General features: G+C 46.3%; 3 protein-coding genes and 1 long non-coding RNA gene across 8 annotated transcripts in view; 2 read left to right on the top strand and 2 right to left on the bottom strand.

Moving 5' to 3' along the window:
• Positions 1–37,784: 37,784 nt before the first annotated feature.
• Positions 37,785–78,473, top strand: CSNK2A2 (casein kinase 2 alpha 2). 4 transcript variants are annotated; one of them, XM_047078500.1, is made up of 12 exons: positions 37,785–37,914; positions 38,722–38,833; positions 47,627–47,728; positions 50,610–50,660; positions 60,475–60,534; positions 65,773–65,856; positions 66,651–66,761; positions 67,020–67,121; positions 67,642–67,742; positions 68,546–68,694; positions 70,348–70,441; positions 76,140–78,473. In XM_047078500.1, exons 1-11 carry the CDS (start codon positions 37,811–37,813, stop codon positions 70,422–70,424), a joined length of 1,053 nt encoding a protein of 350 aa, XP_046934456.1. In that variant the 5' UTR covers positions 37,785–37,810; the 3' UTR covers positions 70,425–70,441; positions 76,140–78,473. The 4 variants fall into 4 exon arrangements, with proteins under 4 accessions (XP_046934456.1, XP_046934457.1, XP_046934455.1 ...); XM_047078501.1 differs by lacking the exon at positions 76,140–78,473 and adding an exon at positions 74,708–74,881; XM_047078499.1 differs by lacking the exon at positions 76,140–78,473 and having other exon boundaries at positions 70,348–74,585.
• A 463-nt stretch (positions 78,474–78,936) lies between these two features.
• LOC124511351 (uncharacterized) lies at positions 78,937–85,087 on the bottom strand. The gene is made up of 4 exons (XR_006961868.1): positions 84,893–85,087; positions 82,694–82,755; positions 80,162–80,276; positions 78,937–79,021 (listed from the first exon to the last, which is right to left on the bottom strand). It is a non-coding gene; the product is annotated as an uncharacterized LOC124511351 (long non-coding RNA).
• Positions 85,088–85,310: 223 nt separating this feature from the next.
• On the top strand, positions 85,311–98,100 carry CFAP20 (cilia and flagella associated protein 20). 2 transcript variants are annotated; one of them, XM_047078498.1, is made up of 7 exons: positions 85,311–85,406; positions 85,521–85,640; positions 94,976–95,055; positions 95,762–95,873; positions 96,902–97,090; positions 97,439–97,549; positions 98,031–98,100. In XM_047078498.1, the coding sequence occupies exons 2-7, from the start codon at positions 85,557–85,559 to the stop codon at positions 98,034–98,036; spliced, it is 582 nt and encodes a 193-aa protein (XP_046934454.1). In that variant the 5' UTR covers positions 85,311–85,406; positions 85,521–85,556; the 3' UTR covers positions 98,037–98,100. The 2 variants fall into 2 exon arrangements, with proteins under 2 accessions (XP_046934454.1, XP_046934453.1); XM_047078497.1 differs by having other exon boundaries at positions 85,320–85,640.
• A 41,877-nt stretch (positions 98,101–139,977) lies between these two features.
• The window catches only part of MMP15 (matrix metallopeptidase 15), a 19,336-nt gene continuing 17,479 nt past the window's right edge, over positions 139,978–141,834 (bottom strand). Inside the window, exon 10 of the mRNA XM_047079324.1 lies at positions 139,978–140,444. Within this exon, the coding sequence (XP_046935280.1) occupies positions 139,978–140,444 (467 nt within the window). The remainder of the gene's footprint in view (positions 140,445–141,834) is intronic.

Here is a 141,834-nt window from a genome sequence, read left to right as displayed (position 1 = left end):
GACCTGGCTGAAGTCGGACGCTTAACCGACTGCGCCACCCAGGCGCCCCTCATCATCTCATTTAATCCTCAAAACAGTCTTATGAGATTGGTATTACTGTCTTCATTTTACAGATCGGGAACTGAGCAATAGAGTAGCTTTGATGAGTTGTCCGTGGTCACAGAGGAATGGAATCAGGCTCTGGCAGAACACAAAGTTCATGCTGTCAAGTTCTACATTGTGTGTGTGTCATGGCAAGGATAGGCAAGGCAGCAGGGTAGCTACCTGTCTGTTCCCATTGGGATGGAAGAGGGCAGAGGGCAGAATGGGCAAACTCCTCCTCTGAGGTGGGGGTGGATGTGGTTAGAAAACAAGTTGTGATAAATGCTTGGAGTGGAAGTCAGCTGCCTTCCCCCACCGAGGGACATGCCTTAGCGTCAACACGTAGTCACTAAACTCCAAAGAAAGGCTTTTGTGTTTGGGGGTAAGGTGCACAAATTTTGGGCCAGAGTGGAATTACTGGAGATGACAGTAGAGAGGCTGAGCCCTGCCATCACCTTCTTCTCTCTACTGGTAGACCTCTCTGCACTCTAGAAGCAATGCAGACCACATTTAGAAATACTTAATATTGGGGAGCCTGGGTGGCTCAGTCGGTTAAGTGACCAACTTTGGCTTAGGTCATGATCTTGAAGTCCATGAGTTTGAGCTCCATATCGGGCTATGCCCTGACAGCGTGAAGCCTATTTTGGATTCTCTCCCCCCACCTCTCTCTGCCCTTCCCACACTTGCACTCTCTCTCTCAAAAATAAATAAATAAACATTTCTTTAAAAAAAGCAATACTTAACATGCTCATATGTCAGGTGATACAAATGGAGGCCAGTCCCAGGAGGGCCTGGAGCAAGAAAGGACTCTGCAGCAGGTCCACACTATGATACAAACGGCCCCATCAGTTGTGTTACATGATAGAGCAGATCCTATGGTGTTGGAGGTATCAGTGGTGGGAAAAGATGCAGTGTGAAGCTTAAAGCAATATCCAGTGGAAGAACCACAATGCAGAACCTGAGATTTTGGAAAAAGACCACATCAGGGAATTTCATGCCCTCTGAGAAACAGCTCCTGGCCTGTTACTAGACCCTGGTAGGGACGGGATGCTTAACCATGCATGCATTCAACCCTGCTTATCATGACCTGGGTTCTGTTGGACCCACTGAATCATAAAGTTGGACAGGCCCAGCTTCAGCTCATTGTAAAATGGAAATGTTCCATCCAGGATGGAGTCCCAGCAGGACCAGAGAGCATGAGTAAGCTTTATGAGCAGGAAGCCCACAGCCACTTGTCATCAACCACACTTGCACCAGTACCCCCACTCCAGTTCACACTCATGACCATATTAGGGGAGGGGACAGGGTCATGATCAGCTAAAAGAGGAGGCAAAGCCTGAGCTTGGTTTAGAGATGGGCTGATTTGGAATGTGGGTACAAGCCAAAAAAAAAATGGACAGTGGCTGCATTACAACCACATTCGTGGGAAGCCGTGAAAGACAGTAGAACAGGAAAATCTTTTCAAGGGGCAGACCTGTGAGTGGTGGACCTGGCCATCTATTTTGTATGGAAGGAGAAGTGATCTCAGATGAGAAGTGGTTACAGGGACTTGTTAATGGGCAACTTTGGCGTAGGGACTCCCCACCAGCCTGGCTGAAATGTTGTTAGATGCTATAGTCTGAGAAGCTTCCTCTCCAGACTTCTCTGTCTTCTTTCTCAAATGTGAGACCTGTGTTGTGGTCTGAACACTCTCCCTGTCTACTCCTGCTTCGTCTCCTTTGTCTATCACAGGCATTTCCCCCATTAAATAAATCCCTTCATGTCTAATTCCATCTTGGCTTAGAGGACCTGAACTCACACAAATAATAAATTTCAATCTTAAATATATGATTCAAATTTAGTAGCACAGTACATGTATGAACTAAAATCTGTGCTTACCAAACAAAAATACCTTGCTGTTCTCACTCTGTTTCACTGCATTGCAGTTTTTAAATTGTGGTCACAAAAAAACCAAACACCCAACATAAAATTTAACATCTCAACCATTTCTAAGTATAAAGTTCAGTGGTATCTGGTAGATTCACATTGCTGTGCAACCAGTCTCCAGAGCTTTTTTATGTTGCAAAACTGAAACTCTGTACCCATTAAACAATAGCTCTCCATTGCCCCCCCCGCCCCCACCCCTGCCCCCACCCCTGCCCACCACCTTTCTATTTTCTGTCTCCATGAATTTGATTGCTTTAAATTCCTCACATAAACTCAGTCATACAGTATTTGTCTTTTTGTGACTGGCTTTTTCACTTAACATAATGTTCTCAAGGCTCATTCATACACAGCACGTGTCAGAGCTTCCTTCCTATTTAAGGCTGAATAATATTCCATTGTATGTACACTAAATTTTTGCTTATCCACTCATCTGTCAATGGACACTTGGGTTGTTTTCGTCAGTGCTTTAAATTTTAAACGCAAATAAAAATTCCAAAATTTATTAGGTAGTATGCTGTTCGATATTTATGTATGTGCAGTGTATTGTAGGTCAATTATAACTTAATAAAGCTGTAAAACAAGGAAGCGAACAAACACGCTCTCTTCTCTATCCCAGCCTTGTACATCAGAGCACCTACTCAGTAGCTACACTTGGATGTGTAGTGGGCATGTCAAAATTAACACATCGCTTTTTCTCCTCCCTCCAGATCTGCTTTTTACCCATTCTTTTCCATCTCAGTAACTGGCATCTCCATCCTCCTAGGGACTCAGGCCAAAAAACTGGGAGTAATCCCTTACTAACCCTTAACTCCCCTCTTTTTCTCACCCCTGCATTGGATCTGTGAGCAGATCCCACTGGCTCTGCATTCAGATTAAATCTGGAACTCTTCTTATTACTATGACCACCCCTGTCCAAACTACCATCATCTTTTGCCTGAATTATTGTGGTTGACCCCTCACTTTGCAATTTATTTCATGTCACTTACACCCCCCAATAAAACCTGGGGGTGGGATAAAAACACTACCTATTCACCAAATTTTCACCCCTTTTGTACTTTACCTCCTTCAGGTCTTTGCTTAAATTAGTATCTTTGCAATGAGCCTTCCTTAATCAATCATCTAGGTAAAATTGAACCCCATTCCTACCCCCTCCCCCCGATCCTTGGTATTCTCTGTTTTATTTTTCCCATAATGCTTATCTTAAGTAAATTGTTATATATTTTACTTATTCATTTGTTTATCTGCCTTTCCTCCCCAGCCCCACCCCACCCCCACCAACTAAAATATAAGCTCCACGAGGACAGGGAATTTGTTTTGCACACGGATTTATCCCTAGTACCCAAAACAGATGCCCCACAGGTATTTGTTAAATAAATGCAAGAATGTGGGGCACCTGGGTGGCTCAGTCAATTGAGCATCCAACTCTTGATTTCAGCTCAGGCCATGATCCTAGGATCGTGGGACTGAGCCCTGCATAGGGCTGCATGATGAGTCTGGAGCCTGCTTAAGACTCTCTCTCTCTCTCTCTCTCTCTCTCTCTCTCTCTCTCTGCCCCTCTCCCCAGCTCACACACTCTCTCTTTCTCAAATTAAAAAAAATATATATATATATATATTAAAAAATAATAATAAATGCAAGAATGTGAAGGCAGGGCTATGAGGAATTTTTTTTTTAATTTTTTTTTTCAATGTTTATTTATTTTTGGGACAGAGAGAGACAGAGCATGAACGGGGGAGGGGCAGAGAGAGAGGGAGACACAGAATCGGAAACAGGCTCCAGGCTCTGAGCCATCAGCCCAGAGCCTGACGCGGGGCTCGAACTCCCGGACCGCGAGATCGTGACCTGGCTGAAGTCGGACGCTTAACCGACTGCGCCACCCAGGCGCCCCATGGCTATGAGGAATTTAAGAGCTCAGGTTCTGGGATCAAACAGACTCAAGTTGGAATCTGAGCACAGTCACTCTTTTGTTGTATGAGTGACTCTGGAGAAGTCCCTCATCACCTCTGTCCCAAAGTCTCTTTCTCCAGAGAAAGGTGAACAAATGGGATAAATGGACAGCTGGGAAGATTCACTAAGGCAGGAGGAGGTATAGAAGAGAGGTGGCAGGAGATGTCATTTTTGGTCTAGTTCTGACACTGCATTGCCACTGTCTTCACTCCTACCTGGAGAGGGACAGTAAACCTTGGGGACCAGCATGGAGGCCATTGAGCTAGCACCAAGCTGAGAATTTCCAGACACTAGGGAGGAAAGCTAAGTCAACTGGTCATGCCTCCCTCTTCTGGGCTTAAGTCAGAGGTTGAATCCTCCTCTGAGGTGGCTGGTAAGGAAAGAAAGGTGGAGACTGTTTACAAAGATAATCTTCCATGCACTGCCCCCTTTGACCTCCTTCCATTTATAATCCAGAATCCAGCCTTGCCTGTAAGATGACAATACGTTCCTCTCCCCAGGGTGGGTGGGTGTAGCTGGTATCAGAAAGTATTTGCTTCTTCACAAGAGCACAGCCAGCCTCAGTCGTCTGACTGCCAACTTCACTGGCTCTCCTTGCACACCCACATCCCCACCCCACCCCCAACATCTATGCCCTTCGAAAATTAAGACACGTAATCTCCACTTTATCACACCCCTTGTAAGCACCAGTTATCTGGACAGCTTGTTTTCAGAGAACATAAATTACTAGATTCAATGATCTTTCAAGAAGACCTCCTTCTTCTTGGCCCCTATTGAGTCCTGGCAATTTAGCAAGCAAAATTCGTTGGTTTTGAAATAAGAACTGAGGATACAAAGGGTGGAGTGAGTACATTCAGGCTTCCTGCTCATGGCCAAAGAGTTCACACGAATACAGCCCACCATCACATCAACTTCTCACCTGTGCTGCTTGCTGATTCTCCTCTTGCCCCCTTCACATCACGACCCCTCCATCTTTGGGCTAGTGTGTCTCACACTCCAGCAACCTGATCCCTCGCTCCTCTATGCCCTGGGAGTCTAGTGACCAGGGGCTCCATTTCCCAGGATCCCTTGCGGGCTGACTTCTGGCTGGCTTCAGCCAATGAGAGACACCCACAGGAGACTGGAGGGCGGGAAGAGAGAGCCTCCAGGGGATTTCTTCGCTGTTGCCTTCCTGCTTTGGCACCACAGTCCTGGTGGGGCATAACCCCTCCGTGACCACACCTCCTGTCTGGCATCCTTTCACTCATAGCACCAGCCCACAATAGACACTGGTTTCGCCATCCCTCCCCTTCCCTTCATACCTAGAATGCTGCTGGTCCCTGGATACCTCATCATCCTTGTTGATTCCTTTAGCTCTGCCCATGTAAGGATAAATAGTCCCTTGACTAAGGTCTATTCGGTTGAACTGAGTGGAATTCTGTTTCCTGCAGGACCCTGGCTAATAAATACATCTGGACTCCACCTACCTGAAGAGTTCATCTCAGCTCCAAAAACGATCCGCCAGTAGCCAGAGAAATTTGCTGTGCATATATCCTTGAGAGAGACTACTGTTGCATATGAAGTCACTCAAAACTGTAGTCCATCAGTTCCTTTTCTAAGAGTCAGGCTTTGTTAGGGAGATGTTACTAGGTATCTAAAAGAAGTGGGAAAGGGAGTGAATTAGAGGTGGGGGTGTCAGCAGCAGAGTGTTTTAGTTGTCTAGGGTTCCAGGCTGGTTTGGCTACTGGCCACTTAACTTGAATAAGTCACTCAGTGTTTTTGTCCCTCAATTTCCACCTTTGTAAAATGAAGGTGACATATTTTAAGTGACTACCCTATGCATCTTACAAGTTTACTATCAGGCTGAAATGAGATGGCGTAAGAGAAAGTAATAGTTTGGAAAGCATGACACCATGATGAGTGCCCAGGACCTCCTCCATCTGGAAGGAGTCACTACCCCAGTTTGACAACAATCTGTAGTAGATTATTAAGTGAAAAACTGACTCAGCTTGCAGGCCTTAAATAATAGTGATCATAATAGGCATTATTATTTCTTAATATATTTATTACCAATTAGGTAATATTATTGCTTAATGAAAACACTTATAACAACTATTGTTTCAGTTACTATTTATTGATTGCTAATGTGCCAGACGTTGTGCTAAGCACGTTCTACACATTCTCTCATTGCATCAGTTTGATGGTTCTGTGAGATACAGGTACCTTCTTAACCCCCATTTTACTTGTGAGGAAACTGATGTTCAGAGAAATTAAGCAACTTTCCCCAAATTACTTAGGTATTCTGGGGCTGAAATTCAAATCCAGGTTCATCCAACTTTGCTCTGTCCTCTCATTGTATCCGCCTGTTAGAGCAGTAGTTCTCAGTGGGGGATGGGGGGACAAAATAGCACCCCCAGGAGGAAGTTTGGCAGTGTCTGGAGATATTTTTGTTTATTTTAACTCTGTTAAAATGTTATTGGCATCTAGAGAACAGAAACCAGTGGTAGCGCTTGTTCCCCAGGGCTGTCATAACAAATGACCACACCACACACAGGTGGCTGGAAACAACAAGACTTTACTGTCTCATGATTCTGGAGGCTAGGAGTCCAAAATCAAGGTATTAGCAAGGCCGTACTCCTTCTGAAGGCTCTAGAGAACAATCCTTCCTAGGCTGTGGTGTCTTGTAGTTCTATCACAATCCTTCCTTGGCTTGTAACTCTTTCACTCCAGTCTGCCTCCGTCTTCACATGGCCTTCTTCCTTGTATCTTCCTTGTATCTTCTACCTTGTATCTTCCTTGTATCTTCTACCTTGTATCTTCCTTGTATCTCCTTTTCTTATGAGAACACTAGTCATCAGATTCATGGCCCACCCTAAATCCAAGATGATTTCATCTCAACATCCTTGACTAATTATATCTGCAAAGATCCTTAATTCAAACAAGGTCACATTCTGAGGTTCTAGGTGGACATGAATTTGAGGGGACAGTATTCAGCCCACTAACCCTTCAATGCACAAGACAGCCCCTCACAACAAAGAATTATCTGGCCTCAAATTGCAATAGTGCTGAGGATGAGAAACCCTGCTTTAGAGGGAGACATTTCTTGTCTGAGAAGTGAGAAGAATGTGCCTCTGTTAATCCGCACAGCTACAAACAGAAAGGGTCTCAGAGCACCTTAAAGTCCGGAGGTCACCCTCTCCTTCCACTTTTCTGAACCACTTCTTCTTCTGATAGCCTCCAGTATCTCCATGTGGATGCTGCCCCCTGCCTGGCATTCATACAGCACTTTGCATTTTGATTTAAGAATGATACGGTCGGATCCACCCAAAGTGTTAAGCTTCAAATAGTATTAAGCTTCCAAAGAAATGCCTGCCTTCTTCTTTCACAAATGGGAAGATGCTCAAAAATCAGAGAAAGGAACTCGAGCTTGTGGGCAAGTGACTATTTGCAAGTTATGGGAGAGGGACCAGCCCTGCGAAGTGGATCATCTGATGGCTGCCAGGGCACTTTCCTCCATCCTTTCAAGAAATATTTGTTGAGCACCTACTGTATGCTTAGCCCTGAGGATGCAGCAGTGAGCAGCGAGGCTGGTGTGCCTGCTCACATGAACCATCCAGTCTGATATGAACACTTATAATCCAGTGTGATAAGTGCTATAAGAGGGAAATGCAAGGTGCTTAGATTTCAAGTGGTCATAAAGGGTTTTCTGGAGCAAGTGAAGTCTAAGCTGACATTTAGAGACTGAGTAAGATTCAGATGCAGGTGGGTCAGGCTAATTAGTCCAAAGTCAACCACAATTTTAGCCCCTAAGCAAAGACCAAGGGAAGAGTAGCATTGGGAGAGGAGAGAGCTTGTGCAAAGGCCCAGAGGGGAGAGTGAGCATGTTTGAGGAACTGAAGGAAAGCCAGTCTATGCTTCACCCCCACAGAACAAAGCAGAGAAGGTTATTGCTAAGGTCCACCTTCTGGTTTTCCTCCTTGCCTTCTGAGGGCTCCCTTTGACTTCCCTTTCCAATTTGAGCTGTTATTAGATGCTTTCTCTTGGTGTCCATGTTGAGCACAATTCCCTTCTCAGTTTCAGGGATCCCCATCTAGGTCTGATCCCCTGGTCAGGACAAAAGGCCTTTGATCTTATCCAGAAGCAAAAGGGGACATCAGGCATGACCAGACATCTTTGGTATCTTACAAAATGTGTAGAAATTGCTTTTGTCCCAGCCAGGGTGAGGCAGAGGCAGAGGCAGAAAGTCCTGGGAAAGCATCAGAGCTGGGGCAAGTTCACTCCCAAGGTAGCCCCCACTTTGGAAATCAGAATCAGAGGCACATAGCTGAGGCCCAGGACAGTCAACATCACTGTTCTTCCTGCTCTCTCTGGATCATGGAGGAGCAAAAGTGTTAAGAGCCTGGACTCTGGAGCTAATGACCTGAGTTCAAACCCAGCCCCAGACCATTCCTAGTTGTGTGACTTGAAGTAAGTCAACTCATTTCTCTTTATATTAGTGCTGCCCCCTAGAGCAGTGTGTGTGTGTGTGTGTGTGTGTGTGTGTGTGTGTGCGTGCACGCACGTGTGCACACACATGTGTGTGCATGAGTGTGTGTGTGTGTGTGTGTGTGTGCATGCAACTGAGGGGGTCATGAGAGAACTCCTGTAAGAGTTCACGGGACTTGACACCCAAAAAGTACCCAGGCCTTTGGCCTTATTTTTTTTCTCATCTTTCACCATGAACCCAGGCCCACCCTCCTCTTTCATCCAGTTTCCAGGGAAGCTCCCTAGGCTAAGATGAATGAAGCAGGAAATGGAAAAAGAAAATAGTCCTTCCATTAGGGTATTCACTTTTTTTTTAAATTCCGGTATAATTAACACACAGCATTATATTAGTTTCAGATGTACAATATCATGATTCAACAATTCTATGCATTACTAAGTGCTCATCATGATAATAAGTGTGATCTTAATCCCCTTCACCTATTTCACCCCTTCCCCCACTCACCTCCCCTCTGGAAACTACTAGTTTGTTCTCTATAGGTAAGGGTCTGTTCTTTTGTTTTTCTCTTTTTTGTGTGTGCTTGTTTATTTTCTTTCTTAAATTCCATTTATGAGTGAAATCACATGGTATTTTTCTTTCTCCGATGGACTTATTTCATTTAGCATTATACCTTCTAAATCCATCCATGTTGTTGCAAATGGCAAGATTTCACTCTTTTTTATGGCTGAGTAATATTCCACTATATATATACATACGTGTGTATATATACATACATACACACTATATATATACATACATACTATATATATACATATATATACTATATATATATACTATATATATATATATATATATACTATATACTATATATGTATGTATATGTATCACATCTTTTTTATTTATCTTCATCTATCAGTGGACACTTGGGTTGCTTCTATAATTTGGCTATTGTAAATAATGTTGCAATAAACATCAGGGTACATATATCTTTTCAAATTAGTGTTTGTCTACTGGATCACTTTTTTTTAAGTAAAGTTTTTATTAAAGAGTATCATACAGGAAGCTGTGCACAAACCATAAATGCACAGCTTGACAAAATTTCAAAAACTGAACACACTTGTGTCACCAACACATGGCTGAAGAAACAGAGCATTACCAGCACCCCCGCAGGCCCTCCAAATACTCCTTAACTGTCACTACCACCTTGTAGAGTAACCATGACCCTGACTTCTGAAGCAGACATAAGTGTTGCCTTTTTCCCTATTTATATAAATGAAATCATGCAGCCCATGTGCTCTTTTGTGTCTGACGTCCTTCACTCACCATCATGTTGATGGAAGTCGTCTACATTGATGTGGGTAATCAGAGATCGTTCATTCTCATGGCTATACAGTGTTTCACTCTGTTTGTCCATTCCGCTGTTGATGCGCTTTTGGGGAGTTTCCAGTATGAGACTATTGTAATAAGTGCTACTATGAACATTCCAGTAAATGTCTTCTGGTGAACATATGTATACATTTCTGTCACATATACACTTAGGAGTGCAATTGCTAGCTAGTAGATACTGTCAAACAGCTTTCCAGAGTGATGATAGCAGGTGTTCACTTTTTAATTTTTTTTTAACGTTTATTTATTTTTGGGACAGAGAGAGGCAGAGCATGAACAGGGGAGGGGCAGAGAGAGAGGGAGACACAGAATCTGAAACAGGCTCCAGGCTCCAAGCTGTCAGCACAGAGCCTGACGCGGGGCTCGAACTCACGGACCGTGAGATCATGACCTGAGCCGAAGTCGGTGGCTCCGACCAAGCCACCCAGGCGCCCCATGGTGTTCACTTTTTAAAACAATCTGTGACACAGGGCACTATGACCTCCTTCCAGACACACACACATTTAGGAAGCATGGGTCTGTGCCAGGCACTGAATGAGCTACCAGAAGGCCACCGTGGAAGTGCCATGGGCTAGTCCTGGCCCTGTGTGCCCTGAAATCTATCTCCTCTTCATCCCTCTCCCTTTCTCCTTCCCCTTGAATGTGTTGTGAGGAGAGGGCAGGGGTAACCTAGGGAGACTTTCAAGCTACATTCCCCAGGCTCCCGTGTCAGCTGGTGGGCCCTGGATAGAGCTCAGCAGACAGGAGAAAGGAAAAAAACTGGGATGGGGGCTTTCTCGCTCTCTCTGTCTGGTTGTGGCTGCGTCTCTTCCATGGCTCCAGCTCCCACAAGACAGGCCTGTTGTGGTTCCGGCTTCCTCAGGTGACCCTGGCCTTTGGGCTCCAGTGACGTCACCTGCTCCCTTGCCCCTCCAGCTGACAGGTAGCCGTGACTTTTTACACTTGGTGTGTCATAGTCCTCCCCCCTCTTCCACCACCTATGCATCCAATCAATTCCCTGTAATCATACCGTTTTTAGATGCTTTAGAATGATTTCCTTTTCCAGGTTGGACCCTGACTGACCCTGGCAGAGACCTCCAGGATAAAATGACAAGTCTTATTCATCAAGCCCATTGCGCTGCTGGTAGCAGATGAGACATGTAGGTGGGGGGTGGCCATTGCACCTAGGTTGCCTGGGTAGTCATCAGGACTTTCACCAGGAGGACTTTCATCAGATAGGGGCAGCTGCTCCTCCCGGAGCAAGGAGCAGTGTTGGCATGCCCACCTCAGTGTCCTGCTAGCCAAGGCCACTCCTTCCAGGGCATCCCTCTGTCTGGTTCTATGGAACGGAGGTCTGTGGCTGGTCTCAGCATGAGCTGCCCGTGGTGGCTGTTTGCCTTTGTGGGGAGTAGCCTCAGACTGAAGAATGGCATCTTAGATTTCATGGTGATCCTCGCGCCTTATGCACAGTAAATACTAATAATTCACACACGAGCATTTACTATGTGCAGGCATGATTCCGAGCACTTGACAGGTCTTAGTAAGACATGTTATTATGATCCCATTTTACAGATAGAAATTGAAGCATAGGAGCTAAAGTAACTGATACACCACTGATGTTTGTTGATGACAGTAGCATCAATAATTAGTGTGGCAGAGTGCTTAAAAACACCGGCCTTGGTGGAAGCCTGGGTGGCTCAGTCGGTTAATTGTCTGACTCTTGATTTCAGCTCAGGTAATGATTTCATGGTTCATGAGATCAAACCCCCACAGCATCGGGCTCTGTGCTGACAGCACTGAACCTGCTTGAGATTCTCTCTCTCCTTCTCTCTCTGCCCCTCCCCAACTTTTGCATGCACACATGTGCATGTGCTCTCTCTCTCTCTCTCTCTCTCTCTCAAAAATAAATAAACTTTAAAAAGAAACAAAAAAACCTCACTGGCCTTGGAATTCAAAAGACAATGGTTTGAATCTAGATTCTGCCCCTTGCTCATTTGTGATTTTCCTCTGTTTCCTTTTCAGTAAAACAAGGCTAATGATGCCCACCTCCCCTGATTCCTGAGCAGATCAAATAATGAGTGAGCATCAGTGGTAGTAGAGCTTGCAAAATTCAAACATGTATGTTTATGTATACATATGATATATAATGCAAAATTATACTTTATTGTGTATATCCTACAATTCAGGGTTTTGCAATCATATGCTTATTTATGATTAGTAACTGCCTATAAACAAGTTATGATCTTCAGATTTAACAAGCCAATGATTAACTTATTTTATCTGATAAAATAATATATATAATGAATTTTCCTATGTTATCCCAGACACTAGTCTCAGATCATAAATTACCCCTTTTGGGATCACATTAATAATCCCAATCCAAGAGGTGTATTTTTAATACTGTGCTATCTAAATTTTTTTATTTTGAGGGGCGCCTGGGTGGCGCAGTCGGTTAGGCTTCCGACTTCAGCCAGGTCACGATCTCGCGGTCCGTGAGTTCGAGCCCCGCGTCGGGCTCTGGGCGGATGGCTCAGAGCCTGGAGCCTGTTTCCGATTCTGTGTCTCCCTCTCTCTCTGCCCCTCCCCCGTTCATGCTCTGTCTCTCTCTGTCGCAAAAATAAATAAACGTTGAAAAAAAAAATTAAAAAAAAAAATAAATTTTTTTATTTTGAGATAATTTCAGTTGCAAAATATAATAAAGAATTGTCAGACACCTTCTACACAGATTTTCTACATTCCCCATAGGTTAATATTTTACGACATTTGCTTTATCATTCTCTCTTTATATATATATATATTATACACATATATATACATATATATATACACACGTATATGTACATATATATATATGTATAATATATATATAGGATGTTCATCTATATCCCTTACCCAAATGTTTCCTTTTTTCTTAAACATTTGAGAGTAGTTGCAGATCTGATGTGCCCCTTTATCCCTAAATACTTCAGTGTGAAATTTCCTAAAAGCAAGAACATTTTCTAGTAAGATTATGAAAATCAAGACATAAACATTGATTTAATATTGATATCTAACATAGAGATCTAACCTAAATTTTCTCAGTTGTCCCACTAATGCCTTTTATACCAAAATAACAACATGAATTTTTCTGGTCCAGAATTGCATTAAGTGGCCACATGTATTTAGTTTCCTTCGATCTGAAACAGTATCTTAGTCTTTGTCTTTCCTGACCTTGACATTTGTGAGGAATAAAGGCCGGTTAGTTTGAACAGTGCTCCACAATTTGGGTTTGTCGTACGTTACGTTGTGATTGCATTGCAGTTCTGCATCTTGGGCAAGAGTATCACAGAAGTGATGTGTCATTCTCAGGGCAACTTGTCAGGAGGCATTTGATAATATCATCTGGTTTTAACTTTGATCACTTGGTTAAGGTGGTGCCTGCCAAGTTTCTCTGCTATAAAATTAGTGTTTTTCCCTTTGTTGTTTATAAGTATCTTGTAGGGAGATACTTTAAGTCTATATAAATATCCTGTTTCCCATCAGACCTCACCCACCAGTTTTAGTATTCGTTGGTAACTCTTGCCTAGATAGATTGTTACTATGACAGCTGCCAAATGGTGATTTTTCTAAATCCACCATTCCTTTTATGTCTATTAGTCTGGATTCTACTTTATTTACTTACATCAATATGGACTCATGGATTCTTATTTTATTCTAGGAGTTGTAATCCCTTACTATCATTCTTTGATTTGATGCTTAAATTACACCAACTTTGGCCAGCCAATGGGAACTCCTTAAAGCTGGCTACTTTGTCCTTTTGACATGTTTCCACCATTTTGTGTGTGTTTTCTTACTTTCTGGAAAACTAGATGTTCATATATATTTCCCTTACTCAAATCTGGAATCAGCCATTTCTTCAAACAACCCTAGTTTATTTTAGTGGAGAATTTAAACCTTAACTTTAAAAAATGATGAAGGAAAGGAAGAAGGAAGAGGTGGAAGAGAAGGTGAAATGCCCAAAAGGGGGGCAGGGAGGTTTACAAATATTATAGCATATGTTTTGAGTGTTTACATTTAACAAATCAATTGTTTTATTTATTTTTTAAATGATTTTAAATTCTTTTTTAAAAATGTTTATTTATTTATTTTTGAGGTGGGGGGCGGGGGCAGAGAGAGAGAGGGAGAGATTGAATCCCAAGCAGTCTCTACGCTGCCAGCTGTGGGGCTTGAACTCACCGACGGTGAGTGAGATCATGACCTGAGTCAAGATCAAGAGTCGGATGCTTAACCAACTGAGCCACCCAGGTGTCCCCAAATCAATAGTTTTAAAACCAAAAGTATGATGCAAATATAATTGTGCTCCTCATAAGATAGTTATACCAAAAGTCTGCTTTTGAGGTTCTCCTGAATGTGGGTCCAAATCATCTCCCTGCCTCCCAGCACACTCCATAATGCCCTATGCCAATAGCGCTTAAATGGGGAGGGGGAGGGAAATCCACAACGTGATGGTGAATCTCAGGGAGCTCAGGTCTTTCTTCTCAGAATTGACCTCAGCCCCCAACCCCTAGAGCGACTGTGCTAATATCTGTTTTATATATGAATAGATTGGGATTTTACTCAGTTTTATTTGAGGAAGCTTTAGGGCAGTGGGGTGGGAAAGGTAGTTAAGGCGAGCCAGGCTATTTGATTTCAAATCCTAGCTCTGGTGAGTGACTTAACTGCTCTAGGCCTCAGTTTCGTCATCTGTCAAATGGGGATGTTTTGCCCCCAGAGCCTTTTGGAGAGGGTGACACTGATATATGTCAAGCACAGGGAGCAGCAGCTGGCATGTGAGAGTTTTGTGCTGGTGTCCTGACTTCTGAATAAGGCCGCTGCCTTTAGAGTCTACACGCATCACTAAAATTGGGCCCTCAGGATTCCACCTGCCCTCAAGGATTGGTGCCCACAAACTACAAATCATGGCCCACTCCAGCCCATCTTCAGTCCTGGTCACCTGCAGGCACCTGTGCCCCAGACACCTTTCATTCACCTTTCACCTTTCACCTGTGTCACTCAGGACCCTTTCCAGTGCAAGTGACAGAATCCCGACTCCTATCAGGTTACACAAAGTAAGGACCCATCGTCTCCAAAGGGTCCTTTCTCGACCTTTAGGCACGGCTGGATCCAGGGATACAATTACTCCACCAACCCCCTCAATCTCTTCTGGACTCAGTTTTCCTCTGTATTGGCTTCACTTTTATGGGGCAGCAAGATGACCAATGGCCCCAGCCTCACATCCTACCAGCTGAGCGACCCCAGAAAAGAGAATGTCTTTCCTAGTAGCTTTAGCAAAGGTCCTAAGGGCTGATGCCTATTGGCTTGTTTGGGTTACATGCTGTGCTAGGTCTCTCCTATTTGCCCCTCCATGGCCTCTCTCCACCTCTGTGCCTTGGGAGCCCAACCCATGCAGATCACAAAAACAGACACTCTTGCCTTCTGGGTTTAGGTTGTGCTCAGCAAATGGGAGGCACATGTAAGAGACTGGAGGATAGGAAGAGGTTACCGTCAGGGTGTGGATTTTGCCCCTCTTTCCCTCCCAAGTTGCTATGAACTGTCTGTGTCCACTGAAGGCCCCATCTCCTGCCAAGGGACATTTTCCATATAACACCATTCCTCGTGGACCCAGTAATCAATTATTCCCTCTCCTTACCTCTCTAGTCTAGGAGGGATGATGGCTTCTAGCCATTGGAGGTCCCCGAGTACCACACCAGTTGTTGTTGGCTTCCCTGCATCCTGCCTTCACCTTTGTAAAAGGCCCGTCATTATACTTTCCTCAGGGACCCTGCTGAATGTGTCACCTGCGTCCTGCTGATGCATATGCTCACCTCTGGAGCACAGGTGAGGTCTTAAGTGACCACAAAAGAAGGACCAGACAGAGTAACAAAGAGGTGAGTGTCAGAGTGCTTTGTCAACCCCAACGCATGGGACCATGGTGGGGGTGTCAGGCTGGAAAGCCAGGGTCCCTCTTGGTCCTGGTTTCATCCTCCTTCCTCTGAGTTTCACTGAGTGACAGGGTGAGAAAGAGAACTAGATGTGGAGTCCAGGGCCAACCACCCCCTCCCTCTTATATGTCCCACTATGTGTGACCTGAACAAGGGACTCCACTTCTCTGAGCCTCTCTTAAGCGAAGAAATCTTACCTGCCTCCCCCACAGGGCTGCTAGAAGAATTGGATAAAATTGGCTAGGGGGAGGGATGGCTGATTTCTGGAGTTCTCTATCTACTGTGTGTTGTGGGGCCTCAGGACTTTGGGGGCCCTCAGGGGCATCACTTTCCTTCCCATTGTGGTTCCATTTGTCTCCATCTTGACCACAGAATATCTCAGTTCTCTGTCAGCCACTTTCTACATGATCTTAGAGATAATCTCCTGCACGCCCGTACCCCTGTCACCAGCAATGCTACGAAAGTCAAGAGTGATAACATCTGTTTATGGTCTCTCTCTGCCACCCTACCAGCAGGAGACTGTAATCTCCTTGAAGGCAGGGACACCGTGTTTTGTCCACTGTCATATGCCCACATTTAGGAGAAATCAGCACAGATCAAGTGCTCAGGAAGTACATGTTGAAGGAACAGAGGCAAACAGTCATCGAGAAAGACCAACTGTTGTTGTGTTACTCCTGTATGTTAAAAAGCAAAATAAAGAAGCATAAAAAGAGGGTTATAAGAATTGCCCACATGGCCACCCTGACTATGGTAACACCTATATAACAGGCTTGTTGTAAGACTGACATGAGATTGTGCGTGTAGGGCACTTGGCGCCCTGCCCAGCCAAGGGCAAGAGTGCCATCAATGCTGGGTGGATGCAGAAGCAGTCACCCATTCAGGGACCGAGCTTGTCTGGGGGCCCTCTGCTCCTGCTAGCCTAGCTGCAGCTGCTTAGCTAACATTGGATCCCAAGCAGGGAAACCATTGTCTCAGGACAGTGTCTTGTGTCTTAAGGAGGGACGCTGTGGCAGACCAAAAAGCAAAGATGGCCTGTGGCGTTGGCTGAGAGATACTGCACTCAGTTACTAACTTGTCCTTCAGATAAGTGGTCTCATATTTTAAGATTTCAGTCTCCTCATCTGGAAAATGGGGATATTTACACTCAGTTCTTTACCTTATGGGTGGTCCTGAGGGCCAAATAAGAAAGTGGCTATACTTAAAAGCTTTTTTTTAAATAAAAGGTCCCTAACAAAGCTCAACGGATGATTAAAAGCATTTGCTGTCTCCAAACCGCCCCCCACACACCCATAGGCCCAAGGGTGCTTAGATCCCCATTTTCAAAACTCATCCCTAGTCCCCTTCCATCCCTCCTCTTCTTCCTTTGCTCTAATCAATGGATCTTGATTGATCAATGAACAGCCCCACCCCTCCAATCCAGGCTGGCTCCCAGATAGCTTTGTGTAAAGGCCTGGATTAAAATGGTCCCTGTTTCTATTGATTTGGAAAGAACTCCTCCTTTGGGATTGTTGAGACAGGACGCTCTGTGGGCTCCAGCCCCAACGGCAGCTCACGTGGAAGAAGAGGAGAGATCCATCTCCACCCCTCCTGAAAAGTGAGTCACCCTGTCAACATGCCCTTCTGATGTCACAGCTGGTTCTACCAGATCCCTCTGGAGCTGGGCCTCACCCCTGCCAAGATGGAACCTTCACTCTCCTCCTTTGTCAAAAGCAGGAAACACTTGCCAGACAGAACTACCAGGACCCCAGAGCCCCATTCTATTGAAAAGTCTGTCATACTATCATAGTTTTTGTCAAACAATTATTACTGAATGACAGGAAAGAGAAAACTTTCCCTTCTTCTCTGCCCTCCATCTCAATCCATGCCCTAGAATAATCCATTATTAATAGCTTGGTGTGGAACATTCCAGATTCTGTATAATGCATTTTCAATTTTCTTTATTAGGACTATATTATTTTTAGAGTAGTTTTAGGTTCACAGCAAAATTGAAGGGAAGGTATAGAGATTCACCATATACTTCTTGCCCCCCCCCCCACCCCGCCAACGTGCACAGCCTCCTCCATTACCAACTTCCCCCTCCAGGGTGGCACATTTGTTATAGCTGATTAGCCAACATTTACATATCATAATCACCCAAAGTCCATAGTTTACATTACAGTTCACTCTTGGTGGTGGACATTCTACAGGTTTGGACAAATGTACAGTGACATGTATCCATTATTCTGGTACCATATATTCTCACTGCTCTAAGAATCCTCTGCACTCTGCCTATTCACCCCCTCTCTTCACACCCAACCCCTGGCAGCCACTGATCCTTTTACTGTCTCTATCATTTTGCCTTTTCCAGAATGTCATATAGCTGGTATTATATACAGTGTGTAGCCTTTTCATACTGGCTTCTTTCACTTACTAATCTGCATACAATGTTCTTCCATGTTTTTGCATGGCTTGATGGCCCGTTTCTTTTCAGCCCTGAAAGATACTCCATTGTCTGGAAGGACCACCATTTACCCACCCGCCTACTGAAGGATGCCTTGGTTGCTCCCAAGCTTTGTCAATTATGAAAAAAGCTGCTATAAATATCCATGTACAGTTTTGGGTGTGGATATAAACTTTCAGCTCCCTTGGGTAAATATCAAGGAGTGTGATTGCTGGATCACACGGTAAGAACAGGCTTAGTTTTGTAAGAAATAGTCAAACTGTCTTCCAAAGTGGCTTTCCCATTCCGTATTCCTGCTAGTAATGAATGAGTTTCCTGTCGCCCCACATCATCTGCAGCATTTGGTGCTGTCAGTGTTCCAGAATTTGGCCTCTCTAAAATGTGGGTAATGGTATCTCATTGTTGTTTTAATTTTCCTTTCCCTGATGGTATATTACGTGGAACAACTTTTATGTTTGTTTACCATCTAAATATCTTCTTTGGTGAGATATCTGTGAAGATCTTTGACCCATTTTCTAATTGGGATGTTTGTTTTCTTATTGTTGAGTTTAAGTGTTCTTTCTATATTTAGTGCCTTGTATAATAGTGCCTTATCAAATATGCCTTTTGCAAATATTTTCTCCCAATCTGTGGCTTGTCTTCTCAATTTCTTGATGAATGTTCAGTTTTAAAAATTTAATCTAATTTTACAAGTAATACAAAAATTTATTTTCTGTGGGGGAAAAACAATGAAACGGTACAAAATCTGCCTTGATTTTTATCCTCTGAGTCCACTCTCACCACAGCCCACGGGTTATGCCTGTTATCTCTTCTGAGTGTATTCTTCCCCATCCTGCTCTATGTGTTTTTAATCGCACATGTTTCTATTTCCGTGGGGAATAAATAGCTCTATTTTGCGTGCATGTGGTTTACATAAATGTTGGCATATCACACCTATTGTTTGCCAACTCTGGTCATACTGTCTTGAAAATTCATCTGTGTTAGGATGTATACAGCTACCTCATTCTAAGCATAGCATTGTGTTCCATTAAATGAATGTATTACAATGTATTTAGCTTTTCCCTACTGGTGGATGCTTAGGTTGCTCCTGATGTTTTCTTCTGTCCCTTTATAAAAACAATTTTTTAAAATTTTGGTCAAATTCATGCATATTCATGGTATTAAAAAATTAAATAATATTATAGGGTTTCTAGCAAATGTTAGTAATGCAACACACACACACACACACACACCCCTGAGTCCTGCTCCTCAGAAAGTTACTATTCTTTCAGCTGTTTCTTCTGGCATTTACCTCTGTATTTCTGAATAAGATGTTTATATGCTCTTTCTTTCTTTCTTTCTTTCTTTCTTTCTTTCTCTTTCTCTTTCTTTCCTTTTTTTAGAGAGGCGGGGAGGGCAATAGAGAGGGGAAGAGAATCTTAGACAAGCTCCATGCCCAGTGCAGGACCCTATGAAGGGCTCGATCTCACAACCGTGAGATCATGACCTGAGCCAAAATCAAGAGTCAGGTGCTTAACTGACTAAGCCACCCAGGCACCCTGTGCTATTTCTTGGTTTATCAATCCAAGACATAATCTACTGCCTTCCTATTGAGGTAGCTTTATACACACCATTCCCATGCACTTGCCTCCCCTCTCCCCATTCTTCCTATATAATTGCATGACAATTTTCTGGTTAATTCAGTATTCTTGGGGCACCTGGATGGCTCAGTTGGTTGAGCATCCAACTTCAGCTCAGGTCATGATCTCACCATTCACAAGTTTAAGCCTCACGTCGGGTTCTGTGCTGACAGCTCAGAGCCTGAAGCCTGCTTCGGATTCTGTGTCTCCCTCTCTCTCTGCCCCCCCCCACCCCACCTCACTCATGCTGTCTCTCTCAAAAATAAATAAACATTAAAAAAAATTTTTTAATCAGTATTCTCTGTTTACATCAGTGCGATCTTTTATTTTTTCCTGCCAAGCGGTGGTTCTTAACTTTAACTGCCCCCAGGGAGCTTTTAAATCACCCAGGGAGCTTTTAAATCACCCTGAAGCCCAGCCTGAACCCCAGATCAATTAAGTCAGGTTATCTTCAACTTTTTCCTTGTCAGCTTTCCATTGAATGTTTTACTTCTGCTCTTACATTTTTAATTTACAATAACTCTTTCTTGTGTTCTGATTGCTTTTTGCAGCAAACACTGTTGGCATAGGCCCTTGGCATTCTCCCTTGAGTGCTGCCCACAGCTGCTTACTACACATAGCTATGCAGCTCTGCCCAAGAGCTATTTTCTTCCAACCAGCATCCTCAGCCTGAGTGCAGGACAAGCTGGAGGTTACTCCCCACTGGAGGCAGTTAGTGGACCCTCGTGCACTGGCTGGGATACCTCTGAGGCATGTTCTATACCGGCTCCTGGGGTTCTCCAGAAATATCAAGCTCCAGGCGCCCACAGTAGTAGCTAGCTAGGGTAACACACCTTTTGTTGGCTTCCTTCCCTTCCCTGCCTCACTTCCCAACTCCTTGACCCACATTTCCTAGGATCACCTGCCAAAAATCCATTGACTGGAATCATTATCTCAGAAATGGGCATTTGGGAAAACCCAAACGCAAACACTCCTTTTTTTTTCTTTTTAAATAGAATCTTATTTGTGTTTCATGGATGTGATACCTCATTATCTCTCTGTGGGTATTAATTATAGTGAGTCCTAACATCTGTTTAAAAAGTTTCATTCCTGGGGCACCTGGGTGGCTCAGTCATTTGAGCATCCGACTTCGGCCCAGGTCATGATCTCACGGATCATGAGTTCGAGCCCCACATCAGGCTGTCTGCTGTCGGCACGGAGCCCACTTTCGATCCTCTGTTCCCAGCTCTCTTTGCCCCTCCCCCACTTGCATGTGTGTGCTCTCTCTCTCTCAAAACTAAATCAACATTTAAATAAAGACACATATAAAATAAAATGAAGAAAAGGAAAGAAAAAGCTTCACTCCTGCCTTGGCCCATAATTATCTACTGTTTACTTTTCTGGAGTTTGTCCAGTTTCCCACTATGATGAGGACACGTGCCTGACTGGCAGCATCCTGAGAGCCAGGGGGCAGGAGGAGCAGGGTTCTCCCTGGTCAGTACAGACTTTCACATAACATCCCTGGTTTTAATGTAGTGTCTCTCCCGCCTTCCGCTGTGCCTAGTGTCCTTAGGTCCGGAGCCTCCCTTGTTCCATTTTTCTGTAGAACAAACTTCTGCCAGGGTCGGGAGGGGGTAACTTATTGGCTGCCCTAGATCTGAAAGGGGCCTTCGGTGGTTCTTCCAGTTATAATTGATAGGTAAGAAATCACCCAAAACTAATCAAAACAACAATATTCTTTTTTTTTTAATCTCTCATGGTTTCTGTGGCTGAAGAATTTTGGAAAGGCTCAGAATGGGTATTTCTGGCTTGGGATCTCTCATGCGGTTGCAGCCAGAAGGTGACTGAAGCTGGAATAGCAGGGGCCAGGCACCTACTGCCCTGTCTCTCTCTGTCTCTCTGTCTCTCTCAATCTCTCTCTCTCTTTTTCTCTCTCTCTTGTCACAGGGCCACTCTGTGGGGTTCTTCCATATGGGCTTCCTCACAGCATGGTGGTCTCAGCACAGTCACACTGCTTAAGTTTCCAGCCCAGAGTCCCAGCTTCAGACATTACAGTGTCACTGCCCCCGCACTCTGTTGTTACAAGCAAGTCACAAGCCTGCCCCAGTCAAGGGGAGGGGACATAGACCTCACCCCTCAACAGGCAGGGTGTCACAGTCACGCTGTGGAACACAGGTGCAACGGGAGATACTGTTGTGGCCCTCTCGGGAAAGTACAACCTGCCACAGTGGTCTCACTGCTTCTCACGAAGGGTCCTAGCCATGCTTCTGTTGGCAACCCCTCTCTACCTCCCACATGTCACTCTGACTCAATTCCTGGCAGTTTTGGTCCATGAATCTTCCTGCTTCTTGGGAGGCCCCCATGCACAGATGTGCAAGCTGGGCAGTGCGCCTAGCCTAAGGGCTAGCGGGTGGCCCCACGGCTTGCTGCCACCCTCTTCTGCAGGCATTTTCAGCTCTACTAACTCATCTCCTGTCCACCTCCCCAAATTGGTCAACACCTCTCATCTGCTATTGCCCTCTCTCCTGTTCTTTTTGGCTCTTTTGTGAGCTAATAACTTTTTGGTTCATTTGCTCTGGTTTTGGTACGGCTTTGGGAGGGGGCAAAGGAAAATCTATATCCTCAATCTATCATTTTTTTTTAAGTTTATTGATTTTGAGAGAGAGAGCAAGCGGGGGAGGGGCGGAGAGAGAGAGAGAGACAGCATCCCATTCGGGCTCTGTACTGTCAGCACAGAGCCCAACGCGGAGCTCCAACTCACAAACCGTGAGATCATGACCTGAGCCAAGCTCAAGAGTTGGATGCCTAACCGACTAAGCCACTCAGGCACCCCTATTATTTTTTAAAGTAGGCTTCACGCCCAGCATGGAGTCCAACATGGGCCCTGAACCCACAACCCTGAGCTGAGATCAAGAATTGGATGCTCAACCCACTAAGCCACCCAGGTACCCCTCAATCTATTATTTTAACGAAAAATGCCATGTTTCCATATTTTCCCCTAATAGAAATCACTGCAATAATGCCTCAATATGCACATAAAGAAGTGTTAATACCTCTCTGTAGAGTTTACTTTTACAAAAGTGGATCATGCTATAATTGTTGGGTAATTTGCTTTTCTCACTTAATATATTCTGGACATCTTTTAATGTCAGTATATATAGATCTGCCTCGTTCTATAAAATAGCTGTGTAGTGTTCCATGGGAGGAACAGGAATTCTATCCCACAGGAGAGAAAAGGGGGGAAATGTACCTATCCCTCACTCTTTACGCCGGAGGGACAGGATGACTCCCCAAAGGAGTGCCCCAAGGTCAGAGGCAGGATGTGGTGGGTGGGGATGAGGTGTACAGAGCTTTAACCATATCCTTGACGCCACATGCATGTACATAATTATCATTACAGCATGCACACTTCAGAGTCTGTTTTTTTCCCCTTGGCTTTATTGCTAAAAACCAGGATTTCTCAATTTGGGCACTAATTGAGAAATTTGGATTAGATAATTCTCTGTTGTGGGGCTGTCCTGTGCATTACAGGATGTTCAGTGACATCCCTGGCCTCTACCCACTGGATACCTAGCACCACCTCCCCACATTGTGACGACCAAAAATGTCTCCGGACTTTGCCTAATGTCCCCCAGGACAAGATCGCTCCCAGTTGAAAACCACTGCTATAAACTGATCTAAAGTCCTCTTGGCAGCCTGTAACCCGGTTAGCTGGCTCTTCTCCCTTTGCTTCTCTTACAACTAGTTACCTAGGTTTTTCTAGGAGAGGATATATAGTCCCAACATGCCATTCCCTGAGTGTCCAGGTAGGGTTAACTCCTTTCCTTTTTTTTTTTTTTTTTGGTTTATTTATTTATTTTCAGAGAGAGAGCACACCAGGGAAGGGCAGAGAGAGAGAGAGAGAGAGAAGAGAGAGAGAATCCCAAGCAGACTCCACTCTGTCAGCACAGAGCCTGACTGGGGGCTCAATCTCATGAACCGTGAGATTAGGACCTGAGCCGAAATCAAGAGTTGGATGCTTAACAGACTGAGCCACTCAGGGGCCCTGGGTTAATTTTTCTTACTGGCAGGTTTCCCACCCACCCCCCACCCCGCCTCAAGTTTATTTGCTGCTATCCTTAGAAAGAATTTTGAGAAATTTCCAAATGTAATACATATTTATTGTTGAAAATTGAAAAATACAGAAAAGCACAAGGAAGAGAATTAAAATCTTCCCTCTGGACCACTTCCATAATCACTGATAACATAATTTTGGTGATTATTTTGACAGCCTTCTAGTCTTTTTCTCTCTCTCTTCCTCTGTATAGATTGTATGTTTGTCTACATACCTATGTGTGTGCATAAATTTTTAAGCAAAACCCCCTGTTAAGAAAATATGATTAACATTGTAACATGTCTTCTTGCTTTAAGTACCCGGAGTCCTTTGTAATATCTCCTTATTTGTGCATCCAGAGGGCTCTGCCTTACTGCTCAGGTTCTGATCGCACTGATAAAGAGATCACTTGCCTGTACCATTGTTGAAATACAGCAAATGACCTCTGTTCCCTGTCAAAGTATAACTTTTTTTTTTTTTCAACGTTTTTATTTATTTTTGGGACAGAGAGAGACAGAGCATGAACGGGGGAGGGGCAGAGAGAGAGGGACACACAGAATCGGAAACAGGCTCCAGGCTCCGAGCCATCAGCCCAGAGCCTGACGCGGGGCTCGAACTCGCAGACCGCGAGATCGTGACCTGGCTGAAGTCGGACGCTTAACCGACTGCGCCACCCAGGCGCCCCCATGTCAAAGTATAACTTAAAGAACATTACAAACATGGCATTCCTACAACCGAGCACACACCCCAGATACATTTAACTTGTTAATGAGGGAATCAGCAGGATGGTAAAAACCAGTCCAAAGGAGAGGTGGGGGAAAAGAGGTTATACAATCCATCAGGAAAAGCATACTAAAATCAGCATGCTAGGTTAGAGGCAAAACTGACTCATATCCTACAGGGTAATAAAACTGTAACCTTTTAGGTTATCATTTTTGTAGACAAAAATCATTTGTATCTCTACCAAACAAAATTCTACACAACCTTATAGAATCAGGGCCCCAGGCAAAAGGAAAGTTCAAATCAAACAGAGGTTCAAATCAAACAGAGGGATTAGATAACAAAATAATCCTGGGGTGGTCTGTTAGGCAGTGTTCCAGTCTGCAATGAAAGGATGTGCACTTCTCCTTTTGCCTCATTTCCAAGTTTGGGATCTCTTTTCTTCTCTTCTCTTCTCTTCTCTTCTCTTCTCTTCTCTTCTCTTCTCTTCTCTTTAAGATTTTATTTTTAAGCAACCTCAACACCCAGCATGGGGCTTGAATTCCCAACCCCGAGATCAAGAGTTGTACGTTCTTCCGACTGAGCCAGCAGGCACCCTGGGATAATTTTTCTTAATATCCCTTCTTTTCTCTGGTTCCCCAGGCAAATTCTATGCAAGATTTCCCTGAGGCAAAGTGGCCATGGTTTCTGCAGTCCCCTTGGCGTCCCTCATCTTCCTCCCTTTTAACCTACATTCTAAACAGGTGAGATCAGTCCCCAGGGACCTGGGTATTTCCAATTAGTCACTGTACCTGGCCAGATATAACTCACATACCACACATTTATTTGAAGTGTACAATCCCATGATTTCTGGTATATTCAAGAGTTGTGCAATCAATCTTGGAACATTTTATTCACCCCAAAAAGAATTCCTATAGCCATTAGCCGTCACTCCCCATTTCCTACCAGCCCCTAGCAACCAGTGATCTACATTCTATCTCTATGTATTAGTCTTTCCTGGACTACATTTTCTACAAATGGAATCATACAACATGTGGGTCTTTTGTGTCTAGTTTCTTTCATTTAGCCCAATATTTTCAAGGTCCATGCATGCCGTAGCATGCCTCAGTACCTCATGCCTTTTTATTGCTAAATAATATGCCATTGGATAGATATACTACATTTTAATCAGCCGATGAACGTACAAGTTGTTTCCATTTTTTGTCTATTGTGAAAAATACTGCTGTAAACCTTAGTTATAAGTTTTTGTGAGAACATATATTTTCATTTTTATTGCGTATATACCCAGGAATGGAATTTCTTAGTCATAGGATAACTTATACCTCACCTTTATAGAAGCCGCCAAGCTGTTCTCCAAAGTGACTTTGTCATTTTACATTCCTACCCTCAGCGTAGGAGGGTTCCAGTTTCTCCACGTCCCTGTCAACACTTGTTATTATCTGCCTTTTTGATTATAGCCGTCCTAGTAGGTGTGAAGCAGTATCATTGTGCTTTTGTGGTCTTGCTTTTTTTTTTTTTTTAAGTTTATTTATGTAATTTGAGAAAGAGAGAGAAAGGAAGACAGAGAACCCCAAGCAGCCTCTGTGCAGAGCTGGATGCTGGGCTGGATCCCACAAACTATGAGATCATGACCTGAGCAGAAATCAAGAGTCAGACACTTAACTGAACCACCCAGGTGCCCCTGTGGTCTTGCTTTTTAAACTAGTCTTGCACAGAAAACAAATTCGCACACAATCAAGGAACCAAGCACAGTGGCCTCAAGGTTCTAAGCCTCTACTAGTGGGATGAGTCTGATGGATGAGTAAAGACTGTCCCGCTGAACCATCCTATGGAGCTGGCTCCCAAAGGGGCAGGACGTCTATACCAAACCCTACCCACCCAGGAGAGAGCATCTAGAATGCATGATCTTCTGCCCAAACATGGGTCGCAGTATCCTTCTGGTAAAAGGGAGGCGGTAGATGCCCAGGATTGTTGTGTGAGGTGAAAGAAAGGAAAAATGCAGGCTAGGCCTGGGCCAGGCCCCTTCAACAATATCCCCAACTCTGCAAGGGGTCATTTGTGTGCTGGTGGGAATCAAATGACCTCCTTCACTACTGTCAGTCACACTATCAGGGTTACTGGCACATCCCCAAACTAAGTAAATATGTTGCCGCCTTTTGAAAATGTGAATACCTCCGGGAGGGGTAGGCATCTTGCAAGAAGTCAGTAGCTGGTTGTGAATTAGCTTATCAGATGCTGCCTCACACCCTGATGAGACAGGGCTTGGAGGAAGTGGGAGTTTTGACTCCCCAGACAGGGGAGGGGAGGAGTGGGAGGGAGCTGTGGTGGAAAATGGGTGACTCTGCAAGAGAAGTGACATTCCAGGTGGTGTGGGGGGGGGCGGTGCAGAATTGGATAGATGGGGGGGAAGGAGCCTGCTGGGAAAAGAGTTCACCTTCATTCATCAATGATAAACAAAGACTGTGATTAGTTCATTGCATGCCACACGTGCTAAGTGCATTGCACACAGTTTTTGCTTTATTCATTTAATGAGCACTCACAGAGCCCCATGTACTGTCACCCATCTCTCACAGGCCACATCTCACAGATCCTGTTGGCTCCCCCTAGAAAATGATTCCCCAATCTGACCATTTCTCACCACCTTCCCGGCCACCCACCTCCTGTGTTGTACTGCAAATCTCCCGTGGGTCTCCCTGCTTCCGCGTTTGCAGTCAGAGCAATCCTTTACGAGACAATGTCCCTCCTGAATTTGAAATGCTCCAGTGGCTTCCTGTCTTTGTCACTATAAAAACCAAAGTCCTTGCAATGGTGTATAAGATGCTGCCTGAACTGCCTACCCTCTCTTACCTGACTGACGTCACCTGTCGGCCGGCTCAGCCACAGGGATCCGGCTGCTCCTCAGACTTCTGCTCAGGGCCACTGCAATGACTTCAGTGTTCTGCCTAGAATACTGTTCTCCCCGAACCTGCCTGGCTTGTGCCCTCATTTCCTTGAGTCTCAGCTTAAATGTCACCTCCTCAACAGACCTTTCTTAGCACTCTCTCCTCCATCTAAAAGAACCCTGCATGTGCCAGATTGCTCACTGTCAGAAAAGAGGGTTACAAATATAGAAAGGGAGAAGGCTAGAATGAATTCTATGGTGATAGATTGGAATCAGAGAGATGGAGTGAACTCATGGTTTTCAATAGATACAGATATATATAGAAATAAATACAGATGGAAATGGTGTGTGTGTGTGTGTGTGTGTGTGTGTGTGTGTGTGTGTGTGAACATACACATATTCTCTAGCTCAGTCCACTGGAGAAGGCCTGGGAGCAACACTCCAATAACAGTGAGCACACCTTATGCCCAGATCTTGACTTGTAAATATTATTCTCCATTAAAAGGAATCAGGACCCCTTGGAGAAATGGTTGATTCCAGGCCTGGGGCAGGAAAAGTACATGAAAAGCCTGGAACATTCTTTGTGCCAAAAAAATAAGAAAGTGCTCAAAGGCTAGTGTAACACATCAAAAGGATACAGGAACTAGCTTGAAGGGTTTCCCAGTTGCCAATAAAGGACAGTTTGAATGCTGAAATAACTAATGACAATAATTGATTATAACTCACTGAATAAAATAGGAATCCACGAGTCCCTACCAACAAATAAATACAAAAGTTTGATGAGGACCAGGATAATTACACAGTTTTCAAAATACCTCCCCATAAAGTACATATTTCTTTAAAAAGGTAAAAAGAATCACTTAACGGTGCAGAAATCTGGCAGATGCTACCTTGGTAGTCAAGTGATTGAGGTTGATACTTCAAGTAATAGGACAAACAGAAATTGTCCATCATCTGATACGGTGCAGTGAGAAGTACACGGCATTATTTCTGTGATTATATATGTATTTTTCTGTGATAGAGATTACTTCTGTGATTACACACACACACACACACACACACACACACACACACACACATATATATATTTAACGTTTATTTATTTATTTTAAGAGGAGAGAGAGAGAGAGAGAGAGAGAGAGCACTCACCCTCTCCGTGGTGTCAGCACAAAACCTGACATGGGGCTCGATCTCACAAACCATGAGATCATAACCTGAGCAGAAATCAAGAGTCGGACCCTTAACTGACTGAGCTACCCAGGTGCCCTGGTGTATACATGTATCAAATCACTGTGTCATATACCTGAAACTAAGACTCAGTATATCTAGATTTAAAAGAAACATAACAGCTAAATGGCTCTGTGTTTCTGGAGAGGATGTTTTGGCTCTAAAGGACACTACTGGGGCAAATGGCAAAATTAGAATGGGGTCTATGAATTATGGTGTTGGCAGAATAACACAATTATTGCTCTAATTAGGATGAGTCCCTGCTTGACTCCACAATGGTTTCACCACTGCCACAGATGTCTAGTGTGCTTGCAGCCAAGACCACCTTATCCCAACCATCTCTGCCACTGTCACCTGTATTCCCTCCTCCATGTTCTCAGTGAAGTGATTGGTCCCCACCTTAGGGGTGTGGAGTTCGGATGTTTTTCTTGGGCTTGGATTGTGCTTTCTGGGGCTGGCAGTTCATCCACCAGGACTTCTGTCGTCCTCTGTGCTCTCATGGGTCAATTTGCTGCCATGCTCACACATTCATAGGGACCTGGGCTTCCCAGGTTGTCTTCCAGTCAGACAGGAAGGCTTCTGCAAGCACCCAGAAATGATGCATTTCCTAAAACAAAACATAGAGCTTGCAGGTGCAACATCTTTTGGTTTCATTGTTGTTGTTGTTTGGTGTTTTTTTATTCCTCGGTATAGCAGCTAGTATCTATTGGGGGAAATAAAATGCAGGATACCAGAGTGTATGTATATATTTAGCAGATAAGTTCTCAGGCCTGTGACAAATGCATAGGAAAAGAACTGGAAGGAAATACATTAAGTGCCTTTGAGTCTTTTATATTCAGAAAAAAAAAAAAAAACAATGTTTACAGGCTGTTGACTATCCTAGCCCTTCCCCCAACAACTTGTGGGTTAATGAGGGTTTTTCACCAGTTCGGAAGGGTTAGAGAGTAGGGCAGTAGGGTCTTAAATTCTGTTTGTTACCAAGAGTCCACAGGGAATGCTGGATTCTCAAGTCTGGGAGTCTTTAAGGCTCCAGACAGGTGAATAAAATATGTTAATTAGGCTCCCACTGGCTGCACTCAGGCTTAGAATATTTTTTTATATTTTTAAAAAAGTTTATTTATTTTGAGAGAGAGGGCATGCACACAAGTGAGGAAAAGGGGCAGAGGGAGAGAGAGGGAGAGGGAGGGAGAGAGAGAGAGAGCAGTCTCCATGCCCAGCACCTGGCCGATTTGGGGTGCAGTCCCACAAACTGTGAGATCATGACCTGAGCCGAAATCAAGAGTTGGACACTTACCCAAGTAAGCTACCCAGGCACCCTGGGCTCAGAACCTTCTAAACAGATATCCCAAGCTGAGGAAGGATGGGGGCTGGAACATAAGGGGAAAAGCCCAAAATCCGGAGATTCCTTCATATTCTTTGCCTCCAACAATTAGAGCAGCTGGTCCTTCTGGAGAGCAAACTTTCCTACCTTAAAATAACACCACCTGCAAAGTGATAAGCAAATATCTGTGATTTCTAGGGGTGATAGACTCTCAGGTACAGCTCACGTGCTTTGTTATGTTTGTTTTTGAGCGTTTGCTACATCCATAATGGAAGGAAATGCTAAATTTCATTTAGAGGTTTGTGAATAAAGATGTAATTATTTCCATCCAAGTTTATGAACATATTCAGTCCTGAGCCACACCTAGGTCAAGGGTCCTGAGTTTTCACACAGGGAGTCTGATGGCCCAGAAATTACTCCAGCAAAGGACCTGAAGAAAGCCCAAGGAGGAGATGGCACAGGCTTAAATCAGGGCAAAGGCTATGGACACCCAGATGGGAGGCTACAAGTAAGCTGCCGTCTAGACGGAAAGCCACCTGGTTTGGTGATGGAGGAAGCATGAAAGATGATGGTGATTCTGGACAATTTGGAAGAGCAGTTAGGAAGAGATGAATGTTTACAAAGTACAATGGCCTCACCATGGGTGTTGTACCTGCTACTATAGAGTTTAGCCCATTTCCCTCCAAATGCCTACCACAACCTTGCAGAGTGGGCGTGGTCCCCAGAGAAGTACCATGTACCCTCCAAAATGCCCCCTCCCCCATCACCTGCAACTCCAGGATTAAGGACCCATTGTGCAAGACCTCTTAGTCTGAACTTTCTTAAAATGCAAATCCCTTCTGGAGAGCTGTTATTCACATTTTAGCCCCAAAGAGTTTATCCATCCTTCCCTGAGAGTATTAGGAGAATTGGAGTTCACTGAGCTTCCAGGAATAGGTGGGTATTGAGGGATGGGGGCTAAAAGTGTGCCCCCCTTCCCAGTCAGGCAACGCTGAATAAAAGGGGACCTCATTGACGCACCAGCCAAATATTTCTGTTTCTATCACTTCTAGCCTGGGCAGGCTGTTCCCCAGCCCTTCCTGTCCCCTCACAGGCACTTTCTGTGTGAAGGGCAGAGTGGGTCACACTTTAAGAATAATTAAGAAAAAAAAATCAAAAAGTGATAGCCCTAAGCAAGTGGTATATAAATGTACTCAGGTGAAGTGCAGTCAGTGGGGGCCTAATTAACATATTCTATTCACCTGTCTGGAGCCTTAAAGACTCCCAGCCTTGAGAATCCAGCATTCCCTGTGGACTCCTTGGTTACAAACAGAATTTAAGACCCTACTGCCCTACTCTCTACCCCTTCCCAACTGGTGAAAAACCCCCATTAACCCACAAGTTGTTGAAGGGAAGGGCTAGGATAGTCAACAGCCTGTAAACATAGGGTTTTTTTTTCTGAATATAAAAGAGGGGCACCTGGGTGGCTCAGTTGGTTAAGCGACCAACTCTTGGTTTTGCAAAGGTCATGATCTCACAATTGTCAAATCAAGCCCCATGCTGAGCTCTGTGCCGAGCATGGAGCCTACTTAGGATTCTCTCTCCTGCTCTGCCACTCCCTTGACTTGCATGCACAGGCACACTCTGTCTTTCAAAATAAATAAATAAACTTAAAAAAAAAAAAGACTCTAAGGCACTTAATGTATTTCCTTCCAGTTATTTTCCTATGCATTCAGTACGTGCCTATGAACTTACCTGCTAAATACACATACATTCTGGTTTCCTGCTTTGAAACTAAGCAAAACAATACACAAGAATGTGGGTTGTATTATGTGTCCTGACGGCAAAGGGCCTGGCAGGATACATACCAAACTGTGGGAACGTGGAAGGAAAAGAAGGGCAACTTTCACTCCTTGCCCCTCGGATCTCTGCGTTTCTTGGGAAATGTTTAGTAACTCTATACTACTGAATGAGTTTCCTATTGCCGCTGCAACAAATCACCACAAATTTAGTGGCATAAAACAACACAGATTTATGCTCTTGTAGTTAAGAGCTCAGAAACCCAACACGGGTCTCCTTGGACTAAAATCAAAGTGTTGACAGGGCTAGCTGAATTCCTCCTGGAGGCTCTAGATGAGATTTCGTTTCTTTGGCTTTTCCCAGCATCCAGAGGCTGCCCACAATCCTTGGCCCGTGGCCCCCTTCCTTCTTTCAGGCAATCACACTATTCTCCGCTTCCATCCCCACATGTACTTCCCAGACTCTCCTTCCTCCGTCTTCCTCTTATAAGGACCCTTACAACATTAAGCACACCTGGACGTAATCCAGGATAATCTCCTCGTCTCAAAATCCTGCATTTAGTCACATCTGCAAAGTCTCTTTTCCCAAATAAGGTAACATATTCACATATTCACAGGCTACAGAGATTAGGAAGTAGATATCTTTGGGGAACAAGGTTGGGAAGGTGGTGTTATTCTGTGTACTGCAATTATTTGTGTAACTTAAAAAAATACTTATTAAAAATCTCATATAATAAAAATTTTCTCATCACTAAAAGTTCAGGATAATCATAATTTTTAGTGATGCCTAATGTTGAATTGTAGGGATACACTACAATTTATTTAACTGTTCCTGTAATTTGGGATATTTAGGTTGTTTTATTTTTCATGATTAAAGGTGATTTTCATGACAAACATCTTTGGGTCTTTTGGGAGGGGGTATATAGAATTAGAAAGGGATTGCAGAAATGGAGTTGGTGGTCAGAAAGGCCTTAGTTCAAATCCAGACTCTGCCTCAATTACCCACGTCTTTGGAGTCTTAGTTTCCTTAACTGCAAAAACAGGATCGTTACAACTCCAGTCTCAGGATTTTTTAACAGTTTTCTTGAGATACATTTCACTTACCATATGATTCACCCATTTAAAGTATAAATTGGGGGCGCCTGGGTGGCTCAGCTGGTTAAGTGTCCAACTGTGCTGTCAGCTCAGAGCCTGGAGCCTGCTTCGGATTCTGTGTCTCCCTCTGTCTCTGCCCCCACCCCACTCACACTCTGTCTCTCTCTTTTTCTCAAAAATAAGTAAGCATTAAAAAAAAATTTTTTAAGTATAAATTCAATGGGTTTTAGCCTCAGGGTTTTTGCAGGATTCAGTGATATTGAACACACAAATTGTCACCACTCTTAATAATTCTTTGCTCATAATTTACATTATTTCCTTAAGCTAAGTTCTTAGAATCAGCCATATAAGATAAAAGCCTATATGGGGGCACCTGGGTGGCTCAGTCAGTTAAGCATCCAACTCTTGATTTCAGCTCAGGTCATGATCTCATGGTTTGTGGAATCAAGCCCTGCGTCGGGCACTGAGCATGGAGCCTGCTTGGGATTCTCTCTCTCCTTCTCTCTCTCTGCCCCTCCCCTGCTCAAATTCTCTGTCTCTCAAAATAAATAAACATTAAAAAATAAGCCTATTAATCTCTCAAATGTTTTAGAAATAGACTTTGTGAAGATAGAAGATAGAAGGTGTTCTGAGGTCTTTAAATTTTTGTGGGGTGTGTGTGTGTGTGTGTATAGAATTTGGAAGCATAAGAGTTGGTATGAAATTGTTGGGCTATTTGACCCAAGATGCTCTCTTTCATTCCCCCTTGTGTAACCCTGAATCGTACTCAACCCCAAACCCACACCCACAGGGTAACTAGGAGAAGACGATTCTGGTTCACTGTAACCTAACCCTGCAGAACCATCCACCTGTACCTCTTCATATCCAAGGGAGACTCAATCCAGTGAGGACTGCATTGTACCAACCTCAATTGCCAATCTTAATTCACACCAAGGACACTGTATGGTGGGCTGGCAGGAAGTCTCCACCAATGCTATGGGGAGCCCAATCTACCCACCAAAAAATCATAAAAACATACTCTGTGTGGCCGTGGAAGTATAGGCTGCATGTTTCAGGGCTGAGTTAGTGAAGCGTCAGCCAAATCCAGGAGTGTGTTGCACCAGAGCGATGTGTGGGTGAACCCTCAGCATCCTGGCAGGTGTGAGAGCAGGTTACGTGAGATGGGTGTGGGTTAGGTGATGAGGGATGAGAGGAAGGTGCAGGGAGGGTGTGAGGGGTCAGAGGTAGGAGGGGGTGGAGGCAAGGAATGGGGCCCCTGCAGGGGTTGGACCTAGTAGTCAGACCAGTGGTTTGGAACCATTTTTGGGTCACAGCCTCCTTTGAGAATCTGGTGGATGCTAAGGAAAGAATACACAAACATACACACATACACACAAACACGCAGTGACCCACACATTTTGCCTAGCATGTCAGGGGTTCCTGGAACCCAGGAAGCTCGTCCAAGGGCTAAGGATTTTTTCCCCATTTATTTATTATTATTTTTAAGTGTTTTTTTTTTTTTGAGAGAGAGAGAGAGAGAGAGCGCTCGAGCAGGGGAGAGACAGGAGAGAGAGAGAGAGAGAGAGAGACCCAGAATCCAAAGCAGGCTCCAGGCTCTGAGCTGTCAGCACAGAGCCCGACGCCAGGCTTGAGCTCACCAACTGTGAGATCATGACCTGAGCCAAAGTTGGATGCTTAACCAACTGAGCCATCCCGATGCCCCTCCAAGCGCTCAGGATTAAAAACCTCTGGCCTAGACTGATTCACAGGGACGTGTCAGGAAAAAAATCAAAATGCTGTGTTAAGAGCTTGAGAACGTTTGTGTCTTCTTGTGTGAAAGACATTTAGAGAGGTTTGCAGGCTTTAGACTCAAATTCCAAAGTCCACTTACTCCATAAATGCCTTATGTATCTTCTTCCAGTTTTTGTTTTGAAAATTTTCAAATCCACAGAAAAGTTGCAAGCTCATGTGGTCTTCAACCATATTCTACAACTGTCAACATTTCTGCTTAATTGCTCCCCTCTCCCCATGAATGCTTGTGCTCTTGGGAACCCAGGTTTTTCTGGAGAACCATCTGAGAATAAGTTGCAGATGGTATGACACTTCATCCTTAAACACTTGGCATGTAACTCCTGAGATCAAGAGACTCTCTTGTATAACCACAATATAATCCTCACACTCATAAAATTTAACACTGATGCAGTACCATTATGTAATGTACATCCTATATTCAAATAGCCTCAGAAGTCCCATTCCTTAGGGTCCTTTTTGCTGTATTCTTTCTCCTTCCCTCCTCCCCTTCCCCTGCCTTCCCTCCTTTCCTTCCTACCTTTTTCATTTGGGATCACCCCCAGAATTACATACTTCATTTAGTTATATCTCTCAGGCTCCTGTAATCAAGAACTACTCCAGAGTTTTGTTTTGTATTGTCTTCTCTTGTGACACTCATATTTTTAAAGAGATCCAGGCTTAGCTGTTTCGCAAAATGTTCCCAGTTTGGATTTGTCTGATGGTGTCCTCATAATTAGATTCAAGTCAAGCATTTGGGGCAGATGCCATGTCCCTGCTTGGTGCCTCACATCACAGGGTCAGTCGGTCCCTTATTGATGATGTTAAATTTGACTGGTAGTTAAATCAGTGACCTCCACTTTGTAATTAGTAAGTGATCTGTGGGGTACCGCTGTATCTGCTGAAAGCCTCTAAATGTGGCAAATGCTGGGTGAGCCAGTGGTGACCATAGAGACTTAGCCTTTGCTCTCATGCTGTTTTTACAGTGGAGGAGACAGAATTACAATTACAAAATATGCAGTTTTCTGAAGGATAGGGTGCTAAGATAGAGAAGTATCAACTCTACCATTTAAAGTGAAAGTGAACTCAAAGGGGCACCTGGCTGGCAGGCTCAATCCATAGAGCATGTGACTCTTGATCTAGGGGTTGTGAGTTCAAGCCCCCATTGGGCATAGAACTTACTTTAAAAAAAAAGAGTACAGATTTAAATTTAAAAATCCATTAAAAAATAAAGATTAAAAAAAAAAAACCCTGAACTTAAAGAGAGGTTGGGAAAAATGACAGAGTAGAACTTTGAGCTCACCCTGTCCCACATTTACGACTCGATATAATCCACATCCAAGTAAATAAAGTGAACTTAAAGGTGAGACCGGAGGAGGGGAAAGAAGGCAGACATGGGAAGGTGGGGGTGGAGGAGGTAGAGGCAGCCCCGGCCAAAGAGCGAAAGGAACCAAGACCCGGGTATGTGGTGGTATCAGGGAGGGAAAAGTGATAGGAGAAAGGCTCTGGGTCTGCTAATAATGATACTGAGCACTTAGTAACTGCTACACACTGTTCTAAGGGTTTTATGTGGTTTACCTTGTCTAAGTCTGTCCATAGCCCTGTGAAGGCCATTATTGGTTTTATGCTGTAAAATCTGTATACAGCACAGAGAGATTAAGTTATTGGCCCCAGGTCGCCCAGTGTGTAAGAAGCACAGCTGGGATTCAACCTGGATGGATCCGACTCTACAGTCAAGAAGGAGAAGCAGGGTCTTACCTAGAAAGCAATATAGAAAAGGATTGGAGTCCCAGCAACCTGGGCCCCGTGGGAAGTGCTGTTGATAGAGTGTGGAAATGGGAAAGCAAGACAAAAGAAAGGCCCAGAAGATCAAAGAGAGAAGTGTGTTAAGGACTAAAAGGCAACATAATAAAATAGGACAAAGTTTGGTTGGCCACCTCACCCTCAATCCATGCCCAGCCCCTGGCCTGTCCCTTCAGGCAGGACTCACTATTCTTCTGCTCTCTGTCCTCCCCAAAACAGGACATTTACATTGTCTCAAAGTATTTCCCCACAAACTGCTTATTAATTATAAAGGGAAAAACAGGAACTTTGCAGCAAGGAACCTGGCCCACTCCAGCCTAACCAAGTGACAGAAGTGAGCATTCAGAGGGTTTTTAGGGAAGACTCTGGAAGGGAATTTGGGAGAAAGTGTAAAAGAAGGGTTTTGTCAGGAAGGCCCTGGTTGAACAGAGAAGGGGAAATCTTGAGGCTGAGGAATACATGGGTGATAGAGCAGGGTCCACTGGAGAAACAGGGGATGTCTCTGGGAGGGAGGGAGAAACGTTGAGGTGGGGGGATGTTCTCCTTGTTAAGAGTGATTTGATGGGGACGGTTTGGTTAACAGGAGGGTCAGAACGCGGCGGATAAACTCTGGATGACTAGAAGGGGGAGAGCTAGGGGTAGGGGGTCTCCAGGACAGTCCTGAAAGGGCACACGAGGGGCAAGGCCCGAAGGCAGCGGTCGGTGGGTGGGGGAGACCTGGCGGCCAGCGCACCACGCCACACCTAGGACTGGCAGCTTTGGGAGCGAGTTCGGGGCGGCGGGCAGGCGGGCAAGGGCGGGGGCGGCGGGCGGGCAGGGGCGGGGCTGGGGGAGGGATCGGCACCGCCCGGCCGGTCCCCCCGCGCTGCAGGGGGCGCTGTGAGGCTGGGCGGCCCCGGGCCGGGCGGCGGCCGCTCCTAGTGAGCGCGGCCCCTTTTCCGGGTTTCCTCCTCCTCCTCCTCCTCCTTCTCCTCCTCCTCCTCCTCCTTCTTCGCCGCCGCCGCCGCCGCTGCCCCTTTCCCGGCCGGCGGCCGCCGCTGCTGGTGCCGCCGCTGCCGCCGCCGCCGCCGCTTCGGGGCCGCGAGCCGAGCGGAGGCCGCCGCAGAGCGCGAGCGCCGCCCGCCCCGCCGCCTCGCCGGCCGCTCCAGGGCCCGGCCGGCTCGGCCGGAGCCCCCCGCGCCCCCAGCCCGCCCGCCCCCGCGGGCCTGGCGTGGCCTCCGGCAGCCGCTCTCTTCCTCCTCCTCCGGCGCCCCGCGGCCCGCCGCCTCCTCCGCCCGCCGCCCCGCGCCCCCCGCCGCGCCGCCGCCGCCCTCTGCGCCCCGCGGCGCCCCCCGGTCCCGCCCGCCATGCCCGGCCCGGCCGCGGGCAGCAGGGCCCGGGTCTACGCCGAGGTGAACAGCCTGAGGAGCCGCGAGTACTGGGACTATGAGGCTCACGTCCCGAGCTGGGGGTAAAGCCGCTGTCGCCGCCCCCCATCCTCGCCCGGCCGCCCCCCCGCCCCCGGCGCAAACCGCACTCGCCCCCCACCCCGCGGTCTGCCTCCCCCGCCGCCCAGCCGCTGGCCGGCGCTTTCTCGGGGCCTGGGGTGGTAGACAGACCCCCCCCACCCCCCCGCCGCACACATCCCCGGATCCCTCTCCCCCCTTCTCCCCCCCCCCCTTGCGCACCCCACTCTCCCCCTTACCCCAAGAAATGCTTTCTTACTGAGAAGTGTAGGGTCCAGGGACCGGAGCCTGGTGGTAATGAGGGAACAGCCCTTCCTCCTTACACTTTTGGGTTTCTATTTGGGGTGGGCAGTCAGCAGCTGTCCTCTGGAGCTATTAAAATTCTCTGCCTTTTTAGTTTTTTGAAATGAGGCTGGGTGGGAGGAAACCTTTTAAAGACATCCACATTCTCAAAGCAGGCGCTGGCTACCTTTGGGATGTGAAGTATAATGCAGTTGCTGTGGAGCCCCAGGCAGACGGGCACCCTCTGAGCCTCCAGGATAGATCCTTTGCTCACCCTTCTAGATTGGCCCAGAGCCGTGCCTTCCTACCTTGGCTCCCCAAGTTGTGACGGACCAGTTAGGTTAGGAGCTGTGCGCAGTGAGAGGAGCCAAGTTTATGTTGTGGCTTTCATTTAGGGAATGAGTTGTGTCCTGATGTATGGATGCTTCCAATGCTTGATTAATGGAAACGGCTGGATGGGGGTGTAGAGTGGGCATAGGCTTGGTTAATCCCAAGTCTTGGCATTTATGTGTCACTCTTGCCTTTCACAGTAATCAAGATGATTACCAACTGGTTCGAAAACTTGGTCGGGGAAAGTATAGTGAAGTATTTGAGGCCATTAACATCACCAACAATGAGAGAGTGGTTGTAAAAATTCTCAAGGTGAGTGTCTTTTGAGTGACATTAAAATTTTTCCTCACTGGTTAGGATATAAACTCCCCCACATTCTAGAATGAGCAGTGCAAACTCTGGTTTTACATCTGTTCTGTCTGATGTCCTTTCCCTACTCACTCTCCCACCCATTTTCCTGTGAACTTTGAAGAAAGTATGTGGACCTGTTTGAAACCCAAGGATGATAGTTCAGGAACATCTTTGTTCCAAAATGTCATTTTGGGCTCCCAAAGTGAGAATTCCAAAGGGTCTCCACTTGAAATAGGTATTCAGAAGAAAGAAAAGCTTTTTCGTAAAGAATCCATTGATCCAAGGGTTCCTTGAGCAGTGAGTTTGTTACCCTTGATGCTCGGATTACTCCAGAAAGAAAGTTGGGAAAAATTAGAGCAGCTCCAAAGATGAGTTTGAAGCTGATGTCTTTTGGCAATGTACATTTGTCAGGTGGGGTGGATACAGTGAGTCAGTAGTGCCTGGAAGGTTCATTGTTGCTTATCAAATAGTAAAGGTGAAATTGGGAGCAGTAAAAGAGTACATGCTAAAATTATAGTTGGAACAAAACAATCTTAGTGTCTGGTTTAGTAGCCTAAGTTGGATAAAGACATTTTGTCGTCTCTTGGGTGAAGACATGATTTTAATGAGCATGAGGAGTGGCTAAATTCTTTTTCAGATAACTGGTTACATAGTTTTAATAATGTTTTATAGAGTGTACTAAAAAAGCCTTAGATTCTGTAGAGGGTCCTCATCATTGCCAGATCATTTAATGTGTTGCACGTCATTTAGCAAAATACTGAAAAGACTAGAAAGAATGATTAATACAAGCACTTTTGCATATACAAGATTTCCAGTGTGGCCATTTTGCAGCTGTGAATAAGGACATGGGATTGAAAAGCTGTTTTTGTGTCTTAAGGCCAGAGTTAGGGCAGCTGTGTCCCTGTTTAGCATGAGGGGTCAGGCTTACATGGTCTGAAAATCCCTTTTCAGGAAAGTGATCAGCTCTGTTTCTCAGTACCATCTGAGCCTAATGATGAAGAGGCAGAGTTGTAGTAGAGAGAAATAGGGAGCGTTATCTGTGCCATCAGAAACGCTATGGGTGAGAAGTGAGGAATTGATACTGAAGATGTGGAGTTTGACTCCCCTCTTCCCCAAATATGAATTGGACCTGAAAAGCCACGTGGTCTTTCTTATTATTTTTTTTCCTTCCTTTACAAACATAAATATTTAAAGAAATGTTCCCTTCAAAGAAGTTGCCTGGGGAGGCCATACACTTTTTTCCTTTATGCATAAGCATAAATGTTTTTAATATAAGCTGCTTAAAGTCTTTCCGGGAAGTAAGCAAGGAATTAGGAATATTCCTCTGCTGTGCCTTTGGAAGAATGAACTGACTCCAGAACAATTTCAGAAAAATAATAACTTTTGTGCGATAGTATTTTTAGAATAAGTGTGTAACTTCCTGTGGTGTCTTTTTCGAAGGAATGGCCTTTAGGTAAATATAAAAGTGGCAGTGCGTTCATGTGAGAGAGAATCACATTACTCTTGAGTCGTCCTTCTACAGAACTTCATAGCATCGGTTGCTGGAGAGCTTTTCCTCTAAAGATTCACAGGATATGTTTAGGGAACCCAATATGTAAGGTGAAGGTTATTTTTACAGACAAGAAAACTTGCCTGCTACCACGATGTTGAAATGACCCTTAGCCAGAACTCTCCTATTTTTCTCCTCATTTTAGTGTTGGTTGGTAAGATCTTAATGTTGAGCACAGAATAAGTTCCAGTGTTTGGGAATAAGATTTGGGAGGCTCCTTTGATGCTCTAGCTAATGAAGTATTTCTTGTATCTTTTCCATACAAGTTCTTTTCAGGGTGCAGCCTGAACTACCTCTTTGCCACTGGTGCCTACGACACCCAGTTCTTTCTTTTTTTTCAAAGCCCTGTGGCGTTTCTATCCAGATTTTGTTCTATCTGAAGGATGGGGTAAGAAACTACTAATTGTACTGTGGTTTTCTTGTTTTCACAGGCTGAATTAAAGTAGATTAAAAGTATTGTGTTTTAAAAAGAACAAGGTCTTTATCCAAAGTGGTGCACCCCTATTCAGATAAGTTATGACTGATAATCTGATGTTACGGTGTTTGGTCATCGGAAATTAGGTGCTGGACTGAGTGCCAGCTGCTCATAATTTGGAGGAATCTAGAAAAAACTTGCGCTTCATGAAAGGCCTACTCTATTGCAGCTGCAGGAAGGAACTTATAAGTGTACACGCAGTGACTGAGATACAGGGTACTTTCCCTGAGGACGGGGCTGTCTTCCTTTTTGGTTGATAACATTTTCCTTCAGTTCTGTCCAACATATGAGAATGGTCAGATGAACGACCACAGAGGAATTCTACCGTTTAATTTGCGTTGGTAGATTCTTTCGTAGTTTTTGATCAAAACATATTGGAGCTCTTTAGAGGTTTTAGGAATTTAGAAGTTGGTGAGCAAAATTTTACTGTCTATCTTGAAGTGAAATTCTGAGGTTGAAATCTTAAAATGCTCCAATCAACAGGCGGGTTAAATCTTTTTTGACAGAAATTGTTTTGAGGGGAAGGGAGGAGGGTGGATGGAAGAGTTAACATAGAAGGGTAAGAAAGCCACTTCAGTGCTGACAGTTTCATCTTCTGATTCTGAGAAACCCATTTCTCAGTTCACTTGTAGGACCTCTTAGGAAGGTATACACAGAAATAAAAGTATTTGGCCCTTTTGGACAGCTTGTAGCATTTTGTGAGCACCACCTGTGTATGGATTTCAGCCCTTCTTGGGATCCTTCAAAATAAAACTATTTCGTAAATAGAGGTTAAGAGCAATACCAGTTGTAAACAAACGCGGCGTTTTGAACTCATGCTGTACTCAGTTGGAAATTCTCGTATAAGAGAGTAAGTTGGCAGTTTCTTGATGGTCTTATTTACGAAGAGGGGCAAATCCATTTTTCCCCCAGAGGTTAATCCTCAAGCTTAAAACAATGATGGTAACGCAAATTTATCTTTGAAGTGTTCTTAGTGTATTTGTAGACGTTGTGAAACTTGTGTGCTGTGAGGAGGTAGTGTTAAAGCAAGGATGGGAGGGCTGTCCCTGACACATCTTGTTGGTTACTTCATAGCGAGCGGGTGACTGTGTGGGTTACATGGACGTGCTGTCTGCTCCATGCTGGTGCCCCGCTTTCTCTTTTGTTTCTGCTTTCTCTGCTGGTAGGTTTCACCCTCCATGTCCTTTGTTAGGCAAATGTACCAAGACATCATCTTCCTGAAGCAGGACATCGGTATTAGTTTATCTAAGGTTGTTGTGATTTTGAGTCCCACCAATGTCATGGTGTAAAAGTAGTTAAAACAATATTATTAAAATGGTACTAAACCTCAGAAATAATATAAATTTTAAAAATGATGTGAACTAATCTGTACTGTTCCCAATGAGGTTGTAGGGTCAGGGATTGAATTTGCAGTGAAACAGAATCATGAAATGTGGGAGCAGAGAAACCTTAGAACCCAAACCCTTTTGAGAGAGAAACTGAGACCCGGAGAGAGCATGAAGTTTGCTCAGGGTCACAGCGTGGAGCGCTAGGGTCCTCTGTTCCTGTAATGGAGTCTTGTAGATGCAGTTAGGACAGTGGCTAATTACTTCTTGATGTGTTGAACTGTCCTGGAAGGATGGATGGACACTCACTAAAAGTCAGGTGTGGTTTCTAATGATTTGGGGGAGTTATTCCTCTGGAAGGAAACGCTAGACTTTGATGGGTTGCTGGACGGAGTGTGGAATAGCCCAGAGAGCTTTGGGACCCGGACAGGGGTTCTCTGGTTTGTAACTGCAGCTGGGTGTTTGATGCGTAACTGAAATGTTACTTTGCTCTCTTGGTTGGAAGCCACAATAATCAGTGTTTTTACACATTTTTAACCCCTACAGTTCCAGGTCTCATCATGACGACTTGCCAGGTTAGGGGGCCACCAGCTTTATCCTTCTAATACATTGGGGTTTATTGGAGGGTGAGCCGTGTGTAAAAAGAATATCTTGTTATAGAGTACCGATTTGCATGTATCGAGCGTGGCTCTGGATAGTTTCTAGAGCCTGATTTTAGGATCTGCCACCTTATGATCAGGGTGGTATAGTGTTAAGTGCTGTGTAAATGAAGGTCAGAAGACTTGGATTCTAGAACCAGCTTCTTCATTTATACCCACTTGACTCTGTTTTGTTATCTATAAAATGGATATACCTTTCTTGTATAAATCACAGTGTTCTTGGGAGAATTAAATGAGATATGGATAGGTGGGTAGGTAGACAGCAGTGGTTTAGTAATCTGCAAAGTGCTTCTTTCCTGAAAGTGGCCCTGGGAGTAGACTACCTGCATTCAGATACTCGTTCCCGACACTCAGATGCTCTGTGATCTTGAGCAGTTATTCAGACTCTGCCTCAGTGTCTTCATGTAAAATTGCACCAGTAGTTCTCATCTCAGGATACTACTAAAAGTGGATTAAATGTGCTTAAAACAGTGCCTGGCACTTAGCAATAAAGTATAGGTCCAATAATAATATTTCACTTGGGCCGCATGAATGATTTCGAAGGGCAAAATCAAAAGTAGGAACGACTATACCAGTCTCTTGGTGAGATTCAAAAGGCCTGCTGTATGCCTTGCTTTTTTAAATCGACAAGAACAAAAATCCTGAGAATAAACAGTCTTGGGGAATCGATAATGTAATTGGAAAGGTGGGACTTGAAAGATGAAAGGAAGAATTGCTGTGAAGAAACAACGTTGCTCAGATGCTGTTTATATTTGGGTCAATTGCAGTGGATTTGAGAGATGCTCCCAAGGTAGTAAAATAAATGCTGTCATCTGGGCTGCACTGTCTTCCTTACCCTGTCCTGCATCCCTGGCGACCGTTGTTCATTGTGATTGTTTATTGAGGGTGGTGAAATTAATAGCTAAGTTGTGGCTGTGGCACTGGAATAAAAGTAATTCCAGATTTGAAAGTGCTGAGCTATCTTTTCACCTGTCTTGAATTTATTAATTCAGTTGTGCCTAGAAAGAAATTAAAATGGGACTTTGCCTGTTGACATTTGCTGGGATTTTTCGAGGTTCTAATTCTTAGGCCCTTTGTATGTGTTATTTTGCAAATTGAATCACTGTCAGGTGCTAGTAGTTGAAATCATGCTCAGATCTGACTTTTTAAAAATCAGCTTTGCTAAATAGGATAGATTACTGACTTTATTAACTTTTGACTTTCCAAGCGGCTCATCACTAAATTTGTCTTTTAAGTTTCTCAAGTTGGTCAATAGAGAGAGAGAAGTATCTTACTCTTGGATCACATTGAACAAGGTTTTCATGAATAGCCGGCACTCTCCACCATATGGTCAGAAATCTTGGGGAAAGTTTCTTCTATCCTCTCTTTCTTTCTCTGTTTTTTCCCTCTTTCCTTCCCTTTCCTTCCCTTTCCTTCCTTTCCTGAGCTCATGCACAGAAAAATTTCAAATTGAGTTTTTTTCCTTTTACACATTCTTTATAGGTGTGTGCCAAAATTCATTTATTGTTGAAACTTGATTTAATACTTTAATTGCTTTTTCTTTTCTTTTTTTTTTCTTTTACCTTTTTTCCATTTTTATCTACTAGACTTTAAGTAAAAAAAAATTGGTGTGGGGATCAGGAAACAGCTATAATCTGATTCATTTTGAATCTTTGAAACAGATATTCTCTGACTTGGAATAAATGAACCTTAGGTGGGAGACACTTTGTCTAGCAGGATGAAATGATGAGACTGTTATGGAAGTGTATGTATTTTCTCCTCTTCATGTAACTGTGGGTGGATGAGTACAAACACTGGACTGCATGGTCAGAGCATTCTAATTTCTGTAAAATCCATGATCTATTTTCCATAGGATGCCAACGGTCTTCCTTTATAAATTCTAACTTTGTTTCCCTAATTCTGTTTATAGAATTAAAATGATCACTTTCATTCCCTGGGAGCTTGTTGGTTTTTTTAGCTTCTGGAGCATCTCCCAGGTTCAGCTTGAGGCTTGAGGCTAAAGAGAGTTACCTATAGCCTGGTTCCTGTAGAGAATAGATGTCTGCACTTTGGAGGGGAGTGTCCTTAGCTGTCGGTCACTTTCCTTTCTTATAATCTCTTCGTCTTTTGTCAGGATTTGAGGACTTTAGGTGCTGAGTCCATTGTGCCACTTCAGAATTGCCCTGCTGTCCCGTCTCTAGGTGAGGAAGTTGTTGGACAGGTGACAGTTGGGCAGCAAAATATGCTTCAGGGCACCTAGGTGGCTCAGTCAGTTGAGTGTCCAACTCTTGATTGCAGCTCAGGTCATGATCCCAGGGTTGTGGGCCCCTCGTCCGGCTCTGTGCTGAGAGCATGGACCCTGCTTAGGAGTCTCTCTTTCCCTCCCTCTGACCCTCCCCCACCCCCCCAAAATAAAATTAAAATAATTTTTAAAAAATGCTTCAGTTGCTCTGTAAGTTACCTTAGGACATAATGAAAAGATCCCTTGGTCTCAGCTTCATTGTCCGGGAAGTGTGCCTGCTTGACCTGTTGCTGAATAATAGAGCAAGGCAAGGCTTTATATGGGGCATTGTCATGAGGCAACTTATTTAATGGGTTCCTCCTGTACGAATTCACTGTTAGGCAGAGAGGAAGGTTTTTGGTGTATCCAGATTTCTGGCTGTGGGGTATTTTTTCCTCTGTTACCAGCCACAGATCTGTACCTGCTTTCCAGGAGTGGGTGACAACTCTAGAATTTTCTTACATTGAATGTAATGGTAGCATTGGCTGAATTTATAAATATAGTTGCTAGCTTTTATTTTTCTTTTAACTTTTTGACAATTTTAGACTTAAAAGTTGCAAGAATTCCCGTATCTTTCACTCAGATTTCTTAAATGTTAATATTTGCTTTTGCTTTTTTTATATATGTAAATATATGTGTATACGTGTGTGTATACACATGATTATGTGCTTGAGAGTAAATTGCAGTGATGCTTATTTTATTACGCATTTCCTAAAGACAGGGACAATTCTTAAATAACCCACAGTGCTATGATCAAAAAATCAGAAATTCACATTGATACAGTGTTGTTAGCTAACTTGCAGCCTCTGTTCTTATTTGCCAGTTGTCCATATCATGTTCTTTATAGTAAAAGAAAATCCCAGGTCATGTGTTACATTCGGTTGTCATATCTTTTAAATCTGGAACAGTTGTTCAGTCTGTTTCATGACGTTGACAGTTTTGAAACTTACTTATTTTGTAGTGTGTCCTTCTCTGGCTATTCTCTGATCAAGTTGTGCTTCATGTTTGAGTGCTTTATTTTCCCAAAGTATTGAGCTCCCTAATGAAAAAGGGAATGAATAAGATCCCTTAGTGGAAGTAGGAGAGACACAGTGGCCAGTTCTACTCCACTGGGAACCCTAACAAAGTGGAGCGGACGTGATTGTGGCAGCTGGCTTGGAAGAATACTGCGAGATTCCAGTCTCTCCGTCAAGCACCCTGTTAGAGGTGATGCAGGTGCTCTGTGTTTCATAATCTCCCGCTGTTTTGTTATGTGTTCAAAGCTGTAGCTTAGTGACCAACAAAAGATGACAGTTTCTCTGGCATATGTATTATCTCTCCCCGCCCCCACCACCCCATACACGCAGGCATTTAAAATCTTATTTCATCGCAAACCCATTCGACTCTGCCTTTGCTTTCATAGTTAGTGTCTCCGTGATAGAATACTCCTTTTCCTTAGTTCCCTTTCACTCATAGCCACATTTGAGAAATGAGAGCGCAGTGGCCAGGAGTGAGGCCTGCAGAGTCACTGTCTAGATCTGAGTCCCGCCCCTACTCTTCCCTGTTAGCTGTGGGACCTTGGACAAATGGCTCAGCCAGGCTGAGTCCACAACATAGGCATTTTGTGACTTATTACTAACTAAAAGCGTGAAAAGAGTAAATCTCCCATTTATTGAGTACTTACTACGTGCCAGTGTTCTAAGTACTTTATAAAACATAATTGGTTGTGATGTGTCAGTTTTTCCAGAACTACTTTCATTCTTCAAATTCTTTAAGACAAGAAATAACACATGTAATGCTAGTGTTTCTAATTGAGATCTTTAATTTTTCTGTCCAGCAGATGGAAAGGTTAGCAGGTAGAAGTTTCCAATCAGTACCATATCAGAGATCAGTGTTCTCCTTTGCTGATCCGTCATCTTTTTTTTAGGAATGGGATCTGTTGGGTAGTTTTACTGGCTTTGTGCTGATTTCAGATTTTAGATGTTGAGGAAATGGGAGTGGCAACAGGAAATGGGAGCCAGCAGCTGGGAAACAAGTTTGTAACTTGATGTCAGTGACCTGGTCTTCACTCGTGGAAGACAAAATTACACGGAACTCATTGGTAGAGCAGGTGTCTCACCATTTTGTTTCAGTTTTTCCATTTGTGAGCGCATGATATACAGCTGTTCAGAACTATAATGTGTTCCATTTGGCAGTTATCTAGAAAGCATTTTATTTTTAAAGTATGACATGGGTGTTCAAAATTTGTAAGTGCCCTAAATGTAGCTGCTTAAAGATCTGACACATATGCCATATGAGTCTGTATTTAACTTAGTCTTAAATGTTCTTAAGGGCAGGCCCCATTTTATCTTGATATTTATTTCTTTTCTAATTTAGACACACTCGTTTACATAACACCGTGGTGTGCAAGATAGTGCAGCATCCACTTGATTAGCTGACATTGCTTTAAAATTTTATTTATTAACTTCAAAAGGAATCTCACTTCCGATTACTCTTGTGTATTTAAGCCAGTGAAGAAAAAGAAGATAAAACGAGAGGTTAAGATTCTGGAGAATCTTCGTGGTGGAACAAATATCATTAAGCTGATTGACACTGTGAAGGACCCTGTGGTAGGTGCCTGATGGTGGGGGGAGAAGGAGAAAGTGTGTGTATGTGTGTGTGTGTGTGTGTGTGTGTGTGTGTGTGTGTCACACAGAACATCAAAATAATGAGAAACGTCATTACATAGTGGGAATGATCATGTTTTTCTTTACTACTGAATAATTTTGAAAACGAGAAAAAATCATGATGGTCCAGTGAAAAAGTAGCCACCACCACTTTTAGGGAACCTAAAAGTGTGTATAGAAAAATCCCTGGCCCGGGTTTATAACCTCCTCTTGATTCAGCCCACAGATGTTCGCTGAATGTCTTCTTTAAGTGCCTACTTTTCTTCCGATTTTGAAAGCTTATTACCACCAATTAGCATTGTTGTACTTCACAATGTCAGCGTGACATTTGAAAATCTGGGTTTGGAGAAGGAAATACCGATGTCTCCATGTGGACACCTGGCCCGGAGAGCTGGACAGATCACAGCCCCGCAGCCCCTTTGAGGAAGGCACCTTGCTGCTTCTCATACTAAGCTTTAATTCAGCATCCGCCACTGGGGCTCATATTGTACATGCTGATACAACTAAACTGTTTCTGTTAAATATACTTACTTTGTAGCCATTTTAGATGTACTGGTGTTTAATTTTGTTTTCACTTCTTGAGAAGTAACTTAACCCTAAGTGTTTATGATTAGCTAGAGTTTTTATGTTCCACTTCCCGCCCCATTTCTGTTCTTCACCTGTTCTGCCTCACCTGTTTTCCTGTCCTCCCAGGATAGCCTTCTGTTTGAGAGGTAGGTCTTTGCTTCTGTCTGATGAAGACCTAAAGAAACAATGTGCTGGGGCACCTGGGTGGCACAGTTGGTTAAGCAGCTGCCTTTGGCTCAGGTCAGGTCATGGTCTCATAGTTTGTGAGTTTAAGCCCCATGTCAGGCGCTCTGCTCTCTGCGCAGAGCCTGTCTCAGATCCTTTGCCCCTCCCCTGCTCTCTCGCTCTCTGTCTCAAAAATAAATAAATAAGTAAACTTGAAAGAAAGAAAGAAAGAAAGAAAGAAAGAAAGAAAGAAAGAAAGAAAGAAAGAAAGAAAAGAAAGAGAAAGAAAGAAATGATGTGCTAACGTGCGTTGAGTGCTTGCTGTGTGCAGACACCATTCTGTACAAAGCCATTCAATCCTCACAAGTTGAAGCACATGCCATCACGGGCCACAGTGTTACTTGCACAGATAAGAAAACCAAAGGCTACAGGGGTTCAGTGATTTGCTCAAGATTCCCCAGTGTTATTAAACTGAAGAATAAGGAAAATTTTTCTTCTTGGACCCTCAAAAGACTGAGAAGAATGGTTGTCTGCTAGAATCTAATTGGCATTAAAAGTATATCCCAGGGGTGCCTGGGTGGCTCAGTCGGTTGAGTGTCTGCCTTTGGCTCAGGTCATGATCTCACGGCTCGTGGGTTTGAGCCCCGCGTCGGGCTCTGTGCTGACAGCTCGGAGCCTGGAGCCTGCTTCGGATTCTGTGTCTTCCTCTCTCTCTGACCCTCCCCCACTTGTGCTCTGTCTCTCTCTGTCTATCAAAAATAAATTTAAAAAAAAGTATATCCCAGCCTGATCAGCTCAGATTGATTTTATAATGACTCACTCTGAAATCCATAGTCTTTGAAAACGGCCTGCAGTGTGAGCCAGTATGTATTACTGTTGCACCAGGAGCATCTTCATTTTGTTTCTTCTTCTTTTTTTTTTTTTTTTAAAGTTAGTGATATTTATCTTACTGTTTTTGTAATTTGTTGTCTGAGGCATGTGTGTGTTTTATATAATATGTAACACAAATCAAGGTGGATGAAAATCAACAGGGAGCCCTCCTCCCCAGACCTGTAGGGAAATGGACTTGCTCCCAGGCAGTAAAGAGATCTGGTGGTCTTGATGAAACCCTGTCATCCTTGGGCTATTGAGGAAACCTTTGCCTACGGCTGCCGGGGCTGCTTGTTCTGACAAAGACTTGTGTGCATGTACTGTGGCCTGTCTCCTAGGTAACTTCCACCTGCTTCCTTGAGCAAAACTTCCTGGCCATAGAGATTTCCAAGGTGACTTTCTTCCTGTAACCCTTTAAGCCTCTGCTTTTCTCCCAGTTTGAAAGCTTATTACTGCTAGTTAGCATTATTTTACCGTAAGTAAACCTGACGTTTGAGAAATCTATTTACACAAGGAAATATTGGATATTATGTACTCATTGTATTAACGATTATAGTGCTTTAGAAATACTTGGTTATGCATGAATTTTGGGGGGAACATATCTACTTTGTACAGTCAGACATTCTCCGGTGGTCTCTAGCCAAGGCAGTAATTTCACATTGTGGCTTGCTGATAATCACAGATAGTTCCCTTTTGGATCCTGAAAAGGCCTATGATAGATTCCCAAGACGTATGATAATTCTGTAAAATGCATCTGGGTTGCTAAACCAAGATGAAAACATGTCACTCCTTTTGTGGTTGGCAGACTGGAACACTGCAGAGTGTAAATCTTCACATGACGTGCCAGGCCCACTGACAGGTTGGTCAGAGGATTAAAAAAAAAAAAAAAAAGCAACTTACGAAAAATGTCAACCGTTTACAAAAGTAGAGTGAATAATATAATGGACCGCCCTGCGCACATCACTCAACTTTAGCAGTGCCTTAGCTTGTGGCCAACTTTGCTTCATCTGCCTGCCACCCACTTTCCCACCACCCACCGTCCCCACTTATTTTGAAGCAAATTCCAGACACACAGTCTCAAGAGGATACTTTCTTAAAAGGCTCTCCCTGATGAGTAAATCCTTCTTTCATTTAAGTGGGATTTGGGGATGGATGGGTATGACAGAAGCAAAGTACATTTATTGTTTGAATACTTATAAGGCATTACTATTCTCTCTTGCAGTCAAAGACGCCGGCTTTGGTATTTGAATATATCAATAATACAGATTTTAAGGTGCGTATATGCTTTTTCTTTCTGGCATGGGGGTGAGGGGGGGTGGGGAGGTGGCGATAAATACTGTTGATACTTCCGAACACGAGGGGTTCAGGAAAAGTCATGGTGAGATTGGGAATTAACAAATTGGATTCCTTATAGCAGGAGTACAGGATGCAGAAAGTGGGTGGGGTTCTTGCATTTGGTGAAATTACTCATCACCCTTTGCCTTGCTTACTCTGAGAGTAGCTGCTAGTCTAAGCTAATGCCTCATCTATAATACTCCTGTTTTAGACAACATAGTTTTGGGTAGATACTTGATTTGCATAGGAATCTTCCGTTGCTGATAAGTCATAAACAGATATAGGGCTTACATAAAAAGAAGCAACACATGGGATTCAAGCTGTCAGAGTGTGTGTGTTCATGCACACTGTATACAAAGCAAATGACACAAAAAAGCTAGTTAAGAGACACTGTGCTTTAGAAAAACCTTATCTTGGGTTATTTACATTTCTTGTATTTATAATGCAAATTAATTTAGACTTGAAGTGTAATTCCAAAAGCATGGTTTTAAGCTGGTTTTCATGAGTTTGTTTTTGTTATTATTCAAACACTGAAGCCTTAACTTCTGCCAAGGTTTTTGGGGCCAAACATTCTGGTCACGGTAGAACATAATATGAAAACCAATATAAAAACAAAATAGTGGCATTGATTTTGAGAGGTGTTTGGAGAACTTTTAGGTGATTTATAATTCACTGTCAGTGAATGAAAGGGTTGTGGTTTTATTGTGATGGAAGTTAGGGGCAAAACCAAATCAGCAGTTGAAAGATGCTGGTATTAGGAGTGAAGCTTGTGGGTGAAAATAAAAGAGCTTTATCTCACATTTAATTTTTCTTAGGTAATCACTCTAAAACAACTTTCAGGGTTAATTTGTGGAAAATAAGTAAAAGTGGCTATTACAACTGATAAAACAATAAGCAAGTTTTATATACAGTGTAGCTTTTCCATATGTAACAAGTTCCCTTGTTAATGTGACTCTTCAATTTTTTTTTTTTTAATTCTTTAATTTAGAAAGAGCCTCTAATGTGACTCCCTAAGGGTGAAATCAATAGTGAACTCGTAAAAATAGGATGTATGGGGCACCTGGGTGGCTCAGTCAGTTAAGCATCCAACTCTTGATCTCAGCTCAGGTCTGGATCTCAGGGTCATGAGTTCAAGCCCCACATTGGGCTCTTACTGGGTGGGAAGACTACTTTAAAAAAAAAAAAAAAAAAGGAGGGCTACATTTTCCATTAGCGTAGCAGTGCTTAGCTGCTAAAGTAGTACTCTGCTGATCCACAAAGCCAATCACACTTTTGCCATTGAATGACCCAAGTTTGTCAAGGTGTACGTATATGAGTGGGAATGTGTATGCATTTCTTAATGAAACCAAACATTTTCCTAAATACAAAAGTTTGAAAGCTGGTCTTAATGAAACTTCATAGCAAAATGCCTAAGTTAAATGCTTCTGCTTCCTTAATAAGTTTTTACCAATTGTCTAGCCATACATATAAAAATTTCACTTCATCATTTTGTGTTTCTTGAATTGATGCCTGCTCTGTTGATTTAACAGCAGAAATTTTTAACTCCCTGGAGAAATCTTATTTCGTTTACATCTCAACTCTCAAAGAGATGTTTTAATGGCACACATTCTCTAGGAGCTTCCTTTAAAGAGATCGTGGAAGATTAATGTTATTTGAGGCTTGCATATCTGAAAACATTTCTGTTTTATGTTTCCAATTAATGTACTTGCCATGGCATAGAATTCTGGGTTGTAATTAATAATTTTCTCAGTTTTGAAGAGCTTTTTTCCTTATCAGCCCTGAAGCCATTCTGGTTTCACCTTATGTGATCTGGTTTTGGTTTTGGTTTTTCCTTTGGAAAGCTTTTAGGGTTTTCTCTTCAGCTGCAGTCTGTGAAATTTCACAAAGATGTTCCTTCGAATGGGTCACTTTTATCTTTTGTTCTGTGCACTTGCTGGGCTTTTTCAATCTAGAAACTCATGTCCTTTCATTTTAGAACAATATTTTTAACATTCTTTGATTTTCTTCTCTTCTTTGTTCTCACTTTCTAGAACTCATTCGAACGTTAGACTTTATTTCTTAGCTCTGTTCTATTCTCTGAACTTTTAAAAGTAGTATCCTGTTCTTTTATGTAATATCTTCTATTTTCTCACTGAGAATATGTGGGCTTTCTCCCCCCCCCCCCCCCGCATGATGTTTTCTTCTTCATACTCTTTCTCAGTTTTTCTTTCAGATTCCTTTTTTTGTGCATTCTTGTTTTTTGTCTGTTATAGTTGTCTGAAATGGCACGGACTTTGTCTACTCCTGTTTTAGAGGACTGAAATTACTGATGACGGCTTGTCACCTCCTGTCTTGAGGTGGCGAACCTGGCCACGGGCATCTCAGCCTCCAATGGAGGAGAGCTCTGGGAAAGTTCTGTAGACTTTCACGTAATTCCCTCATTTTTGGTGTGGTGTTTTAAACTTGTTTTCCTGTTTTCAGCTGAATCTGTTTACTCTCTTTCCTTGGTACCTGGGGTCACTGATTCCTGAGCCTTTCTGTAATTTCTTTCATGTGAGGTGGTTTGTTTCCGGATCCCCTCCACTTTGGGCAGAAGTTCAGCTTCTTTGGTCTGCTGAGTCAGTTGGACATTTTTTTTCTAGCTTCGAAATGTTGTCATCTCTTCCATTCTCTTAGTTGTGAGTGAATCCCCCCTCCCCCACCAAAAGCCCCATTCCTTTTACTGTTAATTTAGAGGAGCTTCAGGAAGAAGTATAGGGAGGATGTATTTGGTCTGCCGTGTTAAACTGGAGGTCCATTGAATGTTCAAGCCCTGCCGTTTTAGTTTACTTAGAAGATCACCAAGCAGCAGGTAGCAGAGGTGTATTTCAGAAGAACAGATCATGATGAGACAGTCATTGTCTTTTCTGGGTGGTAGCACAGACCACAGATAGAGAAATCAGTTAGTTTAATGTCCTTTTTATTTTGTCATGTATCTGTCTTAATTATAAAAGCTTGTTTTTATTTTTTTCATTTTACTGTTAAGTGTATTAATAACTGGACTTAAGGTATCACCCAGGGGAGTTGGTCCCTGGTTTAGCATCCCAGGTGAATCAACAGGGATACAACCTGCAGCCTGTTCTTTTCAGTATTTTTTGTTAACACAATGGATAATAAACTTTTATCCAAAATTTCCTTTTATTGCAAACTCTGATTTTGGCTTCAGGATTATATTGACTTCGTAAAATAAGTTGGGTAGTGTTTCCTTTCTAGTCTCTGAAAGTTTATATGAAATAAGGGTTATCTAAGTAGATGTCTTTTTGGGAGGGAAGGGAAGACTTTGAACTACACTTTTCTTTTTTACTTATTTATTTTTAAAGTTTATTTATTTTAAGAGCACAAGTTGGGGAGGGGCAGAGAGAGAGAAGAGTTGGACTTTCAAATGGCTGAGCTACCCAGGCACCCCAATAATATTTATTATAAAAGTTGACCACTTTCGGGGCACCTGGGTGGCGCAGTCGGTTAAGCGTCCGACTTCAGCCAGGTCACGATCTCGCGGTCCGTGAGTTCAAGCCCCGCGTCAGGCTCTGGGCGGATGGCTCAGAGCCTGGAGCCTGTTTCCGATTCTGTGTCTCCCTCTCTCTCTGCCCCTCCCCCGTTCATGCTCTGTCTCTCTCTGTCCCAAAAAAAATAAATGTTGAAAAAAAAAAATTAAGGGGCGCCTGGGTGGCGCAGTCGGTTAAGCGTCCGACTTCAGCCAGGTCACGATCTCGCGGTCCGTGAGTTCGAGCCCCGCGTCGGGCTCTGGGCTGATGGCTCAGAGCCTGGAGCCTGTTTCCGATTCTGTGTCTCCCTCTGTCTCTGCCCCTCGCCCGTTCATGCTCTGTCTCTCTCTGTCCCAAAAATAAATAAACTTTAAAAAAAAAAAAAAAAAAAAAAAAGAAAAAAAAAATTAAAAAAAAAAAGTTGACCACTTTCAATTTTATTTACATTAAGTTAATAGAATTTTCCTAGGGCTTAAAGACTGTAATGTGTTTGTAATTATGTTTTCCTTTACATTTTTGACATTATTTTTGCTTTTTCTCTTTTTTTAAAAAAGTATCAGTGTTGCTACAGAGGTCTTATTAATATTTTCATGGAACTGGCTTTTGGTTTTGCTCAAATGTTTTTGTTTTTTCTATTTCATTGTTTCTGCTCCTATCTCAGTTCTTTCTTTCTTCTTCCCTTCTTTGTTGCTTTTCTTTCTTGGGTTTTTACGGTTTTCCCCCTAACTTCTTGAGTTGAAGTCCACTCATTTCATTTGTTTCTTTCTTGATTTGTGGTGACTGGGCTTTACGTGTATGCCGCCCCAGGCACCACCTTAGCTGCTGCATGCCGTGATCATGGAGCTCATTTCCATGTAGTTTTCAGATTAGAAGTACAAAGTACTTGTGGATTTGGGTTTTTCTCCCCAAACTTTGTACTTGGAAAAATTTTAAACCTACTAAAAATCGGAAGGAGTGGTCAATTAATACCCTCATGTTATTCCCCTAGATTCACCGGTTGTTAATATTTGCCACATTTGTGGGCGTCTGAGCGCCTGTCAGTTGAGCTTCGGACTCTGATTATGGCTTAGGTCTTGATCCCAGGTTCGTGGGATCGAGCCCAGTGTTCAGCCCTGTGCTGAACATGGAGCCTGCTTAAGATTCTCTCTCTTTCTCCCTCTGCCTCTTTCCACTGCTGGAGTGCTCCTTTCTCTAAACAAACAAAAACCACCTCGGGGGGAAAAACACTTAAAAAAACTAAAAATATTTGCCACATTTGATGTTTTCTTCCCCCCCCCCCCCCCGCCCTTTATCTCTTTTTACTGAAATCCTCTTAAATTAAATTGCAGGCATCATGATACTTCACTTCTAGATATGCTAGCACTGGAACTAGGCAGGACCTTTTTCCTACATGACAGTACTGTTAGTACAGTTAAGAAATTTAATATCTATGCAATAATGCCATCTAACACACAGTACAGAATCCCTATTGAGAAGTTTCCCAGTAATTAATTATCCTAAGAATGTCCTTCATAGCTGTATGTTTGTGAATAATATGATGGAGGAACCACTTGTTTTTTTCAAAAAAAATTATTCTTTTATTGTTGATTTATAATTTGGCTATCTTTAGGTCCAGAGGAACGTGACCTACATAATGTTGGTTTTTGGAATTTGTTGATGATTGCTTTGTGACTTTAGTACATGGCCATTTTTTTATATCAAGTTTGTTAATTTAGTTCAGATCTTCTATGGTCTTATTCATTTTCCCCTTGATACTTCGTTTTATGAAAGAGCTGGTTTGGTTGATTTCTCCTTGAAATCCTCAGTTATGCTTCATATGTGTCAAAGTGATAATAAAAGATACACAGTGACACTTAAGAAAAAAGAATTTCCAAACAAAGGAATAGGAAAGGCCAGTTTCTAAAAGTGGAATGAACAGTTACAGAACACTCCCAAACTCACCATTTTCTCCAGAAAGTTAAAGTACCATTTGTATAAGAAAAAGTTTCTGTTGAGACCTGCTTCTCAGCTTTCTATGCCTTTGGAAGAGTATAAATAAAAACGAATAAAAGGGCACCTGGGTGGCTCAGTTGGTTAAGCGTCTGATTCTTGATTTCAGCCCAGGTCATGATCTCATGGTTCATGATTTCGAGCCCCACATCAGGCTCTGCACTCAGCACAGAGCCTCCTTGGGAATCTGTCTCTTTCTCTCTCTGCCCTTCCCCTATTGGCGCACTCTCAAAATAGAATAAAAATAAACTTTAAAAAAACGAGTATGCATTTTAAGCAAAATCTATCATTTGGACATTTTAAAGATTGATAAGGTCCCCTGAATAGGCTGCATTTTTTTTTTTAATTTACATCCAAGTTAATTAGCATTGCAACAATGATTTCAGGGGTAGATTCCTTAATGCCCCTTACCCATTTAGCCCATCCCCCCTCCCACAATCCCTCCAGTAACCCTCTGTTTGTTCTCCATATTTAAGAGTCTCTTATGTTTTGGCCCCCTCCCTCTTAAAGTCCTCATATGAGTGAAGTCATATTTGTCTTTCTCTGACTAATTTCGCTTACCATAATACCCTCTAGTTCCATCCACGTAGTTGCAAATGGCAAGATTTCATTCTTTTTGGTTAATAGACTGCATTTGAAAAGGAAGCAGACCCATTTTGCTCTGTAGAGAATTTCTAAGTCACTCCCATAGAGATGGGCCTTCACTAGCTGATATCTTGAGGCCTTGTTAATGCTGTTAGAGTTTGATACAGAGATTTTCTTTATAAGACATTTTCAGGTCATTAGTCATAACTTTGATTTGCTTGATCAATGATTTGTCCTGCTTCCTTAAATTTCTGAAAATATTAACCTTGGTTTTTATTCTGGATCTTGGGGTTACACATTGATGCCAAAACAGGTGACAACTGCATTAGGCACCTTTCACTTTATATCCCACTCCCCCTGCTTTTTCTTCTCCCTACATGGGGACCCCTGGGATTTCTGGATACAGACCAAGTGAGGTGTGTATGTGAGGGAATCTGCCAGCTGTGTGTGCAGCGTGAGTTTGCTGTGTTGCTGATTCCCACCTGTGACTAGGAACCTTCCTAAAGTGGGTAGTCATCCTAAATGACAGTCACTGGGGTTGGGGAACCTGGTCATGATGCACCTGAGCTATACCCGCAGTCCAAGGACCTATGGGTATATAGCAAAAGTGAGGCCCACGTGGCCATTCCTTTCTGGGCTGTTGTTCTAAACCCAAGGAGATTTGGAGTCTGTTAATCAAATTGCCTTTTTTTTTTTTCCATTGTCCTCCTCAGACCTTCGCAGGTTAATGAAAAGTCCTAGGAAATTTCCACCTTTAGCCCTTTGGGTAGTCCTCAGATAGCCCTGATTTCTAAGAAAATGCCTGTGTTTGAAGCTTTGGAACCAATGTAGGATTGGTGAATAGTCTTCCTCAGCATCTTTGTAATCTTCTGAGAAGCATAGGCCTGCTTTGTTTTTGATAAGTCACTTATTTTATAAAAATATAAGCAAAGCCAACTTCCTGCTGACAATTTGCCATTGGACACAGCTGGGTAAGAAGAATGGAGGAAAAGTGTGGCTCATGTGAACTTTCCCTTTATAACTTGTCATAGACTCTTCGGACTTGTATTTCCTGGGAAACCATTTTAATTTTGTTCCACCGGTGAACATCATCGAAGACAAATGTTCATCAACTGCCTTCTGGGTACAAGCTGAGAACCACCATTCATGGGGTGGGGTGTATACAGGGTATGCTATTCCACTGTTCGGTTATCTTAGCACTTAGACTGTGGACCAGGTTGTACAGTGGCTTCTTGCATATTTGCAGGAGGGAGAGCAAAGAAGTTGAGTCACCAAGTTGGTGACTACCACCGGCCCCAGAACCCGTTTTTCCCTACCAATGTATGCACCCTGATATGTGAGGGCGCTGGCATGAGACTTGAGGTGTGGGCAGAGGGGAGCAGCCTCTTGGTGCTCACAGCCAGGTTAGAGAACCTTAGGTCACTGCTAGTATCTGAGTAGGGAGCATCAACTCCGGGGACGCTGCTGCTGTCACTGGCCTCTGAACACCCCAGCGGACATTAAGTAGCACAGGTTCAGAGAAGGAAGGGACCACTGTTAGCTTTGTAGAGAGTAGATGGGATGGGCTTACTTATAGGCCAAGGGAGAGGGGCGGGATGTTAGACATTTGGGAGGAGGTGGGGACACTGGAGAAGGAAGAATGGAGGAAGCAACCAGGTTTATTTGGTCTGAAATGGAGACAGAGCTGTGAAAGTTGGTCAGAGACAGACTGTGGACCCTACTGAGTCCTAAATTTTAGGCCCAGGTGGTAAAATGTAACATGTAGTTGGGTCTCCTCCTATCCTAAGCTCCTGAGAAATGAGAGTAAATGTCGGCCTGTCATTCAGGACTCTGTAATGTATTAGGCCTAATACATTCATTCATCTAGTGTTTTTTGTATTACATAAAATTGATATTGGTTGGAGTAGCTAGAAGTACTGTGTTGGCGGTCCAAGGACATTTATTATTATTATGCCTTATACCATTTGCACAGATGCTTGGTATAGATACCACGTGATACAAGAGGAATGCCTTCCACAGACAAAAATCCAAATGATAAAAGAGCCCGTATTTGTTTTCTGGAAATAAAATATTCCAGCCCCCTCTGAGGGTTAGAAAATGCTCGTTTCACTGTCACAGTCTATTTATTGACATGAGGTTCAACTTGGTGCATCTCTGGGAGGGATCTCCCAGAGGAGAGCTGGGAGAGCTCCTCCCAAGGAGGAGTCCATCCATACTGGTGCTGGGACGCTGCCTGCAAAGTCTTCCCTGCCGTGTGGAGCTGGGGGACAACAGAACGCTTGGGTGTTTAGCTCCTGAACAGAAGTGGTGGCGTGTTGGTGCCACGTGCCCGGATGCTTTCCTTCCCACCCCAGGTTAGTTTCCAGTAGCGGAGCAGCTCCCAGCGCCGCCGGTGTCCCGGTCCGTGTGTCCTCATTCCCTGTGCTGCGCTGAGCCAGCTGCTCCCAGAGACTGATGAAGTCAGATATTCTTGCCAAGCTGGAGGGGAGAATTACTCTCACTTATTAACAGGGAAAAACAAGTCCTGGTGTTCTTAGTGTTAAATTTGATTCTTGGCCGATTGTTTTTCTTAATCTTTTTGAACAGGGGTTATATTTACGTGGATCTAAAATTATAAAATGGTATGTGATTAAAAGTCTTATTTCCCTGAGCCCCAGCAGTCCATCCCCCACATGCATACATGTGAAACCATGTTTTATTAAGGTCTTCATATCATTCGTATGAATGCAAACAAATAAGGATGTGTAGTTTGGCTTTCCCCTCTTCCACAGACACGTTATATAGGCTGGTCACTGCTCGTTAGAGAGTTTCCCTCCATTGCCTGAGTCTTCCAATAAAGAAACAAAATAAGTTTAATAAAGGTGCACTGATTAGTTTTATAGACAGTGCTGCTTTGGACTGATGGGGAAAGAGCTCTGCTTGGAATTGATTACCAAAAATAATAGTATAGTTTCTGATGAGGTTCTGTGATGACTCTAATGAACCTGGATATATAAATGCTACTCTGTCTCCTAGAAATTGAAATTTTGAAAAAACTCAGAGTGGGTGTTCCTTTGGATTATTGGTAATGAGAACTCTTTCATGTGTCCTTTTTGCCTGGAGTCATTTTCACTTCCTGTCACTCTTCTTTTTTTTCCTCCAGCATCTCACTCCCCTGCTCCTCTCCTAAGCCTCTTACCATCTCCAAGGGCTATCGCAGTCACTTTCCTCCTGTTTCTGTGAGCAGATACACTCATGAGATGTGGCCACTTGCCACATGGGCTGATGAAATTCTTCAAGTCCTGCTCTCCACTTAGTTCTCTACAGCACACTGTACTGCTATGCTATGCTTGTAGTAAGAATATGAGGACAGTTGGACAACTTGGACTTCATTTCCGTAATAATGTAATTGTGGGTGTTGAAATCCTGGAGCATTAAACAAGTTTTTAAAAGATCCGTGTTGGCTTGAATGTTTCCCTTGGAATTCCTTTTTTTTTTCTTAGCCTTAACAAGAGACTGAAGTATTAGACCCTCATCTTTGGTCTTTGTCCCCATTTGTTCCAGATCAGACGGTAAAAATTCCTGGGATTCTTTAGGGACTTAAGTACTAAGTTTATAGAGAATGGTGACCAATGTTTGGGATGACAAGATATGATGAGACTAAATTAACTTTCTGTTTTCTGAAATCTGTTTCAGCAACTATACCAGATCCTGACAGACTTTGATATCCGGTTTTATATGTATGAGCTGCTTAAGGTAAGTGACATTCATAATAAGCAGTGGAGTTTTTCAGGTGTATTCGTTAAAAGAGAAGTTTTTGGGGGGGGACAAAGAGATCTCAGACTCTTTCTTGATACTTAGAGAATTTAGTGAAGTGGGAGTTTTCTTGTTGTTTTTTAACTTACACTGAGATCTCTGTTGCAGGATCTTTACATAGAAACTTTCTCAGTGGAACTGAGAAAGATGGCCAAGTCAAGAGATACTAGGGACATTATACCAGAAATCAGAACCTCCTTCATAGCTTTTATTGGCCCTTGGGTTTTCTTTTTGCTGCTTAATTAATACTATTGGTTTTCACTGTATAACAAATCACCCCAAACTTAATGATTTTTTTTTAAAAAATCTGTGGGTTAGCTGGATGAGTCTTTTGGTCTGGGTCACCTTGACTAGAGCACATTGGTCCAGGATGGCCTCGTTCACATATCTGGGATGGCAGCTGGAATACCTCAAGGCTTGTCCTCCAGGGGTTTAGTCTAGGCTGCTTCTTCCCATGGTGGTCTCTGGCTTCTTAATAGCATGAGAGGGCAAAGTTTGATGTGTAAGCACTTCTCAGGCTTCTGCTTGTATAAATGTCTACTAAATGCCCTGTTGGCCAAAGCAAGTCATGGGCCAGGCCTGGGTTCAAAGGGTGGAGAGGTAGACTATTTGATGGGAAGAGCATTGAAGTCACAGTGTGGAGGGAATGCGTACTGGGATGGTAGGCATTTTTGGCCTTCTTTATCTTGCCATCTCTCATAATCCCCTTCCCAACCTACTCTTTGGCCCTGACTAACCTTGACGCGCAAGAAGAGGTGATGGATGGTCCGTCTTTCTAGGAGACTTAGTAATCCCAAGATGGAAATTCTGAAACACTAATGGTTGATGGAGGAATGTTTTTTTGGTTTGCTTGTTTGTTTTAGTTTTTTTAGTCTAGGTAAACACTTAGGTAGAGAATTCTAAAAAGCTTTGTAAAATGGATAGACGAATGGTTCCTAAGTTGTTTGGGGTCATGGATCACTAGAAAAACGTATAAAACCTCTCCAAAATGCCTATATACATATACAGTATTACCTAAAGTCTTATGGGGGTTGTGGGTCTCAATTCAAGACCTCTGAAAGAGTAGAGATGACTGAGCTACTGGCACTATTGAAGAAAATTGCCAAGATTGAGTTTTGATGGGATTGCGAACGGTTGCTTGAACAAAATCCCAAATTAAGGCGAGGCTTTAGGAAGTGGGACTTTGAAGAACTGGCTGTGGGGAGTGAATGTGTTTTCTTATAAGCACTTGCACAAACCACTTGTCATTGGTACCAAGGTGGTGGATTTAGGTGGATCACTCTTAAAACTGATGGGTCTTTCTTTTATCAGTAAGATCAGAAACATGTGAAGGTAGAGCTGGGTTTATCACACCTTTCTCCATGTCCTCTCCAGACCAGAACGAAGGCGTTGGTGGGAAGAGGTTTGCAGTGTTGTGGTCTTGTGAGCTCTCAGGCTTAGCTCCTTTCCTGGAGGCCCTTTCCAGAGAACCCCATGCATTCACCCTATGAGAGCTATAATCCAAATCTGTCACTTGGTTATTTTTTTTAAGTAAGGGGTTAAGATTTTTGTGGTTTTAACTTAGTGCACACCAAAGGTGAAGATTTATAACCCAGCACAGTTGTCCTTAGATCGGGTGAAGACATCCCAGTGGCACAGGTCTTCGCAGGCTGGTCATTCAGGTGGTGGTTCTCTGTGTCTGATGTCCCTAGCAGCTAGGCAGTAAGGGCTTGCTCTCTGTTAATGTGGCACACAACCCTAGATGAAGCTTGAAAAATGTCTTTCATGCTTAATGGTCAGATAATATCAGATTCTAAACTGAAATAACTTCCCCAAGGAATCTAAAAGCATGTCAGTAACTCCACAGGGAGTCTGACCAGTGAAGTTGGCAAAAGAATTAATTCTCTTACTGTACTTGTTCAACTTTTGCTTTCCTCAGATATTTCTCACATCCCAGGTATTATGATCCTAATTAGTTCATTCCTTTGGGTGAAGACCAGGCAAAATAACAGAATCAACACTTGCTAAATTTTCTCTTCGGGTAAAAAAAAAAAAAAAAAATGGGGATAGGGTAGGGGAAATATGTAGCTTCTCCCAAAAATGTAGAAGAAACTGAGGCTGAGGGCTATTGAGTCGTTGCTGGGTACACTGTCTGGTCTCCTGATTCGGATCCAGGGAGGTCTGTCCTCAGGAGCCCTGGTTTCAGAAAAAATTGCCACAAAGCCACTGTGGAATCTTGCTACAACTGTTTTTGTGGAACAAAACAAAGAAAAAAATTAAATTGAAGTAGAAGCTCCATAAATGAACAATTCTTAAGTGTGCAGGTTTTTGGATTTCACATAAGTAAAACCTTCACCCAGATATATGTGGTACTATGCTGTCCATTATAGTAGCTGTTTCCCACAGGTAGCTACTTAAATTTTAATTTCAATTTAAAGTTCCTTTGCTTAATCACAGTAGCCACAGTTTGTTTATTCAGTAGCCTCATGTGGCTAGTAGCTGCCATATTGGACAGTGCAGATATTTAGAATATTTCTGTCATTGCAGAAAGTTCTGTTGGACAGGGCTGGTCAAGAATATTATGAGTACACCAAAAGGTCTCATGTGTCCCTTCTCTTCAGGATCCCCTCCTCTACCACCAAGTTTAGTTTTGCCTGTTTTAAACCTACATATAAGAAACATCATACCCTGTGTCTGGGGAAAGCAAGATTTGCTTGTTCCCAGAATACCAATCCTAGGGATCATTTTCGGACTTACGCATTCTCTCCTATGTAAAAATGCCTAGTCCAGTGGTTCTCAACCAAGTCAATTTGGCGATATGTGGAACCACTTTTGGTTGTCAGAGTTTGGAGGAGTGCTAACTGGCATCTGGTCGGAAGAGGCCAGGGAGCCTCGTAAACATCCTGCCCTGCACAGGACTGCTCCCCAGAACCGGGAATTCCCCGGTCCAACACGTCAGTGGTGCTGAGGTTGAGAAACCCTAATTTTGTCCCGAGGAAAACTCTACCAAGAGCACTCAGTGCCGAGCACATAGTAGGTACCACAAGATGATGGATGGCCGCAAGTATTGTTACCCAGGGAATAACATTTGAGTGGGCTGCAGTGCTTTTTGAGACCAGCCAAAGTGCCCAATTTGAAATTTATGAAAATAGATACTATGTTAGAAAAGGAGATTTAGAGCAAATTTTTGCATTCTTGAACACCAAAGACAAACTGCCTGAAGAAAAAATGGGCAAAAGATTTGAATCAACATTTGTCCGAAGAAAATAGAGGATGACCAGTAACACCTGAAATGTTCAACTTTGATGACTCATTAAGAAAATACAATTCAAATCCACAATGAGATCCCACTTCAAACCTGTCAGAATCATCGTAATTACAAAGATGAACCAATGACCAGCATTGGCGAGGATGTGGAGAAAGAAGCCTTCATACGTTATTGATGGGAATGTAGAATGGAGCAGGCATTTTGGAAGACATTTAGGACATTCTTGAAAAGTCTGATGTAAACTAACATACAGCACAGCACATCCACCCCTAGGAATCTGCATAAAAGAAATGAAAGCCTATGCCCTCTCAAAGACCTGTGCATGAATGTTCATAATAGCTAACAACTGGAAATAGCTCTGATGGCCGTCGACTAGTGCGTCCGCACAGTTGAGTACTACTCAGCAAGAAGAAAGTAACGGATGAATCTCAGCAACCTGTTGAGCGAAAGAAGATAGACAAAGTGCTGTATATTGTATTTTTCACTTAATGAACGTCCAGAAAAGACAAATCCATAGTAACAGCAGGTTTGTGGTTAAGGCTGAGGTAGGGGGCAAATGGGAAATGAGATTGATCACAGGCAAGCTAAAGGGAAATTCTTGGGAAGATGGTAAAGACTGGATTATGGTGATAGTTGTACAACTCTATAAACGTGCTAAAAAAAAAAAAAAAGTATTGTACAGTTAAAAATCTTACCTGCATATCATTCATCTTTTAGGAAGCAATATCCTCCCTTAGAGTAGAAATATAACGTAGTAATATCCTTCCTTAGAGTAAAAATGTAATGTTTTTTTAAAAATTTTTAAAATGCTTATTATTTATTTTTGAGAGAGAGAATGAGACAGAGCATGAGTGGGGGAGAGCAGACAGAATCCAAAGCAGGCTCCAGGCTCCAAGCAGTCAGCACAGAGCCCAATGCAGGGCTCGAACTCATGAACCATGAGATCATCATCTGAGTCGAAGTCGGACACTTAGCCGACTGAGCCACCTAGGCGCCCCCAGAATATAATTCTTAAAGGCCAACTGGCTCAGGGATTGTTTTTAAATTATTTTTTTGATGTTTATTTTTGAGAGAGAGAGAGAGCTAGCGAACAAGTGGGGGAGGGGCAGAGAGAGAAGGAGACACAATTTGAAGCAGGCTCCATGGGTTTTGGTTTGCTTGTTTGTTTTAGTTTTTTTAGTCTAGGTAAACACTTAGGTAAAGAATTCTAAAAAGCTTTGTAAAATGGATAGACGAATGGTTCCTAAGTTGTTTGGGGTCATGGATCACTAGGAAAACGTATAAAACCTCTCCAAAATGCCTATATACATATAGGCACATACACAGAGCCCGACACGGGGCTTAAACCCACAAACCTTAAGATCATGACCTGAGCAGAAGTCAACGCTTAACCGACTGAGCCACCCAGGCACCCCTTGGGGATTATTTTTGAAGGAAAATACTAATACTAGAATACTTGTTAATCTCAAAAATCCACATGGGGCACTTGTGTAAAACATAAGCCATGTTGAACAGTACGTTTAGATACCATTCTTCGTGTCCACAGGGACTCTTGGCGTGGCATTTGAACCCCCTATGAGAAGTGACTCTAGTGGGTTTCCAAGATCTGTTTTTAAACCCATTGAACTAGACTAACAGGCTGATGTATGATTTCTGAGTCTAGGTGGCTGGTAAAGTGTTACCGACTACAAGTAGGAGGAGTGTCCAAAGTGTCTCTGTCTCCTTTTTAACATAGCCCCCTTTCCACCAGCTGCCAGCATAGTGGGCAGAGAGCAAGGGATATCTTCTGAGCGTGTTTATTCTCATCTGTTACAGACAGTAAGCTGCACTTTAGGAGATACTCAAGTCAAGCTATCACAAATAAGAATATGCTTGCATTGGGAATTGGTAGACGGTTTGCTTATTTTTCTCTGTGCTTTCTTATCTAATAGGCTCTGGATTACTGCCACAGCAAGGGAATCATGCACAGGGATGTGAAACCTCACAACGTCATGATAGATCATCAACAGAAAAAGGTACCGTTGCAGCCAGGCAGCAACAAATCTTTCCTTGGAAGGCTTACCGCCGACCAAAATGCTGGCCAGTACTGAGGTGGTACTGGAGACCCATGCTGTTTTCTTTGGCGGGCTTCTGTTACTTCTTAGTCTCCAGGGTTGCTTTCTACTTTGCATAAGTATAGTACACAAGGAAAGTAGACAGCTGAACCTAACTATAGTCCCTTGTTTATTTTGGTCATGGTTTTCTGGAGGACCCTGCAAAGAAACTACAGCTGATGGTTTCTACTTCATTTAATGACCCTCAGACCAATCTGCCTAGCCTCAAAAGTACACTTGGGTCCCTCCTTATTTTGATATTCAATTCTGGTTGTCCCTGATAGATGAGTAAATGAATCAGTTACTTAGATTAATGAGAAGCTGGAGCAGCGCTTTGATCCTGGACTGGGGTTGTATGTCCCCAACCCTTTCCGTTGTGGCTAGAACTTATAATGGAAGCTATTAATGATGGGAATGTGTTATACATGGAAGTGCTATGGAGACAGAAAGAAAAGCTTAAGTTTTATTGATCTAAAGAGAATGAGAAGCCCAGGATAATTTAAATTTTCAAAAAGAAAAGGCAAATAGCATTTTAAGTGCTCTGCTCTAGAAATGACCTCTTCCACAGTTACTGAAAGTGTAATTTTTGCCAGTGCGCTTGCTGACATTTTTTATGTGGCCCATGTAATTGGTAGCCAGTGTGATGGGGCCTGGTTCCAAGGCACAGGAGTCTAGAACTACATGTTTTACATGTTTGATTTCTGTCATGTTTGTAGCTGCGACTGATAGACTGGGGCCTGGCAGAGTTCTACCACCCTGCTCAGGAGTACAATGTCCGTGTAGCCTCGAGGTACTTCAAGGGCCCGGAGCTCCTCGTGGACTATCAGGTAAAACTGTTAGCCAAGCACCTGTGCATTTGGGGTGTATTGCCTTAGTGCTTCTCCCCGTTTGCTGTTTATTTAGCAGTTTGGATATATTGAAAACCCCACCCAAAGTGATAATTTCAAATTTTTCTCAATGACTTTTTTTTTTTTTTGCTTCAAATTGTAAAATATGTGCAAAGGTCACCCTGAAGACTAGAAATTCAGATCTGAAAAATGAGTTTGTAACACCCTTCCCTGACAGGCCAACCTTATTTTCCTCAGATGTATGATTACAGCTTGGACATGTGGAGTTTGGGCTGTATGTTAGCAAGCATGATCTTTCGAAAGGAGCCCTTCTTCCATGGACAGGACAACTACGACCAGGTGAGCAAACACTAACTAGCCCCTCCCTGTGTAGGGGCAGAAGCCGAGAAAATGGAGTACTTTGACAGGGGTGATACCCTTGAGCTACTAAATATCGTTGAGTGTCTGCACATAAGTTTTCCTTCAGGGTAAAGAATTTCATGAAATTTTGTCTGTGGTTACCAGGTCCCCAAACATAACAGATAAAGTGATATTATGCCCAACTTCCAGAGTGAGTCTGTGAAGTCACGCACTCCTTGTCTAAATAAAACTAGATTCTAGTCCTTAGGTGATGCCTCTTGTACTCGTCAGCTTCTAGATTATTGTCATAAGTTGTTACCATTTTAAAGGCAGTTTGGAAATTTGCTTTCTGTGAACATTGTGTCCTTGTGTCTGCCGCCTGTCAGCCCCCGGCTCCAGTCTGTATCTGGTGTCTGGAGGTAGAGTGATGTGGAAGTCCCCTAATTCCTTGGGATAGCACCTCACAGGCTTGCAGTGAGCCCTGTGCTCAGTGATTTGGTCAGTTTGTTTTGTGTTTCAGCTTGTTCGCATTGCCAAGGTTCTGGGTACAGATGAGCTGTATGGCTATCTGAAGAAGTATCACATAGACCTAGATCCGCACTTCAACGATATCCTGGGACAGTAAGTAAGAGAGAGGGAGAGAGAAAGAGGGTTTTACCCCATTTCAAAAGTGGGAGTGTTGGCTGAAATCGCTGGCTAATCCTAGCAGAATTGAAATACACTTCTTTATTCCCGTGTGTATTTTTTTTAACTTGTTTTTTGAGAGTATTTGGGCAGTGTTTACATGTGTCTTTCAATTGTTGTACTTCTCCAAGAGATAGTCTGTCAATCAGTAAAAAATTGAAGACAAAATCCTGTTACAGAAACCAGCTTTCTGGTACAGCATGTGCTTATTTTAGAAAGCTCTGATTCTTCTAGGAGTAAGACTGTTACAATTTTTCTTGTTCGGTGTAATGGATTTTCCACAAGATAGCAAATTTGAAAGCATATTTTCAGGTACAGTGCAGTAGTGTTGAAAAGTAAATGTGTTGACAATATTCAAACAGTGGTTTATGGAACCTCTATGTTTCTGAGGCTAGCTCTCTAAATATTTCTGCTGAACAACAAAAATAACTCCCATCACCTCTGCGCCTCACCAAAATTGACTAAAAGCCTGAGGCATAAAAAGTGATCTAGAAAGGTGCCACAAAATAAATCAGATGTAGAAGTTAGAGCTAATTTTATTTATCAGTCATAGAGCACAGTTTTTATTTTAGGATGCTGCGAGTGTATCTGTGTGGGGGTGGGGCAGGTACCAGCGAGAATGAGGTTTCACAAGCTTGGAATCAGTGCATTATTCTAAGATTTTGTTGGCTTTAGCCCTAATGCATCAGGATCCTTGTTGAATTTAATCTCAGAATACTATTGCTTCCCTTTTTTCTCAGACATTCACGGAAACGCTGGGAAAACTTTATCCATAGTGAGAACAGACATCTCGTCAGCCCCGAGGCCCTAGATCTTCTGGACAAACTTCTGCGATACGACCATCAGCAGAGACTGACTGCCAAAGAGGCCATGGAGCACCCGTACTTCTGTGAGTCTCCAGGGACTGTTTTCAGGGGCATAACTTACTAAAGGAAAAATACTTCTCTTCATCTTTGAGATCAGTCAAGAGAATTCTAGGTATTTGTATTGAATCGTCCTTAGAATTTGGCCTCATTAGTTCTAGACCGTTGAGACAACTTTGCAGTTGCTCTGCAGAGGGGTTTGCTTGTTCACTGCCTAAGCTCCCTCGAGTCCGGGAGGGACCATTCCCTGTGGCCCTGAGCTTATAGATCACAAGTATCTAAAATTTGTTTTCAAGTGTATATATTTGTATGGAAACCTAACCAAAGGTATTCTTCCCTTCAAAAACCAAGTAGTTAGTTAAAAGTGATAAGGTGACTGTAGTGTATTTTCAAAGAAGGAAATGAGTTAAATAAACAAAAGGAATTTGAGGAAAGGAAAGCAGGTATGGAAGGACTGCACTAAAATCTCACCTGCGTTAAAGAATTTTTAGGTCTCACTTCAAAGTGTGTGTATGTATTCAGTGCATGTGGTTGCTTATTGTCTGCATGCATACAGGCCTCCCCACCCCTCACCGATAAAGATGTCTCCAACAAACTTTCCCCTTAATTGTTGGCGACGTGAGATGACTTAGTCCAGGCACAGGGGAGACTGGGGATGAACGTTACAGGACCCGTCTCTGTTCACTCTCTGAATTGAGAAGAAAACCTTCAGCCTGTCTGTTGCTTGGCCAGTATGCTGTCTTCCCTCCTCCCCTCCACCCCCTAAGATTAAACAAATCTTACCTGAAGAAAATAAATCTTGAACCTCTTGGCCTGTAAGCATTAGTAGACAGCAAATTGGAAAGGTTTTACCCTTTGGTCTTCTAGACCTCAGACAAGTGCAACTCAGATGTCCTCTTTCCAACTTCTGGCACAGGAAGCCGTTTTTACCCTTTGAGTTAAATTGAACTAAGAATTCCAGTGTTTTATAGTAAGTAATTCGTGATTTATTTGCTTTTCTGAATACACATCTTTTGTAAGAAAAAAAAAAATGTTTCAAATGACTGTTGCTTAAAATTGATAGGTCTTCTAATGGCTCTTTTCATTCTCCCTTTGCTCCAGAGTACTCATTAGCACACATGATTTGAAGAAATTGGGGGTTGGATATGACAGTATTCAAGGAAAGGAACACATAAGAAAATAAGTAGTAATTTTGAACAGTGGGAAGTTAGTGAGTCTGGGCCTCTGTTTTCCATGGGCCTCAGAGATTGAATTTGCCTTCTGAGGGAAGTGTTAAGAGTTGACTCTAAGAGCAAATTCCCCTGATCGTTTTTCAATGTCTGATTTTTCTATAACCTTAGATCTGTAATTTGTTTTTATTTTTTAATTTTTAAAAAAGTTTATTAGTGCGGGGAGAGGGTGAGAGAGAGAATCTTAAGCAGGCTCCACACTGTCAGTGCAGAGCCCAGTATGGGGCTCAGACTCACGAAACTGAGCTCATGACCTGAGCCGAAACCAAGAGTCAGATGCTTAACCATCTGAGCCACCCAGGCGCCCCTAGTTCTGTGATTTCCGTTGCCCTTCTGACTCTGTCTTCCCTGTCAGTCTGTCTATGTCACCGTGGAAGGGGTTTTGTCATGATGGTGTCTCCCACACCTACCAGCCCTGATTCAGCTGACTTCTGTCCTGTTTCCTTGCAGACCCCGTGGTGAAGGAGCAGTCCCAACCTTGTGCAGACAACGCTGTGCTTTCCAGTGGCCTCACGGCAGCCCGGTGAAGTCTGGAAGGCGACGGGTAATGCGGCATTGATGCTTGCCAATAAAATCAACCAACCAAACACAAATCTTGAAGGAAACTACAATGTGATAAAAAGAAGTTCTAGTCATTCCTTCTAAATGCAAAGAAGAGTAAAGACCTAAATGTCAAAAAGAAAGAAAGAAAGAAATTCCCCAGTACTAGTTACTACAGGGAGCCGCCATTCTGGCAGTGTGACGATGCACATAGTTCAGGATCTGAGGGAACACTCCCTTTGGAATGCATGGGAGATGAGAGACTCGGAGTTGTTGTGCATTTGCGTTTATTTAACAGGAGACCGCTGTTGAATTAACCTGTTCAGTCAACAAGCTCTGAATATCTGACTTCCTATCTATTCCACTGTGGTCTGGGTTTCCTTTGGTGAGATTCAGGCTCAAGTTTTAGCAAAATGTCAGCAGTCTATACTGACACACCAGCCTCATTTACGAAAAGGAGATATTAAAACAGTGACAGTATTTTTTTTTTAAGCTCTTTTACAAATTCATGTTTTATGTATTTTTTTATGACATGAGCTCTCTAGGAAATGTACCTCATCCCTGCAGTTTTCTTCTAAGTGTATTCATTTGGGAGCAAACTGCAGTCACTCTCACAAGGGTCCCCTTTGCTGTCAGAAGGCATCACTTTAAACCTTGTGACGCTGTGTCCAGGGCCGTCTGTCTCCTCAAAAGTTCGATGCAAAGTGCATAACTTGGAGCTCACTGTAACCTTTGTTGATTTGCCTAACCATAAAACCTTGTTGCTGTTTTTTCTGTGTAGCCTTTTTTTTCCTTTTGCAGCCTTGTAAGGAAAGCCTCACCATTTCCCAGCACATACATCCGTGTGTGTGTGTGTGTGTGCGTGTGCCTGTTTTAACACACCTCTCTGAAAGAGACTTTTTGGTCACAACCATAATGAAAGCTGGAAAGTCAGTCTTCAGGCAGGCTGGGGAGGGAGAGAAACATCCTATTAGAATGTATTTAGGAAAGACCTGTTGGGTCAGAAAAATGTATTCTCCCCAACCCCCCTTTTTGCCTCGTTTTATCCTCATGAGAAGCAGTTTCCCTCTGTAATCAGGGTAACCTGCGTTTTTAAGCTCTGAGAGGTACCACGTGAATGTGATGGCAAAGCTGAGTCTTTCTCACTTGCAGGGACAGATTGTGTGCAGGGCCAGCCCACTCCCAGGGATGAGCAGAGCATCATGCGAGGGGCTTGGTGAGGATTTGGAGCACATAGAGCAAGTGTCAACGCTTGGGACCCATGGCACTAGCCTTCATGTTAGCAAAGGAAGCTAGATTCTGCTTTAAAAAGTAAAAAATGTAGGGCTGATGTCATTTTTGGGGACTTGTCACCAGTATGCTTTGCAGGCAGTCCCCCCTCACCCCAGCTGCAGAGCCATGCCACAGCTGTGGGAACTTGACAGCTAGGCCAGAGCTGGAGGTGTCTACCCACATCATACTTTAGGATTTCTTTATTAACTATTTAATAATGCCATACATTTTTATAAGGTTAGATTGATTGTTTGAAAACCTCTGTTTACATTCCATATTCCAATAAAATCATATTGGTATTGGTAGCAGGTCCTATTTCTACATGTAGATTCTGTTTTTGTTGTTTGGTCGGTGGGGATTTGAAATGCAAATAAAACTCTTACTAGAGTTGAGCTCACGGATTACAACTTAAAAGTAAGACCCCAAAGCCAGGAAATGCATTCAGTTAAGGTTCTCATGCCGATACTACCTGTCTGTGTTGCACATTCTGTATATTGACGAGTCCATTTGTTCAGCCTGAAAAGCCAAGACATGAGCTCTCAGCTGGACCTGTATTGGCACATCAGGCAGCAGAAGCCTTCTGATGTGCCCCTCTAGGCAGCACTGTTGGTGATTATCAGGGAGATGTGCCACTGTGTCTTTTTTGCCCCCCTACTTCTCCCCTTTTCGTCACCCATTCTCTCCCCTTCCACTTTTTTTTTTTGTAGTTGTCTGTCTGGAACAGGCAGGGAGAGCATACTGGAGAGTCTTGGTGAAGTAGCAACTCCATTTTTTCCGTTGGGTTCCCCAGAGGCATTGAAAGCATCTGGAGGAGTACAGTTAGGTGATGTGCTCCAGCCTCTCTCCGTTGATGATTTAGTAGATGCAAACACAATAACTTGCCTGTCTTGTGGCTCTGACACAGGAATCGTTCTTCCTTTTCGTGTATGCTTTACTTTTCCACCACCTACGCTCTTCACTTCTCTTCATGCCTTAGCATCGCTGAGTTTCAAAAGCCTGCCCCTTTCTGAGTCTGGTCTTGACACTTAGCTGGCTGGCTGACTGTAGGTGGTTCTTTCCCAAACTGAAGTGAGTCCAGTCCAGACCTTTTCTCTTCTTTCCCATCTCCGTAGCCATTTTGTGTCCCGATGTACCTAGCTCCTTCAAGATTTCAGAATGCTTACCTGGGTTAGGAGATGGTCATGGAGAGTTCAGGGTGTGGGGGGCAGGGAAGGGGAGAGAGGGGGCGGGGAGAGAGAGAGAGAGAGAGAGAGTGTGTGTGTGAGTCTGTTCTTCTATTTAGATTAAGCCAAGGTAGATTTGCCCACCCACTATCCTTTTTGATCAGCATGTTATTTCTTAAATTCATCTCAGTAATTTTTATTAGGCATTTTTTTTGCTTTGTTACCTTATAACAGGTTAAAAGTGCCTATGATAAGGACTTGGTTATTTCCTAAAGAAAAGCAAAAAATGTGGGGAACAGGGTAGTGTTACACTATCATCTCAGGTACAGCCTGTGTTCGACAACATAGGCCTGGTATGGTGAGAACAGAAAGTTCCTATGCCAAATACAGATTGGTCTGATTGACCGCAAGTGAGCATAAGCGCGAGGCTTTGCTTCAGCTGACGAGTCCCATGGCGAGAGCAGAACTGATGGAACGCCAAGTGATATTTTCATCTGCAGTTTGCTTGCTGTTCACTCTCCCCTGGATCATATCAGCTGCCTGCTCTTGTCCTGTCCCTGTGGGAGGTGACTGGGTGGGAGAAGCCAAGTGGACAGTGCAGACAAGCGTTCTTGGGTCTTCTCACCAATTAGAGCAGTGCCAGTGGTGGCTCTTGGAGGCGCCTAAACACCGGCTGCTGCACCAGGCCTGACAGACGTTCTCTAGCGCATCACTGCTCACAGGGCTCAAAGCTAGTGTGTTCCCTTGCAGAGAAGGAAGGGACTCAGACTGCTTGGATGGAGGAGACAGAAGAGCTTGTAATCCTGAGGGGGCTCAGCAAGGAGGTGGTTAAAGGAAAGGGAACCAGTAAGAAAAACAGTCAAGGGATAGGTCTTGAGGAGGGAACATGACTTCTTCAGAGAGTCAGGGGTACCACCTTCATGACGTGGAATGCGCCCTGAGATGGGCACTGCCCCCTGGAGTGGTTCCAGCGCCGCTGAAAGGTGGCGCCCTCAGACAGCTGCTGAGTCCCCGAGAGAGCTGGCGGCCGTGGTCTCGGTCCGCACCTACTCAGGGAAATGACTTAGGTTCTCCCAGGTGCTGCATTGAGGATGGAAGCAAAACTATTTGGGAACACAAGCAGCAATTGGAAGAATTTTTATATATGCATTGAAGTGGTTCTAAGCCCACTTAGCAGTTTCCCTTAATGCCAGTTCAGACTGAGCGATTTGTTTAGAAACCTGTGTTCCTGCATGGGCACTCGCAGGAAAAAGCAAACTTCCCTCCTGCAGATAATAGGGGTAAGCTGGAGTTAAGTTCATTGAAATAGAAACCCTTCTAAAAGCAAAAGCAGGGTGCACGGGAGCACACAAGGAGCCAGAGTTTTTCAGTGAGCTTAATAAGTCTAAGGTGGCATAACATCCTGCTTCTAAAAATTAACCCCAGGGTGGGAATGGGGGAGGGGAGGTGGCAGTGAAACATCTGGCAGAGAAAACCAGTAATAACAAACACTTTTGAGCTCTATGGATGTGTTCATGGAAACGACGACAAGCAGGTGTTGTGGAGGCTGGGGAAAGTGTTGTGATGGGTTATACAGCTGATGCCATGAGTACTTTTGTGTAGAGACTCAACAATGTGCTACAAATGTGATACTTAATCCTGAACTGCATGTATTGGGGATTGTTTGAAAAAAAAAACAAACTTTCGTGGAATCAATAAATTAACAGTTTTGCACTTGCTGGCTTTTCTTGCTGTAAATGGCGACTAAGAGGTTGGGACAGAAATCTGGACACCCTGTGGAAAGCTTGGATAAATCTTCAAGAACCGTGGAGCCAACTATTTCCTTCTGTTTGCAGAACAGCAACACTGCCTGGGTTGTGATCCCTTCCAAATGATCACTTCAGACACACTTGGCCACCTCTTTGTATCACTGGATGACTGATGTCTGATTGATGTGCTGCTGCCCTTAGAGGAAAGACAAGTGTCATGTGAAACCTTGTTTTCAAAAATAAAAATGTTGATAACCACCAGATTCCCAAGCGGGAGACAAGCCACTGCTATGAGGCCCTTAAACTTGTATTTCCTGTCTCTTGGGGGAGAGGAGGGGTGCACCTTGAACTGGAAAGATGTGTGTATGGGGGTTGCAGTTCATCACCACCTTCGTGTGGAGCTTTCCTTTATCAAGAGAGGTGGGACTAGAGTGGTGTCATGTGGGGCTTGTGCTGTTTCTTGGTACTTGCTCCAGAATCCCTCTCCTAGGCACCTGCTTCTGGGATTGGCCCATTTTAGTGCACAACTTTAACCTTTGTGGCTGAGTATTCTGCGTTTATGAAAACCTCTCCCCACCCCCATTCCTTGCATCAAGAGCGGGCACACGCTATTGTGTGTCTGCATTTGGCAGATGGTGGTGTCTTTAATTAGTGTGCTTCTCACTGATGGAACCCTCAGTGGCGCTGGACGCTTGGAAATCAGTTGCTGAAGTGCTTAAAGGCAAATAGTCCTTTCTTTCTTGAACCTCACGCACCATGTGGCCTTTCTCAAGAAAGGCCTTTCTTCCTTTACCCAGAGGAAGTTTTCACGAAGCGATGTTTCTGTGACAGCTTCCCAGGGGCACAGTCCTTTTCTCTCGATGTAGTGCCGATCTGTGAGACGTTGCTTCTAGAATTCCGCTGCTGGCATCTCACCACCCACTTCACTGTGCTGGACATGGAAGGGAAAATGGGGTTTTTAGGTCATGCCTCACAGCTGCTCCCAGGGGAGAGTTAAAAATATTTGAGCTCCCTTTTTGCTCTTTGTTTATTAGTGGACTGGGCACTTTCCTGGTATAAATACAGTCCTCTGATTATTAGTCCCAAGACATCCTCTGTAAACGGGGTCAAGGCTGATGGGGACCCAGCGTTGGACTGTTGAGCCTGTCACTCAGCTTGCTCAGAACAGTCGAGAGGCCTCGGTGCTCCTAAATCTGCACTCTGAACCCAAGAGGCAGGGAGGAGACTCGGGCACACATGATGTGTCCGGAGCTTTCCCCTCTTCCTCCCAGGAGCCTGCACCCGAAACCGCGTCTGCTAGTGGTGATCACGAGAGGAAGGAAGAGGGTATTACTCGAAACCCGAGACCATAGAGTTAGTTCTTACCAGGTTTTCCACACAGTGGCGTGGGAAAGTCAAGCTTGCACACTGTTCCCAGCACTCTTCGAGAGAAGGAAGCCACAGGCAAGTGGAGGCCTGTCCTCACTCCGGGTCAGATTGATTAATGTCGTCTTTCCCCTCCTCCCATCTCTTTCCCCAGGTCTGTTGCGGTTCCTCCCACTTTTCCATAAGCAGAACAAGAACCAAATCAAACGTCTTAACGTGTGTAGAGCGCGATCACGTTCCGTGAGCAGACACAAAATGGTGGCAGGTTTGGCGAGCACGAACCAGACCAACCGAAGGGCAGCCCGCCACCGTATTTCAAACCTCACTTCTGAATGTAAAAGGTTCACACGCCTTTGGCTTCCTGTTGACTTCCTCCTGACCCAGAAAGCATGGGAAATGTGAAGGGTATGCAAAATGGTTGTTGGTTACTGTTGCTCTCCCGTGCCCCTTGACTCGGCCTGTGGCCACCTGTTTTTCCAGCAGACCACATTAACTAGCCGACCACAGACTCCACAGTGGGGAACGGGGGCAATACATGGCATGACGGGCAGTTACATATTATAATTTTAAAAGTATATATTATTGAATAAAAGGTTTTAAAAGAAACGTATGGAGAGTTTTCAGTGTGGAAGGGGCCGTTAACCAAGACCCGTGGCCACAGAGGACTGAGTGAAAAAGAAGAGCAGGTTCTAGCCAGAGGAAAAGCAGGGGGAGTCCCAGAGGTGAGGAGGGCCGTTTTTAAGGACGCTCTTGACCAGGGATGAGAAGTTGAACAGGTATGGTGAACTAATCCTGGGAATGGGGCAAACCGCAGGTGACTCTAGTAGACTGGGCGAGCCGGGAAAGCCATGTTTTGCCTTGACCCTTCCTTCTAATCCAATGACTAGGCGGTAAACATCATCTCTAGTGACCTCCAGAAGATGCCTTAGCCCCTTCTTTGCTTTCCTTTTGCTGGTGTCTCCATAGTTCATTCCACTTCCCCATTTTGCCCCTCTTCCCCATGGCCCCTTCTGAAAAAGCATCTTAGCTTGGAGGCTGGTGGAGTCTGCTGTTCTCCAGCAGGCAAGGGTCAGGGGTCTCAGGGCCAGATCCGAGGGCTGCTTCTGGTGGCATTTGGAAGCTCCCGCGAGCTGGAAGGAAAAGTGGCCCACTCCGCTGTGAGAGAGGGTGCAGTGGAAGCACCAGTTGTATTTGTTGAGTGAAAACAAAGGAAATCTGCTTTACAAATGAGCCTTCCCTGGCTCCCTCAGGCCTGCCCTCTGAGGATAGCTGTGCCATGGGGAGGTGAAGGCAGCCATAACCGGGTGGCCGGCCAGCTTGGCCTCTGGCTGTGGCCTGCGTCCTCCCACAGCCTGTAGAGAGCAGGAGCAACGGGCAGACCCCGATACCCAGGCGTCTCAGGGGTGCCCACTATTCACACAAGCCACTTGTTCCCACAACATTCCTTCTTCTGTCTTTGCTGCTTGTCCTGCACAGGTGACTGTGGGAACGCAGGTGTGGACACTCACAGTTTCTGAAGCAATTGTGGGGGGAAAGCAAAGAGGCCCCTCAGGGTCACCACGGCGTCACAGTGGCCCCTGGAGCAGCTTCTGTCGTATTCAAGCAGTTCCACAGGTGTGGGAGCCCGAGACAGTGCCTGCCCCCCCCGGCCCCCGGACACCAGCGAGGAGGGCCCGCAGGCCCACCGCCAGCAGACTTTGTAAGGCCGACAGGACATCGAGTGGATGGACTTGGGACTTTTCCAGCACCATCACTGGCCTGGTCTTCTCAAGCAGGCACTCTCATGCCGCGGCCCTTTTGACTCCAGGCTCTGCAGATTTCTCTTGGTCTCCCAGGTCTCTGGGACAGCATCTCAATACCTCATTATAACGAGCACGTCCCCAAAGCTCCTGAGGACACGGTGCTTTGTGTGCACATGTTTATCTACATAGCACGTTACCTCCATGGTGACCCACTGGCATTTGAGGGCCTTCCCAGACCAGAAGGGGCTCTTCGGAGTAGATACAGTTGATTGACTTGGGAATTCTTAGATGCCACGCAGAACTCAAATGTTAGCTCCCCATTTTTCTTCCCAGGGTGCTCTCTAACTTCCCAGTGGGAAAGTCTTGTTTTCTGGAAACCCCTCAAGCATATCAGATGTTTCTTTTTTGTGGATGATTACTGTTGGGCAGAAGAGAGGTTGTAGAATGAAGGGAAAGGAGGAATTTTTGCTTAGGCTTTTTTGACCTTGAGAGAAGGGGACAAGGGACCTGCTTACCCAAAAACAGTCTATAAAGCTCATCCACAAAGTGCTTGGCAATTCAGAACATCACATCTTTTAATGGCCCTGCTTATATTTGGATTGTTTAAAGTAACATTTATTTATTCTGATTACCAAAGTAATATATGCTCATGGTAAGAAATTCTGAAAGCCTTCCCTTACCACATGCCGCGCGCCCACACACACACACACACACACACACACACACACACACACACACACACTACTCTTTCCTTCCTTGGAGGTAACCATAGTTAATTTTGGCATATATCTTGTAATTTACTAACATTTAAAAATCAACGATTTTTATTTTTACAGAAATGTAATCAAACCACACATTCTCTCTTTTTTGCAACTTGTGCTTTCGCTTAGTTGTGACAGTTTTACTGTTAGCACGTATAGACCTACCTCACCCCTTTTTGTGGCTGCATGGGGTTCCATTGTGTGACGTACCACAGTTGAAGCAATCCCTTCCTGATGAGAGACTTTTACCAGTACTGTTACCAGTATTGCTGCAATGAACAAATCTGCATATACATTTTTACACGGTATGTTTGTGAGATAAGATCTTAAAAAGGAAAAACTGTGCTGTATGTTTTGTTTTAGAAAGGGCACTGCTATGATTCAGAGGAAGCAGTCTTCTCTTCCCTTCTCTCACTGGTTTAGGTTGGAACTGGGATGCCTTTAGTCATGGAATTCTTGTGAGGCTCTGTTAGGCACTGGGACATGATGCCCAGAGTCTTTGCACTTTCCAGGGAAACAGGAATGTTTGAGACCTGAAAAAAAGAAAAGGTGTTGGCGCTAACATAAGAAAGTTATGAAATAAAAAACTAATAAATGTAATTACATGTCTTTCCAATCCTATGAGCTTCATTGTCATTTGCTTTAAAAAAATATTTTTCTTGGGGTGCCTGGGTGGCTCAGTCGGTTGAGCATCCTACTCTTGGTTTCGGCTCAAGTCATGATCCCGGGGTTGTGGAATCAAGCCCAACACATCAGGCTCCACACTCAGCATGGATTCTCAATGTCTCTCTGTCTCTCTCCCTCTGCCCTTCTTCCCCACTGGTGTTCTCTCATGCTTTTTTTTTTTTTTTTAAATTTTTTTTTTAACGTTTATTTATTTTTGAGACAGAGAGAGACAGAGCATGAACGGGGGAGGGGCAGAGAGAGAGGGAGACACAGAATCGGAAGCAGGCTCCAGGCTCTGAGCCATCAGCCCAGAGCCTGACGCGGGGCTCGAACTCACGGACCGTGAGATCGTGACCTGAGCCGAAGTCGGACGCTTAACCGACTGAGCCACCCAGGCGCCCCTCTCATGCTTTTTAATACAAAAAATTTTTTTTAATATTTTTTTCTTGATGCCTGGGTGGCTCCGTCGGTTAAGTGGCCGACCAGCTCGGGACATGATCTCACGGTTCATGAGTTCGAGCCTCGCATCAGCTCAGTGCTGACAGCCTAGAGCCTGCTTCGGGTTCTGTGTCTCCCTGTCTCTCTGCCCCTCCCCTGCTCATGCTCTGTCTCTCAAAACTGAATAAACATGGGGAAAAAAATTTTTTTTAATGTATATACTTTTTTCTTGGGGCACCTGGGTGGCTCAGTTGGTTGAGTGTCTGCCTCTTGGTTTTGGCTCAGGTCATGATCTCATAGTTCTGTGGGTTCAAGCCCCACATTGGGCTCCGTGCTAGCAGTGCAGAGCCTGCTTGGGATTCTCTTTCTCTCTCCCTCTCTCTGCCCCTCCCCAACTCGCACTGTCTCTGTCTCTCTCAAAATAAATAGAGAAAAAAACTTAGCTTTGGAAAAATATGCATATATGTATTTTTTCTCATGATAATTAGTGAAGAGTCACAATTACAAAACCAAACAATTTCAAAAGCAGTTTTAAAAGATCTTTTCAAAAATTACAGGGAAAAACTTACCTTAAGTATGAAAAATGGCTACTATGGCTGCTATGTTTGAAGTGCTGTAGGGAAGCCTTCGAAAGAAAGCACGCAGGGGCTGGCAGAGGGGTGGGTGTAGAATGGATGAGCAACACTGAGGAATAAAGAAAAGCTGTTAAAATGTGCATCTCAAACGCATTGTGAAGAAGTCAGACTCAAAAGGATACTTATTCCATTTATGTGACATTCTGGAAAAGGCAAAATGTAGGAAATGGAGAACAGGTAAATCTGTGGTTGCCAGGGTTTAAGCATAGGTGATAACACGAGGAAATTTGGGGGTTGATGAAACTCTTCTGTATCTTAAATGTGGTGATGGTTATATGACTTGGTGCCTTTGTCAAAACTGTACACCGGGGCACCTGGGTGGCTCAGTCAGTTAAGCATCTGACTTCAGCTCAGGTCATGATCTCGCAATTCGTGAGTTTGAGCCCCACGTCAGGCTCTGTGCTGACAGCTTGGAGCCTGGAGCCTGCTTCGGATTCTGTGTCTCCCTTTCTCTCTGCTCTTGCCCTGCTCATGCTCTGTCTCTCCCTTCCTCAAAAATAAATAGACACTTAAAAAAATTTTAAAAAACTGTACACCATACACACACACACACACACACACACACACACACATACACATATGTATGTGAGTTAAAAAATAAATTAAAAAAAATAACAATAATGTGCAAGGGCCCAACAGAGTCCCATTTGAACTTCACTCTCAGATGAGCAGCGGCCTCGTCCGCCCATCACTGGCTCTTTCACTGCTATCTTCCGGGCTGAGGGTCGTCTCTGGGTGTAACCACCCAGGCCGGGACACAGTGGTCCTCCATCTACCAGCTGGACACTCAATTTCAAGGCACTCTTCATCTTTGCTCCCAGCTAAGGGGTGATTCTCCAGGCACAACTTTGCCCACCTCATTGCTATACCTTCCCATCTCGATCAGCAAAGGGGTGGGGCCTAAATGCTTCCTTGCAGTGTGTGGCGAGTCCCTTGTGTCTCTCGGAGGCCAGGTGTGCTGAGTTTCTGGGCTCTGACTGACCTGAGCAAACACCGTCCACTGGGTTTTGGTATTTTTCAGTGCCTTTGCACACTGAAAGGGATGCTTATGGTTACTGGTGTTTCAAATAATATCTTAGTTGTTTTTCTTTTTAATGTTTGTTTATTTTTGAGAGAGAGAGACAGAACGCGAGCAGGGAGGGGCAGAGAGAGAGGGAGACAAAGAATCGGAAGCAGGCTCCAGGCTCTGAACTGTCAGCACAGGGCCTGACGCTGGGCTCGAACCCACGAGCGAGCTGTGAGATCATGACGTGAGCCAAAATCGCAGCTCAAATGAATGAGCCTCCCAGGTGCCCCAATAATATCTTAGTTATTAAAGCTGTACATTTAAAATCTAATTTCTCTTGTGTTCTTAACATCAATTTACAAGTCTTGTTATAACTACAAAGTAGTTGGTTTTATGTATAAATACTTTTGCTAAATCCTTGATTGATGCTCGATCGATTCAAAACTTAATGGGTTAAACTGTAAATATTGCTTGTATGCTTAATCTAGTTTCCTTAGACCACATATTTAATCACATATTTAATCTGTTTGATTTGTACAAGCACTTCCAATATGAAAGACCTAAAATGAGATGAAATCTTCCTAAGCATTCAAATACTAACATATTTAAGTCTAAATTCACAGATTTAATAAATAAAATCTTTTAATACTTAATACATTTTAAAGTTTAATAAATCAAAATCTTTTAAACATTTAATGTTTACACACTTAAAATTTTATAAGCATTTTAAAATTAAAATCACAGGTAATTTCACATTCCTTCAAGCATTGCAAATTAAATTCAAAGCATCGGGTTCTCCAATACATTAAGGTATCTTAAATAACAAAATATCACAATAATCGGAAACTTATTCCTCTATTTGACAAGGATTACTGGTATCATGGTTTTGATTTACTTGCCATAATCTGTGTGTGACATTCTACCAAGGTAACATTCTATCTGAACTCAGGACTATGATACATTCATAGTCAGAGATTCTGGGGTTGGCCAAGTACAGGTTGCTACTTCTGCAATAGTTATATGCAAATTTCTGGTTAACAAACTAAGCCCCTTGCAATAGTAATGGGATTTTCAAGACTACCCCCAGATCCCACCTCACTCAATGAGGGTCAGGATTTTGTTACCTTTTCTGAAACTCTTAATGGCCTGATACATCAACTAAGCTTCTGCACCCACTACCCAGATTGGAATCACTTCACTGCCTCTGTAAATTCTGCTTCCTTCTTTCTTCTTTTTTTTTAACTGACTCATCCACCTCATTATAATTACAGAAATCACTGAAGGAAGCTACTGATTAGCAAGATTTTTCCTGTATTTTGTCCTTACATAAATTCATGTTGATGAAGGGAAAACAATCTTAAAGAATGATAGTGTTAAGTTGGTCCACATCACCTTTGAAATGAAAGTATATGTCAGAGGTGATCATTTGACTCTAATCAACTCATTCATTCATCGTATACCTGCCATGATGGTGGTCCTGTGTAGGTGCTGGGATACATGCACAGAAGAAGACAGTCTGGACCTGAAAAAAGCATGCCAAAATTAAGTCTACCATGGAGTCAACTCACGAATTCATGTTCTCCAAACCTTTGATCAAATCATCTATATTGTAGGGGTGTCTGGGTGACTCAGTCAGTTAAGCGTCTGAGTTCAGCTCAGGTCATGATCTCATAGTTGCTGGGTTCAAGCCCCACACTGGGCTCTGCACTGACAGTGTGGAACCTACTTGAGATTCTCTCTCTCCTTCTGTCTCTCTGCCCCACCCCCACTTGCACACATGTGCACTCTCAGAATAAATAAAAAAAAAATCATTCTTACTGTAGCCAAGGCCATGATCGCAATAAACTTTGAACCCCAACATAAGAAAGAACTAAACACAGTTCAGGTAGACACTTACTGAGAATGGGTAGTTGGGAGAAACAAGCACTTTCGTTTTATTCATCAGCTTGCTCATTGATTGTCTGTCTGTTCAAGGCGCTTAAGCCCATACTTGCTCAAGGTGTTCCATTTTTTTTTAAGTTTATTTATTTATTTTTTAGAGAGAGAGAGAGAGAGAGAGAGAGAGAGAGAGAGAGAGGGAGAGAGAGAGAGAATCCCAAGCAGGCTCCACACCATTAGTGCAGAGCCTGACGTGGGACTCCAACTCATGAACCTTGAGATCATGACCTGAGCTGAAGTCAGACGCTTGGTTAAGCAACTGAGCCACCCAAGCACCCCAAGATGTTCCGTTTTAATTGAGGAGAGTGCATGGTTAATGAGGGACATGTGAATAGGCAGATGCATTAGGTGAGCCCCAATGCAGAGGAGAAGATCTTTATTGGTGGGTTGGGTCTGGAGCTGCTGAGACCAGGAGACACAGAACCTGTGCTGGGCCTGCAGTGACCAGGACCCCAGGTCCATGACTGATTCACTGATTCAACACATGCTTATTGCATTCCCACTTTATGCCAGCACTTTAGGTACTAGGAATACAAGACAGACCAAATTCTTTCTCCCAGAAGCTCAAAACAGGGGAAAGGAGACAGCAATAAGTAACTATATAGACTATGAAGTGGTGATAAGTACTATGGAAAGAAATAATAAAGTGGGGTAGGAGGACAAGAAGTTGGGGTTAGAGGTGCCATTTCACGCTGGTTGTCAAAGAGGTCCTCTCTGAGGAGGTAGTGTAGTGAGTTGAATAGTGTCCCCTCAAAATTCATGTCCACCCAGAACCTGAGAAATGGGCACTTATTTGGAAAGAGTGCCTTCGTGGATGCAATTAGTTTAAGGTCTCAAGATGATATGATGCTGGATTCAAGGTGGGCACTAAATCCAATGACCGGTGTGCTCATGAGAGGAGAGGACACGGAAGAAAGGTAATGCCAAGATGGTGGCAGAGATTGCAGTGAAGCTCCACAAGCCTAGGAGCACCTAGGGCCATCAGGAGCTGGAAGAGGCAAGGAAGATCCCTGAACATTTTAGTAACAATCAAGGGATAAATTGTTTACTGGCCTAAAGCACAGTCCCCAGCAGTCATCCAAAAATAACAATTTCATAGAAAAAACTGTTTTTTACTTTCTACTCTAGTATGATCCACATATCCTCCCACCCCCCACCCCCCTGCCATGTCTAGAAATTCTGGCTAGATTGTTCACAGGGTTGATGTGAGGATTAAATGATTTAGGAAAGGCTAAGCTCTTAGGATGGTACCTGACACCTGATAAATGCTCAACTGACGCTAGCCATTTGTAGCCTTGTTGATGATGTTAACTGCAAACTCCTTTTCTGTCAGTCACAATACCCAGCACAGGCCTGAGCACAGAATATAATATTTAGGAAGATGCTCAGTGAGTGACTGGTCTCCAACACTTGGGATTTCTTCCACACTTGAAATATCATAGCTTATTTTGTGTCTTTTTAAAAAATGTTCTAAGTATTAATTGATTTAGAAAAACAGCTCCACCAACTCTATTTTGTTTAATTTTATTAATTCCTGCTGTTATCTTAATGTTCAGGCTTTTTTGTTCGCTAGTGCATTCAAGGTAATTTTCCTGAGGGTACAGCTTTGCATCCCACAAGATATGCAGTATATTCATAGTGACCCTGTTAATGATTAAAGCAATGCTGTACATAAGGCGCTTAGCACAGTGCTCAGTAATGTTTGGTTGCTTTAACCTTACCCTGCACACGGCGGCCAGTCTATTTGACACTCTGGTAAGCAGTTGCTTAGCAAAGCCACCTTCTGCGTCTTTCTCCACTTTACTTCTGCCCTTGTAACTCCTCCCAGTCCTTCAGGGGGCGGGGCCAGGTCTTCACGCCCCTGACCCCACCCCGCCACGTTCCCTTGACACTCTTTGCGTGCTCCACACATTCTATAATCCTGTCTCCTTCCGTTTTCTAAAAGCAGCTCTGGAACTAGGATGAGAAAAATAGTCCCTTGACAACAGAGTTCTTTCCACAAGAAGGCGGGACTGGGGCGGGGCTTAAGACCGGAAGAGACAGGAAGTCCGTGATCCTTGTGGCAGGATTGGGTCCCGCGTGCTCAGGGGGCGGGTCAAGTGGGCGGAGGTATCCATTTTACACAGCGGACTGCCCGCCGCCTCCATTTAAGGCGGGGAGAGGCGCGCGGGCGGCAGTTGCTGTGGTTTCCCAGTTGAGGTTACTTATATCTTTTGGGAGCAGAAACTCGTGGAGGTAGTGTCTTGCGACCGATTTTACCCGCGAAGGACTACAGATCAGGCGATCAGGAGCGCAGCCCGACCAGGCCCAGCCCTTACTTTCCCTTCACCACTTGGTGCCCATATCTAGGTCGGCTCCGGCGCGGCTGAGAAGGCCGCGGGCGAGATGTTCAAAAACACGTTCCAGAGCGGCTTCCTCTCCATCCTCTACAGCATTGGCAGCAAACCCCTGCAGATCTGGGACAAAAAGGTCAGGAGTTAGGGACAGCCGCTGGGCGGGGTGCAGGGGCCGCGCGTCCCCTCCTCGTCCGGAGGCTGGGGACGGGGTGGTGGGTAGTTGTGTAGAGTTGGGGCCTAGGGGTAGGGGAGGCCGGGCGGGCGCTGCTGTGACCTGTCCCCAGGCTGGCGTGACTGAGGTGCAAAGTAGGGGCGTCGTGTAAGCAGTTGGGGGTGCGTGTGGGGTGGGCGTGGCTGGGGTTTAAGTGTCCACGGTGTGGTTATGACAGTGGTCCCTCTCCGCAGTCTTGATTTGCTCAGTCGGTTCCTCAGAAGCCTCGGTTTCCCAGTTTATATAGTGGGATAGATAGTACCCGTGTCATAGCGTGAAATGCATAAACTTACTTGAGGTTGCTTTGGGAGCATGCAGATGAAAGAAGCTGCTGTTCACTGATTTCACAAATATTTACTGATACCCTGTTTTGTGCCAGGCACTGTGCTGGGCACAAGACACAGAGCTTTTGTTCCAGGCATCCTTATAGAGGCACAGCCAGAAGGCAGTTATGTTTGGATTTCATTCATTTGCTCCTTTCCTTCCAGTGATCTCAAACAAGGGAGAATTCGGGTGGCCTTTGGCACCTTCTCCACATTCAGTGCTACTTGGGGTCTGAACTGTGCCTTCTGTGTTTGATTTCTACATCAGGAAAATTGCAAAATGGTGATAAAGTTTTGTTTGGGTTAATAAGTTCAGAGCCAAGTACAAGCCTCGGTATTTTTATTCAGGTCTCCCCTGGATAATACTTTCACCGACCCCAGGAGATGATGACCTTGTCCACTTTTTGGAGATGTGGGGTAGGGGGGCATGCATGTCTAGCAGGCTGTGCGTTGGTCTGCGTTTTATTACTTGGTTATTTCATTGCTCACGTGAATTCTTAGTCCGCTGTACCCTTTTTTAGGATAAGTTCAGGTAGGCAGTCTCTTGTGGAAGACAGGTGATTTTCTCAGGGGAGAATGGAGAGAAGTGGTATGTTGAATGGTATTTTATAGAGATAAATGTGGAATAATCTAAGTAAGCAGGTTATGGGTAACGAAGCCAAGAATCTGGGATTTCATCTCAGAACAGCTCTTTGTCTTCCTTATCCGCAAATGAGCGTTTGGGGCCACACAGCGATTGATAGAGAACACCGAGAGGCTTCTGCCGGTCAGGACTAGGGAATTCTGCATTTTGAGAGCAGCTTTGAGAGTGCTGTGTTCTTCATGTCATTTTTATAATAGTTGGCAGATCTGAATATAATGAGTTGCTTGGGCCCTATGCGCATGTGAAACATCGAAGTCTCCTCTTTTCACTATGCTTCTGTCCACAAACCTAGTCTCACACCAGGAGTATTACACAGGAAAGCAGTTCCTTAGTTTTGTTCCCTACGTTATTGAGGTTTTCAGTTCCATGGTTCTGTTCACATTGGAACAAACACTGAAACCTCTGAAACTGCATCTATACAAAGAGAACGTGGTGTGAATGTACCTGGGAACTTTGTAAGGACGATGGCTGCCCACCTGTGGCTGGGCTTAGTGATGGGCTGTCAGGAGGCATGGAGGCAGTAACCTTGTGTGCTAGCTGAACATGCAGTTACAACAAAAAGGTCAACTTAAGGCTCTTGAAATAGAGAACGGGACCTGATCTAGGAGAGGTTTCTAGAGCAGGCCAGAGAACTCAGTAACACTGAAAGACTTGCAGTGGTAGGAACGCTTCAGCGTTTCGATTAGGTGAAACTTACCAGAGTTGTCCATTTTGACCTTTCTGGGCTTGATCTTTTTGTGTGTGTTTTATTTTTCAAATGCAGCTTTTTGGCCAGTCAATATGTTTACACATGGAATATAAAAGCAAAGTAACCATGGTGCACTGTGTCCCTTAACAACGCCGCTAGAGGTCGGATGGTACCCTAATGACATAAACACGTGTGAAAACATTATTAGAACACCTGGCAGGGTTACTTGGAGTAAATTAAACAGACCTTCTGGCAAAGAAAACATTTAGAATAACACTCATTTTAAGCAAAATTCTTATAATAGTAAAAGTTAATTATATTTCTACTTTTTGTATTTTTTTAAGTTTATTTATTTTAAGAGAGAGAGAGAGAGAGAGCGTGTGGGAGTGGCAGAGAGAGAAGGAGAAAGAGAGAGAATCCCAAGCAGACTCTGCACTGTCAGTATGGCTCCCTACATGGGGCTTGAACCCACAAACTTTGACATCATGACCTGAGCCAAAATTGAAAGTCAGATGCTTAACCGAGTGAGCCACCCAGGTGTCCTTCTACTTTCTGTGTTTGTTTGTGTATAATGTTTATTTTTGAGAGAGAGAGAGAGAGAGAGAGAGAGAGAGAGCGTGTGTGAGCTGGGGAGGGGCAGAGAGAGGGAGACACAATCCGAAGCAGGTTCCAGGCTCTAAGCTGTCAGTACAGAGCCCGATGTGGGGCTCGAACTCACAAACCGCAAGATCATGAGCTGAGCCAAAGTCAAATACTTTTTGTATTTAGACTGAAATGGGTTTAGGGGTGAATCTTGTCCCCTGGGGCAAGGGAAGGAAAGGGAAAGGATAAGTTTGGGGTCAGATCCATAGGCTTTGTTGCATGTGTGCCTTTTCTTAGCTATATTAAAGTCCTCAGGAAGTGTTGGGAATCCAATTCAGTTGGGGAAACACTGGGAATTGATATACTTATCAAAGTATTGAGCAACAGTTAAATCACAGGCATTGTGTAGATCTGGGGAGATAAAAAGCTAGAAGACATTTTCCCTGCTCTTAGGGAGTAAGGCAAAGTTGTAGTAAAGGTAAAGTTCGATGGAGGGAGGGATAGACCATCCACATTTATCTAGAAATGACCCTGAACTCTGCCAGTAGTATATGGCTATTTTTGTTACTATTGTGATTTCACAAACTTTACTATTCTCCTTCCTGAGTTTATGGAGAAGAATTTCTATAATTTGTTTTTTGTAAAGAGTAATCTTGGAAAAATTAAGTTTGGCTTCTGTTTGGGCTCTGTGTCTCCTTATGAGTGTGAAGAGTGAATGCCATATTCATACTAGTGAATTGACAGGCTCCATTTTTGTGGGTGTGCTTACTAACATCTGTAACATCTGCATTTATCAGACCCTCTTTGAAGTTCATAGCTCCTGCCGCCCATCTCTTCCTTCAAATCTCAACTTAAACATTGTTACATTGGGAGCTTAAGTTAGGTCTCCTGTGTATTCCTGTGGCCCTCTACTTCACACTGTATGGCAGTTGCCTATTTATTGTGTATTTCCCACTAGACTACAAGTTCCTTTAGGGGAAGAAAACTTTTTTACCTTGAAACCCCAGGGCTGGAGTTGGGACAGTGTGAATGTGCGCCCTGGCTCTGTCCTATGTCCTGTCTTGTGTAACCTTGGGCAAGCACTTACCTGCCCAGTTTTCTTATTTTGTAATGATGCCACCTCCTTCCATGATTGTGGAGATTAAATGAAGGTTTATATAAAATGCTTGGCAACAGAGTTATGGCATACAGTATTAAATAGGGCAGGAAACCCAGGAATTTGCTCAAGAGTAAATAAGTTTATAATTGATGGCTAGGAATAGGAAATACAGTAAAGCCAGACTTCTGAAATTAGAATAATTTAGTCATTGTACCATGGCTTTCCCAGTCCCAAACCCTTAACGTGACTCTAAGGCCACACAGCACATGGTCGGGTGCCTGCTTAACCAATTCTCCAGGCTTGCCCCCCCACCCCCCACCGGGTTCCCCTCTTAGACCTCCTACTGAACTGAAGGAGGTTGTGTTCTCTCACCTTCAGGCCTTTGTACCTGTCCCTCTGCTGGGACCCACCCCACCACCTCTGTTAGTCTCCAGGTTATAGCACAAAGGCACTTCGTCAGATTAAGTGAGTCTATATCCACTTGCCCCTCCAGGTTAAGTTCATTTATACCCGCTTATAGAGCCTCTACTTCCTTTTCATCATACCCATCGTTCTTGAAATTCATTCTTGAAATTAGCTTCTTAAAATCTGTATTCCTTGCTAGACTGCAAGCCTCCTGATAAAGACCTCTGTCTTTATCAAACCAACAGCTTAGGAGAAATTAGGGGTTTCTTAATGTTCCCTTAACATCTGGAACCAGCAAATATTTCATTCATTAAAGGACTTTTATGTTTAATGTCGATATCACTTCTGGTTTGTAAAGAAAATACCAGAAGGTTCTGTTCCCACTTATGCCTGTGTAAAACATAAAATTTTCATATTTCAAAATATGTTTAATATCCTAAAAGTCTACTAGATGAGAATGTTAGTTCATACAAGTTTCTCTGTCTTTCTCACCTCTCACCTTGTCTTTCAGCTGCCGCTGATCCTCGCCTATTCTAAAACTAAATATTAGAAGCAGACTTTTTGTGATTGTTGCTGGATAGTATTAGATTCCTTCCCTGTTCCTAATTTTAAAAATGAATAATCTCTCTCCAGAAAAGGAGTTTCCACACCCTCATTTTTAATTAGCAAACTTTCTTGGTACATGTTAAACTGCCGCGTTCCCGGTAGTAGGATCGAGGGCATTGGACATGAAGGTAGTGTAGCTGGGTTTTTTTCCAGACTTTTACTGGATCAGCCTGATGATGTTTATTATTCTGAGTAATAGCTTTTACTATAATTGGGCGAAGGCATGGGTTTGAGTTACACTTGCCCTTGCAAGGCATTGCTAGGAAGAGACTGGTTAGCACTGAACTTAGTTGCCTTTACTGTAACTAAAGGGTTCTTTGTATATGCCCAGAGTTTCCCGTGTGCTATCTGGAGAGTCCCTGTTAAGTGCAGCAAAGGGAGAGAAGCTTTGACCCATCGGAGCCTGCAAGGCCCAGGCCTTGAGACAGAGCTATGCCCAGCTCTCCCCACAGAGGTCTCCCTCTGCCTGTTTTCTGACTTATATCCCGGCCCCTAGCTACAGGCGAAACTTTCCTGCCGACATGTACAGCTCTAATGGCTTAATGTAAATTGGAACATGTGTCATTATTAAGACTAGGATGCCAGATGGCTGAGGGCTCAGCTGTCTGCCAGGATGAGTGGGTGGAGCCAGAAAAATGAAAGGTGGGGGTAGAGAATGGATACAACTCATGTGTTATTTTTAAAACACTTGAAGAAATATGGAGAGTTGGCTAGCTTTCTCCCCTATCCCAGTAGTACTTTTTTCCCCTCAGCTTGACCTTCCTCCCTGGAGCTTACATTGAAAAAAAAAAAAAAAAAAAGAAAGAAAATCAGTGTTCTTTATTAGTTGCCCCAGTGACCATGGAAAGCCTGGGAGAGTGATTGCAAGAAGGGCTTGAAGGTTCCTTTCCTGGTGTCCACAGAGGCTGAGAACCTTTTTGATTTGTTGTAGCCAGTAACCTGGGTTCTGCAGCTCCCAAAGTACCTCCATCTCATAGCTTTGGGGGTGGAGGGAGAGGGTGGGGATAGGGAGTTCGTGAAAAAAAATGTAAGATTGGCTTTGTTTATTTTTTGGAGGAATAAAACACTTGTAACCTACACCTTGATAGCGAGACTGTGTCATGAAGTAAAAAAGAATGAAAAAGTCAAAAACAATTGGCACTGTCTCATTTAGAGAGGGAAGTAAGATAAAACCTATTTCCACCGTAAGCAATAAATACTGACCAGTTCACTTTATCTTCGTTTCAAAGCCAGGCCTGCTTAGTGACCTCTGAACTGGAAGGAGCTAAGGAAAGGAAGTCAGTGCTTTCTGAGGTCGTGTATCTTGTTGTATGTGTTTGTCAGAAGCAGGACTGAGGAGGGGGTTGCTTCCTGCAAGACCTTTACAATTTAAAACAGTGACGGCCAGACTGCCAAGGTGGTTGAGAGGCCTTGTCCCAAATTGTCCACCCCGCTTTTCCCTTGATCCTAGTTTTAGAGCCTTAAGAGGTTTGGGGAGGTGTCCTTTAAGTGCTCATCTCTCTGATCAATTGCACCCCCCACCCCACCCCTCTTTCCCAGTGAGTTTCGATTTGCAGCCCTTAAATAAAGGAGAAAAATCATAATTCACTAACCAATCAACTTAATTTGATTTCAGAACTCTGGCAGTTGGTGATAGGAGAATACTTAAAACTCCAGAGAGACCGGTGGGCATTCCTTTGAAAAAGCTGTCTTTTTTCCTGGTTCTCCTGGTTTATGGACTACGTTAATTAATTTTGTAAGACTGAAGTCCTGGAGTGTGGTGGTTGATGTGTTGCTGAGAGAAATTTCTCTGTAGGAAGTTTTCGAAAGTCCAGCTAAAAATGAGCTTGCCTCTGGGGCAGAGGCAGAAGAATACACAAAGTCTGTTTTGGCTTCCAGTCTGTTGGCTTCTGCGTGCTTTGTAAGGCATTGTTTTCTTCTGTATAAAGACTTGAATAGTAGCATTTGCTGGAGTGAAGTCATCTGCTAGAAACTTTGAGATGGGCAGAAGCAAATTTCCTAGCATTTCCTCCCTGTAGAATCTGGCCGAGCTTTCTGGAGCCGAGAGAACATTCTCCCTGTGCTCTGAGAGACCTTTGGGGATGTAAGGTTAGCAGCCATGCTTTTAAGCAATATTGGATAAATTGCAACAAGTTGCCTTTTAGCAATAATTAATTGATACTTCCAGGTTAACCATGTCGATTGTTGCATTGTGTATCCTTTAAAGAAAGAATGAAGTTATAAAGAATAATTAGTTGTATGTTATCAAATTAGTGTTTGCATCTTGTTGGAATACCAGCCCCTCTTAGCAACATGACTACATCACGTTATTTGGAAATAATTTCGCATTTGATTCCTCCTTCACCAGCAAGTCCGTCTGTTTTCCACAGCAGCTGTGGGCTAGCAGATCGAGGAGGAATATTGCCATTTGGTCCCGAGTGTTTATGTGGGGAATGAGGTGGGCCGCGTTGGCATGTGCTACACAGACCCAAGCCTTTGTGCTCTTAATCTCCCTGGGAAAGAGGCCCAGAACTCAAAGCAGGAGGGCAGCGGTGTCGCCAGCTTTGTTTGAGGAGCACTTCAATGTGACGTTTGTGTCTTAAGAACCCAAGAAATGCTGCATTGGCAGAGATCTGGGGCCCATCCACCCTGCGTTCTGTCTCTGATAATGGGCACCAAAGGCTGATTTGTGGGAAAGCATTCCTCATGCTGGCAGCCTCCCTGGCTTTGTGATAGACCCCAGTCTCTCTGGCTTCCTATAATAGTCCATGGTGGATATGTTATCCAGGAGTTTTTTTTAAATCCTCCTTGAATCTATTCACCCTTGCCAACTCTCAGGGTGACAAATTCCAGAAGTCAGCAAATATTTGAATGCTTAGTTTATGCCTCACATAGTACTAAGCTTTGTAGAAGATGCAAATGATGCTTACTACTTGATCCCTACCCTTGAGCTTATACTTTTGTAAGGAGACAAGACTCAGTTACATCTCGCAGAAAAAGATAGGCAGTGATATCAAATGTCCCATGGGAACACCAAGCACACCTCAAGTGGATCAAATTCACAGTACCAGAGGTCAGAGACTGATGCCTAAAAACAAAATGCCGTATTATTAATAATCCATTTTGAAAATACAACTCTCAGTCAGACTTGACACCGTGTTCTCTCTTTATATGCAAGTCTACTGGAAAGCCAAAGGATTGAGTCAATACGACATGTCAATACAGCCATTTTCACTATGCCTGGAAAAAGGTCACATGCTTTAGGTGCATCCTGTACCGAATCTTGTTGATGTTTTTCATGTGTTAATACATTCAGCCCTAATAGTCCAGCCCTGTGTCAAAAATGCCTTTGCGTTTCTCTGCTGTGTCCATATTAGGTGCTTAAGCGCTCATTGCTTGAAGGTAATTGTGCTTTCCTGAATATTTTAAGAGGGGAAATCCATATTGAATATTGATCTCTCTTCATATTGTACCTCCTACATATGCAGCAGACGACACAGAACCATGTCGGATGAAGTGCTAAATTATATGGTCTAGGCTACATGAGCCAGACAGACAAATCAGAAAGAAGAGAGGTTGGTGTGGGTTGAAACGCTGAAGAAGGGTTTTGTGTGCAGCACCGATGAGACTTGAATTCTTTAAAAATTTGAAATTTAGGGAAAAAATAAGGAAGCAGGAAGTAGGAGCATTGTAATAAGCAGTATAGAAGATAAAAATGATGCTTGATACTGGGGAGTAGTGCTCTCATTTTCTGGTTGCTGCCCTCCCAGTGGAGGTGCCCTTCCAGTGGCACCCAGGATTGGGCCTTTTTGACCGAAGAAGTATATAAGACAGTGTGGAAAGCCTGGTCATTAATCCTGACTCTGTCACTTAGGGTCCTCATTTGCACTGCCCGGATGTCAGTGTCCACATGTGTAAAATACCACCTACCTTATGATTTTTGTTGTTAGGATTAAGTCAGAGAGTGTATATGAATGTTCCTAGTGCATAGTAGGCACTGAGTAAATGTTAGCTGAATCGAGTTGATTTCTTTTTCTTTTTTATGTTTATTTTTTGAGAGAGAAGGAGAGAAAGATTCACAAGTACACTCCATTCTGCCAGCACAGAACCCAACAGGGGGCTCGAACTCGCAAACTGAGATCATGACCTGAGCCAAAACCAAGAGTCAGACACTTAACTGACTGAGCCACCCAAGTGCCCCTCGAGTTGATTTCTTTGGGAAGAAATTTATCCTAATTTATAGATTGCCAAGTCACCTGCAATTCCTGTGGTGGCTGATGGGACCTTATATAGAGGTAATATCATGGCCTACTTACAGATAAGCTCAGTATACTGTGTCCCAAAGTTCTGTGTTATGCCCCAAGAGCTACTGTGGTTTTCTTTAAATGGTCCCATTCAGCCTTCAAAATCTTTTTTTCTTTTTTTTTTTTTTTCAACATTTATTTATTTTTGGGACAGAGAGAGAGCATGAACGGGGGAGGGGCAGAGAGAGAGGGAGACACAGAATCGGAAATAGGCTCCAGGCTCTGAGCCATCAGCCCAGAGCCTGACGCGGGGCTCGAACTCCCGGACCGCGAGATCGTGACCTGGCTGAAGTCGGACGCTTAACTGACTGTGCCACCCAGGCGCCCCTTTTTTTAAAAAAAATTTTTTTTTCAACGTTTATTTATTTTTGGGACAGAGAGAGACAGAGCATGAACGGGGGAGGGGCAGAGAGAGAGGGAGACACAGAATCGGAAATAGGCTCCAGGCTCTGAGCCATCAGCCCAGAGCCTGACGCGGGGCTCGAACTCACGGACTGCGAGATCGTGACCTGGCTGAAGTCGGACGCTTAACCGACTGCGCCACCCAGGCGCCCCTAAGCCTTCAAAATCTTAACAAAGTTGTTGCCAAATATTTCAGTCCTAATTGGTTTAATTTTCTTCGTTGTAGGTGCGGAATGGCCACATCAAAAGAATCACTGATAATGACATCCAGTCCCTGGTGCTAGAGATTGAAGGGACGAATGTCAGGTAGGTGGCCCCTCTGCTCACCCAGAGACCCGGTACACCAGGGAGGCAGTACGTCATAGAAGTTAATGAGCACAGACTGTGGCACCGAGCGCCTGGTGTGGATCCAGCTCACTGCTTACAGCTTACCTTGGACAAGTTACTTAACCCACAGGCCTTAGTTTCCTCATCTGTAAAATAGGGATAGTAACAGGACCCCTTCCTTAGAGGGTTGTTGTGAAGATTAAGTAAGCAAATTGTGTATAAAGCACTTAGAGCCTGCTCAGCACATAGTAAGTGCTGTATGTTAGTTATATTATTATTAATAAGTAACCAAGGCTGTGGGTGTGGGCGGAGGGATGGCACCGGTCATAGTAGATGGCGTGTGCCACTGTGTGGCTCTCTGTGCCACAGTGGTCCTAGTTTACGTTTTATATCACTTGATGCTTCTCTTAGACCAGAACTGAGTCTTCTCTCACTGGAGGAAATTCCTCAGATCGCTGGCCTGGCTTTGTTTTTCAGGTTATTTTTTTGTTGATGTCTAGCCCTGTGTTCAGCTTTTGTTTCAGAGTCCAGCGTTGTGTTTTCTTAAGCATCAGCTGATTCAAGGATTGAGGATTGGGTGAGGTATCTGGCTCTTTTAGATCTGCTTTCCAACTTACCTCTTGGACCAAGTGTTTTTGCTGTGTACCACAAGGGAAGTGCTTACCAGTGTCCCCTCTCTCTGCAGCACCACGTATATCACCTGTCCCGCAGACCCAAAAAAGACGTTGGGGATTAAACTGCCCTTCCTTGTCATGATTATCAAAAATTTGAAGAAATACTTTACCTTTGAAGTACAGGTTAGTATATGCACATGAATGTGTACACTCTCAGCTATACCATAGGGATAGCTCATCAACTTGCAGGAAAAAAAATAGCTCTCGGAAAGTATCTTTAGTCTTTAGTATGTATTTTTAAAAACAAAAATTTTTTTTAATCTTTATTTATTTTTGAGAGAGAGACAGAGAGAGCAAGGGAGGAACAGAGAGAGGGGGAGACACAGAATCTGAAGCAGGCTCCAGGCTCCAAGCTGTCAGCACAGAGCCCGACACGGGGCTCGAACCCACGAACTGTGAGATCATGACCTGAGCCGAAGTAGGAGGCTTAACCGACTGAGCCACCCATGCATCCCGTATTTTTTTTTTAAAGTTTATTTGTTTATCTTGAGAGAGAGAAAGCATGAGTCAGGGAGGGGAAGAGAGAGAGAATCCCAAGTAGGCCCTGCTCTGTCAGCACAGAGCCTGACGCAGGGCTCGAACCCAAGAACCGTGAGATCCTGACCAGAGCCAAAGTCTGACACTTAACTGACTGAGCCACCCAGGAGCCCCTGTATGTATTCTTTTCTGCTTCTACTACACACTTGATGCAGCCGTTATTATACGGCATAAATTTGGTATCAATTTGGTAGTCAAACTTTAATGCCACGTTTTTAAAGAAGCAGTAGGCACCTAGGAAGTCTGAACAACAGCTGTAAGTTTCAAAGCTTAAAGGTTAGAGTAGTGTCCATTTAATACTGGTTATTGTTGGTCTCTGTTCTAGTATTTTTGATTTTTGAAATGGAAGAATATTTATGAAATCTTCTATGGTCTGTGGGCCCTCGGGTGTGTCATGTGTCATAAGCAGCTGGTGTTGTCTTGGCAACGGACAAGATAAACTTGCTACTTCCGGGCCATCTGCATCCAGTGTGACCTGTATCTGGTCTGTTTATTCTCCCTTGGGTCTCAGCCTTGGGAAACTGGGCTGTGGGAGTTCAGGCCCTTGTCTTATACCCAGGTCGTTTGCTTCTTCCAAGGTAGAGTTCATGTGACTCTTTTTCTATATGTCATAGGTACTAGATGACAAGAATGTGCGTCGGCGGTTTCGGGCAAGTAACTACCAGAGCACCACCCGAGTCAAACCCTTCATCTGTACCATGCCCATGCGGCTGGATGATGGCTGGAACCAGATTCAGTTCAATCTGTCAGACTTCACACGGCGGGCATATGGCACAAATTACATCGAGACCCTGAGAGTGCAGGTGCTGGCTCCTTTTCTTGTGGAGTGCCAAACGGGAGAGGAGAGTGTGCTCTGCCTGTTCCTGGCTTGTGGCCCTGGTGACAGAACAGTGTGGGTTTTTGGCTCAGGTGCCCAAGTCACTGTCCAGAGGGCTCAGAGAGGTCCAGGCCATATTCAGGTGTCTGCTCAGATATAGTGGGAGAACACAGCAAGCAAAATATCCCTCTTGCCAGACTCCATCCCTAAGCCATGCTGAGGAGAGGCCAAAGAGATGAAGCTTTGACAGCCTCGTGGGAGGAACTCTAGGAGAATCAGGAAAAGAGGAAGGGCAATCCTATTTTGTCTCTTAAAATAAGTCTTGCACCCACAGATCCACGCAAACTGTCGCATCCGACGTGTTTACTTCTCAGACAGACTCTACTCAGAAGATGAACTGCCGGCAGAGTTCAAATTATATCTCCCAGTTCAGAACAAAGCAAAGGTAAGCCAGCCTTCCTCGGAGGAAGGCCAGACGGTGAGTTGGGGGAGCTAGAAAGTGCTCTATTCTGAGTTGGGTTGCAGAGCCTCTCAGTGCTGACGTGGGGTCTGGAGTACCTTTCATTGTAAGATCTTGGGTCTTCTTCCAACATCAGCACTGAATCAGGATCGGTCCTGGGAAATGTTCTGTGACTGTTGTCTCCACCTCCACAAGGTGGTCCTGCCTCTCCCTGGGCGGCATCCTGCTGCTTCCTGCTCACGGGCCTTCCTTGGAGAATATCTTCCATCCGAACAAATTCCTGTCAGCCCATCGGTCTCCTCTGACACAATGCTGGGTGCTTCTTCCATGCCTGCCTGCTGCTGACATTGCGCATTTCTGCACAGTCCAGTGTCCCCTCCAGTGTCACCAGAAAGGGGAAGGCGGGTCGGTGGCACTGACCATCTATTTTTCTGATTGCCTCTTCTCTTTGTTTCTTTTTCTCCAGCAATAACTAGAATGCAACTCAAGGGATGTCAGAACCTGGACATGGCTCTTAGTTTGAAAAGGAAACTAACTGGAGGACAATACAAAAAACAAATATTTCTATTAGTTTACTGTGCTGTGGTTCTTTTATCTACTACTTGGTGTCCTTTGTTGTGGACACCAGTGACCATGCCAGAATGCCATCCTCGCGTTGCAAGTGCCGTGGGGGGTAGGCCGGGCTCTGGTGCACGAATGCTGGACTTTACCCAGCTGCCTGCCCCAGTGTGTGGAGACACATTTACCAGGAACTATAGAATTAAAGATGTTCCCTAAAGCAATTTCAGACCAATATTTCTTCCTACGGTTTATTCATTGTTTTATATATTATCTAAATATATGTATATGCTGTGTAATACTCATAATCTGGAAATGAATAAAATGCTATATTCTTGGTTTGTAAATTTGGGTTTTTTGTTTGTTATTTTAGAAGGAGAGAGAACATGAGTGGGGCGGAGGAGGGGTGAGTCGAGGGGGAGGGGGAGAGACTCTTCAGCAAGCTCTGCACCCAGCGTGGAGCCCAACGTGGGATGTGATCCCACGACCCTCAGATCATGACCTGAGGCCGAAATCAAGGATTGGACGCTCAACCGACTGAGCCACCCAGGCACCCCAGTAAATTTGTTCTTAGTTTATTTTTTTAATGATATTTTTCTTTCCTTTGTGATGTGAACATAGAGCTCTTTCCAAAGCACATCCCATACGCTCATGCTGTGAAATATCTTGCGGTAAGCACTTACAGGACAAGACATCTGTACAGATACTGATTTATAACAACTCCAAGCTACACTAAATGGGGAAAAATGTGAACAGCATATAATCAGTAGAATCATCTTACTAGGCATTGGGGCCCGAGTCAAGCTTAAGACAAAATGGCATCTAGTCCAGATTGCTCTTAATTCCCTTAGCAAGTTGTCACATTGGAGCCCCACATGCTCTTTTGTAACCACACCTACTGTCCCTCAGCATTGGAGCCCATCACCAATGGGCTTGAATTTAGGGACTTCCTTGCCTTGAATTTAGGGACTTCCAGGAAAAGTGTTTCTCTAAACACTCGAATCACATAAGGGAGCTGAAAGCTTACCCCACACCCTCCCTTATACTGCTTCTTGGGCATATGGTCCCTCAGTGGGATGGCCAACCCCGGCACAAATAGTTACATTCACAGAAGTTAAACACTTCCATGATGCGACTACCCTGTGTAAATTCGCTGGGGGGCAGAGAGGGGTGGGCAGGGAGGAAGCAGTTTAGGGGCAGAGAAGAGCATGGGCGGATATGCCAGATCTTGAAGGATACAGTTAAACTAGTACAGTGACTACATCTGGAGACAATAGTTATTGTGTCATTTGTAGACTTTGTGTACTATAAAAAAATGTTTTTGAAAAGTAATGTAAGAATTTCAAAGTCAAGAACAAAAGGCCATTCTAGATACTGGGCCCTCCCGGGGAATCCCCCCTGGGTCTGGTTTCGTCCCACAGCGATGACGCTGGAAGCATGGGCACCAGCCACTTAGACTTCGGTGAGACGTAAAAACCGTGCTGAATTCGCTGTGGCCGTCACGGCCTTCTGTGAAAGTAAATGGCAAGAAGCGCTCCTCTCCCACAACCCGTACCCTCCAGAGTGCGCTGCGGGTAAGCAGCAGACCTCTGCCGCAGCAGGGCCAGGGGTCTGGAGGGAAAGGTGCTCCGCTGCCACTTCATGTGACTTGCCGAGTTTGCGTTTCTCCCCACAGTTGTCGAGCGCCTGACACTCGGGTGGGCCCAGGACAGCTCTGCCCTTTCTCTTCCTGCTAACGACTCGACTGGAGCCGCCTCTTTCACGGGTGCTGCCCCTCTGATGGGGTCAACACACAGAGGCCCGTCAGCCCAGGTAACAGGGCCAGCCCCAGTCCCGTCTGAATGTTGTCCCCTTGTCCATTCTTAAACATAGTAGCGTTGTTGTTGTTAGATCCCGTGGGCCTGTCCCCTGAGCCTTCAGGGTTATAGTTGGAATCCTCAGAGATGGGTGGCGGTGGGGTGGCCAGGGACTTCAATAGAGCTCCCTATCTCTGGTCACTGGACGCTGAAATCTTCCTTCCAACATGGTGTCTATTGTGGCCTGAAAGAAAGATGCTTTTGTGGAGGCGAGGAAATCTGGTTAACTTTTCATCTCTCTTCAGTGCCAGGCCATCAGGGAAGTGCTCCTGGAAGTCCAGAGAAACACAGCAACACACTCTCCTCCACACAGAGCCCCTTTCACCCCAAGGCACTTGTCAGACTATGTATGGGGATTACCTCACCTCCCTCTTTGGGGTGGAAGGCGACAGCTGTCCACTTCCCAGATGCTTTGCATATCCATTTGAGAGGAAGTGAGGGGGCGTTGGGGGTGATGGGGTGTATTATCTAAGCTGGACCCAGGCCAGTGTGAATTGTGGAACCAACGAGTGCATGGCCCCTTGCCCTCGGCTTTCCAGCTCACCAGGAGGACGGCGACAAACCATTAGGAGGCTGAGCACAGGAGGAAGGAAAGGACAGGCTGTGAGGGTTAGCGGCCTCCTTGGAGCTGGGGCCAGAGTGACCTTACAGTGGAGAAATTGAAGTGGGCAGGGTCGCGTTATCAGGCACCTTGGAGGTCATGGTGTGTTTTAGAAGGAATTGCCTTCCAAGTGAGAGTGTTAGTTAATTGTCGTGAACTTGAAGGGACAGGTGTGCAACCATTCCCAACAGGATTCATCTTGGGTGAGAGCAGATCCACTGTGGCCCTTATTTGCCACTGGCCCACTGAATGATTTTCCTGTAGCCAGACTGGCCCCCTCCTGGGGTGTCTCTCAGGAAAGTCAGGCATGCCAAGGGACAGACCTCCAAGCTGATTTCCCCAGCACCTCAGCAGATTTAGCCAAAAGCCTCACTGAGAATTCACTGAGAAAGATTTTGACGCTCTCCTTGTCTAAGCCCTCTCTTCCTCTTCCTCCATTTTACTGATGAGGATGCCACAGCCCAGGGAGACATGGGCTGGGACAAGGACCTGGATCACCTGACCAGTCACATGCCATCCCTGTCCTGCTTGCGTGGGCACTCCCCCTGTCCACCGGCATCCTGTGTGTCTGGGTGTGCCCTTTTTATAGAGAGCAGTGAGATGTGAGAGAATGTCCCCCTGGGTGGCTGGGCCAGGCCAGACCCCACTGCCGGAGAGATCTCAAGGCCAGACTCGGCTCTGTCTCCACAGTGAGGCCTTGCCTGGTTGTCCCCTCATGGCTGCATGTTAGCTTACCTTCAGCGCTGAGGTGAAGAGTGAAAAGCTTGTAGGGCAAAGGTTTCTGTTTCACTAATGGATCATAAAAGTAGCCTATGTTCATGGGAAATATAAACCACAAAAATAATATAAAGTCAGAAGCCCCAGTTCCCATTTCTGATCTGAAGGCATTTGAAGGGGCTAGGCCAAGTTTTACCTGCCTTACGGGTATTTGTTTTACTGAATTATCGCAGCACTGGAACAGGAACCATTCTTGTTTTACAGATGAGAAGACCGAGGCACAGAGATGAGTGTTCCTGAGCTCACACAGTGATGCCCCCCTTGGCGGAAGCAGATTTCAAACTCAGGCTGTTGAACCCCCGCGCTGGGCTCTTAAAGCACTTGACTTCTTTGACCTGCTGTTTCCTCCTCAGCAAAATCAGCCTGATGGGGAAAACACATGAAGTGTGCCTCAGAGCTGGGCTGGAAGAGATGCCTACGAGCGAGATGTGTTGTTTTCACACAACAAAAAGCTATACAGCAACGAAAAGGGACAAATTGCAGCTACAGGTGCAGCAGCAGAGGAAGCATATGACTCCCGTGCATGGTGAAGACAGCAAGGTACAGTATATCAAGGATGATTCCTTTTCTGTATGACTTAAAAAAAACTTCTTTAATGATGACTTATTTTTGAGAGAGAGAGATAGAGTATGAGCAGGGGAGGAGCAGAGAGAGAGGGAGACCCAGAATCCGAAGCAGGCTCCAGGCTCTGAGCTGTCAGCACACAGCCCAACATGGGGCTCAAACTCACGAACTGTGAGATCATGACCTGAGCCGAAGTTGGATGCTCAACCGACTGAGCCACCCAGGTGCCCCTCCATTTCTATATGACTTTTAGATAAGCAAAACAATATATTCCAGGATGCATTTATAAATGACAAGCCATAGTGACAAAAAGGGGACTGGGTATCTCAGAACTCAGGACACTGTTTCACCCAGGGGTGGGGGATGCGGGTGGGAGGACGGGGGGCATGAGTGACAGGAGAGGGGCTTCATGGAACTTCCAAGGACCACCAGTGCTTTATTTCCCAACCTGGGGAGTGTTTGCACACCGATGTTTGCTTCATTACAATTTGAATCACACTGTGGAGTATATTCTTCTGATTGTATTTCTCAAAAAAAAAAAAAAAAAAAGTCAAATTTCGATTACTTAGCCCTGGCCTATTAAAATGCATACGCTTGAGGCCCAGCTCGTTAAAATGCAGATTTTCTTTCAGGAGATCTAAATCTGGCTGAGAAATCTGCATGTTAACACCTTCCCCTGGTGATTTGTGGTGTTTCTGGCACTGAGAAGCTGTTCCAAGAGCAAGAATCAATGCCATACCTGCAGAGAGGCCAGATGCTGGGAAGAAAGGAAAGCATAAAGCAAAGCCCCTCTCAGACTTTAAGTTCCTTTGATACAAAATTCTAGTCCGGAACTTCCATCTCTGCACCTTTTCCAGAGCCTGCAAATACGGAGTCCTGTAATGCAAACCACGAGTGCCTCTGAGCTGTGGTAGGCGCACTCCAAATCGCAAATCCGCAAGGCATTGCACATCTGGATGGAGCACGAGCCTTGGAAAAATTGTGCCTCTTGGTATCCATGGTGTCTGAAGCAAAGCAAAACAGTATGTGAAGGGTGGGATATGGAAACACTGTGGCTGGAGCCCCTTATTAAGGGGTGTCGAATGTCACTGACAGCCGCTGCCCTTCTACTGCATGAAGGTAATAAATGTTAACAGGGACTCTCACGAGTTCTCTCATCACTTGGGTCTCCCCCAGCTGTCTTCCATCAAGTCTTAAGTTGTGAATCCTCCTGGCATTTGGGAGGGAATACAGTAAATTCAGTCGATATAGTAGAATAGGCCTGTACACACAGTAGCCCCTGGGTTCCAAGGCCCCCTCCAAAGCTGCCCCCACCCCAAGGCTGCCCTCATGTTCACTTGAAGTCTAAAGAACAGAAGCCTTCCAAGCCTCTTTTTTTGGTATTGGAAACCTACCTATGCCAACATGTCAGGTTCTTGGTGACTGTCAGGAGCCCCCGCCTAGGAGAGGTAGTGGGAAGCCACAGTTCTCCCCCACCGAGCTGGCTACCGGGAGGTGTGCTGCTGGGAAAGCAAATCTCAGACCCCACGTGCGACAGTGACTAGGGAGCACGTGAAAAAGACTCCTGCCACCGAAAGCTTGGCAAAGTGTCTGTTCGCTCTCTGCAGATGCACGTCCATGGGGAACAGGAGGATGGGTGGCAGGGGAGAGCAGAATCCCACGGGAATCTGCTGCTAAGGGTCTGCAGATGGGGACGGGGGCAGTGAACTCCCTATAGGAGTTCCAGACTCAAACCTTCTGCAGATCTTAGGTGGTTGGGCCTGCCAAGTTCTCATGCCTCAAGTCTACTGGGGACAGAGGTACCTAGATAACATTTCTGGCCACTCACATATTTGGACTGGATTCATTTCACCAACGACGAAGTTATAATGACAGGGAGTAGAGATTCATTCCCGGAGGTTGTGCTCACTTTGGTCCGTGTGCTGGCAGAGGGGAAGGGGAGCGGAGATACTCGACACAAGTTCCTTACCAGCCCTGGGCCGGCCCCGGCCCCAGGGAATCCCAGCAACCCCAAATAAGGGAAATGAAGAACCTCAAGCTTCTTTAGGCAGCGAACCCCACAGGGGCCACCAGCCTTTGCTGTGGGAAGAGGGCATTAGCTGTCCCCTTGAACCCCACTTGCTCGGGGAAGCTGTTGAGGCCTGAAGGGAGCTTCAGGTCACCTCACATTCCCCAGAAGGCTGAGTTTACATGGTGTGGGGAACCCAGGGTGGCTGCCACCTTCCCCTCCCACTGGGGGCTCCGTGAGCCTCAGAGGCACCAGCATCCAGAAGCTCTCCAAACCCCATACTTCAGGGATTTTTATGGAGGCCTTATCATGGGGATGAACCCAGGGGATGGGTGGGGGGAAGTGCTGAACATCCCAGGCTTCTGACCATGCTTGGTCTTTCAGGTCACCAACCCCTGTGCTGAAGGTAGCCAGGAAGGAGCCTGCCAAGAGTCACTTCATTAGAGCAAAAGATATTCCCATCACCCAGGAAACTCCAAGGGATTTGGGAGCTCTGTGTCAGGAAGCAAGAGCAAACAAGAGATGCTCCTAGCACCTTAACGGAGTAGGAAATTACAAAGGTTTTAGGAGTTCTGGCCAGGAGCTGGGTTCAAACACCAAAATATATAGTTCTTCTGCCATCATAACATCACATTGTAACAAGGAGTTCATGGCTGTGCAAAATCCCCTGGGGAGCCCGGCTGCAATTTTCTAGGTGCACAGACCTTTAAAAAATGAAGTCGATTTAAAATCCATGCTAATACAGTAGCAGGAAGCTTCTAGCAGTCTGTGGCTATTTAAATTACATTTCATTTAATTTAAATTTAAAGGAAAATTCAATTCTTTTGTTGTACTAGCCACTTTTCAAGCGCTCTGTAGCTGGCTAATGACTACCATATTGGTCAGTGCAGATAAAGAAAATTTTAATTGGACAATGCTGTTTTAAATGCCTTCACTAAAACAATAAGACTTTATCACCATCAAAGAAAAAATAGTTTCAATGTAGTATAATCGTGTTTTTAAGAACAGATTTGAACAGGCTTCCTAAATGTAATTGTGCATAAGAATCATCTAGGGAATCTTGTAAAAATTCACGTTCTGATTCCGCAGGTCTGGGGTGAGGTCCTAGATTCTGCATTTCTAGTAAGCCCACAGGTCATGCTAATGCTGCTGGTCTTTGGACCAACCTTTTGGGCAGTGAGGGATCACTGGATTAATTAAAAAACACCCAGGGTGCATTTTAGTGATGAACCTTGGGAATGGGAAGCAAGTTCGAAATTGCATCATGAGTGATGAGCGTCATCTTTCACTCCTGGCCAGATACCTTGGCCGCTGTCGACTTCATTCAGACAGTATGTCTCAAGCCTAAATTTCAGGCCTGTTGTTAGGCCCCGCCCAAAGGCCCGTTTCCCAGAGTGATAGGTCCTGGCGTCAGGAACAGCTTCCCTCTTAGGGCCCCATCAGGCCAAAAGGCCCCGGCTCCCCCGGGAATCAAGGCGACTTGCCATGACAGCTGTCGGGAACAGCTCCTCTCAGAACAGTGAACTGGATGCCTTGTCTCAGCCTCCCCTTTATTTCTTGTCTTTTTCTCAAACGTAAAAATAGAGAAGTTCAAAGCCCCCATATTCCCATCGCCCCAAATTACCACCGTTACAATTTGTCACATATTCCTTCCAGTGCGCCCCGCGTATGTTGTTGATTCAGTGGCCTGAGATGAACATAGCCGCCGAGTGTTCACACCTGGTGTGGTGCTGGCCCTGTGACTTACCTAACTACGGGATGTGGCGGAGGTGATGCTGTGCCAGCTCTGAGGCAAAGTCTTGAGGAAGCCTGACAGTTTCTGGGTTTTCACTGATGGAAGCTCTTTGTGCCCGGCCACTCTGCTGGAGTGATCACGTTGGCGACTGCATGGAGAGACAGCCGGACGAGGACTGACCAGGAGGCCCAGCCTACGCGGAGACGCAAGGCCTCGGCTTGCAGCTGAGTGAGGCTACCCAGGTGGCTCCCAGCAAGACCAGCCAAGGGACTGCCCCAGAGAGCTCGGCCAAGGTGGAAGAACCAGGAGCAAGTAAAACGGTACTGGTTTGGGGGCACGGGGGTTGTTCATTCGGCTGAGCATCTGACTCTTCATTTGGGCTCAGGTCATGATCCCAGGGTTGTGGAATCAAGCCCTGCGTCAGGCTCCATGCTGAGCTTAGGATTTTCTCTCTCTCTCTCTGTCTCTCTGTCTCTCTCTCTCTGCCCTCTCCCCCGCTCATGCTGTCTCTAAAATAAAATTAAAAATACCTTCGTTGTTTTAAACCAGGAGGTTTTGGGGTGGTTCCTAGGTGGCCACAGTTTACCAGAACCTAAGTGACACAGGACATAGGTAATGGAAGCGTAGCCAGCCCATCCCCTGTAGGACCTGCCCCTTCCGGGTGCTGCCCCCTTATCCTCAGACCACAAGTGCCTTCAGGCAAGGGTAGCAAAGGATTAAATGAATTCACAGGAAGAGCAGGTAATATTTATTTACTGGCTAACATATATCTCATCTCAGTCCCGAAACGTATATGAGGTGGCTTATCAAAAATATACGTAATGAGGGGCGCCTGGGTGGCTCAGTCGGTTGAGCGTCCGACTTCGGCTCAGGTCATGATCGCAGTCTGTGAGTTCGAGCCCCGCGTCAGGCTCTGTGCTGACCGCTCAGAGCCTGGAGCCTGTTTCCGATTCTGTGTCTCCCTCTCTCTCTGACCCTCCCCCGTTCATGCTCTGTCTCTCTCTGTCTCAAAAATAAATAAACGTTAAAAAAAAAATTTTTTTTTTAAATATACGTAATGGAAGATTGTCTTCAAAGTTCACAGGGTGAGGTGGAAGGGAAAAGGCCAAGGGCAGGAGGAAAATGCCACTTGCCAGGTGAAGGTCCATGAGGACATGCCCGCTCTCGTGTTTGTGTGGGGCAGGGGCTGTGAATGTGGCCTCGTGAGCCCGTGTGACCAAGACCTGGAGAAAGAAAGCAATGATCAGGCCTGCCCCAGGAAAGGGACGACATGGAAGGAGCCAGGAATGAGCCAGGGACCGCGCGGTGGGTGCGAGGAGCCAGCAGGGGGTAGTGGGCGGTGAGGGTGGCTCCAGGGATGGATGGTAAGTCGAGGCCAGACTCCAGCTCCAGCTCAGCACTGAGGAGCCCCCCTGAGAGAACAGCGGCCACTCGGAAAGTAGCAAGTCCCTATTCCTGCACAGATGCTCCTGAGGTGGGCACTGCAGTGACAGCCCGGCCTTGGGGACTCAGCTCCGAGCATCCCGGGGCCCTCTCCAGCCCAGTCATGCCTCCCCTTGTCCTTCTGCCTGAACTGGCCCTGGGTGAGAGGTCACTGCTCAAAGTGAGGCCTGGCCAGTCCAGTTCAACTACGGGGTCCAAAAGAGCCCTGCATCTCCTCGAGCCAAGGGTGGTTCTGCCATTTTGTGGTGTCATCCTTGCCGGGCATCTGTTCCCGTGAGAAGTACCATCACAGATGGTGTGCGGTCAGGTAGGAGCTGTAACTTCCAGCCTCTGAATTTTGTTAGGGGGTTGGGAGCTCAAGAAAGGCTCTACGCAGGAGGGCTTTGAGGGGCTAGGAGGTGGGGACACCGGGCTGTAAAGGGAAGGGCGATCTGGGCAGAGGGAACAGCAGATGCAAAGGCCAGAAGTGGACGTTCCAGCTTCCTATGTAGCAAGAGCATGCAGTTCCTCCACAGGCAGCAACCTCGGGCTTGGGGGTAGGCCCAGGACTGGCCACAGGTGGGCCTGGCTGAGGTCGGGCTGGCTGAGGTCGGGCTGAGGTCGGGCTGAGGAGGTTGCTGCCCTTCAGCTCCCCTGGTGCTCCTTGTTCATGGGGAGGAGGACTTCGTTCCGGGGGGAGAAGGCAGCCCCGGACACTGGGGCAGGCGGGCTCCTCACCCCCATGCCTGTAGCTCTGGCCTCCAGCTCTGTGGGTTTGGGCCTGAGTGTAGGGCTGAGGGTCGGGGGCTCTCTGGTTCTGTTCCCCACCCCTAATCCCTTGCAGCTGTTGTCCTCCCCAGGAAGGACAGTTGTGTTGGAGGGAAGGGAAATAGTTATTTTGAGTTGGTCACTGGCTTCTGACCAGGGGACAACGGATGGCTGTGTTGGGGCCTGGCAACAGGGTGGGCTGGAGGGGCCAGAGCTGGGCCTGGCTGGGAGGGCAGCCCACATGATTAATTATGGGGGGTGCTGGGGAGCGGGACATGATCCTCCCTGAGGCTGGGGCTGTAGAGACCAGCGAGGAAACAGGCTCGAGATCGGGGATGCCCAATACGGAGCTAGCGTCCTAAGTGTAGTCTGGGTTAGCTGGAGGGGTGGGGAAGGTGGACACAGCCTCCCATATTGGCCCCTGTGCCACTGGCAACAGTGGAGAGGAAAAAGGAGGTCCCTGTGACAGAGACTGGGTCTGTGGGGAGGGCTGCCTATGAGGGGCTAGGCTGGCGGGCAGCCTGTGGTCACTGTTCACCCCCTTCCAGGCAGACCTTCCCAGCACCTCCTTCCCAGCAGAAACCACGTTTGGTGGAGACCATACCCTCTGGTGGCATCTACCCTTCTTCTCCGTGGGATCACAAGCAGGTGAGAGCACTTGGGGGCAGAAGGAGCCAAGCAGCCAGAGGTTACCCCCTTCCCTCTAGGGCTTACCATGGTGGGCTTGAACCCTGGCTCTACCACTTACCAGCCCTGTGAACTCAGGCCATAAAGTGGGCCTCCCTGAGCCTTCCCATTTACAGAAACAGGAATTACGATAGTGATAAGCCCCTCCTAGGGCTTTGGTGGGGATCCCCAGAAACTGGATGGACTGTGCTTAGGGCAGGACCCGGCACCCACGGGTGTTGTCATGGTGACTGTTCTTGCCCTGTTTCATCATCCTCACGGACATCATCCGGGTTGGCCACCCTCTAGGGGATCTGTGTGCCTGCCTTCACAGAGGGCTCCAGAAGGGGCTTCACGAAGAGGAGAAAGGAAGAAATCCTCACCAGGGAGGGAGGTGGAGGTTCCCAGAAGTGCAGGGAGGAGGGAGGAGCCCACTGGACTGTAAGCCCCGAGAGGGCAAGGCCTGCATCCATTTCTTCCCTGCTGTGTCCCCAGCACTGAGGACAGTGCCTGGCACAGGTTTGGTGCTCAGAGCACATTTTTTTCAATGAACGCATGGACTTTTGAGCGGATCACTGCGTCCCTGGAATGTGAACCTGCCCTGGGCTTCTGGCTGGAGATAATTGGGTGCTGAATTGTTGACTGGTTGGTGATACAGGACTCAGCCTTCAAATTCCTGTGCCTGGAATTTGATCATGGAAATACAGAGAGCAGGGCAGTTAGCAGTAAGGGCTCAGGAAGCAGAAGTGAGAAATGGGGTGCAGTTGGTCCTTCCAAGGGCGAGGCAACCCCGGGCACCCTGGGGGAGAGCGGCTCTCCAGCTCCCAGGCGCCCCTCCATCTTCCCAGCTACTTAAGTGGTCAGAGGAGGGAAGTGAGAGGGAGGAGCAGGGTGCTCCCCCCATCCGAGAGACCCTCCACCACAGGGAGCTCATTCCCTTTCATCTGCAGGCCCCTCACTGAGCCCTGCTATGCACTGGCCTTGGCACTTGGGGCCGGGGGGCAGAACCACAGCCCTTCAGAGTGGCCTCTGTGATAGGTAGGAATCCAGACAGGGCAAGAGGAGAGGGAGCACTTCTTAGAGGAGTCCATGTCTACTGTCTGCAGTGGTTGCTGAAGGGTGGAACAAGTTGGCCAGGGAAAAGAACAGGCAATGACTTTCGAGGCAGAAGGAACAACGTGGGCAAAGGCCCAGAGATTGGAGAGGGCCTGGCCAGTTTGGGGAACAGCAGGACATTCCATGTGGCCAGACCACGAGTGGGGGTGGGGGGCGGTGAGGGATGGGGCAAGAGGGGGCACCGGGTGGAATCTCCCCTCCCGAGTCAGAGCCTGCCTGTGCTGGAGTATCCAACCCAGCGCTGAGAGGGGCAGCTGCACTCGAGTGACCTGTCCTCGGAGCAGAGCCAAGTGCAGGCCTCAGGGTTCAGCTCTGCCACCGGCTGGTTGTGTGACCCAGCAGCTGGGATGACTCCCCCATCTGCACAGTGAAGGGGCTGCCTTGGTGTTCTCTAAGGCCCTGTCCCTGGCTCAGAGGGTCCCTGGGTTGGGGGAGGACACTGTGGGCTTCTGGACCTGGGGCAGCAGGATGCAGGGAGGGTGGCCTTTGTCAGGAAGTGCCATCCCAGGGGCCAGCGCCGTCCAGCGGGTGCTGCCAGCATTCACTCCAGGTCCAGGGATCAGGCTCAGAAGAGACACGTCCCAATGGCTCCTGGCTGGGTGGCTTTCCTCTTCCCTGGGGAGACCCTGTCTACTTCCCCAACCACAGAGGAGGTCTGGGTTCCATGGTGCCGGGCCCTGGGCTGCCTGGCTTTTCAAGGACAGCTGACTCACGGCTTTGGCAGCCCTGGCTCAGCCTTTTCCCCCAGCTGAGGGCTGAGGGGGATTGAGCCTTTCTCTGGCATCTTTCCCACCCCTAGCTGCCTGCCAGGTTCAGGCCTTTGCAGATGGGGCGAGGGTCACATTTTTATCTGGGGCTTTGCTTTCCGGGTCCCAGGAGCCCTTTCCTGCACAATTTCACCTGTGTTCCTCACAGATGCACCTTCTAGACAGGGCTACTGCCCCACTTTGGTGTGGGAGGTGGGGCACTGAGGTTCCAGAAGGAGCAGGAACCCTGCCTAATGATACATAGCTGGGCAGTGTCAGACTTGCAGCTGTGAGGTGTAGAGAGCAGTTAAGCTGCCGCCCACCCCCCCCACCCCCGTTGTCACAGAGAGGGCACTGTGCCTGAGGACCCCACATTGGATCCCATGCAACCTGCAAGGGAGGGTTTGGGCCACCTGAACTCCAGAGCTGCTTCCCAAGGGCATAGTCAAGAATGTTCCCTAAGGGCTAAGCCTTTCTCTCCTTGGGATCCTGCCAGGCAGGAGTGGGGAAGTAGGGAGCACATAGGTTAAATGCATGGCTTTTGGGGTCCACCAGCCTTGACTCTAAATCCCCAATTCTACCTCTTTCTCAGTGTATAACTTGAGGAAGATGCCTCGGTCCCAGGACAGAGAATCACTGTTCCTCCCTCGCAGGGTAGGAGGAAGGGTAAGTGAAATGAAATGATCTGTTCATGCACTCACAGAAATATTCAGCGTCTACCTACAGTGCACCAGGGGCAAGATAAAGGAAAGAAATGAACAGAAGTTCCTTCACTGAACTTCCCATCTAGCTGGGGAGACTGACAGAAAAATGCAGATGTGATAAAGGATGAGGCAGGCTGGAGGTGGGGAAGGAGGGGAAGGGCAGGTAGAGCCGGCAGAGCAGGCCCTCAGAGAAGGAGGCTGGGAAGAGCATTCGAGGGGGAAGGAATGGCATCACAGAGTCCCCAGGTGGGCTGCCCAGCCATTCAAAAGCCGGGAATGGGGCAGAGCAGGTGAGAAAGCAGTCAGCCATGGGGGGCAGGGGAGGGGCTCAGCAAGGTGGGGAGGCTGTCCTCCCCTGTGACAGGTCTGCAGGAAGTTGGCCCTCACAGCCGTGCAAGGTCGGGTCCTGTGTGTACACAGGACGCGGCAACTGTGAGCCCACTTTCAACTGCCACAGTTTGAGCGTGGCCTTTCTCCTTTCCTGCCACTACTCAACCCCTGCCTCAGGTCCTTGGGCCCCGAGGCGTCCCCCCACGGTGGCCTGTGACCCCCCCCCACCGGGGGCACAGCACCCCCCAGCTGCCTGCCACCGCCTCCTACTTGGGGAGGGCCGTGTGTCTGCTCTGGCCGGTCTCGGGGGCTTCACAAAGGCTCCTTTCACCAGAGGGCATCGTCGGGGGACTGGGCGGGGATGTGGTGCCCTCCTGCCCGTGGGCATAAAGACCCTCTTTCTCTTCTGCTGCACCAGCCTCTCGACTGGCGGGCGGAGGGGCCAGTGCGGGGAGATTCTTGTCCTTCCCTTTTAAAGTATGGGCGAGACTGGGGCCAGGCAGACAATGGTGGTGATTTACAGTCTGCTGGGCCCCAGGGCCGCCTGCCGGGGTGGCACTGATCAGCCAGCAACGCAGGGAGCAGAGTCGCGCACTGCAGGATCTAGGGGTGCCTGCCTGGGACCCCATAGAGGGGGCCCTGACTCACCAGCATAAAGTGAAAGGTCTGGGCTTGTAGTTTCAGAGCCCACACCCTCCCCCCACCAACTCTGCCTCAACTGGCCTCTGTTAGGGAGTCCTCCTGGCTAGCATATCCCTGGATTTCCCACCACTAAGCCATGTCAGGTGTCTCGCAGCTTTGACATTCTGTGCTGGACAGACACCTGCCTTCAGAGGGAGCTGGGCAGGAAATGGGGAGCACTTGAGGGACCACACGGTGACCATGAAAGCCCAGGGGGTGGGGAGGGGTCCCAGTCTGGAAGTGACTTGGAAATGAGTTGGGGTGGGGCATATGGCTTTGCAGATGGAGGGGACAGGTGCAGAGGCCCAGAGGAAGGACAGGCCCTCAGCTGAGATGTGCCAGGAGTGGGTGAAGGCACTCGGTGGGGGCAGGGCCAGCAAGTCTGGTACCACAGAAGGGACTTTATCCAGAAAGCCATGGGCCCTCTCCAGGGGTCTGATGTGAGCCTGCAGGAGGGGACCACAGGGGAAGAGAGAAGCTGGGAGATGGGTCAAGGAGTAAGGGAGGCTGGAAAGGAGTCAGTGGGGACCAATGGAGTGGTGGCAAGGAGGTGGCTGAGCCACTGACCCAACAGAAACAAGAGGGAGAAGGGGGCAAGAAGGCAAAGGAGAAAGCAGGGAAAGGGAAAGTGAGGCAAGAAGAGAGGCACCCAGAGAGAGGGAGATGCTGAGTGAGGAGAGAGCCAGAGAATGGACAGAGGGACAGGGGAGAGGAAGGAGGAGGAACATAGGTAGTAGCAGAGAAAGCAGGAGGCAGAGAGGGAGTGAGGGGGAGGGAGAAAGATCTAGGCCATAGCCAAGCAAAGGAGTGAGAAGCCAGAGGACTTCCCCCAGTCCTTACTGGCCTAGACCTTCCCCTGCCGGTGCCCCCCATGCCCTGCACCCCAAGCCCAGGCCTCGCTGGCTGGGGAAGGGGGTGGGGGCTAGTCTGTTCTCCAGCTCACAGAGGAGGAAATGGGGATGATCTGGTTGGATATAAGCAACAACTTTTTTTTTTTAATTTTTTAAATGTTTATTTACTTATTTTGAGAGAGACAGAGAGAGCAGGGGAGGGGCAGAGAGAGGGAGAGAGAATCCCAAGCAGGCTCTGCGCTCTCGGCACAGAGCCCTACGTGGGGCTCCATATCACGAACTGTGAGGTCATGACCTGAGCCAAAATCAAGAGTCTGTTGCTTAACCACAGGCACCCGAATAAGCAGGAACTTCTTGATTACACAACAGAGCAGGCCCACAAGGGAAGTGGTCCCCTCATTGGGCCCTTGGCCTCCCCGAGGCAGGGGATTGGTCACCATGACCCCTCAAAAGACATGGACTGAACCGTGTTCCTCTGGGTTGACAGGACCCAGTTGTGGAGGACGATGGTTTTCAGATTGTCTGCCTCGGTTTCCCTCAATGAGGCAGAGATGTACTTAGGAGCCTGGGTTCGATGATGGGGTGGGGGCAGGGGCTCTGGAGCCAAAGCTGGGCTGGTGACGTGACTGTGTGTGCATCCAGGTGGCCTTGGGACCTTCTCCTCTCCACCCCAAGCCTTCATTCCAGGAAAAGGGAGAGGGGTGGAGGGCAGGACTCCACTGAGTGTTTCCAGGGAAAAACTGATCCTTCCAGAGAACAGGCGGCCACACCACCTCCCCTCCCCCTTTCCCCCCTCCACTCCCTCCCTTTCTGGCAGAAGGAGCCCAGCAGCTGGAAAAACCATGCTCTGCTCTGGGCTCCCACCCTTAGCTCGGCTGAGCCCAGGCAGTCCTGCAGAGGGTGTGTGTGTGTGTGTGTGTGTGTGTGTGTGTGTGTGTGTGTGTGAACTTATGGTGCAGCCCAAGTACAGGTGGGAAATGGAGGAACCTGGCCGTCATCACCTGTAACCACAGGGTGGGAGAGGCAGGGTGCATCAGTAGGGGAGAGAACCGAGCCTGAGCTCATTCCCCGGAGCTTCAGTTTTGTCATCTGAGACGTGAGTGTGACACTTGCCCTGCTTCCCTAATAGGGGCTGGCGTGAGGATCACAGAAGCCAAGGTGGAAAGAGCAGGAACATGTCCCTGAGCTCCCTGGACACCGGTCGTCCTCACACCAACCCTTGAGTCAGGTGCTATTACTGTCCCCATTTGCCAGTGAGGGTCCTGAGGCCCTAGGGGGTCTAGTGCCTAAGGTTGCAAAGCACAGCTGAGGCAGAGCCGGGATTGCAGCTTCCTGCCTGGTGGTCTAGGCGGTGGCCTGTTTTTCTCTCTTCCTTCCTCCAAGCATGAACTGAACCAGTTCCTGGAGGGGCTATCAGCACAGGCATACTCCCCTTCCTCTCTGTCTTCTGCCTGGCCCAAACCCTACCACAATTTCCCTGCCTTCCCCAGATAGGTCACTCAGTGAGCTAGGGATGCTGAGTGAGGCTTCTGGACACCCCTCCAGCCCCCACCCCGTTTCTGGGCATGGACCCCTCCTCCTATAGGCTGCTTAAAGGGACCCAGTCCTTCCTCAGACCCTCTCTCTGCACCCTGACTCCCTCTCCTCAGTGTAAACACCATTGCCTTGTGGCTGGATGACCTCGTACCCGGAGATCAGTCCCTGGGTTGGTCAGGCTGGAGACCCAACCACCACCACCAGGGGGCAGGAAGCAGCAAGAATGGTGACCACTCCCCAGAATCACCTTTTCCCTGATCAGTTTACAACTCCCCTTCTCCAGACACCTGTTCATCCTTATGTCCTCCTCCCTCCATACTGATATGCTGCCCAAATTGTGGGGTTGGGGTACCCTAGGAATAAGTATGGAATCATGGTTCTGCTTTTATTTGTCACCTCGAGCAAGTGATACTACCTCTTAGGAACCCCATTTTCTCTATTTGTGAGACAGGTACTTATCCATTCATTCACATCCACCCATTCATCCATCCATCCACCCGCTCACCCACCCATCTACCCAACTACCCATCCATCCATCCATTCATCCATCCATTGATATGTATGGAATGCCAGGTCCTGGTACAGGTTGTGGAGTACTAAATGACTGCATGAAGTATAGATTTGTTATCATTTAGCCCCTATTTCCATAATTAACCATATTTCTGAACATCAGAGACCTTGATTTCCAATGAGCACGGTAAGCATAGAAAGGCAAAGCTTAGGCCAATACATATACTCACTTAGCATCATGCAGACTGTCAGTGGTGGCCACCCACCCAAGCCCATGATAACCCACCAGCACCACACTGAGGGTATCAGAGGACTGGCTGTTGGGACATTGCTGCCACCACCCGACACAGGCCATCAAGACCATCAGGACCATCAACACGGCCCCTACAACCCAGGCAGGCCAGCCTCACAACCTTATACCACCGCGGCACATCTGTCTTTGTGGAGGTATGGTTGTAAAACGGGGTGACCTAAAAAACTCGTTTTTGAAAGGCTATTTTGAAGCTTCCAATATTTAGGTTCTTGCACAAACTATCTTCTATCATGTAAATCTCAAAGTTGTCTTTAGCGTAGTGAGTAGAGCTGAGAGGCCCCTTGGCTGGGCTGTGGGCAGGTCTGATGAGGCTTCCAGGAGAAGGAGGCATTTAGGATCCTGCTTGCCAGTCTAGAGGGGACTTGTATAGGGATGATGTCCAAGCCAGAGAGAGGAGCGGAAGGTGGACAGAGCTGGGGACAAGTCCAGAGCATCCTCTACACGGAGGCCTATGGCCTTCCCAGAGCCTGCTTGACATACAGCCAGGCTGAGAAACACAACCACGGGGAGGGAGGTGGGACGCAACCAGGAGATGGGGCCCAGGGGCATAGTCACCGGGCCTGCTGGGAAGGCCTCGGGGCTGGGGGTGGCCCCCACCAACCGGACTCAGGCCGTGGACTCAACCAGTATCAGTCCTGAAGCTGCTGCCCTCCCTGGGCTCAGCTTAGTCTGTTAGATGCTAAGTTCTCTCTGGAGCCCAGTTCTGAGCTCTGCGGTACCTCAAATGCCACACCTGCCCTGGAGCGCTCACACATGGCATGGGTGCCGGACACTCCCTGAGGCAGGTGCTGCTCGTGTCCACCCAGGTCCCAAGGCTGGTGCCCCTTCCCTCAGCTGCTATGCTGTTGGCTGCTCTCTGCTCACCCCCATCCAGAGGCTGCCCTTGGCTGATGGGCGCCACATTACCTGGAGATGCCCAGGAGGTTATAAGCAATGACTGACATGGGCGTATAGCAGCCCAGGCCCCGTGTCTCTGAAGTCCACAACATCTTTGGTGCCATTCATGCTCTAGAGTTCCTCGGGGGATCGGGCTGAGGCAAGCTTTCTCCTGAAACCACGTCTCACTCAGCTTCCTCTTCTGCCCTATTCTGCTTCCCTTCCTTTCCTGTGGATGGAGACTCTCAGTAAGCCACTTGCACAAGAAATCCTCCCTCAGGCTCTGCTTCTAGAGAGCCTGACTTAAGATACCCACAAAACTGATCTGGTGGCCTCTCCTTCAGAATGGGGTATCAAGGTTTCGTGGGGGTGTGTGGCCCAGTCTTGGGCCATAGGAGAGCCTTCCAGAAGATGTGACCTTTGAAATGGAGCCTGAAAGGTTGAGTAAGAACTGTTGAACTGAACAGCTAACTGGGGCTGAACTCTCCATTTGATATATCTTGCTCAGGGTGAGGGAGGGTGTGAGAGGCCAGAGGAACAATACGAGCAAAGGCCCTGAGACAGAAAAAGGCGGGACGTGTTCCTAGGAGAGAGGACCTGTGGCTGGAGGGGAGGAGCATGGAAGGGAGGTAGGAGATGAGACTAGAAGGGAAGTTGGGCCACAGCAGAGGGTTGCTGTCACCAGGCGGTAAGCCCAAGTCATTCAGCACCACACGGTGAATGGACTGTCATACTCTCTCTTGCTGAATCCAGATACAGCCTCACAATCCTCACCCTGCACCTGGCAGGCTCTATCAATCTACTGAATTAGCATTTGAGGTGACACCCATTTTCTGTCCTTGCCCCAGAGCAAGCCCAGGCTGGGTCTGTGATGTGACAAATGGGCCAAGTCCAGAGGCCGGGAGAGGATGGGCTCAAGTACAGTAGAGGCCTCCCCAGGGAAGCAGCCATTGTGGCCCATAAATAGGTTAGGCGGTCAGGAAACGGGAAATCCTGACAACACAATGAGGCCTGGGGCACAGGGGTTTCCTCCAGGCTGAGGGCTGGACGGAGGCTGCTTCTTGGGCCAAAAGCCTTGCTGAAGCAGGACTCCTTGACTGTTGGTTCCAGATGCCTGGCTCTTCCCACAGTCCTCAGGGGGACTCAGGGCCCAGCCTCACCCAACCCGGCCTAGACAGGGCAGCTGAGGACAGACAGGACAAGCCAGGACAGGCAGCAGAACCCTGAGGGAGAGCCATAATGGGCTCGGCTCTGGGCTGAGCCCAGCAGTGGGCAGTGGGGGGCTGTGGGGCAGCCAGGCCAGGGGCCAGGGGAATGGGGTGGCCCCAGAATCAATGGGTGCCCGTGCCAGGCCTTTTAACCCCAGGAGCCTGCACACCTCTAACATCTGTGTTGGTGGACCTGTCCATGCCCCGGGTTCCCTAAGGGTGTAGCAATACCAGGCTGACCCTACCTGGACCCCAACAATGGAGAAATAATGTGGGTCCTCATTAAAGAAACAGGCAACCTGTAAAACCACGTCCCAGAAGAATTTTAAGAAAATCAAGTAATAAAACACAATGCCCTATAGGATCTCTATTTTGTTAAAAAGCACACAAACGTAAAAATCTCTGTGAATGTGTGTGTGTGTGTGCACAGAAGAGACGGGGAAGGGCCAACAACATGCCTAAGTGGTAGGTTTTCAGAGGATTTTATTTTCTTCTCTGTTCTTTTTCTGTATATCCTAATTTTTCTACAATGAACTTTGTAATCATAAAGAAAAACAAAAAACAAAAAACACAACACCCAAATCCGACAATGCCTCTTTTCTTTTAAGTACAATGTTTACAAAGACTGTTTAAAGAAGTTGGGGAATGTTGATAATCTAATGCTGAGTAGAAAACAGGATACAACATTGTATACATTGTATGTAAAGGACGAGCCACTCGGGGACAGGAAGGAAGCTCACAGGGCATCCAGGCCAACGGCTTTGGCAGGGGCACTGTCATAGTCCCGTCCATCTACAGTATATGAGAATCCCCACACCCTCGCATACACTGGGTATCACTAGTCTTGAACATTTTTGCAATCCAGTGCTTGGAAGACAGTCTCATTGTAATTTGATCCGATAGGTGGAGGACTGAGGGTCATAATCTGCACATCTCTGATCACTGAGCCTCTTTTTGCCCCCTAAAACATTTTATTAAGAAAATTTCAGCATACAGAAAAGTAGGAGGAATTGTACAGCGAACACCCACTTACCCACCATGTAGTCCTACAATTAACATTTTACCAGGCTCGCTTTAGCACATATTGATCTATTCATCCATCAATTCTTATTTTGGGGGGCACATTTCAGAGTAAGTTACAGGCATCAGTACACTTCCTCCCTAAACACTGGAGCATGCATATCATTACCTGGAGTTCAATATTTGCTTAGGATTCTTTTTTTTTTTTTTCTGCTTTCTGTAAAATGCTCGTAGGGTAATGCAAAAATCGTAAGTGTATCATTTGATTAGTTGTGACAATGCATACATTTGTGTAACCCAGATCTCTATCATGATATAGAATGCAACCCCCAGAAAATTCCCTTTCGTGCCTAACTAGTCAATCTCTGCCCCCATCCTCCAGAGGCAACCACGGTATTCACATTTCCATCACAGATTAGTTTTGTCTATTCTGGAACTTCCTATCAATGGGACCCTAAAGTTTGTACTTGCTTGTGTCTGACTTCTTTCATCTCATATTATTTCTGTGAGATTTATCTAGGTCATTGCAATAGTTAATTGTTGAGTGGTGTTGAATAAATTCAGCATATATTGCTTTATTATTGAATAGCATATTCAATATCCATTGTATGACTATCCAAATATATATTCTCTTATTGATGAATACCTGGGCTGCTGACATTTTTGTTTATGAATAAAGCTGCTATAAACATTCATATGCAAGTCTTTTTGTGACCCATTGCTTTCATTCTCCTGGGTGAATACCTAAGAAAGCAACTGAACCAGTCTCTTCCTATGTTTCCTAACCTTGAATATTTCTTTTGCCTATTTTTTTGGTCTTTTCTTATTGATTGGTAGGCCAGGAAAAGCCAGGACAGGCATGATTAGTGTTGAACCCTAGGGATACAAAAAAATTTAAGACAGAGTCCCTACTCTCATGTTGCTCATAGCTTAGCAGCATAGACAGGCATAGACATAACCAGGATGTGATACGGTGGCTGCTATGCATTCATTTATTCCTTCATTTATTTAAGCTGTAAGTCCAGTCACGTCACTCCTCTGCTCAAACCGTCTCTTGGCTCTGCCTCGCTCAAGGTAAAAGCCAACAAAGCCCTTCATATTCTCACGATCTAGTCCCCTAAACCTCTGACCTCACCTCCCACCATGCTGCCCTGTTCAGTGCGCTCCAGCTGTTCTGGCCCCTTGCTCTTTCATAAACCCACCAAGCCTGGTCCCTGCCTCAGAGTCCTTGTCCTTGAGAGTCTCTCTTTCTGGAACATTCTTCCCCAGATTCCCACACGGTTTATTTCCTTTATGTTTCCTAAGTCTGCTATAGCAAATTGCCACAAATTTGGTGCCCTAACAACAGAGATGCCTTCTCTAACAGTTCTGGAAAAACCTTTTTCCAAATAAGATTACATGTACAAGTTCTGGGGACTAGGACGTGGACATATATTTTGGGGGCCACCATTCAATCTACTATACTTCCCAATCCCCTTCAGGCCTTTGCTCTGATGCTATGTTCGCAGAAGGACTTTCTCTGGCCACATTCCAGCTCTCTCTATCCTCCTTCCCTGCTTGATTTTTCTTTCTAGTACTTACTCTCAGGTATACCGTTTGTAGTTTACTTATTTACTGATTTTTATTGTCCGATCCCCTAATAGAATTTAAGCTCCAGGATGATCGATTTTGGTCTGTATTGTCCTTTGCTGTACTCCTAATGCACAAAACCATTCTGTAAGCACAGAAGATGCTCAGTAGGTAACTGTTGTAAGAATGAGTGAATGAATGATCATAGTGAGCACCAGGCTCTGCTTTAAAAGTTATTATTTTCTTAATGTTTCTTTATTTTTGAGAGAGAGAAAGAGAGAGAGAGAGAGCATGAGCAGAGGAGGGGCTGAGAGAGACAGACAGACACAAAATCCAAAGCAGGCTCCAGGCTCTGAGCTGCCAGCACAGAGCCAGATGCGGGCCTTGAACACACGAAGTGTGAGGTCATGACCTGAGCAGAAGTCCATCGCTTAACTGACTGAGCCACCTAGGAACCCCAAACTCTGCATTAAATAGAAGGATATAGACAGTAGGAGCACAGGAGGAGGGGAAAAAGCATTCTGTTTGGAGTCTTGTCCAGGCAGGCCTTGCAAAAAAGGGTATATTTGAGCTGGGGCACGTGGGAATGGGGAGGTATGGGGATCCCCAGGAAGGGCAGGATCAAGACCCAGAACATGAGTGGGAAAGGGTGAGGAGCCTGGTGTGGCCAGAGTGTGGAGAAGGAAGGACAGAACGGAGAAACATGGTGCACTTGAGGCAGGAGCCAGGCAGGAGCCCCTTTAGCCTGTATCTCCCATCTTTGCTGTCCTGGCTCCCTTGAGGAAAATACCCCCACTGGAGACCCAGATTGACGGTCCTCTCCAAAACATTCAGGCAAGAGAAGCCCCACAATTATTCTCAATGACATCTGTTAAGGTGCCTTGGTGCCCTGGTTGGCACTCCATTGGCTGTAAGCAACAGAAGCCCATCTCAAACTGGCTGAAGCTACAAACGGCACTTAATTTGCCCTGGTATCTGAACGGTCCCAGGTGGATCTCATTTTAGGCTTTACTGCATCTAGGGCTCAAAGTGTCACCAATAATCAGTCTCCCCTTCTTTTCTGGGTTTTCCCTGAGTGGCTCTCAGGCAACAACCATGGACACACACGCGCACGCACACACGTACACACACACACACACACACACACACACCTCTGACAACAGGAGAGTGGCCAGCAGCTCCACACTCACAAACCCAGGAGGAAAAGAGCCCCACCTTCCCAGAAGCAGCAGCCAAAGTCTACAGAAGACCTTCAATGGGGATCCTTGTTACTATCTTATTATCTTTGAACCAATTTCAATGGCCAGCAGAATGGTATCTGCTGATTGGCCAGGCCCGAATCATGTGACCAGCCTTTATCTGAGGGGCGGGGCCAACTCCACCCTAACCGCAGGGAATGAGGATGGGGCGGGCGTTGGCTGCGATTCCTCCAAGGAAAATCCGGAAGCGGGTGTAAGGAGAAGGCAGAATGAGCTGTGGAAAGGCGCAAGGCCTGTGGCTACAACGAGATGAGCAGCTGGGGTGCAAATTTCCCTGCACCAGTTGCAACTCTTCCTTTCTCTTATTCACTCAAGAGGACACAATGGGGAGACACAATGACAGGGTGAAGCAGAGGCTGTCAGTCTCCTGGCCTTTACTGGTCTAGCAAACAGGGCCAGCTGCCGGCTGCCGGTTCTTGCGTCTCTTTACCTGAGAACTTTCCGTGGCGCTGCCCACGCACGTAGTAAGTCAGAGCCGCGCTCAACCAGTTGTCCATGGGTGCTGGTGCATAGCGCCCAGCTCTCCACCTCCCAGGTGCTACGCCAGCCCCCGGAGTCCTCCAGGAGGATAAGCTCTGGTTAACCCACAGTGGTAAACTAGCTTGATAACGTGCCCTTTACTCGGTCTTCCTTTCCCTTATCCTTTCTTGCTCTCGGACTTGTGTTCCTGGATGGCCAGCGATAGACCACCGTACTTTCCCTGAAATCCCAGTCTCCGGCCCACTTCCGGGGGAGCCCAAACTGACGCACTGGAGTACCCTTGCAGCTGCTTTCATCAGTTTTCAAAAGCAAATCACTGGCGAACTCCTGTTGAGACACAGCACAACGATGGGTGACGTGGAGTCCCCGGAGAGTTCCAAGCCTGGGGAGCGGCTGTTTGAGAAAAATCTTTCCTGCTGACTCTGTGGAGGCCGGTATGGAGGAGAGGACGATCCTCGGGAGGGGAATCTCAAAAGGGCCTGAAACAAGGCGCAGTGGGGTGGTGGCTCGTGGCCCTGAAGGAAGGGGGGACCAGGGGCACTAGCGGGGAAGTCAGTAGATATGTCCTTGATCACACGCTGGGATGGTGCAGGAGTGGGGAAAGGAGGATGAACTGGGGCAACCTCTAGAAGAGCAATTTGGTGACCTTAAAAATGCACACATCCTTTGGTCCAGAAATGTCACTTCTAGGAAGTTATCCCCAAGGTAGACATGCTTGCACATGTTGTTAGGAAATAGCACACGGAACAGAGGACAGCCTTCTATTTCCCAAAGAGAACAAAAACAAAAACAACACATCTATTAGGATGGCTATAGTCCAAACTCAGAAAATGACAAGTGTTGGTGAGGACATGGAGAAATCGGAACCCTGTGCACTGTTGGTGGGCAGGTAAAATGGTGTTGTTAATGTGAAAAAAGTGCGGGGTTCCTCAAAAAGTTAAAAATAGTTACCAGGGACTCCTGGGTGGCTCAGTCGGTTAAGTGGCTGACTCTTGATTTCGGCTCAGGTCATGATCTCGAGGTTCGTGAGTTCAAGTCCAATGTAGGGCTCTGCATTGGCAGTGTGGAGCCTGCTTGAGATTCTCTCTCACTCTCTCTCTGCTCCTCCCCACCACTCTCTCAAAATAAATAAACTTAAAAAAGAGTTGGGGCACCTGGGTGGCTCTATCAGTTAGCATCCTACTTCAGTTCAGGTCATGATCTCAGGGCTTGTGCCTGAGTTCGAGCCCCATGTGGGGCTTTGCACTGACAGCACAGAGCCTGCTTCCAATTCTCTGTCTCCTTCTCTCTCTGCCCCTCCCCCTCTCACGCTCTCTCTCAAAAATAAATAAACATTAAAAAAGGGGGGGGGATTTGGACACATGCTACAATATAGTTGGAAGTTGAGAACGCAAGTGAAATAAGTCAGTCACAAAAAGACGATTGCTGTATGGTTGCACTCATGTGAGGTACAGAAAGTATCAAATACACAGAGACAAAGGAAGAGTGGTGACGGCAGGGGCTGGGGGAGGGGGGAGGGGGAATTATTGGGCAATGAGCATAGGGTTTCAGTTTTACAAGACGAACAAGGGTCTGAAGATGGATGACGGTGACAGTTTTACAACAAAGCAAATGAACTTAATACCACTAAACACACTTAAAAATGGTTACGATGGTACATTTTGTGCTATGCGTATTTTTACCACAATGTAAAATAATAAAAAGAAATGAAAACAAACCAACCACATGTTTGTGGGCCAGCTTAGATCTATAACTTTTAGGTATGTAGGTTAAATATTCAAATACTTATGTATTGAATAATGTTTTGACTTAGCTATACACATATTTTTAAATCACATATTAGCTAAAACAATATGTCACTTTAGAAATGTAGCTTTGTCTGTCTTATTTCATTAAATAATTGGGTTCTACTTTCTGCATTACACCTTCCACCCATGCATCTCGGTCATTTCTTTATCACTGTCCTGTGATCGCTATCTGTGTGTCCCCCTCCACTTTCCAGTGTGACTGCCATCTAAAAGTGTTTGCCACAGGCACTTAAGACCCTGTCCCCGAAATTTAACCCAGGTCCCAGCTAGCCATTTACAAAATATTAGATCCTGCAGGTATATTTCATTGCTTCATTTACATATAGAAAAAACACAAATATTTCAGTGATTTTTCACAAAAAAAAAAACCAAAAAACCCATCCATGTAACCAGCATCTAGGTCAAGAAACAGAACATGCCCAACCCACCAGGATCCCCCTGACTCCCCTCTTGGCCACTGTCCCCCACCCACTGGCCTGATTTCTAACACCAGAGGTTGGTTTGGCCTGGGGATTTTTTTGTTCATTTGTTTTAAAGATTCTATTTATTATTTATTATTTATTATTTTTAGAAAGAGAGAGCGAGTAGGGGAGAGTGGCAGACGGGTGGGGAAGAGAGAGAGAGAGAGAGAGAGAGAGAGAGAATCTTATGCCCAGCAGAGCTGGACACGGGGATGCAGGGCTCGATCCCACAACCCTGGGATCATGACCTTAGGGGAAATCAAGAGTCCAACGCTCAACTGACTGAGCCACCATGTGCCCCTTGACTGTTTTGTTTTGTTTTATCACTCCTCTTGACTTCATTTCTTTATTTGCAATATAGGAATCATTTTTTTAATCTTATTTATTGTGGTAACACATATATTTTGAAAAAGTTGCCATTGAAACCATTTTGAGGTGTACATTCAGTGATATTAATTATATTCATCACACTGTGTGACCATCACCACTGTTTCCAGAGATTTTCCATCACCCCAAACAGACCCTTTCATAAAGCAATAACTCTTTATTTCCCCATCACCTCCAGCCCCTGCTAACCTCTGATCTCTTTTGTCTGTAAATATCTCATGTAAGTGGAATTGTCCAGTATTTGTCCTTTTGTGACTGGCTTATTTCACTGAGCATAATGGTTTCGAAGTTTATCTATGTTGTAGCAGGGGTCAGAACTCCATTCCTTTTATGGAGAATAATGTTCCATAAAGGAATATATATATGGACGTACCCCATTTTATCTGTTCATCTATTGTTCCCACCTGTTGGCTAGCTTGGCCTGTCTTTGAATTGTATATAAATGGAATGATGCAGCCTTTACTTCTTTATGTCTACCTTCCTGGACTCAACTTTGTGAGTTTCTTCTATGCCTTTACCTGTAGTTCGTTCATTTCCAATAGTCTATAGTATTTGTATGTTTATAACACAAGTATCCATTGTACTGTGGATGGACACTTGGTTTGTCTGGCTATCACAAATAGTACCTAAAAGAGTACTTAATACTGTTACGTGTGTTTTTCAACACCACTAAACAGCTAACTTAATTCTGATCCCATCTACCTGGAGATAGCAGCAGATCCCAAGAATTAAGGGCTCAGTCCTGCAAGACTGCCCTCCCCCCACCCCAGATACTTACCTGTGCTTCTGATCCATAGGCTATAGATCAGAGGTTCTGACAACCTAATCGGGTTAGATTAATTTGCTAGAGCCACTTACAGACCTCAGAGAAACACTTTACTTCCCAGATTGCCAGTTTATTATAAAAGGATCTAACTCGGGAAGAGATGCATAGGGCAAGGCTTGTGGAGGGGACGAACCTTCACACAGAAGTGCTCAGAACCCCGGCCTGGGGTTTTTATGGAGGCTTCATTATGTAAGCATGGTACATTAAATCATTGGCAATTGGTGATTGAGCCCAATCTCTAGCCCTTCTTCCTTTGCTGGAGGTTGGGGGTTGGGGAGGGTGACGGAACTAAATTTTCTAACCCTCTAAACCCTGATGGGTCCCCTGGCAACAAGCACTCACCCATAGGTAACCTGGGGGCGTTCCAAAAGTCACCTCATGAACATAACAAAAAGCACTTTATAGCTCCTACCACTTAGGAAATTCCAAGGGTCTTAGAAGTTGTGTGCCAGGAACCTTAAAGAAAATCAAACATATTTCTTATTATAAATCACAATAACACAGTGCTGCTATGAATATTTGTACACATGCCTTTTCATAAACAGGTGTATGCATTTGTGTTGAGCATACATCTAGAAGTGAAGCTGCTGGCTCAGGGAGTATGTGTATATTCAGCTTTCACAGATGATGCCAGACAGTTTTCCAAAGTTGTGCTCTTTGTGTCCCCATCAACAGGGTATGAGACTTCTGGTTGCTCCACAACCTGTCAATGCTAGATAGTGTCTTTTTTTTTTTTTTTCATTTCAGCCCTTCTGGTGGGTAAATAGTGGTATTGCATCGTTGTGTTACTTTATTTCATTTTATTTATTTTGAGAGAGAGAAGGGGAGAGCGAGTGCATGTGAGCAGGGGAGGAGCAGAGAGAGGGGGAGAGATTGAATCCCAAGCAGGCACCACACTGCCAGCACCAAAGCCTAACTCGGGGCTCAATCTCACGGCCATGAGATCATAACCTGAGCCAAAATCAAGAGTCAAATGCTTAATCTGAGCCACCCAGGCACCCCTGGGGTATTCTTTTTTAATGAAGTGCTGACCGAGTCATTTATCCATTTTTCTTTGGATCAAATGCTTTTTTTCCCCTTATTGTTTTGTAGGAGTTCTTTATCTATTTTGGATACAAGTCTTTTGTGGGACATGTGGATTTCAAGTATCTTCCACTCTGAAGCTTCCTGTTTATTCTTTTAATATGTCTGGTGAATGGGTGCTCTTAATTTTAAAGCTTTGCTTTCTAAAGTAAATTTTGAAAAGGTTTGTTTACAGTGTTATTTAACACTTACAACTGTGAAGTCATATCCCCAGGAAAAATACTAAATCTGTGTTAAATGTCTTTGCCTCCTTTTCTCCCCCTCCAAACTAATTCTGTTGGATGTCCACCATAAACATCCAAAATTAGAATGCGCTGAGGTCATTTCAGGCTATTGTGTCTTCTGCAAATAGTACTTCCTTGTTTAAAATAAAGGAATCAGAAAGCTTCAGGTAATGGGAGAGCCTTAATCAAAACCTGTATATAAAAAGACTCCTTTTCTGAGAGATTTGTTTGGAAGGAAAAAATGTATTCAGGCATGGCTGGTCTTCACAGAAGTATTCGCAGTTCCACTGCTGCAAAAGAAAAACATTGAAAATACCCAAATGTCCTAATTATGGTACCTTCATTCAATGGAGTACTGAAGAGCCATTCAACAAAGGCAAGATGAATTTATGCATAAGAATATAGACCTAAGAAGGAAAAAGGCAGGGAGCAGAACGATGTGTGTGATAAACCATCTGCAAGCAAGCGTCCCTTGTGCACACACAGTCTGCTGGGAAGGAATCACACGGTGGTAGGAAGGGAGTTGAGGGGTGCAGAGGAGGGGGGCAGGGTCAAATTATTTGGGACATTCAAAATATTTTTCTTTTAACTCATGGCTATCTATTATTTATTCCAAAAAAAAACTATTTAAAATTTTGAAAAATACAAAATAGAGAAACTTGAAAAGAAATAAATACTTCCATCCTAGGAAATACATGCAGTTGTTTTTGTCTGAGCCCCGAATGGTTCCCTTCCAACCCGTCAAACTTCCCTCTACCCCTTTGCTACTGGAGGGAGGACCAAGGAGAGGGCTAAATATAGGGGTGTCTCCCTTTGGGTTCTACTCTCAGCAATGAGGGACCACATGTGTGGTAAATTCAGGACCGACTTCTCCATGAGGCACAATGGATGCAGTGCCTGAGGTCCACAGTTATTCTAGAGGCCTATGGAAATGTTGTAATTATTTAAAATCACTAGGAAAAAAGAGAATATAATCCATCCTGGATTATATTTGTCTTTATACCCATACAGTCATAAAATATAATTTTGTACAATTATGTGTATATAATTTTTATTTTTTGACAAGGAAGGGGCTCATGATGGCATTAAAGTGCCTAGAAAGTCATAATGTGGTCCTAGCTACATAGTAAATACTTTAGGTTTGGGGAACAGATAGTCTGTTGTGACCGAACCCAGCCCGTGCAGCAGAAAACAACCATAGACAATACAGTAGTACCCCCACGCGGGAGGATATATTTTAAGACCCCCAGGAGATGCCTGAAATCGCTGATAGAACTGAATCTGCATATACTATGTGTTTTCCTATACATACATGCCTATGATAAAGTTTAATTTATACATTAGGCGTAGTAAGAGATTAACAACAATAACTGATGATGATCGAATAGAACTATTATAGCAAGTATTAATGAAAGTTCTATGAATGCAGTCTCTCTCTCATACCTTCTTGTACTGTACGCACCCTTCTTCTCATGATGAGGCGAGATGATGAAATGCCTATGTGATGAGATGGAGTGAGGTGAATGACCCAGGCACTGAGATGTAGCAGGGGTAGGCTGCTGTTGACCTTCTAATAATTCCAGAGGGAGGATCATTTACTTCCGGACCACGGTTGACCCCGGGTAACTGAGGCTGCAGAAAGTGAAACCACAGATAAGGGGGGACGGCTGTACACAGCCGGCAAGGAGTGGCTGTGTTCCAACAAAACTTTATTTACAAAAACAGGTGGGGGGGCAGGGTTTGGTCGAGGGCCAACCCTCGGCTGTGAGTGCCCAGTACTGCTTCTCATTTGTTAATGAGTAAACAGGCTGAAGAGGGGGATTGCTATGAGGCCTGACGCCCGTCTGATGGTTGACTTTGGGTGGGTGATGGGGTTGCATACTGGCCTGGGGGTCAGTTTTCACGTCCCCCCTGCTCCTACCCTGTATAGTGACCTTGAGCAAACTGCCGTCCCTTGCCCGGCCCCTGTCTATAAGATGGAGGCAGTGTCTCCCATTTGCTGGACTATGAGGAGACAATGAAATGGACAGAGGACATGGAAGGGCCTGGAATAGGAAAAGGAGATTCCCACTGGGCAGCTCAGGGCAGGAACTGCCAGTTTCCTGGAAGCCTGGCAGCCTAGGGAACGTACTTTGGCAGAGAAAAGAAGGAGGTGGGGGCAGCCAACAGCGTGACCCGAAACACAAACAGTCCCCAAAGAGAGGCCGAAACTCTTAGGTTGGTGAAAACACGCTTGTCAAGTTTTTGTCCAGCCTCTGAGCAAGATGAGGTGGCGGGGGGGGGGGGGGGGTGGGTGGGAGGGGAGGGAGGTGCCCCAGGCTGGTCTCCGTTGGCAGTGGCCAGTAGTGGCTGGCAGGGACCTGGATGTGTGTCCGGCCAGAGGTTCCCCAGGTGCACCCGCGTGCAGTTGGTGATCAACCAGGACTCTGGCTTCAGAACTGGAGCCTGCACCTCAGCGGCCAGGTGCCCAGCCCCAGGGAGGGAGCTCCGCATTCCCATGTCTCTGCAGGGCTGCCCAATGGCCTGGTCAGGCAAGCTCTAACATGACCTGGAAGGGAAATTTGTAAGCATGTATTAAAATAGACAACACAGGGGTGCCTGGGTGGCTCAGTCGGTTGAGTGTCTGACTTCGGCTCAGGTCATGATCTCATAGTTTGTGAGATCAAGCCCCGCATCGGGCTCTGCAGACAGTGCAGAACCTGCTTGCGATTCTCTCTCTCCCTCTCTCTCAAATGATAAATAAATAAACTTAAAAAAATAAAATAGGGATGCCTGGGTGACTCGGTTGAGCATCCAACTTAGGCTCAGGTCATGATCTCGAGGTTTGTGAGTTCGAGTCCAGCATCAGGCTCTCCGTTGTCACCGCAGAGCCCATTTCGGATCTTCTGTTGCCCTCTCTCTCTGTTCCTCCCCTGCTCATGCTTTCTCTCTCTCAAAAAGAAATGAAACATTAAAAAAATAAAAGACAACATACATTTCCAGGGATCTGGGAATTTGACCTTCTCTCCAGTGTATCAAACAGAGCCCTGGCAGGATACAGAATTCACTCCAGACAGGACAAGTAAAGTAACATGTCGAGTTTTCATGACTTACAGAGGTGTGGCCAGGGTCACTGGACCCTACGAGGAAAGTTGAGGTACTAGACGAGCCCAGTGGGTTGACATTGCCACCCTAGGCCTAGAGAGCATGGGGAGGGAGAACATTACCAGAGGCCATCGTGAGGGTCTGCCTGCTGGAAGATGTGTGCTCCTGCCAGAGACTCTGATAAGTGGAGCGGACACAAGCTGAGGAGGTGAAAGTACCCTGACCCCCCTCTCTTCCACCCTTCAGACAACAGCAAGCACCTTCTGTTGGTGCATCATAACCCGAGGCCAGAGGGCAGGTGAGCCTGCTGGGAATGCAATCCCAGGGGCCAGGCTCCCAGGGCAGGTGGAGCTGAGCAGAGATGCATGTCGAGGGGCAGATGGAGAAAAGCCTAGAGAAATGCTCCCGAGGATGCACAAGGAGGAATGGACAGGAACGGTAACCACACCGTTGTCTGTAATATAAACACATTAGGAGCAACTTATCTGCGGAGGGAATTGTTCTGGAAATCTATTGCGCCCAGACGGTGTCAGTCAGGGCGGGTACTGCTAAGCTGCAGAACTAACTTCACCCTTAAATCTTCATGATTTAACACACACAGTCGTGTTTCCTCGGCCTGTGTGTCCAGTGCAGGTTTGGGGCTCGGGGGGAAGGCCAGTCCTCTGCTCCACACAGCCACTCAGGGACTCAGGCTGAGGCAGCCTCTTCCATCTCAGAGGGCACCCCCTTCTCAACAAGAGGATCCGGGATCAGCCCTCCAGGAGGAGGGGGAGGGGGTTGAGGCCCTTCTGTGTGAGCTGCCTCTCCCCAACAGTCACACTTGCCACTTCTAACAGCCCTAAGTATGAAGGAGGTGGGCTGCCTTCCTGTCCACTCAGGGAGGACAGGGAAACTTGGCATCCTTGCCCCTAGTAGTCTCTGTGCAAAATGGATAGCAATGAAGAAGAATGAGCTTGATCTGTACGTGCCTTCGTGGAAAGGTGTCCAGGACATGATATTGGATGAAAAAATAAGCTGTAGGACATTGCACACAATATAACCTTTCTGTTAAGCAAACAAATCAGTCATGAGACAAATACGACCTCAATTATGAATAGATAAATATAGAGTATAAATGCACAGAAGTGGTCCGGGATGATGAACACCACCCTGAAGGAGCAGTTATCTCTGAGCAGTGAGAAGGATCTGGATTCTTGCCTGATCTGCAATGTTTTCACTTTATGCACAGAGAAAGAATGCATATAGTGCACACGAGTAATTGAGTGAGGGCTGGGACCTCTCCCTTCCTCCAGGGACCACAGGACCAGGTCTGAGATCAGCTCTGCCACTAATTTGCTCGGGGATCCTGGGAAAAACCATGGTGACTTTTTGGGCCTCAGTTTCCCCACTAGAAAATAGACCACACACTCTTGAAGGCCCCTTTCAGATCCGCTATAGGGCTAATTTCCCTTCTCCTTTCCCCTCTGTCTTCTGTAGTCTGCAGAAGAGCCCTTCCCCCGCCCTCCCTCCCTGGTGCTGCTGCATGGACGATTTCCAGAATCACCACCTAGACATGGTTGTATGCTATTCCATCAGAGAGTATGCCACTTCTTATTTAATCAACGTGCTGTTATTGGGTCCTTTGGGTGCTTCCAGTTACTCTCATTCCAAATACAGGTGAATGAACGTTTTTGTGCATGAAAGTTTTCTCATGTTTTGAAAATAGATTTCCTGGGGCATCTGGGTGAGTTCAAGCCCCGCATCAGGCTCTGTGCTGACAGTGCAGAGCCTGCTTGGGATTCTCTCTCCCTTTGTCTCTCTCTCTGCCACTACCCCACCCCTCTCAAAATAAATAAACTCAAAAAAAGAAGAAGAAAGAAAGAAAATAGACTTCCTTAGTATTGATTCCCAAACTGCTCACTGTATTTATGAAACTAAACAAGATCATGTGTTTGCAAAGCCTTTTGTTAACTTTCAAGTTCACACAGATGTTGGGGGTGGGGTGGAGAGGGCTGCACATCAGGTGACCTGGCAGACCTTGGTGAGCAGGGCATTGTGACTGGGGATGGGTTGTCTGGGCTTCTAGAGCTTTCACTCTACTTCTAAGTTGTATGTGACCTGAGGCAAGTCTGTCCTCACTAAGCCGCAGACTTTGGTGACAAAGAACTTGATTAAGTGACAGTTGTGCTTTGTTGTATTTTTCTCAGTTACAAATCACAGAAATTCCAGCTTAAATGACTGACGAAAGTATTTACTGGCTCTCACAAAAAAAGTAAGGCTATTGACATCAGGTCTGGCTACATCCAGGGGCTCGAACAATGCCGTCTTTCTATCTTGTGTCTCTGTTCCCTTGCGTGCTGCTCCTTTCCATGCAGGCTGTTCCCACATACCGACAAAGGCCAGAGATGCCTTGGACCCCTGCCCGTCCCTAGTAGGAATGCAGGTGGGGATAGGGGATTCACTCTTCCTGCTTCCCCCCCACACTTACAGCTGGGGGGAAGGGCAGCCTTTCTGCAAGTTGTAAACTGAGAGTGGGAGAGGGCTGGCTCTTCAGATGAAGATCAAGGCGTGCAGCCAAGAAATAGGCGGTGGGCACTGCGGGGCAACAGCACTGATGCCGCAGGAGTAAGCAGGGCCTCCTGTTGGCCCGTATTTAGGTCCACCGTTGAGCTGATTTCCCATCTTACAGCAAGGGTTGAGAGCTCATGGAAGTTGCTGGACAGAGCTGGGCTCCGGGCCCTGATGTAGGACTTTTTCTGATTCACCGCACTACCCCTTCTCTGGTGCCCTTTTAAAATGTTCTCAGGACAGCTCCTGCTGTCCCCAGAGCCTAGAGCAGACTGCTGGTGCAGGGTGTCCGTGCGGCTAGCCTCCCAATAAAATTATGGGTCCCCTTCTGGTATCTGGGGACAGCGGGGGGACAGGAGCACAGCCCCCTCACTCCCGACACCCCCACCCCACCCAGGAGACTAAGTTCTGTTCTCTGGGACCCATTCCTCCATGGGTGATATCATCTGCACACAGAATCCCTTGTCTGCTGAATGTCTTCCTCTCCATTAGGAGCTGAATAAGAGGCTCTGGTGGGGAGTTGGGGGTGGGGACAAAGAACTTCATACACATCAGGAGAGGCTGGAGGGGGATTCTCTCTGGGCAGTGAACACAGCTGGCATGGGCATCCTCCTGGAACCAGCATGGGTCTTCAGTTCTACAGAACTGAGAACACTGACTTGGGCCAATACCTGTTATGGTCCAGGCCTCAGTTTACCCATCTGTACAAGAGGGGCTTAGTCTGAGAACTCTGTAGCTCTAAAACTCATTGCTTAACAGAGGGCCACCTCCTCTTTGTCAGGCTGCTTGTCTCCTTTCTGTTCCTTAAACACACTAGACCTGGTCCAGCCTCAAGATCTTTGCACAGCCTATCCCCTCTGCCTAGGATGCTCATCTTCCTCAAATGTGAACCCCATGAGGGAGGCTCTCTGTGTTATTCACTGCTGGATCCTTGGCCTGCCTCCTGACATCAGCAGACATTTACTGAATAAATGAAGGGTCAAGAGCTTTGGATTCAGAAGCAAGTGGGGCTTGAGTTCACCACTTATTAGCTGTGTGACCTTGAGCAAATTCCTTCACCTCTCTGAGCCTTGTGCTCCTCTGGTATGAAGTGCAAACAGAAGAACTACCCTGTGGGGTTCTTACCAGGATTAACTACAGTAAAGTATATAATGGCTGGTGCAGTGTGAGCCCTTGAGAACTATTTGCGATAATTCTGGATGTTTCTAAAATATTATCTGTAACTGTTTTGCCACGGTTGAGAAAACTCCTCTGGGGCATCCATAGAATGCATCCACCAAAAGAAAACCATCTGTGGACACAAAAAGGGGTTCAAGATAGACTGTTTACTTGCTTATTTCATCATTATGGGCATATAATGCATGCTCATAAAAATTCAAGCAACAAATAAAGTGAAAGTTTTCTGTATCTTATGTTTCTCATCCAAAGCTCATGCTATATTCAATGGAAAAGGCAGGTGAAAAAACAACATGCCTGGTATGAACTCATGTTTTAAAAATAAAATATGTTAATATATACTCATAAAGGGAAGCCTATAGGGTTTACATTCAAACGTTAGGGTTGTTTGGCAGGAGAGTAGAAATTGCTGGCATTTTTCGTAGTCATCTTTGCTATTTCTGTGGTTTCCTTATTGTCCTTGATGGCTGACTATGTATTACCTTTTGCAATCTGGAAAAGCCCACGTAACAGTTAACTGAGCCTCCCCACTCCCCTCGCCTGCCACCATCTGGCTACTTGATTCCCAGGGACTCATGAAGATTCAGGTGTTCCACGTTGTCTTAGGCAGCATTACTGAGGCTTGGGCAGGGTGGGGGTGGGGATGGGGGTGACGGTAGGGAGGGGTTGTGTCAGAGAGACAGAGAGAGCCCTGGTTCTCATAAATAGTTAAGGGTTGAAGAGATGGGTGTCTTGTGGTCATGGGGTTTGGTGCTATCCTAAGAAGACTCCTTCCTAGATGGACAAAAAGAATGCGTTAAGCTAAGCACAAGTTTGAAACTCAAGTTTGGAACCCTGGCCATCAGTCGGGGCAAAAATTGAAAAAACTAAAACCCAAATCAGTAACAGCTCACCATGTCTTAAAAAATAAAGGGAGTTTATTGATACATGTAACCAAAAGCCTAGGGCCCTAGAGCTTCAGGCATGGCTGGATCTAGGTGCTCAAATGTTGCCTTCCAGAATCTTCAAGGCTCTATTTTCCTCTGTGCTGTCTGTGCTCTGAGTCGGGCTGTCTACATGCGGTGGCAAGATAACCCATTGGCAGCTCCAGGCTCCAGTTCTAGTAGCTTAGCAATCCTAACAGACACAGGGCTTCTCTCTCACAGGGGCTCTAGAAAAAGTCACAGGGAGGCCCTGATTGGCCAGGCATGGCTTTTCTGCCCACCCCTGAACCATGAGCTAGGGTGCTGATTGGCTGGTCCTGGGTCACGAGATCATCTGGCCACCAAGGGGATGGGGTCAGCTCTACCAGAATCTGAGGCCTGAGAGGGAGGGAGGGGTTGTGCTCACAGGACAATGGGGGGGGGGGGAGCTGTTTGCAGAGGGCACAACTCCTCTCCAGGAGCTGTGCTCCATGAAGTGCAGAAATGCCTTTTATCAGGAAGGCAGGATTAATCAAAGCACCCTGCCCTCAGCTCTCCCAAAGAGGGGACAAGGGAGGCCGACATGGGGGTGGGATGGGGGCAGGGAGAGGAGTAAAGGGTGTGTGTGGGGGGTGACGGTGGTGGAGGGGAGTCCTGTCCTGCCTGAAGACCAGAAGGCAGGGCAGTTCAGAGTCAGCAAGGGGCTGTGGCTACATCAGCCCCCCTTCCAGACCTCAGTATCCCCATGGGTACAGAGAGGTTGATCTGACTGAAGCTGACAGGTTTTAGCATGGTGCTGTGTATCCTTGGATGAAATTATCGGGGAATAGCTGCCTCTCCCTTTCCAGTGACTCGGAATGATTTCTTAATGGAAATCTAGTTTATTGCTGTGATCCATGCTGGCAGGGAATGATACCATTTTTTTCCAGGAGGGGCCTTTTAGCTTGGTTGTAAATGAAGGGGAGTTTGGAGGCTATTTCTGGCAAAGACTGAGGTGGGTGAACAATGTGGGGTTGGGAAATGTCAGGAGCCCTTGGGGAGAAACCTGAGTCAGGGTCTGGGAAGAAGGGCTGGTGCGGAGAGCAAGGAGGGGCTGGGCAGCTGGGAGGGGAGCTGGTGGGACAGGAATGTCACTCCTCCCGGCACCTGTCCCCAGGCTTGGAGACCTTTGACCCCATCCCACAAACACTCCTGGAGAGAAAGGCGAGGAGGGAAGCCTCCTCAGTGCCATCAGGTACCTGCGTCTAAAATAGAGATATTAGTAGCAAACTACTGAGAGTCTGACATGGGCTGGGGGCTGTTCTAAGTGTGTACAGGGCTTCCCTCAGTCAAGCCTCACAAGTGTATGAAACAGGCATGGCTATTAGCCCCGTTCTACAAGTGGGGAATCTGAGCTCAGAGACATGAAGCACCTTGTTCAAGGACACTCAGCTGGTGAGCAATGGAGCCACGATCAACAACTGGGTGCCTGTAAGGATGGGCAGGCTAGGCTTGGAGGCAAGCGATGGTCAGGACACGACTGCTGGGTGAGCCAGCGGAGGAAGGCAGGAAACTCAACTAACTTGAGGAAGGAGGGTGGGAATCTGGAAAAGGCAACCCTTAATCTGGGCCTTGAAGGAGCTATACAATTTAGACAGGCTGAAATGTGCAAGGAAGAGTTTTCCAGTGGGAGGGAACAGCATAAACAAAGGCATAGAGGCAAGCAGGTGCAGGGGACATTTGGGACAGGACAAGCAGCCTGGCAGGGTCTCCCCCAGTGCTTTTGGGTCACAAAGCCACTTGAGCAGTGGGATGAGGGTGGTACTACTGCACCCTGAAAGGGCCTTGAGGCCTGGAATTTCCAGCATTTGGGGGGACGGCTGCGGGATGGCTCTCCCCAAACCGCAGGTAGTTTCAACCCGTGAAACCACACAAGGGGGCAAGGGGGGAAAGCCTTGGGCCCCAGAGCCAGGACTGGAGGATGCGGAGGCACAGAAAGCCTTGCTCCCCTTGGGCCTACGTGGAGGAGTCCGCTGCAGTCTGGGAGGCTGTGGATGGACAGGAAGCCGGCCATTCCTTCCGTGAGCCAGAGAATGGCCTCTGTGTGAGCCACAACAAAAAGGCTTTTCTGCCAAGTTGGAGGGGGAGGAAGAGGCCAGTTGGCCCCTGCCCCAGCCTGAAAGGGGGCTCTGTTGGTGGCCCTGGGGTCTTCGATGCCTAGAATGTATGGGGAGGGAAGGCCAGGGTGGGCAGAGGCCTCCTCATCCTTATCTCTGTTCTCCAGCAGCACCAGGGTGAGCTGGGCCTGAGCTGCTGTGCAAGACAATCTGGGTTCTTCTCCCAGCATGGCCATTTCCTAGCTGTGTGACTTTAGCCAAGTCATTCAACTTCTCTGAGCCCTGCTTTTCTCATGAGTAAACTGTCAGTGGAGGAGTATGCACGGCCACTGGGGTCGCGATGAACACTGAGCAGTTGCCGAGTGCCGGGCACCATCACCAGCCCTGTCCAGCCATCCATCCTCCTTTCACTCTCCCAGCGACCCCTGGCAGGTCATGTCACCCCCTCCGTTGAGGTGTAAGCACCGTCAGCCTCAGGCTGAAGCCCAGGATGTTTGGAGACTCTCAACTCCAAGCTGTGCAAATGCAGAGGCAAGAAGCCTGGAAGGAACATGCCACACTGTCAACACTGGCCTGGGGGATTGGGTGGCTTATATTTTGCTTCTTTTTGTGTATCTGTTAAATCGTAATTATCTTACTTGGGAATTAGCAAAACGGGGACCGTGGGGCCCATGGTGAGTTTAGGTAGAGCCACATTAAAGAAAACCAATGTAAAGATGCACGTTCCTGTTAATCCTGGTGGGGGAGGGGTGTCAAATTGCACCACTGGTCTCTCTGAAGTCACCTCGGAGACCTTCACACTCCTCAGCCCGAGGGACAATAAACGGGGCTCCCCAGATGAGCTGTTCCTTCAGCCATTGGGTTTCTCTGAGATTTTACCAGAGAGCTCAGGGGTGCAAGTCTCCTCAGGCAATTTCCTGAGGAGCTGAGGCCTCGTCTGCCAAGTCTTCCCTGGCCTGCGCCCTGAGGAAGAGCTCGGTGAGAGGTCTCACATCCTCTCCTTTTTTGCCCCTGTGCCTCCACACCGCCCTCCACCCGCCTGGTGACCTCTAGGCTTCTGGGTGACCCTAAGGCTGCAGGCTTCGGGCAGACCTGGGTGGGGCCCTGTGGCTTCTGCCACAGAAAAGCTGACGAGATGGCTTCTGCCTTGGCCCTCCATGCTGACTGCCAAGGCCCCTGTGGTGGGGGAGCTCACAGGCCATTTCCTAGCTGAGCCCGAGAGGCCTTTGGGGCTTCTGAGGGCCAGAATTTCCTACTCTCCTCAGCCAGTTTTCAACACAAAGGGAGGAAAGGGTGGGATCAAGGGGGCTGGGGAAGAGGTGGGCAGCTGAGGGGAGGGTGGGGCCTGCAGCAGGTTGAAAGACCCTGTCCCGCTGTCGTGGAGGCCGGGCCGGCTCCCTGGTCGGGGTGGAACCCCACTAGAGCTGACCATTGCATTTCTGGGGGTGCAGGCCGGTACCTGATAGCTTGGCCCAGAGGATGGACTTGGGTGCAAGGCTTGCCAGCCATGCCCAGACCCGAGGGGCAGTGACACTCAGTCTCCTGCTGTCCTGGGCATTGTCTGCAGCCTGCCCAGCGTGAGATTTTCTGCTTCTTCAACTATGACAGGGGCAGATCTCAGGTGCCCCCTCACCCTCTGAGCAGAGCAGGTGATGAGGGGAGCTTTTCAAGTGCAAAATGGCACCGCGTCCCATCTCTTGCCTCCGAGCTGAGTCTTCAGGTGGCCCAGAACCCAGTCTGGATGGGTGGAAGGACTGGGTGGCCTGGCCTGGTTTTCCCACCCCTCCTGGACACCCAGAGCCTGTGGGAAGCTGGGGTGCCCTTTCTCACCATGAATGAATGTCAAGTAAATGCTGTACTTCTCTTTCCCACCCCGGCAGGGCCAATCCCGGTCCCCTGCCTCACCTTTCTCGGGTCTATGCAAGGCAACCACCCCTTCCTCTGAGCGCTGCCCCTCCCAGGGCCACTGGGAAGGAGCCACCATAGACCTGGGAACAAGGTCCCTTCAGCATGAGGGCAAGTTCCCTAATCCCAGCCTGGACTCACTCCTGTCACCCGCAGCCCCTCCAGCTGTACGGTCCAGCCCTGGGCCTCTCACAAAGGAGGCCACACTTGCCGGCTGTACAATTTAATCAGTGCAGATTATTTACAGAAAGAAACGTATGAGGGTGGACACTGACCTCCACCCCCCATCCCTTGGCTGGCTCTCCGGTTCTGAGGATGGAGGGCGGAGCAAGCCGCTGGACCTGTGATCCAGGTCAGCCCATGAGAACCCCTCCCTCCAGGGGCCTCGGGGATCTGGGTGGCAGGCGCGCTTGCCCCGGGCTGAGGGGAAGCAGAGGGGACGGAGCCGGCTGTACAGTACCATTTCCACAGCAGCCTTGGCGCCTGCTTACTTCGGGAAAGAAAAGAAGGAGGAAGTGTCTCTGCCCTTAGGGCTGAGCCAAGGAGAAGGGGAGTCTCCGAGGCCACAATGGGCTCCTCTGGGGGCTCCACAGCCACATCCCAGTCTGCATGAGGGGATGAGCTGCTGGCCCCTCTCCACAGTGTCCCCCCCCCCCCCCACCCAGTGCCCTGGGGGACAGGGAGTGGAGGGGAGGAAACCTCAAGCCTGGTGCATGGTGGGCTGTGGGCACCCATCAGCCCCCTGTCTCCCTGGGGCCACTGGGACCTTGGCAGCTGGCGCCTGAGACCGGTGGGGTTCTGAGACCCCTGAGGACAGTGGTGTGGATGAGGGTGGGTGGGAAGAGACCCAAGGAAGGAGCCCAAGTGGGTCATAGCTCAGAGAGGAGTGGACGGGGGCTAGAAGCCCAGCCTGGGGGGGGGGGCGAGGCTCCTGGGTGGAGGGGCCGTGGCAGACCCCCTTTGGTCCTTGGTAAGGCAGGCCAGGAGGTGTGGGCTCAAGCGGTATGTGGGAGCTGGGGCTGTGGGCCCCTTGGCTGGTCGGGGGTGGGGTGGGCGTCTTAAGACACAAGAAGCCTCAGTTACTGGGGTTGAGAGAGGTGGGCTGGGAAGCAACCAAAACTCAACATGACTCATGGCCAGTAGGCTACCTCACCCTTCCGTCTGTCCCCTGTGGCCTGGCCTGCCCCCGGGGAGTAAGCTCTTCCTAAGTCAGAGATTCAGGTGGGTGGAGACTAGTCAGGTCCCCCCAGTCTCCAGAGCTCGCTCAGGTTGAGGAGGGCCCCTCCAAAACCCTTCAGCTACTTTCCAACTGGGCCTTCTGACCCTCTGGTCCTCTGGCTGTGCCCGAGCCAGAGGCGGTACGGGGTGGGAAGGGGTGGGGTCGGGGAGGTAACCCCCTGTCCAGAGCAGAACTACATTTAGAAAACTCTAACCCCTGCCCTGATGGACTGCTGCTCCTAGTCAGGAAAGTAGAAACAAATACTCAATTAGTGTGCAAAAAAAAAAAAAAAAAAAAAAAAAGAAAGAAAGAAAAAGAAAAAAGAAAGAAAGAAAAGAAAAGAAAACCCTGGGCATAAATAAACAATGGGGCAGGGCTGGCAGGGATGTTGGAGGGGCCTGGAGGAGCCCCCACCCAGGGGCTGAGGGAGCCATGGAAGGCCCTTGCTGGGTGCCCCCAGGAGCCGTCTCAAAACCACGGGCACCGCCAGCCCCGGCCCCTTAGCACCGTGAGGAGCGGGAGGGCCGGGCGCGGGGCGGGGTCAGACCCACTCCTGCAGCGAGCGCTTGCAGTAGAGGAGCATGCGCGGGGCGCCCTTGCGCTGCATCTGCACCAGGGCGTAGGTGAGGCCCAGGATGCAGAGGAGCAGCAGCAGCGGGGGCACCAGCACCATCACCATGTTCACTGTCCGCGTGACCTCCTCCATCTGCACCACCACTCGGCTGCCCCCGTCCTCACCTGTCCCCTCCCCGAAGTCCCCCTCTGCGCCACCCGCGCCGGCCTCGCGGCCCTCATCGCCCTCTTCGCTGTCACCGCCCGCCCCGGGCTCTGCACCCCCATCGGGGTTGAAGGGCGGACGCGCCACATCGGGCCATCGGGGTCCCGTGTCCACGTGCTCTTGGCAGCCCATGAAGTCCCGCAGGATGGATTTGGGGTAGCCCGGCTCCATTCGCAGGCGCTCGTTGTCAAACTTCCAGTACTTGGTGCCCTTGTAGAAGTACGTGTAGGCTGCAGGGGCAAGCGGGGATGAGTGGTGTCAGGCCGTGCCCCAGCCGCCGGCCGGTGACCCTCAAAGAAGACCAGGACATGCTGAAGGAGCCCCAGCTTGAAAACATCCACCCTGGGGGCGCCTGGGTGGCTCAGTCAGTTAAGCGTCTGACTTCCACTCAGGTCATGATCTCACGGTTGGTGAGTTCGAGCCCTGCATCGGGTTCTCTGCTGTCAGCACAGAGCCTCCTTGGGATCCTGTCCCCCCCGCCCCTCGCCCCCTCTGCCCTGCTTGCACACTCTCTCTGTCTCTCTCAGAATAAAAACTTAAAATAAAACACCCACCTTCTCACTCGCTTGCCTGAGCATTTTCAGATCTGGCCCCTCTCAACTTATGGGAGCCAGACCTGGCTCAGAGAGGGGCAGGGTTTGGGGAAAGGACCTGACGGTGCTGCCTGTGCTTCCTGGCTGGGGCAGCGCGCAGAAGGGTCTTGCAGCCTGCCGCATAAGGGCTACGGTCAGGGGGCCCTGCTACCTTGTCCCAGGACTGGCTCACCCCACACCAGAGAGGTCAATGTCTTGCTCAAGGCCAGCCTTGCACACGGCCAGCCTGCAGCAGACCTGGAGCAGAGCTTAACATTGCCTTGGATGGGCTCTGTGGCTTTGGGTGCTCTGCCCATGTCCCATCAGCCCCACGAAGGGCCAAGTCTGAACCATGAGTGAGTCTATACTCTGCTGATCACAATGAGATCAGAGTAGTTGCATGGCGATGCCGTCCCACACGGATGCCACGTGACCTGCCTAAGCACTGGCAAAGTCAGTGGGGTCTCCCCTGAGCCTAAGAACCTGGAACCTGAGAACCAAGACTAATGGTTTTTCGTAAGTTTGCCAGAGACCCTGCTGGAGAAATAAAAGCCACGGCTCCCTGGTGCTTAGTTATAATGACAGAGGTCAAGCTTCCTTTCTAGGCAGGTAAGCGGGCACCTTGGTAGGACTCTTGCCCGCCATTGCTTTGAGCCAAGCTAACCCCCCTCAGGCTTCAGGCTCCCTGTGGGTTGCCCTGGAGGGAACAGGGTAGTTCTGAGTTCCTGCTCTGGACACAGGCGGACCTGGGTTGGACACTTGGTTCCCCGCAACTTTCTTGCTGTGGGGTTTGGGGCCCTTTACTCAAGCTCTCTGGTTTAGTGTGACTGTCTGTAAAGAGGGGATGGAGACAGTGCAGGAGGGACCAGGACAGTCATGCTCTGGAAGCCCCCGGCCCAGGGCCTGCCATGGCTGCGTCCCTCACACCTGCCATCAAAAGGCTGGGTGAGGGGGGCCTGGGTGGCGCAGTCGGTTGAGCGTCCGACTTCAGCCAGGTCACGATCTCGCGGTCCGTGAGTTCGAGCCCTGCGTCGGGCTCCGGGCTGAT

This window comes from Lynx rufus, unplaced genomic scaffold (assembly GCF_022079265.1).
Source record: "Lynx rufus isolate CCGP_SWC_20201006 ecotype Redwood Valley unplaced genomic scaffold, mLynRuf1.p SCAF_16, whole genome shotgun sequence".
Classification (NCBI taxonomy): domain Eukaryota; kingdom Metazoa; phylum Chordata; class Mammalia; order Carnivora; family Felidae; genus Lynx; species Lynx rufus.
The sequence above is the reverse complement of the archived record's forward strand: the minus strand, read 5'-3'. Positions and strand labels throughout refer to the sequence as shown.

Excerpts from the sequence above, each read along its gene's own strand:
- CSNK2A2 (XM_047078500.1), top strand. The coding sequence starts at position 37,811 with ATGCCCGGCCCGGCCGCGGGCAGCAGGGCCCGGGTCTACGCCGAGGTG. Across the intron at positions 38,834-47,626 it reads TGGTTGTAAAAATTCTCAAG|CCAGTGAAGAAAAAGAAGAT; the intron begins GTGAGTGTCTTT and ends TGTGTATTTAAG. Across the intron at positions 60,535-65,772 it reads ATATGTATGAGCTGCTTAAG|GCTCTGGATTACTGCCACAG; the intron begins GTAAGTGACATT and ends CTTATCTAATAG.
- CFAP20 (XM_047078498.1), top strand. The coding sequence starts at position 85,557 with ATGTTCAAAAACACGTTCCAGAGCGGCTTCCTCTCCATCCTCTACAGC. Across the intron at positions 95,056-95,761 it reads ATTGAAGGGACGAATGTCAG|CACCACGTATATCACCTGTC; the intron begins GTAGGTGGCCCC and ends CTCTCTCTGCAG. Across the intron at positions 95,874-96,901 it reads ACTTTACCTTTGAAGTACAG|GTACTAGATGACAAGAATGT; the intron begins GTTAGTATATGC and ends TATATGTCATAG.